Source organism: Ambystoma mexicanum, chromosome 3q, assembly GCF_040938575.1.
Source record: "Ambystoma mexicanum isolate Mex_15411 chromosome 3q, UKY_AmexF1_1, whole genome shotgun sequence".
Classification (NCBI taxonomy): Eukaryota; Metazoa; Chordata; class Amphibia; order Caudata; family Ambystomatidae; genus Ambystoma; species Ambystoma mexicanum.
Genome location: NC_090926.1, coordinates 423,334,482 through 423,478,660, shown reverse-complemented (window position 1 = coordinate 423,478,660; position 144,179 = coordinate 423,334,482).

The following is a 144,179-nucleotide window of genomic DNA, read 5'->3' as shown; positions in this document are numbered from 1 at the left end:
CTTTTGACAATGGGCATGAGGCCTTCCTTCCTTCCTTCCTTCCTTCCTTCCTTCCTTCCTTCCTTCCTTCCTTCCTTCCTTCCTTCCTTCCTTCCTTCCTTCCTTCCTTCCTTCCTTCCTTCCTTCCTTCCTTCCTTCCTTCCTTCCTTCCTTCCTTCCTTCCTTCCTTCCTTCCTTCTTTCCTTCCTTCCTTCCTTCCTTCCTTCCTCCCTCCCTCCCTCCCTCCCTCCCTCCCTCCCTCCCTCCCTCCCTCCCTCCCTTCCTTCCTTCCTTCCTTCCTTCCTTCCTTCCTTCCTTCCTTCCTTCCTTCCTTCCTTCCTTCCTTCCTTCCTTCCTTCCTTCCTTCCTTCCTTCCTTCCTTTCTTCCTTCCTTCCTTCCTTCCTTCCTTCCCTTCCTCCAGAGACTCTCTCCCCTTCTCCGTTGTCATTGCATGTATTGATGTTTCAGAATTGGAAAAACATCAGCATTTGGAGATGTGTTTTTCCCATTTGCAGCGGCCTCTCCCCCACTGGGTCTCTATCCGGAGGGCTGCCTGGAAATGAGTCCCCGGGGACGGATGATTATGTGTGCCTCTGGATGTGTGGAGAAGGTTAAATATACTGCTGTGAGGCCAGGAGCAATCGCCTTCTGAGTGGCATGGCACAATCCATTCTGCCTTTCTAACTCTAACACCCCACTACCTTCTTTCTCTACCTTTCTTTGAGGCCCTCGTCGTCGCTTTAGCGCACCCTATTTTTAGAGCCCTTCCTTTTTGTTTTCATGGGTTATTCTCACCTAATTAATCCTTACATATGCATTATATTCTCTTCTTTTTCATGTTTATCTTGTTTCTTTCGCCTTCTTTCTTTGTTCACATTTTTCTTTTTAAATTTGATTTCTCTTTTTTTCTTTCCCGATTTATATCACCACCCCCTTTCTCTAATATCATTGCATTCTCTTGCTGTCTCATTCGCTCCCTCTGTCGTCACTCCTTCTATCTCTTACCCTACATTTTGATGTTTAGCTTAGGGATATGATTTTAGGGGCTAGAGAAACTTACTTGGCCTTTAGATTAGAGGTCGCATCTTAGTTACAGAGTTGGGATTTCGTTGAAGCAGGTGCTATTTTCAAACAGAAATTAACTTGCTTTCGCTGTTGTTGTTTGGCACATGCAGGCAGATTTATAGAACCCAGTATTTTTTTAAGTGATTGCGTGTTTACATTTCTAGTGGGCTTGCTCTCAGAGATCCCCTCAGAACAGTGGTGTATGGTTTAGCGCCCTACTACGGATAGCAGCCTACCCTCCTTTCCAGCATCCTGACTTGGGCGAACCGTAAACATTTTCTGAAAATTGCAAAAAAGGTTTAGAAGTTTAGGGACTCAAAACACTGAACATTCTGGGGATTTCAGTTTCCTTAAAATAATTCACCCAGCTGCACTTACATGCCACAGCTGACACACGTGTTCAGGAGAGGTTTAAGAGATTTACATGCCACCTGGAGGTTGTTTGGATCTGTCGAGAACCAACTTTCAGTGTGGCGTCCAAACTTCCTAATCACCATGAGGTATTTCCAGCGTCTGTCAATGCCATGTTTTTTTTTTTTATTTGTTTATTTATAAAGTTTTACACATAGATTATCAATCACACAATTAGAACAATTAATACTCAGCAAAAATATACAGATTAACAGAATATTATATATACATAACTTGCAATAAATCAGTAAATACTCAAAAAGTCATCCCACACCTTTCCGTACAAATTCAATTTCCCTTGCCTCTTGAACACCATCCTTTCCATGGATGCAAGGGCAGACATCCCCTCAACCCAATCATCAAGAGTAGGCGCATTCCGTGACTTCCAGCCCCTCAGGACCAACTTTTTGCCCAGACAAGCTCCACGGAGTAAAAACTTTTTCCGTGACACAGAGAGATCCTCCAGCAATTCTCCACCTCCCAAAATCATTGTCACAAAATCCAAATCCACCTCCAAATTCAAAACACGCAGACAGGCACCACAAACATCATTCCAAAAACCCCGTAAACGCACACATTCCCACAACAGATGTTCCAGACTTCCCAGTCCATTCCCACAACACCAGCAATTATCCGAATTCAACAACCCCCTCTTAAACATACGTTCCAGGCTCCAAAACACTCTATTGAGGATCTTTATCTGCCTAGACCGTTCCCCCAGATCAATTGCACAAAGTTTAATGTTCGCACACATATCCAACCACATCTCGGGTGAAATCTCACACCCCAATCTCCTCCCCCATTCATCTCTCAAATCAGAATTCTCCCTATAAGCAGACACAATACAATTATATATCCTGCTAGCAATCGAGCCACCACCTGGCTCCCTTTCTCTAAGAAAGAGATTAACCATTGAGCTTCCTTGGTCCACCACATCACCTATGCATCTTTTTAATTTTCTGAAGTCTTCAGATCTGAAATTATCAATGTGAAATTTCACTTGCAACTCACGCTCACCAATCCACTCACTATCCACCAACACATCATCAATCCAATGGACTCCACCCAGAAACCAATCAGGCCAGAACAAAGATTTACCTCCAACAGAAATCTGCGGGTTTAGCCAAATTGAAGCAAAAATAGTCTTAGATGGGTCCGATCCCAATAATTCATGAACCTGTTTCCACGTATCTCTCAGAAAGACTGTCAGAGATGATCTCTTACATAAATTGTTTGTTGCTGTAAGAATCGCCCTTGGGGGGAGTGTGCCCAACAAACTTGCCTCTGCAATTACCCAACTATCAGGCTGTTCCATCAGAAAGGGCACAATGAAATGACTTGAAAAAGCTAGATGATAATCCCTGAAATTCGGCACCCCCAATCCTCCCTTTCCCACTGGCAGCTGAAGTTTCCATAACTTTAACCGCGGCGGCTTGTCATCCCATAAAAACGACTGCAACAAACCATCAATTTTCTTCCAAAAATGATTGCCAATTTTCATTGGAAGCATACCTAGTACATAGTTAATTTTCGGGGCTGCATTCATTTTTATAGCATTCACTTTGCCCCATAGGGACAAGTGAAGTAATGACCACCTCAAAATACTCATTTTCAATTCACTACAAGTCTCACTCATATTCACCACAACCATCTCATCCACCAGTGGGGTCAGCCATATACCCAGATATTTTAATTTTCTGTCACACCACCGAAATCCAAAACCAGAAACCAAATTCCTATCACAACATCCAGAAACAGATAAGACCTCAGACTTAGTCCAGTTGACTTTAAATCCAGCCACCGCACGAAATCTGTCCAGAACATCCAACAAGGCCGGAAGGGACACCGTTAAATCCTGCAACAACAATAACAGATCATCCGCATAAAACCACAGCTTCTGATTGGCCCCATGAAAACACAGGCCCCGTATCCCTACATCACACCTCAATGCAATGGCCAGTGGTTCCATGGCCAAAACAAATATCAGGGGGGATAAAGGGCATCCCTGCCTCGTACCCCTCTGCAGTACAAAAGAGTCTGATAACTGCCCATTAGTTCTGACCGCAGCAGTCGGACAAGCATAAAGCAAAGCAATCCATGAAACAAACTCCTCACCTAAATTCATAGCACGCAATACTGAAAAAGATAGTCCCAATCAACGCGATCAAACGCTTTCTCCGCGTCTAAGGAAAGCATCGCAACATCATCTTCCATATCCTGTGCATGCCTCATCAATAACAATAAGTTTCTTATATTGCTAGATGTCCTTCGTCCATGAACAAAACCTGACTGATCGGTGTGCACTAACTTCACAAGAAGATTCTACAAACGAATGGCCAATAATTTCGCAAGGATCTTATTATCAGTATTAATCAAACTGATCGGACGGTATTTTGAAGTCAAGCAGCCATCTTTTTCTTTTTTTAGAAATGGCGTGACTAGTAGAAGCAGGGAGCAAACCTCTCACCCTGGATTCCATGAACATATCCCGCATCAGTTCCACCACCGAATCTGGTAGGATTTTATAAAATTCAGCAGGCAGCCCATCCGGACCCGGAGACTTGTCCGAGTTCAACTTCCCAATCACAGTCTTCATTTCCTCCACAGTCAAAGCCTCACCCAACATAGCTTTCTCCAAATCATTCACTCTAGGTATCTCTAGTCCATTAAAAAAAGAATCATCCAATCCATTGACACCCAACTCCCTTTGATAGAGCTTCTTATAATATTCCTTAAAAGTCTCATTAATCAGTTTCGGATCACAAGTCACCTGACCATTCTCATTTTTGATAGAAGTGATGGATCGTTCAGATTTTTGTTGTCTCAATCTATAGACAAGCCAACGGTCGCATTTTTCACCATATTCAAAATACGAACATTTCAATTTCAACAAATCCTTCTCAGACCTTATTTTCAAAGTTTCATTCAATTCTCTCTGTAGCTCCCTCAATCTTCTCTTTTTCTCCATGTTCCCAGAGTCATTAATCAACTCTTGTGAAAGTTGCTTAATACTTTGTTCCAAATTCATACTTTTGTCCACCATACATTTCTTCCTGCTGCTGGACAAACCCAGAATTAAGCACCGCATTGTACATTTAAATGCCTCCCATACTGTCCCAATAGCAATACCATCTGTCCTGTTTTCCACAAAAAAATGATCAGCCTCAGATCTGATTTCTTTCCACAATCTTTTCATCTCGAAGAATTGAGGTATTCATTCTCCAACAAAACGATCTAAGAGTACTAAACTGTAAATCTACGTTCATAAACACAGGTGCATGGTCAGTGACAGCAATACAACCAATCTCACAGCTTTTCAAATTCAGGGTTGCTGAACCTGCAGTGAAAAACATATCTATACAAGAATGTGAGCCATGAGAACTGGAATAAAACGTATATTCTCTCAAATCATCATGAAGCAATCTCCAACAGTCTTCTAATGCAAATTCAGAAATAAGTGAGTTAAAGGACAAAAAGTCGTGTCTCTCCTGAAAGCAATATGAGGCCCACTGCGATCCTTGACATTATCAATAACCAAATTAAAGTCACCTCCCATAATAACATTCTGACAAGCCAAATCCTGTAACATTTGAGCAACTGTTCCAAAAAATGTGCCGTCATCCACTGAAGGGGCATAAACATTGCAAAAAATATACTGAACTCCCTGAACTTCCACCAAGAGCGCGATGACCCTACCCTCTTTATCAGTGCGAGATTTCAAGACCTTAATCGGGGAGTTCTTCCGAATCAAAATAGCAACCCCCTTACTCCTGGATGAATAGCACGAGTCAAAAAATTCCCCTATCCAATCTTTGCGCAGCAAATTTGCATCCTCTAACAGAAAATGGGTCTCTTGGAGGAAATGTACATCACTGTGCATATCTTTCAAACAATTAAAAATCGTTTGCCTTTTGAGGGGATTATTTAGACCATTGATATTCCACGAGGAAACAGATAACTGATCATTCCTCTCCGAGGAGACAGAGAAGACAACAAAAAACCAAACAAAAAAAACTGTACTTATAAAAATCAAAAACCCACCCCCACCCCCGCTCGCAGAAATATGAATCCAACGTCAACAAGAACTAACAAACCCCAAGCCACCCCCAATACCCCTCCCAATCATATATAGATATCCCCAACCAGAAAACACTAAAGTTAAAAAGAGCCATATAGACTCTAAAGAACCTAACAGCAACACATAACCTGAATCACATTTAAAAGCATCCCGAACACCAAAGTAACAGGTGAAAAAGGATTACCAACCCCCACTTTAATAAAAAGCAAGAAAAGGAAGAAAAAAAATTACAAAAACAGTGACCGAATAAAATAGTAAAGCAAATTATAATGCAGCTACACATGTAACTTAAAATCATGTTACAAATCCAGATTCCTATCAAAGACCAGCGATATAGCATGTTAGAAATCCATCCTGCCGCTACAGCTTGATTTTGCGAGCCACCTGTCACAGTATCTGAACAATGTCTTGGATGTAACTAGTTAGACAGCAAAATGAGTCCATTTCTTATGGTCAGTTAGAATAACCAACGCCAGTTCTGATTGACTCCTCCGATACCAATCATTATGTTGCCATCCCATATCTGATGGTAAAGAATCAGCCACTACTAGCCTTTACCAATCACTGCAGAGCAGCCCTGCAGAAGGATTCCTTACTCAAGGGTCATTGTACAAGTGCCAAAAAAGAGAAGCTGGCACACAAACATAGTTGGTAATGTGTTCCCAATGTCTGTTGGCAACTGTACTACAGCAGAACAACTAGTGTCACCGGCCTTGGGAGTGCATGGATGTAGCTGCCCCCACCTTCCCCCCCGTGGGCTGAACAGTGGTTACAAGAACGCCCACATGACGCTGTCACAATTTCTTTAATGCGTCCATGTCTGGAATGTATAAGAAAGCATATGACAGTGCGTAAGGAATGCCAGTAACAACTTTAGGCCATAGCAGAAGCATGCCAGATCCTATGGCATTTTAAAGATCCACAAATTTGTCATTCCGTGCATGCATTTACCCACACTGGCCAGACCAGATGAACGTGAAAGGGGGGCATGGGGTGTAAATAGGTGAAAGGGCAGCGGTACACGTTCATAAAAACTCCACTTAAGTATGAGTATGTCTACAAATGATATAAGTCTACTGCACAGAATGAAGATCGTCTGCTGTAGCCCCGTGTGTGCTGCAAAACCCCCGATCAGTAGCAAGGCCCAGGACCACAGTACAGGCCACCAGTATACATCCCAAAGTCACATTGAGGGCTTTTTGCCACAGAATCAGGAACACGCACCAGTCACTCCGAAGTACCTTCTGCAATAGTGTACATATGTGCATTTCACAAAAAGAGACGATCCTTCCCCAAGTGACTGTGTTTGCCATAAGTTTGACAGGAGAGCATTGAATCCCACCCGCATCTCCCACTGCACCTACAATTCGTCCATCAATCCGTGTTGCAAAGTGGTGCGACTGCACTGGTGTGCCCCATGACCTTGGGAAACACACTCTTCTGAGCGCCTGTGTGTCTGTGTGTTCCGCAAGCCTCCAATGCCATGGTGGGGGAGCGGCATCAGAGACCCAGCAGCCCCCCACTCCCCACTGTAGAGGCGGGAGGTACGGGAGGCTGGCCGCAAGGCCCGGCAAGTCTGAAAAGCCGTCCTCATGACGGGAGATAGGCCTGCAACTGTTTGCAGCACACATCATGAAGTCAAGGCAGACCATCACCGCCACCTAAGGAGACACATACCTTTGAAATCCGTCCGCATTCGGCAGATAAATCATCCTGCTGAGGTCAGCCGACCCCGACTCAAGTGATCCTCAGCACAGCCAGCCGCAGGTGGGAGGAGGAGGGCCGGAACTCGAAACGCGACTTCTCCGACACCCTTCCCTGATACGTGACATGTGACACAACGCGTAATGAATAGGAGTGATACGCGTCACACGGCATCAACGTGTCATAATGCAGGTCCTTATCTTTACCTTCTTTTCTCCTTTTAACGATACGAATCATCATGAAAGAATGAACAAACAGGCATCATCGAACGTAGCAGCGAATTCAAAGCCTGCAACTGAAATTAACATCCGGCGCCATTTTCTTGCATGCAATCCAATGTAAAAAAAAAAAAATGTAAAAACATACATGTCACGAACGAAAAAAAGGGGGGGGGCACTAATATGCATCAATGTCAAATCAATCAGCAATCGTGGCAGAGTTATCCCTAAGAGCCTCCAGCCAAGACAAAGCTTCTTTTGGGTCAGAAGTTATTTTCTCACCCTCCGGCAACATCAAAGTCAATACATTATATTTGTTCAAAAAGGACTTCACCTTCAGGGATTTTGCCAAGTCTTTCACCCCCTTAAAGCTCTTTCTAATCACCATGACTTCTTTAGGGTAATCTGGAAACACAAATATAGGTTTTTCTCTGTAATAGGCAGATCCTTTTGATCTAGCAGCAAGCAGCAGACCTTCCTTCTTCCTGGCCAAAACAAAAACCACCATTATGTGTCTAGGCCTAGACCCCGGCTGTTTACCAATCCTATAAATATGATCAATATCCTCTTCCTTAATTGACAGCAGGCCAAAACAATCCTTGAAGATCCCAGTAACTACTGAAATCAGGGACTCAGCTCCAGGGTCTTCCTCCACTCCAACCAGTCTGACATTTCTCTCTCGCAGTTTAAAGTCCATTTCCAGTCTTCGGTCTTTTTCAACATGAAGGTCCTTCTTCAAATTGTTATAGGCCCTGTAGCTCCCTGCCATCTCCGAGGCCATTGAGAGTGATTTTCTTTCCAACTTCTCCACTCTGCCATCCAAATGACACACCTTAGAGTACAATTCAGCCAAGGTAGTTTTAACCTCAACCATATCCAGGGACACCTGCTTCAGGAGTTTATAGATGTCCTGGCTGCTAGGATTATCCTCTTCCATCTCCATCAATTGTTTCTATTTCTTGGAAGTAGGGTTTTCTGATTCATGAATTTTCTTTTTAGAATTCATTATCAATCATGAAATAGCTTCAGGGAGGGGACCAGGAGCTACAGGTTCAAGCTGCTGTCACCTTGGCCAACATTCCGGAATCTGCCAATGCCATGTTTAAGAACAACAAGACGAGCTCATTTCTACATTGGTTTATTTTTTCCAGAATCACCATGATGTCCCTGTCTCCCAGTCTTGCATCTCTTTCATTAATCTATTTGTGGATCATGTTGGCAATGCCACACCACTTCTCGTTGTGTTGACTACGGTACATGTCCTCCAACTCCAAAGCCTCTGTATTGTACTGGCTCCTTCTGGGGTCGGGTAGCTTGCATTGAGAAAGGCTGGTGTTATAGCAGTTTTCTTTTCACACCGCTGTTCTGAACATTGGCATTCCTAGAAATATGCTGATCTTCGCCATGTCTTCAGATTGCCAATGGGCAATTTTCATGGTTATGCCCTGTGGGCATTTGGTAGTACGTGTCATCTTCGAGTCATTCTTCAGAGATGTCAGTTGAGGTGAGATGCAAAAATCGTGTGACTGTTCTAGAATTTGAACCAAGTAATTATTAATTTCTCTGGCTGCTGTTGCGTGGGGTTGATGCAAAGACTGGTCGTAGGCATAGCCAAGTTGCAGAGATGAGTTTAGTTTATCTTCATGACGACAGCTAGTTTGGTAGCAAAAAACAGTGGTTGCTTTTAAGAGGATATTCAAATGTTCCTAACATCATACATAACAGCCACTGTACGTGTGTGTAAAACAGTTCCAATAGGCAGTCGACCTCATCATACATTTTGTTTATTCTGTGATCATATAGTGGTGCAATAAAGAGAATAATATTTTTCAAAGCTTGCAGAACTTTGAATTTTGAGACTTGTAGACCTCCATTCAGGATGTAGAAAAAAGATACAATGACACTCCTTTGTCTTAGCATGCTTCTATAAGACAGGGGTCTGCAACCTGTGCCTATCCAGATGTTTTGAACCATGATCCCTTACCATTGGATAGCTGGATAGGGCTGATTGGAATTGTTGTCAAAACCTCTAGAGAGCCAAAGGTTGCAGACCCCTCCTTTAAGGATTTAGATATTGTCTGTTTGTCTTACTATGTGATTTGTGAACGTTGAAAGTAAACAGTATTATTGTAGTTCCTGAACGGCAACACGTAAATATGTATGCGAACCATTGAGTGGAGGCCTAGAGAAAAACAGGTTCAACTCACAGATGATGCCCCACAAGGCAGAAACACTTGTCTGAGGTTGCTGTTGGTACTCTTGTTAAAATGAAATTTGCCTAGTATTTCTGTGCTTGAGTTTCCATTTGGGCTGGACCATACTGTTATGCAAAATCAATAGTACTCCTCTGGTAAAACACACTGGCTAAGATGTGTTTGCAGACCCTTCTGCTGGGGCACCTTCCTACAGAACATGCTGTTTAAGCCATGGCATCCATGTTTGCCTAAATGGAAGGTATGTGGTCAAGAGCCTGAACTGCAGAGTGGGTAAAAGCTGCCCTCACTGCTTAAACAAACCATGTGATACTAGGCTTCTAATAAAAACTCAATGTGGCTTTTTTGCAACAATTGGGAGTCCCTAGAAATGATTAAGTGCATTCTATTTGAAAAAAGACTCTGTTTCAATGGGGCGGTTTGAAGATATTAGGGACAACATGGCATCCCCTCTTACTCCTCTGCTGGTGGCCCATGATGCTGTTGAATGCAATTGCTTTATTGTAACGCTGGCTCTTCCTGAGTCCCATTCTAACTGAATTAACAGGAGGTAATATAATCTCATCAGTCAGGGCACCGTCGATTCTAGAATGATGGACTGAATGCAACAGAACCAACACTGATTTTCTCTCCAGCTGCAGCTCATCACTAGTATTACTTGAGCAGGGCTGAACTCACCCCACAGAAGAATGAGTGAAACTCTTTGCTTTGAGATATTATGCTGTTATTTTGTTTTGTATCATACAACTTTTGCATTTTTTTGGCATGCTATAACAAAACTAATAATAATGATAAAGAATATAGTCCCTTGGTAACTCTCGATCAGCTAGAGTTGGGACTAATGTAGGTATAGAGGGAGCACGGTAAGTTTCTTTGTTGCTTCATTGCAGTGTTGGTTTGTGAAGCTCTGAACACGTAGGAGGTGGAAATGAAGAGGAGGCTGATGGTGATGCTCATGAAGCTTTGTTTAAAGTCATAGCCAAGGGCCCATCCACTCTGTATCTCCAGTGCTGCTCCGTTCCTCTGTCCCTTTGCTTGCCACTCGCTGCTCTGCCCCCTGCTCTGCCGTGCAACCGTCTCGGCGTTCAAGGGACGCGGAGCCTGTCGCACAGCAAGCGTGAGGAGCAACCAGAACGACCGGCCTTGGTCACGGCTGCAGGGCCACAGCGTGACACATCACAGCTACCCAAGTCCCCACACACCTTCCCCCTTCATACAAACCACCCGATCACAAACTCCTTAAATGTGGCGGGTATGTTGCGCAGTTGCTGGGACACACGAGGGCCCTGTGTTGCCGTGCTCTTCAGTGCTGGTGTTTGCTTGTTGTTGTCCATCATCCTCCATAACTACATCACATTTGAGAATTTAAGGCTGTTCAGTACAGGGGTTGGCACACTTAGGACCGGAATTTGCACACACTCCACATCTCCTTCTATTGCAGCCTATTTTGGAATGCATACTCTCTCATTACAATTCACAAGTTGTCCTTGACTCCATTTACTGCCATCTTCAAGAAACACTACGGATCCTCTCACCTTGCACACACTCTGTGGGATTTGGGGTTCTTTACTCTGACCCTATCTCCCACCTTCCATGTCTCTTTCCGCATGCCATCCCTGTTATCGAACCAATGTTTACATCAAGGTTAGAAACACTTGCTAACCTTTGATTACCATATTGAACCTCTGAATCATACCATTCTGCCTAGGACAATACAGGGCAGGGGTGCTGTGCCTTACTCTTGCTGTCGCCAGGAACTCCTTGAACTCTCATGATTTTAATTGTACCCCATTATAATTTTGGAAACCACTCTTCAAAAAATAATTCTCTCTATTAGTGGCAGACTTTGCCATGGCATCTGGATACCACATCACACAAGGCCACTTCATCAGTGGCAATCCATCAAGGCAAAGATAAATGTACCGTCAGGGGCATGCATGCAATTGGTCCTACAATGTCAAGTGCTAATTCTGCACATGGTGCTGCAGGCACTTGGAAATGTTGTATAGGTGCTTCTTTACTGGTGTGTTTTATCACTCTCAGCACATGGTTTGCAACATCTGACTTGCTTATCTATATCAGTATCCATTTTCGGCCAACTATGCCATTCCCTTAAGCGGCGTTTGGTTCAGCAGGTCCCTAAATGTTCCTAAAGTGCAGTGCAAATCATTTGTGTGTGCATTCTTACTGGTGGTAAGATACTCTTTGGGCCTCATTCCAAGTTGGGCGGTAAGGGATACCGGGCACCGGTAAGGAGACCGGTGCCGGTAATCCCTTACCGCCCTACTATGAGGTCCCTTAGCAGGTCCCTCCTTAACGCCTGGTCTGACCTGGCGTTGTGGACAGGACTCGTTAAGGGACCAGGGCGCAAATAACGGGCTTGACATACGCCAGCCCGTTATTTGCGCCCTCCCCATTCCCATTGAGCCCTCTCGGGGCTAAAATGGGAATGGCAATGACCCCATCACAACGGATCTGTTATTCACCCTGAGCCCCTTTAACACACAGATCTTATCAAATTATAGCGACTTAAAGAACCAAACACCACACACACCTAGGGCATTTACAAGAATAAAAAAAACACCTAGAAAAAACATCACTTGTGACTGGTGGTGTGAGACAGAAATGGTATCAAAAGAGATGACACAGACAATTGATGTGTAATTTAAATAACTTTATTAATAATCAGGATGGTGTAACGCCTAACTAACCCTATGCTATGACATGATTTCCCTGCCTAAAGAAATCTAAAGGAAGTCTGTGTCAAGAAAAACAAAGCAAAAATCTGTATTTGTCAAAACCTATGTTGTCCTCATAACTACAACACATCTAGTGGGGAATGCTCTCAACCAAAGGCAGTGTTCCAAAGCAAATGTTCAACAAATTATATTTCAAATTTCATAAAGTTCTCTTCTTCAAGTCCCACACAATTCCAATATAATCTCTTCTCAGCAAAAGTTGTACAAGTTTTGAAGTAACCTTCTGTGGCTTCACAGATATCACAATTCACGTCAAAATGCAGATTTAGGGGTCTCCATTCTCCAAGTTCAAAGTTGGAACAAAAAGTTCACACATCACATCATTCTTGGGACTCCCTTCCCCAATTTATCACGCATTCCATTCACAATTGGCCACCTGAATAGAAGATCCCTGGGGTATCGGTATGAGAATGCCGTTGGTTTTCTCACATTAGCTTTTCACCCTTTCAAAGAGCAACTATTCAGAAGCATGGTAAGCTCAAGCAACCCACTTGGATATCCTTGCCTATCCAACTTCTTCAAACAAACAACACAACAGCCAGACTTGCATCTCTCTTTCAATCACTCCAAAATTCTTCGATAGAACAAGGTACTTTTTCACAAGTCTTCCAAACTGTGTACATCTAGCATTTGCAAAAAAGAAAAACAAATAAATGAACAGCTGTGACGAATCCCGAGATGTGGTCACTTGTCCCCAGGTGGTGAGGCCACTACCCAATATTCCCCCTTGTGGTGGTACTCAGCGGGAAGATCTCATGGGAGGAGTCCTCCTCTCTGGGGACAAGGGAGACCATCTCGGGAGAATGTGGCATACTGAGCCTCCACCCATACCCTATACACCCCTTTATTCCTTAAGCCCACTTCCATCACAAACTTTTATAGTGAGAGTAGGTCCATGTACTTCGGTAAAATATGTGAGATTGACATAACCAAATGTACTGGGATGAAGAAGATCTTTGAGAACCCTGAGTGTTTGTCTGACCAAGCACTGGGATGAGGTGGACCATTGGAGGAATACGGACTGACATAACAACTACAGCTACTGGTGTTGACGTTGCGTCAGGGTGGAACCTGTGCAACAAAAGAGAAACAGAAGAATGACTACTGGTCTTCAGCCACGACAAAACCAGGAGTGTCTGATCATGTCCAAAGAAGAAGCAGGGGGAGCGGTGGATGCAGGCAAGCAGCTGAGGAAGTCCAGAGGAGGGCGAGCTGGACCAATTAGATGGTCCACACCCTGCATCATGACCAATGTCTGCTCCCATGCATTAATCCTGTTTCTATGCGGAAACACCTGCCACATGTTCAGAAACCATGTACTGAAATGGACATTCCTCCTGATAAGAAGCCTTGGGATGTGTCAATGCACACAAAAAGGGGAGGGAGTTTCCCCCCTCCTTTCCTGTGCTTCAGTATAGATATAGTTCATGGCAAAAAGCGACTGGATACACTTTGGCTCACTTTTATAGCATGGTTGTGAAGCTAAGGTTTTGCGCACTCCATTTGAAAACCTTCAATGGTAAGGGAATGATGTGTTACTAATTCGGCCCACATATGTAATGTAATGTAACTTGTTATTTGTATATCGCCTTTTCTCATTAGTATGGTCTCAAACCGCTGTAGGTGAACGCCTTTGGGGGTCCGAAGTCCAAGGCATGAAAAATCTGTCACACTTGTTCAGAATGCGTGTGTGCATTATGGACAAAATGAAGGAGTTTTCGGGTGGCCAATTCACTATTGGCTACCCATATTGAGCCGACATGTGGTTGGGTGTTGTGAGAACGTCTGTAGAGTATGCACCTGGGTGTCCGAGACGAATTGGCAGGGAAAAAGGAGTCAATACAGTGAATGGAAATATATTCACAGTGTAGGATAAGGTTTTTTAGAAGCACACTTGGCATTGAGATGTGAGGAGGGAGATTGGGGCTAGGGTGATGAAGGGTTTGTGACCAAGAACCAATCAGCAGAGAGAGTTTTCGGTTTTCTTAGGGTGCAACATTGTAAAGTGTCATCTTTTATGTCTGCTGTGCACATTATTGGTCAGACTCAGTGAGAAGGTCTTGCACATGAAAGAAGACCTTGGCCGTGAAGCCAGCGGTGCGGGCTGCACTCCCGTATACCACTCCAATGTGGTTTTAGTATAATATGTATAATCAGACAAGTGTTTGTTATGGTTTGTAAAACAAATACGGTTTTATTTTTTCGCTATAATCTGCCTTCTGGTCACATCTATTAACATTGGTAATTGCAACAATTAGCAAAACAACACAGTTTCCACAATAAAGCAATACGGTGCCATTGGTCAAGTGCAAGAAAAAATCATCAAAAAGACATGATTAAACAGTCATGCATGAGTGAAGAACTACATATACGTTACCAATACATATCATGGGATAGATAATTGGCTGGATCATCATTCGTCAATTAAGATGAATCCGAGAAATGGAGGAAGAGAAAGTTCGAGAAAAAATGAGAGAAAGAAAACAAATAAGCATACTATCAAATAAAGGAGTGTACCCTGCTAACAATACTAAACTGCTAAGAGCGGTCAGGAAACTGACCTGCTGTTCGTGTGTATGAAACTCCATGAAATGCCTCGTGGAGGGAAAACAATCGTCCGTGCCCATATTAATAGAGCTATGTCATGTGTTGCTCTTGTGGAGGACTGGGGAGAATGCAATCGTGTAGGCGAAGTCTCTCAGCTGTTATGGGCCCAATAAATTTGTGTTACTTCTTGCTCGGTGTACGCTCCTTTTTGATAACTTTTTTCTTCCTTGGGATTACTTTTGACAGAGTACAGAGGACTGCTGGTACAGTCTTCTGGAGTTTATGCAGAGAAGGGGAGTGAGTGTAGTTATGTGTTGTTTTGTGCCATGAAAAATGGAATATCAAGCGTGTATGAGCTAATAGATTTTTATTTGTAAAAACCTTTAGGTCCTTCAGTACAGTCCTAGGTCGTCCTAAATTTAGTCTCAAATTCCTAAGCCAACATTAACCAAAATGTGGCACGTGCTAATGTTTCAGCCTGATGCAGGCTTTGTCAAGGTGTAGCTGTAAATACACACCAATTAAACCGAATACCTTGTTTTCAAATTACAGGCACTTGCGTGTTAGTAACATTGTGTATAACATTCCATTAGTTATCTAAGTATCCTGACATTGTTAATTCACAATCTTTGGATGCTAGCAACCTTGGTTAGTAAACATCTTTGCCAGTTTACAAACCTTTTTGTGTGTTAGTATCCCATTGTCATTTTGTTGTTACATTGGTTAGTTACTATTCCTTGTGCTCAGTCCTAGAATACATTCACAGTGGGTCACTGCCCATTTAGTATATAATGCTTGAGTAATCTCATGTAAAACATTGTACAGGTAAAGTCTCATGATCACTGCGTGCGCGTTCGTGATGTGGTATATGAGTAGGTCTGAAGTTTTCCTTAGTTACAGTGTTCAAAGTATAATGCTTGTTCATAAATGATAGGTCTCAGATCCTTGTGTATTTATCTCCTGAGAAGAAGTGGTGGCAGCTCAGCATTCAGATGGCGGTGCTCCCTTTGTGTGGGTCAAATGAAAATGCAGACAAGGATGTATCTTTTTGACCCATCTCTGCATTACGATGCAAGGACGTGAAAAGGAAGATTTATTTTCCAAGAGATTAAAGAGAATTGTTCCTTACGCATTGTTTAACTTCTGGACAAACACTTTTTTTTGGTCTGGATTTCTTTTGACATAAAAGTGCTTACCACCACTTTTGGGTGTACATTTTCTTTAAATGTATTATTTGTAAGAGGGCTTGTCCATGTATTCATGCAATATTTTCTGCATGCACTGTTCCTAGGACTACCACAAGTGGTTAATACTGCATCACACGATTTGGTGAGAGGCAAAAATAGGCAGAATCTGAAATACTGTGGCGTTATGTACCTGTTCCACAGCCAAACACCGGGGGTAATGGCCAGCTGCCCCAGTTAACGGCCCAAGCAAAGTGTGGGCCATTAACGTGGGCCCAGGGCTGTTACCCCAGGCGTTGCCCGGGGAACGGGTACATAAGGGCGTAAGCCCCCGTATTACGAAAACAGCAACCCGAGATGCTAAAAAAAAAAGGATTTCCCTTCCTACAATGGGGCGCTGCTCGCATCCCATTGTAGGAAGGAACATCCTTTACCAACATGGCCACCATGGAAAGGGAAGCAGGCTCCATGGTGGCCGTGGGAAGATGAGAGGAAAGTGCGGCTGTGGCAACCCTTGTCGCTGCAGCAAAAATAAGGTAGGTGGGGAGTGGGGTTTATTAAAGAAAAAGAAATACAGGAAAGGAGGATGGGGGGAAGATGGCAGCGGGGAGAGCCGGCCATCAGGCGGCTTGGAACACAGGCTTATACCGGCAGTTAAAGCCTGTCTTCCTAGCAACCTGATTGGCTAGCTCCCCCGCCCAGGCTGCTAATGTCTGTTATTTCCACTATCACTAAACCCATAATGAAGGTATACATCTGAAAAAGGTTCTGACCTTTTCACTGAGTCAGCACAGAGTGATTTCATGGAAGCAAGAAAGGCCTCCCACTACTTCAATACCCTGCTCATGTGCCCTGGAATCCCACACATACATGTTACATTTAGGCAAATCACGAAAGCACTGTAGAATACCTCGAAATGGGATTGTCGAATTTGTGAGTGGCTTGTGAAGAATGAATCAGCACGTGATGAAAGCCTCTTCAATTTGAAACATATTAGTGGGAGTCATGACGTCAGTGTTCTCATTGTTCTAAACAATACCACACCAATGGGAAAATAAGTATACCGTTCTATGGTATTTTAGTCTATGCCTGAAAGTGCAGAGGATTTATATAGTGCACACCTGTCTAGCAGGCAGCAAAGAACGCTATGCTTGAAGGGTACAGACACAATCAAAGTGAAAATGGAATGGGTAGATCATTGGGCGAAACCTACACAGAAGAGAAGGAGAGTTAGAGGTGACCCAAAGAGGGATGCATTTCCATTAAGTTGAAGGATAAGCTGAGCGCAAAGGCTTTGAAGAAAAAAAACATGAGTAACATTGTGTCAATGCATCTGCTGCTTATAACTGTGTGTTTTGGTTACACTGTGGCGACCTGCAACCTGTGGTTTTCCAGATGTTTTGGTATTCGTTTCCAGGATTCCCCACCAATTCATTTTTTGACTAGGTATGATGGGAGCAAGAGTCAGGGTGGGACTGAAACATAAAATGTTCCAGGCAGCGAGGGACCTGGAACCTAATAACTCCCCCTTGCTAAACCCGTGCACTAACCTCTGAGCCACTGGATCTCCCTTCAGAAAGCGTACATGTTTTGCATTATGACAAGGTGCTCAAAAACGTAATTGATTAGGATGCATGAGAACTAGCAATGCTGGTTGCCTAAACAAAGGTACTGGTCCTGCTCTCTCTGAGACATTTATATTGACATTAAATATAAAACAATATATATTATAATATATAAATATAAATAAATATAATATATTTTTATGGTCTCGGATGATGCAAGGAGCTCACAACCGTTTAATTTATGAATTAGTAAGTTTTTGTAAGCATATAGAAAAAGAACTTATTTTGAGTGGAGAATGAAATGCCTAGTTGGTAAATTGATTGGTTTATTTTCTCTTGCACCTGTATTTTAAATAGTATTTTAAAGTATTGTGTGTTAATGTAAAATAATGTAATTTCAAATGTTTAAATTTTTCTTTCTTTTTACATGGATTTTAACTTGTTCTTTTGCAAAGGTTCTACTCGAAATTATTCTTGTAATTGAACTAAATGCAAATAAAAAAATAAAAAAACAAAAAACAATATATTTATGACAGTATAAAATGCCAGTCTAGCAATGCGATAGCACAAATCATACTTGCTTTATCAAAGAGGCCCCATATAAAGTGTCATGTCACAGTAAGAAATGTCTAGATTGGCTGCAACAAAATTCCAGTCTAACTGCATAATACCTCTTATCATGCCGGCCTTATCAAAGATACCCAGCAAAAAAGAATGTTTGAGGTAGCACTGTTTGGGCACATCTACGTGCAGAATGTGATTGCCATAATAAACAGACTTGGACCCAAATTACCGGACAAACTCAAAGAATATGGCAAAGTACTACTTTATCATCAGTTCAATAAAGTAGGGCACTCTGGCGAACAACAAAATGCAGTCCAGACACTCACTCTGATAGTTTGGTTACATAATGGTTTCATGCCTCAATATGCACCAGCTATGATGTCATCCTACGTGACAAATAAATAAACCTATTGGGATTGGTTAGGGGAACACATCTACTTATATAGAGTCTATAAGTGTTAGTCATTTTATTGGCTGCTTCTCCACTGGTAAGTAAGCCTCAAACTTCCCTCTAACCACATATCATACAGATTATAACAGTATAACAGTATCAGATTGGCTCATACAACGTTGTCTGTTCATCGTTGCATAGGACCTCATGATAGGTTGGCATCCTCTTCCAACTTTGGACATACGGCTCACTAGCAGCACATAAGCAGAACGAAACTCGGGTGCAGAGAACAACATCAGAATACTACCCACTTTCCCAATGAGTCCATCATTTCTCATCGGTCAGGCACTAAGCCAAGGCTCTTCTTTGTAGTTGACCGTGCAGACAGTCCTCTGCTCGGGGACTTTCAAGGGAGTGTAGGTATACCATTATCTTCGTATTAATGAATAGGTCTTGTTTTTGAGTTCTGAATCACGTGTGAGGAGACCATGATTTTGTCCATTTTGACCTTATATTTAGTGCTATTTAATTCAATTAGGCTGTGTGTTATTACTCCTCTTGGCCTCGGGAGACTTGGTTGCCACACCTCACATAAACTATCTGTGTCTTTGATTGTCCAATGCTTGGCATTTGCAGATGTTTTCTTCTTCACTTAATCTAAGAAAAATATGTCTTACGTACATAGCTTATCCTCTTGACTCCCTTTGTGCCTTGTGAATATACCTTGATGTGGCATGCTTAATTTCTGGCCAGCAACTATTCATTGTCCATGCAGGGATTTCTATTTCTAGCCTCTGTCAACTCTGCAGCTCTGATCTCTCTTTTTTCAAACTCTTCACTTACTATCATTGAGAGCCGGCATCCATCTTTTCAACATGGCTCATCCACCTTGCATTTCTGCTATATACATTCACTCCTCATCAGGTTACTTATCTTCTTTGTATATATGGTTTTGTCTTACTTGTACATATGTTTACTCTTGTTTCTTCAGTTACATCTTCATTCTTAAGTATTCTTATATCGTTTTAGTGCGTCATTGGATCTTCTCCTTATGACATCACTTTGCACCTATCAGATCTTCTTTACAACTCCTCGATATTCAGTGGTACCCACAAATCTCCTGCTACCACCTCAGTACTAGGGTGCATTTGATATGGTTGTCTAAGGGCCTAACATCTCTTAAACACTCAATGCGGTCTTGGGATGATACCTGGTGTCTCACACAGTGTCTTCCTCTTATTCATCCAGTATGAAGGAGGTGAGGGGGCAGAGGCTATCAGTGATGTACACGTCTGCTCCTCTACAAATATGGTCACAGTAAAAAATGGCTAGGAGCGGGGTGGTGAAAAGACCACCTCCAAAAACAAAGGACCTCACTTCAATATGATCAAATATGATCAACCCACATAGTGTAGCGTAGGGCGTGAGCAGACATTTTTGCATAGATGTTGGTAATTGTAGTCAAGAGACAAGACCTGCATGGTGAATGCGGCATTGCATGCACTAGGCCCAAATTATGAGATGCAGGAAATCTCCAGCCATGCCCAAGCTCCCATGAGGATAGACCACACCCCCAACTACCACAACGCCTATTCATTGTTTTAACAGTGTTGCAAAGATGTGTTTTTTAACTCTAGAGCAATGTTCCCTACTAGGCCGTGATGGCAGACCGGCACCTGGTGCGTATGTTATCTCACACTGGCCAAAGCATGATCCAGCCCATCCCCAGACGATCATGAGTTATAGCCCATATAACTGACTAAACCTTAATAACCATAAATGATATTGCATCAGGTGCCCTTTGACCATGAACCCCAAAGTAACAAGTCTTAAAATGTTGATAGAGGACGGACAGGGCACATTGTTGAGCGACAATCATGCCATTTGTATTGGGAGGTGCTGGGAGGGATAAATTATAGTTCAAAACGAGGGTGGAGACCGTAGAGCCGGATGGCATGCTAGGGAATAAATGAACCATGTGTTTGTAAAGGTTAGAATGCCCCAGGACTTCCTGTTTGACTGATTTAAGGCCTCCCATGTGCACAGTATAGTGATAAAGTAGCTGTATGTGAGGAGCATAATGACTTTGTTCTTTGACCTTCGACATGAGAAGAAGATGATCACTGCAGCACTCACGTGATGCAAGATGGATGGATTAGGCTGGAACCAATGGCCTGGCATCTCTCATCAAGCAGGCGTATTATGCATAGGCGCTCACCAACCAGCCATGCAGGTTTTTAATATATGCATTGCGTTATGTTTGACGATGTTGTCCTTTATAAGATTCTGCTTGTACTACTTTGCTGTTGTCTGCATGCAAGATAAAAACTTGTTATCCTTATAAGATCGACTTGGGACTTTCTTCCCTAGCGGGTTGTGTTCTCTCTGGTGTGAGCATTTAGGGACTTGCATTCAATTGGTGACCCTGACGTGATCCCACTGCCCCCTGTATTTGCAGAGGCTTCCAGGCCGCCTCTCCAGAAGGAGCTGCTCCCACCTAGAGCGTCCGGTCCTGAAAAAATAAGTGGTCCTGCTGGTTTAGCAGGAGTTATTTTAAGAGTAGTCCTCTCTGCTCTTTAAAGCGGGCATGGCTCCAAGGAGAGTGCAGGATGGTTTTGGAACCCTGTGACAAAGGAGGTTGGGTGAGTATGCACATGTGAGTCGACTCTTGTAAGCGATAACAAGTAGGGGACAGATTCATGGGGAAGTGTGAGAGGCGGGAGAATGTGAAGAGCTAGGTTGTTGATGTGACGTGGGTGAGGTTTGGGTTATTTTTTGTTAGTGTTTTTACTGTGAAGAGATTATTTCGGTAAGCCATTAAGGCAAACTTAAGGTTGGGAGACCCTCCTCAGAAGGGGAGGGATGGTGGTACCACAATAAAGTATAATATTTAAAAGAGGAATACAGAAATAAAAGTAGTGGTCTCACAATAGTCTTGGAATAAGTAGTGGTTGTTATTTTAGCTTGGTATTTTTTTGTATTGCATTAGTGTTTTATAGGATAAAGAACAGGCCCTAGGAGGGACTGTAAATGTGTGTGTCACAGTGTGGTGTGGCATTGTATGATTTGATGAAGTGGTGTGTGTGCACAAGGAAGGGGACAGAAGAGGTTGGGGGTTGATTATTTTTTTGTCACAAGGAAGTGGCCGCATGGGCGGCACGTTAGCAGGACTTTGTGGGGTCAGTGAGAGATAGACATCACTAGCATGGGGGAAGGAACACCAATAGACCACATCTATAAGGTCCTGCCAATGTATCATGACAGGGTGGAGAAATATCATAAGCAGTGTATCGCAGAGACAGGAGGAGGGGGGATGCTCTGCCCATGGCCAGGGCAGGGCTCACACAATAAGAGCATTTTGGAACATATGTCCACATTTTTAGTAGCTAAATATAAAGCTACAGAAGAGAAAAGAAATCTTATATCTCTAGTGCATGTTCAAAGACACATAAGACCAAGGGAGTAGGGGTGCAGAGACAGAAGACAGAAAGATGGAAAGTGCTGGAAGAGAGAAGGAGAGGGCGGGTGGGACGCCAGTTCAGGGGATTATATCCCTTGACAGCATGTCCCGCAGAAGGGTACACAAATCCAGCCAATATACCAGCCATGATAGGGACCCCTTCTGATGTGGTAGGGACCCCTTCAGCACCAGTAACACCACAGACTACTGTCCCCTCACCCCATATGCAAACCCGCCTCAAGTATCGGCATCTGTGGGAGCTCAAAGACAGGTTGTCAGAGCTGTTAACAGAAGAGAACAGGATAAAAGCATCCCCAAGAGAGGTGAGGGATGTAGGGGAACCGTAAAACAGATTAGGAGGATGGCGATCAGGGGATTGCTTGCTTAGAATGAATCAGTGAGGAATACAAAATGTATGTGTTGGGGGTAAGTGGACATACTTCGGATCAGATACTGTAGTGGGAGATGCTAAGAGGGAGGACGATAGTGACTCTGAGGAACAGGGTGAAGAAGAAGGAAGGGGTGAAGAAGCAACATGGAATACTCCCCAAGCAGTAGGTATGTGGGGGGGAGGTTGAGGAGTAGGATTGGTCAGATGGTGCCAGCAAGAAAAAGGGGAAGTGTGAAGAAGGGTATGGGAAGTGGGGTAAAAATGCAGATGCCCCTAATACGTAAGGGTGTGGGGAGAACAGGGTATGTACCCTGGTCCCAGATGGATAAGAATCATTTTATTAAGGCCCTATCACAGCTCACAGCAGAGGCAAGCATGTGGATATACAAATTTGAAAAGCAAACAGCAGGGGTGGCCCTAGCAATAGGGGCTCTTAAGAGCTTGATGGTTGCTATAATAGGGGACAGGCTGGTGATGTGTGGGTTAAAGCTGGATATCCGGGAATAACCCTGGGGAACGAACATGATGGAGAACCATTTAACGAAATTAGGACACAAGTGTGGGACACGTTATGGAGGGCTTTCCCGGATACCCCTGATTTACAGTCCCTGATGCAGTGCACAATGGGTGATGATGAGGATCCAGCTAAATTTATGCTCATATTACAAGAGATGTGGAGAGCTGAAATGGGAGGACTGTGGGATTGTTCAATATTGTTCTTCTATTTTCTAGTAAAGAGAGGATTGCCAAAGGAAAAGCAGAAACCCTAATACAATTGTGTGTATTGAGGCAAAGGGGTGGCCGGATATACAGAGTATAATAGTGCATAATTGCAAAAGGATTAAGGAACAGGAGAGGGAAACAGCTGAAAGGCATCAGACAGAATTGGTAGAAAAGAAATTGGCAAAGGTTTTTGTTCAGGTGCCTGTGTCAATGCCTGTACAGGTGGAGGGGACAGAAAATACCCAACAAGTTTTGAGCGCCACCATAGCTGCGCTCTGGACTGAACGATGACAGGACAGTGGTGCTGGGATCAACAGTACCCCAGCCCATGGTGGCAACAAGCAGGACCGCAGCGAGGATGAGAGGGATTTCAAAGAGCCAGAGGGGGAGGTGTTGGACCAAGGGGGGTGGGTTTGGTCCATCCCAATGTTGATATTGTTTAAGGAGGGGGCATTTTGCAAGGGAATGCAGGAGCAGGTCTGCAATGGGGTATAATTACAGGTCACAGCAGCAGGGCCAGCGGCTCAAAGGGCCCCAAAGTCTAGGGCACCCACAACAGGGTCAAGGATATCAGAACCAAGGTATCCACAGGGGCAACACCAGACATATAATCAGCAGCCTCAAGCAGTTGACCTGAAAGTGTGGCATCCACCACAGCAACAGCAGTGTGGTATTGCCCCAATGAGCAGGGTACCAAGTGGGGACAGTGATAGGGGCAACCTCTTCTCATTCCCTGGAACAAACACATATCCTGATTAGGAGGGCCCACAGAGAGCACTCGTGTGTCTGGTCTTGTCAATGACCATCCACCCTGAAGGGAAATCTTTTGTGGGCACGGGGATAGGAAACAAACAGTTCATATTTATGGTGGACTCAGATACAACTGAATCATGTATCATTGGGGGAAATCTTCCCTTAACTGGAAAATATCTTGATGCACTCAGGAGCTGGAAATAAAGGTGGGAGGGAAGGTAGTGTGGGTACCCTTACTATATTCCGAATGTTCCCCTGTGAATTTACTGGGCAGGGACCCGCTCACTAAATTAAGCATGATGATATCATTTACAGATCATGGAATAGTTTGCTCCATGCATGGGATGTGCGCTATAAGAGCGATGTTTATAATACACACATCCATTATTACTTGATGTCACGTAGGCAGACCCAACGACTCTGCGTCTTTAAAATCCTTTTAGAACTAGAAGAGGCAGATTGACTGAATCCTTAAAGAAATATGAGTCATTAACTATTAACCCCTACTATTCAAATCAATGAAGAACTGTATATGATTTCTCTCTGTAGGTTCTCCATTTGAGGAAAAATCATTGTGTCTCACAAAGTGTCATGTTCATGACTATTTAGGAATTTGCATCATCATATAGAAGTAGCTTTAAATATTTGATGATGAGCGCACATGTTTATTAGATCTGTAAGCACTGTTTGTCAACAGCATCCACTCTGTCTCTTGGCTCTCTATTAGCTCTCTTCAAAAATATTTCTCTCAGCGGGTCTTTTCTTCTCTTTTTAGTGGTCCTTGCTTTCCGTCTCTTTTTTCTTCTTTTTGATCCTTCTAACTTTGGCATGAAAGGAAGTTTTAAATGCATTAAATATCTCATTTTTTTATAACCACATTAACAATTCCTTATTATTGCATACATGGTGCACCAGAGTATTTCTATGGCACAGTGTTGGTCTAAGTGTTTTGAAAGTCAATACTTTGACCTAATCAGGTCAGATCAATGACCAATCAAATGTCAACATTGATGGCAGGGCTCCTCGTTGTTTCTTTATATAGTACACACAATGACAAGGGAGGTGGTGGTCCGCAGGACTCCGTGGACCCTGAGATGTTCTTTTATGGTATTACTGTGCACATGGAGGCAGTGTCTCAGATTGCTAAATAGTGTTGGTGAGTGCTCACAGATTTCATCTTTCATCCAGCAGTGTCACCTGAGGTGGTGGGAATGATATTATCGCTGGATTTGCAGCGATTGTTGGTCACCTACAAGAGGGTTGTCATGATAGGAATTGACAGGGACGAGTGTGAGTTGCAAACAGTGCTCTGCATAGAACCAACAGTATAGCTAAAGGAAGTGACAGGTGTCGAGCTGTTTGAGAACAATAATAAAGATGGCAAAATACTATTAGAGATTTGTATCCCCTGTCCCATAATGGTACAATATCGGAGGGTGCAGTGCCCTTTGATGGCAGTGCTAACCCCACCTCTATTCTTTGTCAAAGACTTACAACACGTGCCTTCACAGTTGTGGACTACAAATCCACATGATGTAGGACTACTGAAAGATGTGACCCCTGTGCGTATAACACTGAAACCAGGTGTGGTGCTGCCCACGTTAAGGCAATATCCATTACTGAGGGAGGTGGAGAAGGGTATTAGAAAGACAATACAGGCCCTGCTGGACCCGGGGATGGTTGTGTCATAGACGTCTATGGGGGTCATTACGAGTTTGGAGGTAGCCATGGCACTATTAGCGCCATGGCTGCCTCCAAACCCGGGTCCAGTCTGGAAGAATGGGGACTTATTGGGATATTCCGACCTGTGCGGACCCGGTAAGTCCCCATTCAGTTTACCATTCCACATTGTCATTTGATCCCCCATAGGGCTCAATGGGAATGGGGAAGGAGCTAATAACAGGCCCGTAAATTGCGGGCCCGTTATTAGCTTTAAGGTCCCGTAAAGAACGGTTGGTTAGACCAGCCGTTCCTTCTTGGACCCACTAAGGGACCTCGGAATAGGGCGGTAAGGGTTTTCCGGCACCGGTCTCCTTACCATTAACCCTTACCGCCCAATTCGTAATGACCCCCAATGTGTGACACTGTAATATACCTTGTCAAGAAATCAATAGGGGGCAATTGGAGAATGATCCAGGACTTTCTCCCCCTCAATGATGTGGTACAGAAAGAATTTCCAGTCATCCCGAATCCTGTGACATTTTTATGCAGTATCCCCATACAAGCCACACACTTTACTGTGGTAGACTTGAAAAATGCATTCTCTTTGTTTCCAGTGCATCCTGAGTCAGGGCCAGATGTGGTTCAAACATACTAGGTTACCTGAGGGTTACTGTGAGAGCCCGAGCATCTTTAACAGGATACTGACTGCTGATTTAGGGAGCATTCAGGTACTCATCAAGGTTATTCAGCCCGTGGACAATCTGCTAGTGTGTAGTGATAATGAGCAGCACTGCCGAAGGGATTCCTTTAAACTTATTCAATTGCTGGCCCATAAGGGGTAGAAGGTCGACAAGGCTAAGTTGAAATACTGCCAACAGGTGGTGTTCCATCTGGGGCAGTTCATATCAGTTAATGGTCAAATAATACTACTAGTGTGCGCCACCCACAGACCCACCTTAGTTAAAGAAATGCAGAGGTTTCTGGGCCTGTGTAACTATTGTAGGGCATGGATCTCAGATTACGCGGCATACACAAGGCCACTTTGCAGGCCCATAGGGAAGCACAAAAAACAAAGGACCATAAGTTAAAGTGATTGGCAGACATGATCAAACAGTTGACAATCGAGACAGCGGACATAGCGACTACTTCGGTGACAGATCCTGAGCATATGACCACACAACCGCTGCTGCGCGGTGACTTCATATACGCCCATACTTTCGTGCACAGGTGGAACAACCCTTGGTTCCACAGGCCTTATACGGTAGTGTTTTGCACTCCCCTTGCAGTGAAAGTTAAGGGGTTGTGCTATTGGATCCACCTCTCCGACGTTCATATGGCACCTCCAGATAGTACATTGGTAAACCAGTTATCTTAAAAACTAGGGGTCGCAGTACCTGTAGCCTGTCTACCTCACTGGCCGGTCCAGAGGTGATACATGTGTGGTAGTACGCTCCAGTGGCATGACAAATTGAGCTGCTAGCTCTGTATCTTTATTTGTTCAGGTGCTCTTTCTATTTCTCTCTCTCTCTCTTTGACTCTCTCACTCTCTCTCTCTTTTTCCGTCTTTCTTTTTCTCTTTCTTTGTGTGAAAAGTATATTTTGTACATCTCTCCTTTTTGTTGTATTGTGTGTCTGTGTTTTTATTTCAGGAAAAAAAGAAGATGGAGGTGACTAATGTAAATAATGTATTAAGTAGGGACCCAAGGTGTAGATGGGCGAATGAGAGAATATGGACCTATGTTTCTTATTGTGGGTTGACCATTATCGCAGGTTTGGGTGTGACATTGATAGTACTATTGGGATTGTATTGGGGGGAAGTTATTGCAGGGGGAGGTCCTATAAAGGGGGGAATGGGATTGCATATTATCCAAATAGGACAGTACATTTAAATATTTATCATTTTAGTGGATTTAGATATATTAGTATGTAAATAATAATAATAATAATAATAATGGAAATGAATATAACAGGCACAATGAGACAATGGGAGAAACAGTGAAAATTATGGTTTTAGCAAGTAGGAGATTGCCTACCAATGTTATTCCGGATAGCACTATTAAAGCTGCATATGCATCCCTGAAAGCATGTATAGAAGAATGAAAAGAGAAGTACGAATAAAGTATGACAGGTATCAAGGGCTGTGTTTGGATGTGATTGAGGATACCCGTCATCCTGAGTTTACCAACTCATGGTATTCTGACATGAGTGGTGTGGGAAGAAACAGTGTGAATGGAAGCTGTTATGTGTGTTCACTCATTCCGCTCATGTTAGGGGCTCCCAAGGTGTTAGTACCGCAAGCAGTCCCTATTACAGAGGCACAATGCCTAGTTCATCTTGCACTATGTAGAATAAAAGGAACGTTCCAGGCACATAGTGTGCAATTGCAAATGGTGGGTCCAGATCTTGTACAGTCCAGCAATGATTAAAAAGACATCAAGTGTGTGGAACAACCATATCTGATGGTGAAAGGACGTAAACATGTCAATAATAACTGGCAGGATACCACACTACTTTGCTTGGCAGAAGGACTGGTAAAATACAGCAATGAAAGGATAGCAAAGGTGGACAATTTCTGAGCACAAATCTGGACAGAGCATATCACAAAGCTGATATGGATTGCAACCATGGAAAAGCCGGTGCGAGTGTACAAGGAAGAAGAGTATAGACACTGTTTCCGCAGAAAGGGTACAGTCTTTGTTGGCTCGAATGAAAGTTGCAATAAGAGTCTCCTGATCACAGACATGAAGAAAGGAACAGCAGTGATGATGGATTACTACTGAGTCTGTGGATGACAAGCTTACTGGCAGCTCCCACCATCATGGAGGGTGGTTGTTCGCTGGCCACATTGCACTCAGCGCTATTAGTAATCCCAGAAGAACATCTGAAGTGGTAGCACTGTCTTCCGAGGGGCCAACTATTTTCCCAACATTCGGAAATGAAAATAAGGGCATGTTGCCCACACAAGAGCTCCACATCTTGCCAGGAAAAAGACAGTTCCAACAATTAAAGAGGACACAGAGATCGACTTGCATATCCAAAGACTCTTCTGCATTGCTTGCTGAAATATCAGAAGAATACAGGCTCTTTAGGTCAGCAGAATCCTTTTTTGTAGCCTTACTTCTGCCAGGAGTCCAGGCCACAGCAAATGCCAAATGGTTTCAGAGCATGAGATGGGAGCTGGTCCAGTTTTTGAATGATACTGAAACGGGAACAATGTAATCAAGGTTGAGTTGCGTGCATTGAGACTTATGACGATGCAAAACGATATGTATTGGACATGTTAACAGCAATGGAAGGAAGGATTTGCAAAATATTTGGTGATTGGTGCTGCACATTCGTGCCTCCAGAAGATGCGGAGAACACATCATTATCCCACATCATTGCAGCTGTCCATGGCCTGGATGTTCACATGAAGAAGGAGGGATGAGTACAGGACAGTGATTGGCTTACTTTGGCATTCAGTTGGGCCCCGTCGTGTTCGGATGTGATTATGAAGATGTTAATGCCCATCATTGTGTTCATCATTGTTATTTTTTGCTCCTGTCAACTCGGCTTTTGATGTTGTGCCAAAGTGGCACCCAAGAGTGCAAGAATGATGGTGTCAATTGCGGTTCCAAAAGCACCTCTCAAGACAAAAGATACTGAAGTACAGACTGATATCCCACAAAGTGGCCCTAAGTATGAAATGCTCCCCATCCTGTATAGAGATGAAGTTGACCATCTATACCACACTATTATTTCTCTACCCCATGATCTAGAAAATTACACAGAGGTTTGAGTGGACATGGCGGGGAGGTGTAATGCATCTATATGACTCTCTCACCTAAAGAGTAAGTGCACAGGGGGGAAAGTCTGTGGTCAGTGTTTAGGGCCTGGGTGCCAATAAAGGGAACTATCACCTAGGTTATATCACCTAGATGAAATACAGTGAATATATTTTCATCTATAAAAGACACTAGAACATTTATGTACTTGGAACTTTCGCATGACAAAGCCACTCAAAGTAATGCATTTGGTGTTATTTATGAACTCCATGTTCACCTGTGAAAATAACAAACACTATTGTGACTGCATTTGACATCTTTATGTTTTTCAAATTATGTGACAAGTTGCAAAGGCATGATGCAATGCCTATGCTGAGTTTTGTTATGAAGATTAGCATGAAGTAAATGTCCGATGTTCTTTAGCCTAACTCTACATATCATTTGTATATATGCACTGCATTCTGTGACTTTCAAGTTGTGCGCTTTTCACATATGTTACAAAGTGCATATATTTTAAAACACGAAAATATGGGTCAGTCATGAGTAATAAGCTGAGAACCATTCTCTTTTCAGTTTTCCACTGTATTTTCTGTACACAGCAAGGCATTGCTTGCCAACTAGTGATATGCTGGCAGACAGCCCTATAAGAAATAATAACTGCATTAGAATAAAGTGCAGTAGATTAGAAATCACATAGGCAGGACCCCTTTTCTTGTTTATAATAAAGGGAACTCAGCCATATGTGGAAGCAGGGAGGAGGAAGGGGGAGCACAGAAGTATAACAGAGTTTGTTACTATAGAAGTAATAAAAGGGGGAATGTTGGGAAGGGCGCAGCCCCATGCCACCAGCATAAGTGCTTTAGTTTGAGGTGAGATGCATTCAAAGCACTGTGATGGGCTAGGAGGAAGTGGGTGGTGAAAGGACCACCGCCCAATACAAAGGACCCCACTTCAATATAATCAAATATAATCAACCCACATAGTGTAGCGTAGAGCGTGAGTAAACATTGCTATTTTTGCATATATGTTAGTAATTGTAGTCAATAGACAAGGCCTGCATGGCGAATGCGACATTGCATGCACTAAGCCCAAATTGCATGACAAGGGAAATCTCCAGCCATGCCCAAGCTCCCACAAGGACAGCCCACACCCGAACCGCCACAATACCTCTTCATTGTTCTAACAGTGTTGCAAGGATGTGTTTGTTACTCGAGAGGAATATGCCCTACAAGGCCGTGATCGCAGAATGGCGCCTTATTTGCATTTTATCTCACTCTGGCCAAAGCATGACCCAGCACCATCCCCAGGCGACCACAAGTTATAACTGACTAAACCTTAAAATCCATAAATTCCACGACACCAGGTGCCCTTTGACCACCAACCCCAAAGTAATAACTCTTGAAATGTTCAAAGAGGATGGACAGGGCACATCATTGAGCGACAATTGTGTCATTTGTATTGCGAGATGCTGGGAGGGATATATTATAGTTCAAGACGAGGGTGGAGACCTTTTTGTTAGATGGCGCAGAAGGGAGTGAGTGAACTGTGTGTGTGAAGGCTACAGTGCCCCAGAACATCCTGTGTGCCTGTCTTAAGGCTTGTCAGGTGCACAGCATAGTGATAAAGTCGCTGTATTTGAGGAGCATAGTTACTTTGTTCTTTGACCTTTAACGTGAGAAGAAGATGATCACTGCAGCACCCACGTGATGGAAGATGGATGGATTGGGCTGGAACCAATGGCATGGCATCTCTTACGGAGAGGGCGGATTATGTATAGGCGCTCACCAACCAGCCACGCAGGTTTTTACTATATGCATTGCGTCATGTATGACAATGTTGTCCTTTATAAGATTCTGCTTGTACTACTTTTTGGCAGAACGTTCTTAGCAGCAGCGTTCTTTGCTGTTGCTCTCATCTGCGTGTGAAATTAAAACTTGTTATCCATACAAGATCGACTTGGGACTTCCTACCCTAGCAGGTTGTATTCTCTCTGGTGTGAGCGTTTATGGGCTTACCTTTACCTTGCAAGCTGAGGAAACAAAATGCCCCAGCCTTGCATGGTGTATTGACATGTGTTTTGGGGAACAGAAACTGTACTGAAAACAGCCAAGGAGTGCTTCCCAAGCTGCAGAAACCTTTTGGGGCAGCGCTCAGTGTACACCCTGGGCTGGCTTGGCTCCTCCAGAATGGGCGAGGGAACTGGAAGGCCAGCTTCTCCACACCCATTATGGATGAGCCTCCACTGTTGGGCTCAATCGACACCAGGTGTGTGAGTAAAAACCCTCCTTGAGTAACATTTAGCGAGCTTTAAGGTCATCCCTGCAGGCCTGTTCAGGGTGAACTCGCATTCAATGACCTTTGGACTCCATGACACATTTTGGATGAAGCAAACTATAAGGTAATCCAAACATTCCACTTATATTATTTTGCCCCCAATAATTTAATGCTTGATGACAGGTCAGGGATTTGGGTCTGGTGGAATTAATGCTTGGGCCATTAGAAGAACACATGGAAGAACATGCACTAAAATGGCTGCAGAGACCCATATGATTTTGTCGTAATAATACATTGCCAGCCTCGAACAATAAAATCATAATCTTCTCGCAAACATGACAGGGGATCAGGGGATAATGATCCAAGTCATGTGGCTATATTCAGTGGTAGACATTGTCACTAAAGAATTACATTCATAAATATATTTTCTTTTTTAGTTGCTAGCTTTTTATTACTGTGGGTCATTGGTAGCGTGACATATCTTCCATTAGAAGGTATGTCAATGCAATAAAAAAGGGAAAGCAGAAAAGGGTAACTATATGCGCAGCATGCGTTCGGGAATAACAAATGGATGCTGAGCCTTTAGTTAGAATGTTTCAAAGGTATACAGTGCGAGAGAAACAAAAAAGGACAGTACTTTCAGTATCATACCACACTCACAAAGTCATTGGCCATATATTGCCATTATCTGCTCCTATTGGAAGAAACATCTGATTTATTTGCCCAAATATTCCAGCATTTACCCCTGTACGGACCCACTGTGATTGTTTGCCCAAATGATTTCTACCATTTGCTCCTATTAGGACACACCTGAGATGGCTTTGCCCCAAAATCCCAATATTTACCCCTTTAATTCACACCTGTGACGAAGTTTCCACAAAATGCCAGCATTTTCCCCAAGAACTTACATATGATGGCTGTGCCCCAACATGACAGACAGTTTTTGTCCATGTGAAAATAAGCAATGGGTTGGTTACATTAAACAAAATAGACCTGCTGAGGAAATGACGCGGGGACCGGTGCTCATGCACACATTAGTATCATGAGCTCTGACGGACAGGCACACGGCAGCAACATGGGCACTGGGAGCTAATTTCACAGGGGCGAGCGACTAAACAGCCTATCATTGTGAAATGCTAAAAAAAGAAGAAACCAATCGATTTTTGTTTAAGAGATCGAACTGTAAGTGGGACAGAAGCAGGTCATACTGCTACTGTGCCTCTTTCAAAAATACCTGAAGGGGTCATTAGAATCCCTTTCCAACAGAGCACTTCCCATGACGCCTCTTCCAACAAGACGCAGGCCAATGCCTTTGATTTCTGCACATGTTTTAGCGCAGCCTGATTGTGAATTCACACAAATGAGTGCTTTAGGGCATCTGCATGATCCGAAATTCCATATTCAGATGCCCGTTGTGAGTGGGGCACACATTCTTTGGACATACGGACACAGGCTCTTGTTTTGCCCATATGCTGGCTATAGTGATGGCATGTATGGGGAGTTGAAAAGATCATAATCTCAGTCTCTCATAGTAATGATGCGTTTAAAAGTGAGGATTGCACGCTCAGTTGATATCACACCTAACTAACCCAGTACAACAAATCACACCTGTGGGCAAATATACGCTCAACACTTCTTCAGTAATCTGCGATTCAGGTATTGTTTGCCATGCATTCATTAATTATGTTAAGCACACATCCACATTTTTCGGTTTAATACAGTCAAATGCACCATATAGAATGGTAAAATGTATTAAAAAAGTGACACTTAGTATCTGCAACTCCACTGATATGTTTGCAAAGATTAAGTCCCTTTTCAAAAACAGTTTAAAGGCGACCACTGCAAATGACCACAAATGAGATTGGCCTTCTGTATTGGAGACCCCTATGGGTTACATGGAACCCTCCAGGTGTCCCCTGGGTGATATCATCCTGTAATCACTATGTGGGGCATTCAACCATCCGCACAGTGGATGTGTGCTCGCCTGGGCTTTTTTAAAAAAAACTTTTAAATAAATGGAATGATGGTAGACCAACCTCTGGAAAATGTGTGGGGCTAATCCACACAAACGTTTTTATGCTCACACCATGACAAAAGCATAGACTCATGTACTCTAGCATGTACACAGACTACAGGCATAGTCCACCTCTGTCATATTTAGTTGGAATGGGACAGCCAAGCCTACACAATGACATCTCCAGGAAGGGGGAATTGTAACCATCCCCCTCCCATGGTAAGCCTGATTAACTGACAAAGGCTCCATGGATCCATGCTGCTCTTTTGTTAGGTGCTGCAGTTGGTGGCAGCTATTATCATACATACATGGCGTATTTCAAACAGGCCCACATGGGGCCTGGCTGTGGAGGATAGCAAAGGAGGCAGGAAACCCAACAGCCTTTCATATGCAACTGTGTCAACCTGAAGCCAGCTGCCGCCTCTCAGTATCAATGACACTGAACTGGTTTCTTTGCCCATATGGCCCATGAGGGCATCCTCTTTTCCAACTACGCAGATGACACTCAATGTGTCATCCCTCTTACAGGCCAGCATTCGGAGGATGAAAAAGAACTTAATTGCATCTTTGCCATGATAGAACAATGGATGATGTTGAATAATCTTGCACTCAATCGCAGCAAGACAGAACTCATGGTTGTAGGATCTGATAGCATCATAGCCAAATTGGACTCAACCTACAAACATTTCCAGCTGGGAGATGCCTAATTTCCACTCTTCCCAAGGTTAAAATCCTAGGCGTGGTATTGTGTCAATCACTTAAGATGAATTCTTATGTGGCCAGTACCGTCTCTTCCGCCAACTATTATATTAAATTGTTATCCCATCTGCGTCCATACATCTCCCAATCCAATGCTGAGACCATCGCCCGAGCCATTATAGGCTCCAAACTAGACTACTGTTGTAGCCTATTAGCAGGCTCCAGTAAAAAAATCATCAAACGCCTTCAGGTGGTTCAGAACGGAGCTGTTAGAGTGGTATCCGGTCTTGCATACAGGGTACATGTCTCGGAGGCACGTCGAGCACTACACTGGCTGCCCGTGGAATCAAGAATCTCCTTCAGACTTATGGTCATCACTTTTAAATGCCTTCAGGGCAAGATGCCCTCCTACCTGCAAAGGTACATTGGAATAAAATCTTCTGCCAGAAACCTTCGGTCCAACAACCGGAACCTGCTCCAGCAGCCCAGAGTCAAAGGCAAAAAGGCACAATGTGGTGCTTTTGCCTCAGCTGCATCGGCACTTTGGAACACTATGCCTGACCAACTGAGAAATTCATTATCCCTGAATACATTCAAGAAGGACCTTAAAACCTTCCTCTTCAAATAGTTGCCCCTGGTCTTCAGTTGCTTTTTCCATTAGATCGTTCAGCCTCTTTATTTCCCCTTTCTTCAATGTTTTTTGTCTGCGCCCTCACACCTATGGGTTTATGGTGCGCCATACAAATGCAATAAAGTAAAGTAAAGTAAAGTTTGTCTGGGTCTTTTGTTCATAGTAGGCCACCCCATTGGGGGGACCGCATTCATATGATACAGGAATGTGTTTGGCAGGAGCCAGAGAGGCTGGTCTCGCTGCAGCTTCAAGGAAGACAAGCTGTTTTAATCAGGTAGCACAGAGAGATCCAGTGACCAGAGAGACTATTTGATCCACAACAGACAGGAAGTTAGGTGGGACTATGTGTCACATGGGAGTGTCCCAAGAGCTCTTTCTGCTGAGAGAAGGGTTCTGCAATTTTAGTTCTGGGGCACACCTTGTTCCTGCTTTCAAACCTTTACCCTTGCTGTTACAAAGCACTCTGGTTATGACCTCACACAAACAGGAAACTGTTGGTAGGGACACCAGGATTGTTCATTAAGGTAGGCTTAGCCTACACCAATCACGAAGGCCCACTTGGCTTTATATGTGGGACAGGCCCCTCTTTTGGCAGATCATCTGAAGACTTTACAAGAAGTAAAGAAGAAGAACTCAACTTTGGACCCTGGCTGAAGGTACAGTCTGCCTTACATCTCCCATCAGTGAAGGAAGGCCAGGATTTCCAAAGAGGGAAGCAAGAACCCTCCTCTAAACGTCTTCCAGAGAACATACAGAAACAAGAACTTAGAAGACCATCCAGCAGCTCCAGAACTGGTACACATCCAGCACACAGCGTGCCCTGCTAGGCTCTGCAGTAATCCTCCTAAATAGGAAGTGCCAGAAGGTCTATGAACCTACAACCAAGGAGAAAGGCAGCTTCCTTAAACACACTCCTCATCTTTGGGCCATCCGCCATAATGGACGACACAAGACCATTGAAGAATCTGGGAGAAGTGCTTCAACGAGCAACTTCCGACGTCTGCCTTAAAAGACATTTTCAAGCCAGTAGAGTTTCTAGAGCTGCAACCGACTGCAACGCTGACCATTGTTAAGCCACAGTCACTTGAAGACATCTAAGACATCTCGACCAATACCAGCCGAACATCACTGAGACTATGATTCCTGACCCTGAGCTGCTGTGTAGGCCAGCATGCAGCTGTTCGTCCAGCTACATTTGGTGAACCGTATTGCCGTCTGATACCCACAGCTGACTCCCATCTTGAACTCTGTCACAGAAGCCTGCAAAGCACCCTGAAGCCAACTCGACCCTGTTGAGTACCAAGAACACCTACAGCACAAGGTGCATTGTGGTTCTGTCCCACTGGTTCTTCCCAGAAGTCCCCTAGAGGCATATTAAGACCCATTGCTACCTGTTTGCTGAAGCCAAGAATCCAGAAACTGTTGTGGTTATTAACTATACTGACTACTCTCCTGTCAGTATCCAGAGTGTGTAGGGTAACTCCACAACAACCAGACATAGAAAAAATTACCTGCTGGGGAAAAAGGCTTGGTGTACCCTTTTTCGAGAAGAACAAGAGCTTTATTTTGTATACAGAAAGGAAAGGGCAACATGATATTATAAATCCACTGCCACAGAGCTCTTTCTTGTTCTCAAAATGGTGCTCATCTTATAAACATTAAAATCTTAATTGATGTGTCACTCAATATACAGTATTCATCCCCCACCCTCAATGGCTGCCGTTTATTTACATGCTAATGGTTACATATATACACTTTTCCAATTGGTTGTGTTGTCTTCTCCACCATCTTCATCACACATGGGTAACAGCCTGTTCCACCTTGAAGCGCTGGAAATAAATTGGTTAGACTTTCAAAGGCTCCATCCTGTCTTTACTCCTGACCAGTGATGTCATCAACATGACCTTGTTAGATCATTTCGAGGCAAGTCTGGTGCTTGCAAACAAAGCAACTTTGTTTTCATCCCAGACACGCAGGCTGCCTCCCCACTATTATTGGCATCACCCTTGTCTCTTCCTAGTGCAAATCATGGACCTTTTTGTTCTCTGCTCCTCCCTGCATCAGTTACCCCTCCCAAGAGGTAAGCCTAGTGTCCCACTAATCCATTTACTTTGTGGCAGATTTAAGAGTGTTATTTCAGTTGATCTGGTAGTTCAAATGGAATAACCATTATTCTGAGGGGCGCCAGTGCCCTAAATCTCAGTTCATGTTTTGGCAACCCAACACCTCTGCTATGCCATGAGTATGGTCTTCATACTGGGCCACAGCCCTTCTCCCATTTAGCTGCTCACATTGCTACCTAATAGTTCAAAGGTCTGCCTTTATACATTTATATATGTGTGTGCGTGCGTGCGTGCGTGCGTGCATGCGTGTGTGCGTGTGTGCGTGTGTGTGTGTGTGTGTATGTTGCTTGCTGCACCTGGGAATAGGAATGTGATAATCAAGCAAGAGATAAGGCCTTGTTGTTCTGTGTCTCCAACAAGGCCTGCGAGGATTCAGGCCTGCTCTTAAATTCATTATTAGTTGAAATTCTAAATGTCATGCACATGCAATGTAGTCTATATAACACTGTCACAGCACAAGTTATTAGTTTTCCCCTGTGCCCTCCTAAAATACATGTGTTTCCAATCCGTTGCTTCCACCCATAAGGCTCCCTCTGCCCCCATAGCACCCTCTGTGCATTCTCCATGTTCTGATATATATTACACAATCTAAATCATTTGGGAGGGGCAGTGATCTGAACATATATTCAAACAATGGCATCCCTTTTCCTTCTTTGAAACTCTCTGCTCTCTGCATTCCTTTACAGGGTTGGTTGTATTTCGTAGAGTTGCTAGAACTGTATGCTGTGATACAAATACATTTGATATTTTTTATACAACCTTGACTGGACAGTCCCTTTTATCATTGGGTAATAATTGTATTTTCGCTGTGTTCCAACTTACCAACGATCCAGGACCTTTCAGAGATAAGCCTGCCGTTCCAGCCACATTACCAACATTGGAGAAGGAGGTTTTGAATTTGCTTGTGTTTCCCATCTGTTTGGATTCTTTCTGATGTGCTAGAGGTGTGGGGCTGATTGATGGTTTATAAACCACTATTCACCCCTGGACCTCTGGTTCCCCTGGAAGTTGATTCGTCACAGACTATCTCTCAATTTCCCTCTTTTGTATGATTGAGTATGATCATGACAAGGACTATCTCCCTGTGAGTGAGACTGTATAATAATATATGACACTCTGAAGGCAGGTCATGAAGGTGGTTACAGTGGCTGTGCATGAATGCATCTGCCTTCCAATTCAAGCCCTGATGCTGTGCATGGTAATCTTCTATTTTAGGAAGTCTAAATCACTGTAAATGGTTTCAATCATAGGCTGCTCTAATGAAGCTACAGATCACCACTGCCACGTATAATACTTTATTAAAATAAATGAGCAAGAGACGTCAGTCTTTTCTATATCACCATTGCATCAGCATATTAAGGAGTCAGTGTTTCCTTAGGGATGCTCTGCTGTAGGGTATGATGCCATAGATAATGACAAACGGTGCAATTTTCGTTGTGTGCATACAATCACAATAAATATATATGTCCTTGGAAATATATTACAAACATATAAACTTGCCTTTGGGTAAGTTATTTTAATATTTATAATTATAGAAATCTGAGAATAATAAAAAACATTGCATTGGAAGGGCTGTTACAATTTTAAAAGTAATGACACAAATATGTTTTTCACAGAACATACATGAGTATCCCAGTCTTGCATTCTGCTCAAGCAACAGCAGCTCAGAGATTGCTCCCCTAAAACATTTGGAAATGATACATCTCACGATAGCCTCCAGGTGGTGTATAGACGTGGAATCATTGCAACACATCTGATCAAGTGGGGGCGGGGGGTTTGCTAGAGCCATCCAGCTTATGTCATGTCAAGAAGGGCGGGGGTCCACCACGCGGAGGATATGAATCTGACCTGCAGAACAGTTGATGAAAATGCCATTGGCTACCTTATGAAGCATCTGTGCTTTTGCAGATGTTATATTGCAACTCATTATTGAATGGTTCCCAAATGATGTGCATAAAATGTGAGCCAGCACATGGGCTGTTCATGGTGCCCCAATGGTCTCTGCAGGACATAAGCAGTTTTAAAGGCCACAGAACCTCACAGGCCAAATCTAATGGATAGGGCTGTGATATGAAAGAGGGCCTTTTTTTATTCTTTGTGATAACAGGAGGCACAATGTAGCACCAAACCCGAACATCGCAGATTGTGTCCAGGGGGTTGGTCTTTCTTTATCACAAGGACAAGGTTCATTTTGGATACGTTGAGACAACAACCAAAGCATTTGGGGACCATGATAAGGTGCTGCAGAGATACATCCAATCCTAAAAAGGCTGGGCCCTCCATACGGATGAGGTTCCAAATACCGCGTAGTGGTGTATAATATTCTTGATAATTTTAAGAAACAATTCTTGAGAACAAATATATTGGAAGTTTCAAAATCTACAATATTCTTTTATTTTCTGATCAATTATCTCAGAAGACAATGTAATGTTCAATCATGAGTAGCAGATGCATATTGGGGCCAATGCATTTCGGATAATTATGTCCTTCATCAGGGCCACTGCTATCTTCTTACTAGATGAGATCATTACAATTCATTATCCATAGCCATCCGGTATTCATTTACATAATCCATATAGGCACAGCAAATAGGAATCTATTGAAAGCTGGTCTACATTAGATATACAACATATATCAGTATCAGCTGTATTAGAGATATATCATTCAAAAAATCAACACAGGCATGTTAAACTGAAATGATTGACATTATTAAATAATAGGTACGTACGTAATGTAGTACTGCATTGATGAGAAAAAACAAGAAAAGAAAAAAAATACATTTTGTTAGCTAATCTCAAAGATCGTATCGTCATATTCTATACAAAGGTAAACTAGCTGTTAAACTGACTTTTTGATGGTCACAACAGTGGTTGATGTCTGTAAAAATATAATATGTATGGTGTCACTTTGGTGTGTTTTTTTGCACAAAAATCATCAGAGAATAGCTGTTAAACATATGTTGGTAAATGGGCATTTTAGTGTATTACCTATTTCTTAATACTGCTTTCTACTCAAAAACGGTAGCAATTGTGGTAGAAAATCGGCTTTCTTCGTGTTTGGATGTGTTATCACTGTGACAATTGTACTGTGTGAAAATATAGTTCAAATGACCAAAGATCACATGGTTCTATGATTTTAAATCATCAGCAGTCTTGTACTAGCTTATCATCACAATGCACTTATCGATCGTGGTTCTTACCAGGTTTGTGATCTATGTGTCCAGTGAAAATGCTGTGGGGACACAGAGTGTAGAGCAGTTGTTAAGACCGACTGCTAAACGTTGTCATGGTAACCAAAATGATTGCTATTGTTGCACGCGGTCCGCCATCTTGGAATGGCTCAAACACACTATTGTTTCTATTTGAGGTTTGACAAAAAGATACAAATGTCCGCTATAAAGACCACAATGGTTATAATCCTTCATTTTAATTTGGGATTCGAGTCATCATATTAGCTCAGATTATATTTAGACATAATTGTGTGTTGTCAGTAATCTGTTATTTAAACAGGTAATTATCATGCTTGTAATAACATCACTCTAACATCTAATGCTGGTCCCTTACCTGTAAAGTTAAAGGGGCTATGCATTTGTAGGGACGCACCACCGTTGTTTATATCATTCAATCATCCCATCTTCTTATTTCAAATGCGCATTTCTGACGCGCTTGTCTTTTGGGTACCATCCACATTTTCTATAGATGTGTGATAAAGTAAATGAATGTTAGTAAGTGTGCAATCAACTTCTAAATCTTGATTGCGCTACAATCGTGTCTCTTTTAAATTATGTGCAGCCTGGTCCGTTAGGGTAATAGATTGCATTGCTAATAGGATGCTAAAAGATTGTGAGATACCGTTCTCAGCCATCCATGTTAGGAATACAGAGATTCTATTCTGCTCATCATGACACTGTGGAAGATATATCATTTTGAAGGAAACATTTGTATTAAGGTCATACAATTCTACCAATACGTGGCTCATCAATTGGTAACATAACATTAAGTTAAGATCACTCTATATGCACGAAATAAAAACCCTGGAAAAAGAATTAAAATGTGTACTCACTTACAGCAGCAATAAATTTAACACTCCAGTCGAAATATATAAATTGATCCGCAAATTGAAATTGAAAATTTTCTTTGCTGAGTTACTCACAAGTACAGAATCTCGAGAGGACATCCACAAATATATTGAATTTAAGCCCACAAGTACATTCTCAGCACCAATCAATGTACCATCTATAGAGATCTTTCACAAAATGGTACTGAGTGACATCAAAAAAATCCAATTTAAGAGCCCTAACGTTCATAATCTCTACAAGGAAGAACTGTCACAGATTAAATCTTTATTTTTAAATGATTCTATTATGATCAGTCCCACCGATAAAGGAGGAACCATTGTGATTCAAGACACAGAAGATTACCACAGAGAATGCATGCGCCAATTATTTGATCACAGTACATACGCTAAATTACCTAAAGACCCTACGATGGAGATTAAATAAGACCTTGAAAACATCTTAGACACAGCACTAGAAATTGAATGGATTACGCCGAAAACCAAATCTTTTTTGCTAACACCACATCCCATAATGCTGCATCTATACATTCTCCCTAAGATCCACAAAAGATTAGACAATCCTCCAGGCAGACCTACAACCACTAGGAACCTGTGTAGACCATTTTTTGCAACCGATTGTACAGAAAACTTCCACCTATGTGAAAGACACTACACACTTCCTACAGATTTTGAATCAAATTGAGTTAGCTGAGAATGAAATTCTATTTACCATCAATGTCAATAGCTTGTATACTAGTATTCCTCACACTTTTGGACAGGAGGCAGTCGAATGACTACAGTTACAAGAAGAACAAATCGAAGCCTTTAAATAATTTTTGATGTTACTTCTCAATTTTATCTCTTTGATCTCCTGCTTTCAGTGTAACCAAACATTTAATGTACAAACATCGGGAACAGCGATGGGGACTATCATGACATATTCTTATGTCAATACCTTTATCGACTGATTCGAAAAAATGCATATATTAGAACATCAACGTTAGAATAAACTCATTAGAAAATGGGTTTGTTACATTGATGATGTTTTTGGAGTTTGGTGCAGAAGCAGAGAGGAATTAGAAAAATTTCTGAGATACTTGAACAGCATTGACAACCACATCCAATTTCCCATGGAAATTGGCAACCCTGACGTGCAATACTTGGATGCACAGACCAAAACAAAAGGATCAAGGATCACCACAACTTTGTTCACTAAAATGACAGATAGGAACAACCTATTGCATAGGATGAGTTTTCATCCTCCAAACATTCTACATAATTTAATATACCGACAAATTTTGAGAGTCGAAAGGATTGTGAGTGACCCAGAGGAATGTGAAGAATAGCTAACCAGACTACAAGATAGATTGCGCCAAAGAGGATATCCTGATAGCGACTTAAAAACAGCACTACCTAAAACCAACACAAAAGGTCATGAGAACCTTCTGATTAACACACCGAAATGAGAGAGTCCAGATCTAGTATTTGTGACAAAATATTAAATACAAAGCATTAGTAACTGGTGAAGTATCATGACCAGCTATACAAGAATGAAAGACCTAGTTCCACGTCCGTCAGTATTTGCCTACCAGAAAAGCAATAACCTACAAATATGTTAGTAGCCACCTGGGACAGAACAACATCCTGTAATCCAGAGAAATTTCCAGGAACTTTCCCATGTTTCAACAGTGGGAACTGTAGTAACATCATCAAGGGCTCAACAGTGTCACACCCAAGAACTGGTGAGAAACTCCAAATAAAATACCATGCCACATGCTTAACAGATAACTTTATTTATGGTATTAGATGTCCATGTGGGATCTATTATGTGGGTGAAACATTAGGGAAAGTAAGACTACGGATAAACGAACACAAATCCTGTATTAGGAATAACACCCAAGCATCAGCCATGGCCAGACATTTTACAGAAAAGGGACACCCTGTACCACAACTTCGATTTTTGGTGTTAGATGTAGTACAGACAAAAGATTACAGCACAGATGTCAAAAAAGAAGATCCCGGAAAGAGTCATTCTGAATTGATAAATTAGATGTCCTCTGCCCCAGAGGAATCAATGAAGAACAAGATTTAAGTTGTTTCCTATAAATTGATTGACCGTCTATCATACAATGACAAATGTGAATTGCATAATAAAAACAATATCTGTACTCCCAATACGAATAGCTAAAAATTGTTTGTCGAGAACCATCAGTAATCCCTATCAGTAAACCTAATGTTATGTTACCAAATGATGAGCCACAAATTGGTAGAAATGTATGACCCTAATAAAAATGTTTCCTGCAAAATGATATATGTTCTGCCGTGTCATGATGAGCATAATAGAATCTCATAATTCCTAACATGGATGGCTGAGAACGGTATGTTACAACCTTTTAGCATCCTATTAGCAATGCAATGTGTTACCATAATGGACCAGGCTGAACATAGTTTGAAATAGAGCCACGATTGTAGTGCAATCAAGATTTAGAAGTTGATTGCACAATCACTAACATTCATGGACTTTAGCAGACATCTATAGAAAAGTCGGAGTTCTGTTTTGCAAGTTTAAAAGGTTTATTTGAGAAATAAAACAAAATATAGATACCACGCTTTTATAATAAATTAATAATCGATGTTGCCCTTATAAATATAATGTTAGTCAACAATGGGTAATCTGACACTAGCACACCTCTTTACAATCAATGAGGAGTTAGTATAGGATGGATAAAGTAGCAAAGTACTTTTATGATTTCAAGGGAAAAGCAATGAGGAATAAAATGCAGTACAGAAATACTTGATATGATTCTAGCAAAAGGCAAGATAATCACTTTTCTCTGGCAATTCACCCCCCTCCCCTATGCAATGTAAGAAATGGAAGGAGATGGAAAGAGGAGCACACAGTTCTCAGGAATGCAATCAAATACAATACCAAATTCAGTTCCCCCCCAGCAAGCTTAGAGAAAACCGGTATGAGTTTTAAAACACAGGCCCAAGTGCTTTGAATGTGGTGCCAATGAAGTGAGAAATATGCTGAAAATGCTTTTAATTCCCTTTAGGAGGTTCAGGGTGAGTGAGAGATACTTGGGATGAGTTCAGGCTCTCTTTAGCAATGATTCAGATATGGTGATTAAGAGGCAAACAAATTTTTAGCAAGGAAAGAAATGACTGCTGATGGTTACACGTGGCTGGATTTTTAACCAAATCGCAAATCGTGGTAAAATTCGCGAGTGCGCGAATCGTGATTACGGCAAAAGTATAAGGAGTAGCAAGTTCTAGGCTTGTTGGAAAGCTTAGATTCTAAGCTTTCAGAGGAAAGTTAAACCACGTTCCTAGCACAAACGGTTCCAGAGATACGGACGATTAAATAAAGGTAGTTTTTCGGATTTAAAGTAAATTCAAAATGACAGGAGACAGCTTGTAGCTGCAGAATTGACAAGTGACAGTGGAGCAGCTTTACAAAATGACAAGTGACAACTTCTAGGAGGCAGTTCTACTTAGGTTAAAATAGTTTGGATTAGATTATTTTAACTAAGAGATTGGTTCTGCACAGTTCTGCTAGGTACTCACAATATAAATTTGAAATAGGCCTCACCACGGATCTGGTCAGGTTTTGGACTGGACTCCCGTTCTGGTCTCGGCACTTCACAGTGATCTGGGTCAGCTCTCTGGTTCTGCTCACAGCGGTCTGGGTCACTCTGGATCTCTGGTCTGGTCTCTGGCAATTGTTCTTTGGCAAAAGAATTCAAACAGCTCGCCCGGCTGTGAGTAGCTTGCAATGATTTGAGGCCTCCTGCAGAGAACTCAGCTTGTGGTTTTAGGCCTCTGATTTAGGTTCTAAAGTATAAGTTCTAGGTTCTGGAGTATGTAGCTGGAGTCAGTCTGGAACTGGTATCTTCTGGATGTTGTGTGGTCTGGCAAAACGCTCCGCAGCAACTGGATTTGAATCTCTCTACCTGTCCCAGCAGTCTCTTTTTATGTGTTTTGAAAATGGGTGTGTGCCTGGGCCTAGCTAAGCCTGCCCCTCTCTACTTGTCATTGGCCCAATTCTCCCCTCTCCCATGATTGGGGGAAGGAAATGTGAGTCAGAGTGTTGCTGTAGGTTTTATGGGTCAGAGGATCCTCCCCTGGTCAGTTTGCCCACAAATCTATATTTGATTCAAATACATCCTTCCCAGATATACAATTTGTTGAAATTGCATGTGCACATTATATATTCCTTATGGTCCATGCTTGTCCGCCTCTGATCTTCCTGGGGGCTTGCATTCAAAAATGACAACATTTGCGCTTTTTAACTGGTTTTACAATATTGGACATTTACCCAAATTTACACACATGTGCGCAAGGAGTATGGACATTAATTGATGAAGTGTCAGATTTTTAACATGCAGACATTTGGAGTGAGACCCCATTTTCCGCTAGCAACCCCCCAGAATACACCACAGGGTCCTAACGCATCTCAAAATGTTCACAGAAAAATCACAAAAATAATGATATTACTTATATAATTCTGACAAGTCCGCACTTTGAGTTATCTATCTTTTTAAAATTATGCTCTGGCCCAGATGGGTGTGGTTTAGGTTCCAAAGCACATGGGGGAAGCTTCTGCCTGTCCCCACCTCCAGCTCGGGTGGCTCCCAGAGGCACTTCTCCTCCCACTTCTCCCAAGAGGAAGCCACTTTTACGACGCCCCCAATATAACATTTGCCTGAGTCCAGGACAGGCCTTTGTTCACCTCCCTGTAGTCCCCAGCTGCTCCACCCCTAATCTAATCAGAGAGATGACAACTCCTTTTGGCAAGGGGAAGAATGGCTGAGCAGGTTTTAACTCCTGTGGGGGTAGATGTCAGGCAGAATTCAGTTTCATTAAGCCAGGTTTCAGCTAAATGTCACTTTTCGTTCCCAGTTTAAATCACTTACAATTTTTACATATACATTAAATAATTACTTCCTTCAAGTCATTTCAGAATATAGTTTTACATTGTATCCACCTCTTAGCAAGTCTTTCCTTGGTCTGGTTTTGTTTCATTTGTTCAGTTATACACAAAAGTCTGGTGGTTTTAAAACGCCGGCTTTCTGATAGTGGTGAGTACTGGTAATGCAACCATTTTTGGGAATAAGAAAATGAATTCCCCACAAGAAGGTTGTATCTTTGGAGTGGTCTTGTGCCAACTGCGCAGTTCTCCTATTCTGGCGTGAATGTGGGCGGCGATAGCTCATCCCCACATCTATCCAGTCTATTGATTTAGTTTGTTCTGGGATAGAATAATGGACGGCGACAGCTCATCCCCACATCTACCCAGTCTATTGATTCAACATGGGTCAAAACCCATGACAAGGTAATGTTTAGATGTTAGAGTGATGTTATTACAGGCATGATAGTTATCTGTTTAAATTAGAGATTATTGACAACACACAATTATGTCTAAATATAATCCGAGCTAATCCGATGACTCGAATCCTAAATTACAATGAAGGATTATAACCACTGTGGTCTTTATAATGGACAATCTTATCTTTTTGTGAAACCTCATATTAAACAATAGTGTGTTGGAGCCATTCCAAGATGGTGGACTACATGCAACAATACCAACCATGTTGGTTACCATGACAATGTTTAGCAGTCAGTCATAACAACTGCTTTACACGATGTGTCCCTGCAGCATTTTTACAGGACACAGAGATCACAAACCTGTTAAGACCAACAATCGATAAGTACATTATGATGATAAGATAGCACAGGGCCGCTGATGATTTAAATTCATAGAACCATGCAATCTTTGGTAATTTGAACAGTATTTTCACATGGCACAATTGTCACAGATATAACGCATCTAAACATGATGAATGCCGATTTTGTACCACGATTGCTCCAATTCTTTGAGTAGAGTGCAGTATTAAGAACTAGGTAGGACACTAAGGTACTCATTTACCAACTCTGATGATGTATGGGCAAAACAACACACCATAGTGACACCATACATATTATATCTTTGCAGACATCAACCACTGTTGTGACCATCAACTGGTCAGTATAACAGCTAGTTTACCTTTGTATAAAATATGACCATACAATCTTTGAGATTAGCTAACACAATGGTTTTGTTTCTTTTCTACTTTTCTCTTATCAATGCAATACTACATTACGTATGTACCTATTATTTAATAATGTCATACATTTCTGTTTAACATGCCTGTGTTGATTTTTCGCATGATATTTCTCTCATACAACTGATACTGATATATGTTGTACATCTAATGTATACCGGCTTTCAATACATTCCTGATTGCTATGACTATGTGGATTATGTAAATGAATACTGAATGGCTATGGATAATGAATTATAATTATTTGATCTAGTAAGATGATAGCACTGGCCATGATGAAGGACATAATTGTCCAAAATGCATTGGCCCCAATATGCATCTGCTACCCATGAGTGAACATTAAATTGTCTTCTAAGATAATTGATCAGAAAATATAAAGAATATTGAAGATTTTGAAACTTCCAATATATATTTTCTCAAAAATTGTTTCTTAAAATTATCAAGAATATTATACACCACTACGTGGTATTGGGGAGTGCAGCCCATACTGCTGGCTTTTAGAGCCAAGGTCTTTTCTTTTTGTCTGAACTATAGGTGCTTTTCACGGAGCACCTTTTTAGTGAGTTTTCACCCACACACAGAGAAAACAATTGAATCAAAAAAATGCTATTGAAAGTGAATATAAATATAGGCTGTGCACACTCACCACCCATTTGCCCTTCATACGGATGACCATTATGCATAGGCAGAGTTTCTTGGGTACAATATTGTTTAGAGACGTCCCATGGAATGGTATGCCACATAGGTTCTTTGATGTCAATCTTTTCTAGAGTGGATTCACAGGTGTCTCAGAAGTGGAAGTTAAGAATCACTCTTCAATAGGAGGCATGAGTCTCAAATTTAATATGTTGCCAACCTGCAGACTCTCATGAGTTTCAGATGTCATGGTTGCATCAAAAGATGTCACATTCGTCAGAGCAGGTAGATGTTTCAGGATAGAAGGAATCTTGTGGGCATGGCAGCACCAACTGATTTACACAAGGACAGAGGTAGATGACCAAAGAGGTACCTACCTCCAAATTAGGCTTCAGGAATTCCATGCACTGAAAGAGGATGATCACTACTGTTTGTGAATCATGGGTGAGCAGCTGCATAATAGAGTGGCAAATGGGACACTTTTCAGTTCAGAATTAGCATGGTTTATAGTGTAAAGAGGTATACATCAGAGGGCAGACATCTTATCTGCTTATATTTTCCCTTCCAGAGAAGCTCTCATTCAGAAAGGGAATTTCCCCTTCAGAAAATCCCCCTTTTAGCGTTAACTGTCATCTGTCAATTGGACACACTGAGTGGCGGGAAAAGGGGCAATCTTAGAAGGTTTTAAGGAAACACAAGTGCCTAAATGGATTCCTATTGCACCAATATTTCTAAATACAAAATAATCTTGTTTATGTCAAGATTGTATTTGGTTCATTGTTTTTAGCTCTCTGCTGCACTGGGATAGCTCAAAAACACTCTACCTGTATGTGTTTTCACTATATAGATTACTTAACTACAAGAATTGCTCACTTCCACTGATAAATAGAATAATTGATGTATTCAATCTGAAAATTACATTGAAAACTTCATCAATAATCCAAATATTTCAATAGATACAGCTTGAAATAGAAACATCATGAGCCCTAGTAATCCTACAAAATACAAGAACCAAAAATGTTTTGTGTACAATCTAAAGATTTGACATTTGTAATCATAATCCCAAGTCACTTAAATTTCCACTACCAATAACCTTAAATAAAATCTCAAAATTCATATTTTTTGTTTGGTTGCAATTTTAACATATAACATTGGAAAGCATAATCCTGCCTCACAGGAAGGTGAAAGGAAGGTGGCCCAAGAGGGAGGCCAGAGTTAGAGGGGGAAAGCGGGGGCAGGTGCCCCGATGAGAAGGATCTCTATCTTACTAGCATTAAGTAAGAGATCCTTGGAGGCGCACCAATACTGAATCGTGGATAGACAGTCTGGAATGTGCAAGAGACTAGTGGAGGCTGTAGGGAGTCAGAAAGAAAGCTGTGTGTCATCTGTATTACACTGAATGTTAGTGCAGAAGGTGGAGATTAGGTGGGCCAGAGGGGCCAAGCAGAGTTTGAAGAGCCAGGATGAGAGGCTAGAGCACTGGGGAACATCACATGTGGAGAGAGAGCTGGTGGAGAGAAAGGACCCAAGTTGATCCAGGAGGATAGAGGTCAGCCACTCACATCTGTGGTGCCCAGGTTCTCACAAGGTCAGTTGATCAGGATGGTGTGATTGGCCATGTTGAAAGCAGAGGAAAGGTCAAGGTCAAGGAGGATGAGGACACCAGGGGTGCTGGTGTCCAGATTAGAAAGCAGGTCTTCCTGGGTGTTCAGAAGAGGAGTTTCTGTGACTTTGGCTGCTCCGAAGCCATACAGGTGGTCATGGAGACAGTCAACAGCTTCAGTGTGCTGGGAGATGGCCAGCTTTTCCAGAAGTTTGCCCAGGAAAGGAGTGATAGAGAAGTTCACGCCAATAAAATACCAATTGATATATTTCAATCACTTTGCAAAATGACAATTTTTGCCATTCGACATTCATTAGCAACACAATCAAAATGAATAATAATATAGTACCTCTTTAAGTATTTGTCACAGCTTGCTTCTTTGTAGTGAAATGTATTTATTCTCTTACTCTTTATCTTTTTGCTTTGTTCAGCACCCATTAATAAGTAAAAGTAATTACTTAAGTTATAATCTTAAGATTCCATTTTGTTTACTGTTCTGTCTTTTCCCTGCCTTGTAAAACGTATTTGCTTCTTTCTCTCAGTTCCCATAGTTTAAACCTTACCTTATTTCAATATTTATAGACCGGAGCTTGTTACATGGATGCTTCCGTTTTTCCACGTGTTTGGGCACCATTTTTAAAGGCTTATATATAGGTGATTGGGAGAGAAGACGGATAATGCTTTGTGGCTTATGATGTTCCCTTTGGCCATCTTAGAATTGTACTTTGTGATCATATTTAGCCCTGCAAATTCATTAATTAATGCAAACTGCTGGTTCAATCTCCAAAAACTGTTCCTTCATGTAAAGAAAAAGTTCATTTGGCTCTATGTCCATGTGTTATGCCATTCGTTTCAATTCGTTCTCATTGTTTCTGTATTGTTACTCAATGCCTACAACACGTTTATTATTACAAAATTCCCTATGTCGTATGATGTACATTATTATCACAAGCTTGCCAGAATAGTGACTTGCATCCCAATAAATCACAATAGTTGGTTCTTGCTTCACTGTGTATGATAAAAATCCCTTTTTCTTTGCAAACATATCAGGGAGTATGTCACACCCATTACTCATTATTCATTAAAATTAATGTAACTTATAGTTTAGACCTAACAAAGTACTCTGAAAAAAGAAAAATAATATTACTTCTCGTTGTCTTCATATTTTCTCATTGTCTCCTCCCTTTTTTTTGTTCAACTTTGTAGATTCCACAGAATCTAAGAACCTCAATATCGGCTTTGTTATGTTCGGATGTCCAATGCGCTGCCAGGGGTTGTCTTATGTCTTTGATAGGTATAAATCTCAGCTGTTCACGTAATCCCATACACCACAAATGTATTTTTACAGTTTATCAGTGGTTCAATATATCAACAGACCTATTATGACTATTCTGAAATATTGCCATATTACTGACAAATTTGCAAAAATTACACATGCCACATTTGAAGAAGAAAAACCATTCAAAGGTTACACTTACCAGGACTTTTGTGTTACATGTCTTCTTTTCCTCTCATACACTTTATGATTGCAAATTTCAACTCTTTAATTTGTTTACAAAAATGTTTGATTCTTGGATTTTATAGAATTAATAGGGCACATGCTGTTTCTGTTTGAAGTTTTATCTATTGAAAAATGTGCGATAAAGGCAATCCGAAAAACTATCGTCCTATCGCCTTGTTGGACTGCATTGGAAAAGTTTTTGGAGCCTGTATTCTGGAAAATTTTAAAACATGGATACTATCTTCAGAGGGATACGATCACTTCCAAACAGGCTTCACAAAAAAACTTGGAACATCAGCCAACATAATGATGCTTAGCATTTTAAAATCTGAAGTGCTAGAAGGCTCTCCACGCTTAATACTGGCCTTCATCGATTTCTCTCTCAAGCCTTTGACAAGGTGAATAGAGGAAAACTTTGAGCTAAACTCACCAACTGAGGCTGTCCAACATCAATACTAGCTCCAATCAAAGAGCTCCACACAAATACTTCTATGAGGTTATGGCTCAACAAAGTGGGTTACCTCTCTCAAAACATACACACACATAGAGGAGTCAAACAAGGTTGTCCCCTGGCACCTGTGCTCTATAATGCCTACACATGAGACATTCAATCTGCTGAGAGAAACATCAGAACCTTTCCACCATCTGAGGGTAATGAAAAGATACCAAGATTGGTATATGCGGATGATATCATCTTAATCGGCCAGACCACAGTGGGCCTTTAAAGAAAACTTGATAAGCTGTTGGTCTACCTCTCATTGAATGACCTCAAGATCAATTCAAGTAAGACAAAGGTGATGATGCTTGAGAAAGCACCTTAAAGAAAGAAAATGTTATCTTGGCACTTAGTCAAAGAACGACTAGAAACAGTTCAAGCCTTCAGATACCTATGAGTCACTATCAGTAACAACCCACAAGAGAAACCAATGCAGGAAACCATTCGCCATTAAATCAAAAATGTAATCATCCAAATGCAGCTGATGGACAAAAAGTTTGGCCGCTTTTCCTCAAAGGTTCCCTGACTTTTTGTAAAACAAAAGTAGTTCCAGCAAAAGTTTATGGAGCGGTACGCCATGCCGGCTATACCGTCAGAACTTTGGAATAAACTAGAGGGAATGTTCTGTAGAAAAACACTTTGTTTGCCAACTTCAACTCCTATAGCGTCTATTAGGAGAAAACTAGGTTTAACATCATTAAAAGCAACTGTAGACCTTAATGGTCTAATGCTGTTCAGGAAAATGTGTTCATCAAACCAGAACATTTTCGAGATAATTCCAGAAGAAATGAACAAAGGAGACAACAAAATGTTGGCTTCATGGGCCTGCAAAAACCTCCTACTACTTGAGGAAACCGGAAGCTCTAAGGAAGAGCTTGAGAGGAACTCGACGAAAACAACAAAAAAACTCAAAGGGCCTCATTACGACTTTAGCAGTAGCCATGCCACTATTGGCGGCATGGCTGCCGCTGAAATCGGGTCCGGGTTCCCAGAATGGGGAATTACCGGGCCATTCCGAGTTCGGAGGGCCCGGTAAATCCTCCCTCCAGGAACCCGGGCCCGGACCTTCCCCATTCCCATCTGAGCCCCCATAAGGCTCAATGGGAATGGGAGAGGGTGCAAACAACGGGCCGATTACGAGCGGCCCGTTATTTGCTCCCTCTTCCCCTCGCGGGACCCGGTAAGGATGCCTGGTTTGACCAGGCGTTACTTACCGGGTCCCGCAAGGGGAGCTTGTAATGAGGCAGAACGGGTTTAACGGGTCCGCCTCCTTTAGCAGAGCCCGTTAACCCGTTCTGCCTCAGTCGTAATGAGGCCCAAAGGTGGTGCAAAACATTAGAGTTGGCTGGAAGAAACAAGTTAACCACACACCTTCCTACAACCACCCAGAAACTGAACGAGTCTGTGAACTATCTAGTAAAATTCCCTTACAAGAGGAAACGTTCAATCTTCATGAGAGCCCGTTTGAATGTTTTGAAGACTAAAGAAATTCAAGCAATCAGAGACAAAACTAAGTCCAACAAATGCCGATATTGTGAGGAACCACAATCAGTTGAAACACTAAAACACTTGCTCCTTAGCTGCAAGGGTCTGTCAGCCAACAGAGGAACACACCTCACCCACCTCTACACACACATTTGCAGCCTGAACGAGGAATATTGGTGGACATACCTGATGAATGGAGAAAGCATCAAACCTGTGATTGTTTTGGGAAACTTCTTAGAGAGCCTTGACCTGGACAACAAACTGGCCGTAGATAGATGGTGGGCGGGCAATATAACAGTCAAGAAACAAGGAATTCATTGAAACACGAAGGACAATGCATTCTGAAATGAAAGACTTTGTAAAGCATTGAAGAAGATCCAAGCCAAACGATTAGATGAAGCAATCAAAACACTATTTAAGGCCTGCATAACTTGTAAAAACTAGTAAAATAGTTGAACCAAGTATGAATAAAAATAAAATGAAAAATTTGAATTAGTGATGACGTTTTCAATGTAATCTTCCGATTGAATAAATCAATTATTCTACTATCAATTCATCAGTGCAAGTGGGCAATTCTTGTAGTTTTAGAAGGTGTTAAGTTATCCCCAGCAAGGGCTTGTACTTTGCTGTTCAACACCTTTCCAGTGGGCTACTATGCAAACTCAGTGCCATCCGGAGTGGCACAAACAAATATTCTCATCTATGGGTGTGAAATGTAATTCTGCCTTATCTGATATGATGTCCATCTAACACTTCCTACCACCGTAAACTCTGTCTCCTGACATTTGTGGATCACTGCTGGGATTTCCTTTCATTCATGACTTCAGTTCATTGAAAGAATGATACATTTAAAATCAGAGCTAGGGTGTAGCTTTTTAACCTGAACTCACTACTGTGAATGTCCGGAATAAAAACGACCTACATATTTTTTATCTGTACATGTTGTAACTACCATGAGAGGCGCACTGTGATGTTTTTGGCATGAGAGGTGTAAAACTCTCAGATACTACAAATAGCCGAAAGAAATGACAAACTGCAGTATTTATATCAAGCAAAAACGCAGGCAAATATTGGGGACAATGGGCCTCATTCTAAGTCTAGCGGTCCGGAAATAAGGGGGCGCTAGCAGCGAACCAGCACCCTTTCTGGACCACCTTACAACAAGTATACCTGCAGGGGCTGCTGCTCCTGACAGGTCTGACCTGCAGGGGGCACGGGCCCCTTCAGGCATGGTTTTCATGGAAGCACTGGCACTGTTAGCAACGGTGCCGGTGCTTGCGTGTCCCCATTCCTGTGGAGTCCGAGTATGGGGACTAACACTTTCCGCTGCCTGACATCCCGGTCCGCCGGGACCTGTAATGTCCCGGTGGCACCGGGATATCAGGCGGTGGAAACAGTGTTACGAGTTTGGCGGCAACCGGCCTCTAGCACCAGTGGATAACCGGCGAACTCGTAATGAAGCGCAATGTCCATTACACCAACAATTTAACCGGAAAGAATTAACAGATGCAATCATTCAAGGCTAAAGCTTAATCTACCTGCTCCAACGTGCATTTCAGTGTTCTTCTCTTTCATGCCCTGTGTTACCAATCACTTCCCTGCACACGTCGGTATCCTTCCTCTTGAGGCCATGGTGGCCGAGTCTTACCTCCATCAGGAGCGCTAGCATTTCATGCTCTTGTTTTCCGTCCCATGTGTTGCCATAACCTCTATTTGAATTACCATCTTTCTGTTTCATTGCCTTTGTTGCAATTATTCCACTTTTCCGTGCATTGTGATGACATTCCCTCGATGCTTCGAGGCTCATACCTTCCCCGCAACTCAGTCACTGTTTCAACTTTGCCTTTATTGATTTCTCTCCATCTATTTTTTTTCCCCGGTGTTCTGCATTCTGCAATACCTTTATTTTGTTCTCTAAAATAAGTACACGTTTTTCATATGACAGCCACAAGCAGTAAGTATTGATCGCCTCTCTTGCATTCCTTGTATTATGATTGATTGGAACCTTGCATGGTTTAGTAGAGAAATAATAACTATATGAACAACTAATAACCAGACAATATTACCCTGCACTGACAGAAGTCACTGCTACCTGCTCTAGGGATGCAGGGCATAAGATTCTGATTAGGTTTGCAGGCATTCTAGTGAAATGAATGATCCCTCTGCACATTGCCCGGGCTTCCTTTAGGTTTCCCCTTATGTATTACAGGTACTGCTAAATGTGTCTGCCGGTTCTGTGGCAGGGGAAGGTGGTAGTGCTACAACACTAAGGCCAGCGAGACTGTTCTTCCTTTTAAATATTCCTGTATTAAAAGTTGTTAATGTACCAATGCAGAGTCTTAAACAGAAGTACATCACGTATGCACTTAGTGGGGACTATAATCGACAGCTAACCCCATAAGCTTCAAGATCAACTAGTCAATAGTCCTAGTTACAAATAGAAACAACTGGATCCTGTCCACTTTACTATGTCATGAGTAATATATAACAGAATGGTGGGAAGAGCAAACAGTGGAAAATGTGGAGTTGAAGGTACTGGGGTTGGGAGACAAGAAGTTCTTAATTAAATCATCGTGTGATCTCGTATTGAATAATAGTCTTATAACAGGTATCTCTTGGAATAGGACACACTTTTCCTGACTGATAGGACAGTGTGACTCTGCAACCCGTCTTCAGTATTCGGCCTAGTGCCACTCTTTTAGGATAAAATAATTGGTCTATAAACAAATGTCTTTTTGCAAAGGCAATATTGAGGTCTGTGGGGGGTTGGACTAAGATGCAACAGGAGGGTGATTTCGTATAAGACAGATCTAGGACCAGGTCAGTTCGCTCAGAACATCCTCCTAGAATGGCCACACGTTTACACATTTCCAGGACATGTGTGGGTTTGTCCCTCTTGATTCTGAGCAAGTCTAGCAGTCACCCGAAGGAGGGCGACCACTACAGGCTGTGACCTGTTCTTTGTTGGAAGTAGCATGGATGCAGGTTCACTTGCATCGTGACTGCGTTTGGGCACACATCTGTTTCTGAAATGCCTTCCCCCCCCCCAGGTAGTGAGCTGCTTTCGTGTGGCAGTGGTGAGATGCCGGTAGATGATGAAGGTGGCAGCAGTAGTGATGTGGCAAGTAGGATGAGACTACACGTTGGCATTCATGATTGTTAGGATTGTGGGGAAAAGAGACACAACTCAATGATATCTCGAATATTTATAGGTTTGCAATCTGTATTTAAACTTCAGATATCAAATGTTTTTTTTAAAGCATCTCACAGGAGCAATTTCTTTTTTCAATAGCAGGCATGCACCACGATAATTGCCTCCAAACCAAAATATGATCCTGCCACTATTCCATGTTGCTGGAATGTTGGGAATATTGGGAACAGGGGAGAGAAGATTCTTGTTGACGCTCTTATGTGATACCCCTGTATGTGAGTAGGCGATGTAATGACCCTTTGGAACGATCCCTCCAGGACTAAAAAAAGCTGGCCCGGTGGCTGGCAACATAGCTTAGTAGGTTCAGCGCTTGCCCAGACTTGTCTTTTAAGCTGTCACGTCAGAAGGCAGTGTTTACTCAGCTCTTCATCCTTCCCTGAACAATGCATGTATTACCATTACATAAGATAGTAGTAACACCTATTACCAGCCATAGTACAACTTATAGACAATACTCTCTAGATTTGGACTTGCCAGGGATCCCCCCCCCCCCCACCCCAGGTGCATACCTGCTCCTTCTTTACACCCCTTGTTACCTTTGGCCGAGTCAGCATCCACTTTGGAAGCGGCTCACCGGCCTGCATTATGTGTTAATCTAAATCAAAGGTGGCCAAGCAGACATTTCTTGGTAGCCATCCTGGCATGACCATTTTGTATTTGGTGTGTGAATGCCAAATTGGGTGTCAAAACTTGTTCTTACGGGCTTGTGACTGTGTGCTAATGGTCATATTACATCATCGCCCTCAGGGCCCATTACACCTAGTCTTGTCTGCAATGGAGGTCGTCAGAGCTTACTTTTTAATGCACTTAGAATAGGGATCAATCCGATATGAAGCCCTATACAACATCTTGATATTGTTATCATAACAGTTGTTGGCTAAAGGCTGTGCAACAAGGCACCTTGTTAAAGGGAAATCGCAAAGTCTGTAAAGATGCTGATTATCTTCGATTAAGTGTTCTTGTCAGTTAAATTGAGGTCTCACTTTTGAAATATATTCTCTATTGATGGCAAAGAATGTCAATCTCCAATGTTAAACTGGATATCATATCGTGCCTCCTTTATTGTACATACTGGCCTAAGACCAGTCGCTCTGCGAAGAAAACCGCGTTGCAAAGTTCTGATCTTAGATCGACTTCGCCGCCATTTTAGGTTTGTCCGCCATTTTGATTTCTATTCTAAACTGATTCTGTGTTCTAAAATGGTGGACAGTGTTTCCCGCTTGTAAATGAGCCGTCCCGACCTTTGTATGGAAGTTAATGTTCAAACTGTCTGTTGGCCGAATGTTTGGGTTGGGTAAAGAGAACTTGTCCCATGCCTGACTTGTCGACAGAGGATTGTCTGCGCCAACAAGTCCGATCAGCGGACATACATCAACTCCAATGTTGTATAAATACTGAACGTGGACACTAGCTGAACTGCATTGTATAGGACATGTGTTAAGGCTTATTGTTAAATCCGAGAATACACTGTTGCCATTGTGACTTGTTGATATGCAAACTGAAGATGATCCAAGTGCATATAGTTGGACAAACTAGAAGTGAACTCGGCACGAAACCTAAACCGTGTATTAATAACCTGTAGAGGGGCTTAACATTGAAATTGGAAATGTATAAAATGTACAACTGTTTAGATGTCCAGTACCTCTCACTTCTTACACCAAAAGGGCTGGTGTTCGCTGTGATGTACTGAGGGCCAGATAACTATCTGTATCTGATACTTTGTTTCTTTGTAAACTGTACAGTTTTAGTATAAAGATCGGGAAATCTTTATAAACCCGTGTTTGGTGTATTTCCTTTTGGGGTACTCAGCCTCGATATTTCCTTTTGCTTTTACACCAAGACCAGATCATGTAAAAAAGATTCAAGTGGGTTTACCAATGCATTTTAAAAATGAGTCAGATCGAGATTGATGTGTCGGATTTAAAGTGATGTTCCCAGCAGGATGTTGTCATTAGTTTCAAAATGTAGTTTGCACCATTCACCTATCATTATCTAGGTGGCTAACTGATACGTCTAGACCTGTTGATTTACAAGCAAGTGTTTCTTGTTTTATAGTCCCTTAGAGGACAAGGCGGAGAGACACTTTCAAGTGAACTGGAGACATAATCTTATGCCACTAGTGAACTGCCAAACCTGAGAGTCAAACATAAGAGATTCTAAGGCAAGCAGCAACCCTGGGCAGGACAGTCTGTGTAAACCTTGAATCCCTTGAATTTCCACGGGTTCTAGGAGGTTGAACTTTACAGACTTTTTCAAAGGCTTGAGATAAGGTGTTCTACTGGGTTCAACCTCTAGTTTATGTAAAGGCAGGTGAGTAGACATGTGGGGCAGTCAATGAGTGGTATTTGAAGGGACACAAACAGCTCAGTCTTGTTAGGAGGGAAATGCAGCAAGAGTATTTGTATTAAATTGATAATGTTGCCTTAGTAGGGGTAGGTAATTACCTTAGAATGTTTTTGAGGGGCATTTAGGGGGCACATGATTTGTGGGTGTGAATTGTGGGTGAATGGGCAATTCAGCACACATACAATATGTAGTGTAAGCATAGAAGATGATCAAAGCACTGAAAACCCCACTTGCATTTTGTAAGCGTAGGAGAAGGTCAAAGAATTGAGAACCCCACATGCATTTTGTAGGTGGAGAAGAAATCCAAGGCCCTGGGAACCCCACATATATTTTATAGTCATAGATGGCGAAAGCTCTGAGAAACACATATACATTTTTTCATGGGATTTGACGAAATGACTACTGCTCTGCAGAAGTAGAGGGATGAACTGTGGCTAAACAGTGGCTAAATAGTGGCTAGACCCCCTAAAGCAATGCTCCAAATCAAAAAGGTGAAACAGGCAAAGTCCATCAGGTATACCTCACCTCCTTTTCCTTTTTTGGTAGCACAAGTCAATTGCAGGATATATCTTCAGGAGGGGTGTGAGCTGATACAGTTGCAGATAATGCAGAGGTTTGATAAGAAAAGATCCTCTGTTTTGATAGGCAGTGGTGTTCAGCAACATATTTCATCAGCAATGACTGTGTTCATGTATATGTCTTTGAAAAGGCAGACAAGGAGGGTTTAAAAGTCACCATGGTCCTTCATGGAGGGCCAGAGTGTGAGGAATGTTTACAATACCTTTTGTATCTTGTCTTTGGGCTCAACAACTATGAATCAGTGTGAGGTGCTGCCTCTAATCGGATGGAGTGAGTTTTCTAGATTGAGGCTTCCAGCAGGTCAAGTCTGAGTTTGCGCAAGTGATTGGGTTGAATTGAGGTCGCCCACTTCAATGGGCCGAGCTGGCATCTGGATATTTCAAACAGCAGGTCAGTTGTTCGAAGAATGTAGAGTGGGAAAAGAGGCACCACGGGTACTGTGGTGGCCCAACGATGGTCATGCATAGACAAGCTGGCTTAAAGATGACTCAAGGTGGTATGAAAAACGGTTCCAGCTTCTTCTGGACTTCTGGGTTGCTGGGACCGAATCCAGGGACTACACGCAGAGGGTGAGTCCATACCTCTGTGCTCCCAGTCCGGAAGGTTGTCTGGCACCTGCAGGGGTTACTTCACCTCCAGTGAGCAAGATCTTGGTTCCATTGCACAGGCAGAAGAGATGCTTTGGTCCACATCATTGTCACACCCACTTTCCAAGGTGGATGATTTGTTATCATCATTATAAGGGTATTTATCAAGTGCAGAGCTAACTTTGAGAAGCAATGGAGTGCTCTGCAATCATAGGTGGAGAAATGGTGGAGGGAGCAGAGCAGTAATGGAGAGGAGAGCTAATATCAGGGAAGGGGGAGGTGGGCAATTTGTCAGCAAGGTGTCTACAGGCAACCAGGAGAGGAAACAGTGGGGATCAGATGACCCAGTCTTAGGCAGGGTGAGGAGTGGAGGGTGTGTGAACCTAGATGTTAGGGAGGAGTCATTCCTTGAGGAGAAGAGCCTTGAACTCCTTGCTGAACTTGATAAGCGAGGGGGTAGGTTTGATGTTGGCAGGGAGGAGGTTGCAGAGTCCTTTATAATGAGGCATAGGGAGAGAAGGCTAGTGGACAGAAAATGTCTCTACCTTGGCACTCTCTGTCTTCGCCTCCCTGTTAGAGGACTTTAGAATAGACTGTATTTGCAACTGCATTCCAGTGAATCCATCTGTTTCATAAGAATCCATAGATGAAAATACTTAGAAGAGGATTTCCTCTCATTATAAAGGTGAAATGGAACAGGGTGGGGTGGGTCGAGGCTAATCCAGCAAGGTTCCTTCGCCTGCTGACGTCATACCCAGAATCCTTTGTCTGCAGAACATTGGGAAGGACAGGAAGTCATAGAAAGCCCTAGCAGAAACTGGGCCGCTGGAACCCCAGACTTGGTGTACATCTCTCCTCTGGCTACTGTAACTCTGCCCTGTCGCATGTCTGTGTAAACTTCCACATTCCAGCATGGGCGTTTCAATGTTATGTATTGATGGTGCAACTGTGAGCATGTGATCAGTCCTGTTTTATGTCTGTGGGGATTTTTCCTTCCATAGATCCTAGGGCAACTTGGTATGGCCCACCCGCACGGGGAATAGGAGCGTGGATGTGGTGATTAAATCAAAAATCCTGTCACTGCCTCCTCGCGTCTGGTGGACAGATGGACAGGACCATGTATTTCATATTGCGGCGACAACCCGCGTATGAGAGAAGAGAGAGAGAGTCGTCTTCAGGACCAGGCAGGGCGCCCAGGCCCTCTGTGTGAAAGGTCCACTGTGGCTGTAACGGGCAAGCTCGCGCTCTGCCCTCCTCAGGGTTGAAGGAGCGAGCAGCATTGTGTTGGATGCAGCCCAGCGTCGGCTCGTAGTGCCCATGTGTTAGTACCCTTCGTGGGGGACAGACGGTGGTGGACGCGAGTCTGACTTTCCCCTCTCCATGACTGGAGGTAGGAGTGGGAAAGTTTATGGAGCGGGCCACATAGCATGGCACTGTGGAAGCCTATAAGTATATTGTTTGGCAGTTTACAGCCGTGGCGGCACTGTCAGTTTCTTGTCACAGCCTGATGAAGAGAATGCCGGGGTTGTAGTGGAATATGGATTAGCAGGGTTATTTACTGATTTGACAATCAGTGGCGCTTGCAGGTAAGCACCGTCATGAAGGGGCGAAAAAGTAGAGAAATCCTAACCTGTAGGGGTGCCGCCATAGGCCTCACTACATGCCACTGTAGGTGGGGAGAGAAGTGAGCATGGCGGGTCTTGTCAATAAAAAACGAGTCTCAAGGCACACCGCGGGAGCTTGCTATTGCTCTGCTGAGTTCCTAAGCCAGGGGTTGCACTCATCACGGTTGCTGAAGTGGGTATTTCGGTAACAGCCCAAAACTTGCACACACCACTGAGTGACTCTTGGGAGGGATGTTTTCCCTCAGGACCTAGGAGTACTGTGTGATTGCCGTCTGCACGGTGCATGGGGCAAAAGGGGTAGCCGGGAGCTGCCTGGGAAGTGCTAAAACGATGAAAGATCCTGTTCGCAAATGCTCCCCATGAGGTGAAAGAGTTATTTATTTATCAAATGTGAATAATCTCGCTCGCAAAGTGTTCCCCATCCATGTGAAACAGTTGGTTACTTACCATATGGATAATGTGCGAAGGTGGTCCCACTAAAGGGAAAACAGTTTTTTGTTACCCAATTTGACTGATACAGCTCTTAGGTGCTCCAACTGAGGTATTCATTTAATGGTTTATCAACTTAGAATGGTCTAGTTCACTCCATCCCACCCCCCCAAGGGACCACACTGGAGTTAAAGAGTATTGTAATGATTTGAGGAAATGTAAGAAGAACTTCTAAATGTTTATGTAGTACCTGAAATAGGGGACTTAGTAAATTCCAATTTACTTGGGCGTACCGAGGAGCTGAATTGTTTTTTCTAACACTTTTATATAAATAAGGAGTTTACTCCTAACAAATCCCATGAAGCTGTGACTGTTATTTATCCTAGTTCACCCATAGCACAGCTACCCACCAAGGCTGGGCTGCCAATAGGGAAAAGCCTAAACCATCCCCCTCTGGATCCCCATTCGGTAAGGTGTAGTATCCCGGGCTAAGGACTCCTACAGGTTGCTGCTCCTCCTCATAGGGAGAATCAATCACCTTACACTCTTGGAGGCACTGCTGAGATCCCAGGGGGGGCATTTTCCCTATAGAGAGGCCTTCTGGTGTATCTCACCCTTTTTACCACACAGGGGAGCTGTGTAATACATTAGTGGTTAATTACCTGAAAAAAAATGGCGCATGATATGTGTTACACTGGGTAAAATCTGAGGAGATTAGCCCAGAGGCCTGTTTTATAATAGGCGAGGTCCCGTTGCAAATTACAACCGATGAAGTCTTAGCCATGACTGGTGCATTGGAATCCATCAAGGGTAAAGTGAAAAGTATACCTGGTCAAGATACCAAATGTTATGTGCTATGTTGTGGTGGAAGTTCTCTTACAGGTAAAACCTTTCCCACAGAGATTCAAGGCGGGGAACCTTCCATTACCTGCCCTGTCTGGAGGTTAGATTAATGGCCAGGGATTGCTCAGCGACGAGAAGCTACAACTCCCACTAAAGATGCTATAGTCATTGCTGCCGCGGTGGCTGATGCTTTTATGAAGCGACAATCCCTGCCACCTCTGCTTAGTGAACTCAGAGCCTACACCCGCTTACGGCCCTTTTCCAGCGAACGACCAGTGCCGAAACAAGAAGAAAGCTCTGAAGTATGGGCCGACCTCACACAGCTTATGCTCCATGACTGGAAAGTGTCAGACCAAGAAAAGAGGAGGCGGGTAATAGAGGCCTTACAAGGACCTGTATTACAGACGGTACATTCTCTTCGCACACTAAGTCCTGATCCGACATCAATGCAGGTGATGGGTGCGATGGAAGGAGCGTTTGGCATCACCAAACCAGGGGAGGACTTATTGATGAAGCTCCAGGCCACTTCCCAAAAGCTGGGGGAGAAGTTATCTGATTTTCCAATGAGAATTGAACAAATCTTGCACCTGGCACACCTGAGAGGAGTAGAGATTTCCCAACTGAACCGTTTTCGTTGCAGGAGTTACTCAGAGGGGCCAAAGAGGCCACCATACCCATTTTGCAGTAGAGGCTACTTGAGAAACTGGCCTCCCTGATCCTCCTATGAGGACTTATGAAAATCGATAAGGGCACTGGAAGATGAAACAGGCAATGTCAACGTCCAGAGCCATCCTGTCCAAGGTGTGATCCGAACATCCAACCCTGCCTTTGCCCAGCAGAGACAGATTGAGGAGATGCAACAACTGGTGAAGGACTTGCAGACCCAACTGCTAATAAGAGAAAGTCCAAATGCTCATCCGCAGCGAGTCCAAGAGGCTTTTCCCTCATCATGTGAACGAGAAAACCAGACATTTTGATGAGCGCATGAGCCTCGAGAGCATATTTCCCCCTCCTCTACTCCTTAGCCACTATGGAGATTTTGCCATAGGTGTGGAGATGACACCCACCCACCCGTCTGTGTGACCAAGACCAGAACTATGCCCAAGGAGTGGCCCATTTTAATGCACTGAAACCAACTCCAGGAGCTAGAACCTCGACCACAGGAGTGAGCTCCACTGCTAACAAGTCCCGCAGCCATAATCGGAAACAGATTTTGAACTACCTACAACCAGGTACCACATCAAAGCTCAGGGAAGTCCCACAGCTGACCATATCTGCCTAGTCCATGAGCTCTGCAACTCTAAGAAAGGGACACCAGGGACCTGTCGTAGACTGCGACCTGAAGCCCGGGTTACCCGAAGCATTTCTACTGGCCTCATTGGACCCACGATGAACCTCCCAGTTGATCTGGAAGGGCAAAGAACTACTGTGTTACTGGACAGTGGCTGCTGGGTCACCATTGTGTATGAGTCCTACTTTTACCAATATATGTCCCACCTGCCTTTGGAACCCCTGGATGGGTTAAATCTGATGGGAGTCGGAAATGCGACCTGCCGATATTGGGGGTACGTCAGAGTGATGATCCACCTGAATCAGGATGTGACTGGGGCGAACACAACCTTGTCCACATTGGCATTAGTATGCACCACCAAGAACCAGCATCCAGAGGTTCCCCTGGTTATGGGCACCACCTCAGCCCTGTTTTGTACACTCACCAGAATGTGTATGGAGATGGCAGGTCCCAAGTTTGCACACTCATTGAACATGCACACAGCTTGCCAGCAAGCCTATCTGAAGCAAAGCCAGGAGAAGGCGGAACAACCTGATGGGCCATTGGGAGAGGTAACCACCACCAACCACAGTCAACTGGACATACTGCCTGGTCAGACGGTAATGGTGCAGGGCATGAAAAAATCCAAGGAACCTACCGCTACAGGAGATCAGTGATGGAGGCGCCAGAAGGAGAAGAACTGCTGGGAAATCTGATGGTCAAGAGCACCTTGGTTAGTGATACTGGCAAGGGAGTGTCTCACATTTGAGTACTTATCACTAATATCACTGAAAAAACTGTGCACCTCCCAGGCGGACTACAATCGTCCAGCTTCACATTGCTGACTCAGCAGCACAGGCAGCTGGAACGAGGAGCCTATACCCCCCCTTTGGATAGGGGAAAGATAAACTTTGAAGACTCCCCATTGTCTGAGCAGGAAAAAAATCATCTACGAGAATAGCTGTCCCTGCGAGCCGATGTGCTTTCGAACTGTGCCTGGGATTTGGCGGAATCCAAGGGAGTGAAACATCACATCCATGTGAACTATACCACCCCCTTCCGAGAAAGGTCATGAAGACTAGCCTGGCTGATGTGGAGGATGTGCAGCATTATCTGGAAGAACTAGTACAGGCATCGGTTATCCAGTAGTTGAGAAGCCTGTATGCGTCGCCCATTGTGGTGGCCATAAAAAGGAACAACGATGTGCGTCTGTGCATTGACTACAGCACCTGAACAGCAGGATGGTGCCCGACTAATACACTACCCCCAGAGAGGATGTGGCCCTTGAGTGTTTGGTTGGGACCAAGTGGTTCTCGGTTTTGGACTCCGGAGAAGATATTACCAGATTCCTATGTTACCCGAGGATAAGGAGAAGACTGCCTTCATCTGTCCCTTGGGGTTTTACCAGTTCACTCGTATGCCTCAGGGGATATCGGGAGCGCCAGCCACATTGCAACACCTGATGCAGAAGACAGTTGGGGATATGAACTTTCTTGAGGCACTGGTCTACCTAGACAATGTGATTGTGTTTGGAGGACCCCAGAAGAACATCACCAAAGGCTACTGAAAGTTTTAGATCATCTACAACATCAATGGTTGAAAGTATCATTAGAAAAATGCCAGTTCTGCCACACCAGTGTGAAGTATATTGGCAATGTGGTGTCCGCCGAAGGAGTGAGTGAGGATCCTGCTAAGATGGAAGCCCTCGATACTTGCCACTGTCTGCAGAATCTGCGAGAGATGAGAAGCTTCTTGGGGTTCTGCAATTACTTCCGCAGGTTCGTGCCCGGATTCGCCAACATAGCCCGACCACTCACTGAATTGACAAAGGGTTACAAGGCCCCACAGAAGACAATGGCTAACTGTGGGAAGCAGTCCATGACACAACACCATCCAAAGGAGAGCTTTGTCCTGAGGTGGAGTGAGAAGTGTGAGCAAGCCTTTGTTCAGCTAAAAAAGACTCTTATGGAAGCGCCAGTCCTGGCATATGCTGATCCAAACTGCCCTATATTTTACATATGGATGCCAGCTTGGATGGGCTGGGTGCCGTACTCTATCAAGAACAACAGGGTACCATTCGACCCATGGCTTTTTCCAGTCGTCGACTGAGCTCATCCGAAATGAACTACCCCACCAACAAGTTGGAGTTTTTAGCCCCGAAGTGGGCAGTATTAGAAAATTTGCATGACTATCTTTATGGAGCAACTTTCACTGTGAGGACGGACAACAATCCTCTGACCTAAATACTCAAATCCGACAAACTAGATGCTACTGGCTATCGCTGTTTGGCCGCACTGTCCACATACAACTTCCAGTTGGAATATCACCCTGGAGTCAGTGACGTAGACATGGATGCACAGTCCCGAAGACCCCTCCGCCGCTGACAGCTCTGAGTCCATTCCTATTGAGACAGCCTCGGTCACCATGACGAAGGCTGTTTGCCAGAGGGGAATGTGCCAGACAGCCGAGTCAGCCCGCTTTATCGATTGCCTAGGGGGGACTGAAAAAAGGGTCCAAGTGTGTTACTGTGACGCAACCAGCCTGTCAGCCCCTGAACTGCCACACATGAACTTGCGGAGCAAAGAGGCCGGCAAGATAGGGCCCTCAGACAGCCAAAACCTGCCAAATCATCAGATATACCAAAATGAATGGAAGTCGCTAGTGCTGAACGGAGGAGTGCTGTGTAAGGAGAGACAAATACATCCCACTGAGATACTGTGATGCAACCAGCCTGTCAGCCCCTGGACTGCCGCACATAAACTTGACAGAGCCGAGACAAAGACAATTGCAAGATCTGGAAATACGTGAAGTGCTGTGGAGCAAAGAGGCCGGCAAGATTGGGTCCCCAGACTGCCAAAACCTGTCAAATCCTCAGATATACCGCAAGGAATGGAAGTCGCTAGTGCTGAACGGAGGAGTACTGTATAAGGAAAGCCAAATACAGAGTCCACTCATACACCGACATGTGCTACCATGCTCACTACATACCCTGGCCCTGCGCGCCCTTCATGACAAACATGGACATCTGGGAAGTGAACGGAAACTAGAACTAGTACGCAGTCGATTTTACTGGCCGCGCTTAGGCCCTGAAGTAGAGGAGTATTGTCACACCTGTGAACGATCCGTCGCTCAAAAAACCTTAAGCCACCCAGCTGCTGCACAACAACATCTACAGAGCTCTGGACCGATGGACTTAATTTGTGTGAACTTCCTGAGCCTCTAAATTGACAACAGCAGGATTCAGAACATTTTGGTGGTGACTGACCACTTTACCCGTTATGCCCAAGCCTATCTCATAAGGGATCAGAAAGCAACAACCATAGCAAACGTACGCTGGGACAAATTATTTGTGCATTATGGCTGGCCTGATCATCTACACTCCGACCAAGGGGGAAACTTTGAATCCAAACTCATCAAATAACTCATGCAGTTAATAGGGGTAAAGAAAATGAGGACATCACCCTACCAAGCACAAGGGGATGCACAAGCTGAACAATTCAATAGTACTCTGTTAGGTATGCTGGGGACACTGAGTGCCAAAGAGAAGCTGAAGTGGAGGCAACATGTGTCCATGCTAGTTCACGCCTATATTTGCATCATAAATTATAGCACTGGGTTCACTCCGTATCATCTATTGTTTGGAAGGGATGCCAGGTTACCCATAGACCTGAGTTTTGGGAACTACCCCGATGGGAGCGGCAACAAAAATGACTGCAAGTATGTGAGAGACCTTCAGGATCAATTGTCAAAAGCTTTCCAGCTAGCGCAATCCACAGCTGAATCAAATGCATAGCAAAACAAGAGAAGGTATGATGATAGGGTCAGATTCCACAACCTGCAACGGGGCAATAGAGGGCTCATCAGGGGTTTAGGAAAGAGAGGGAGAAACAAGCTGGGAGACCAATAGGAATCACAGCCATACCTGATCGAGAGACAGTTGACCGGGTTGCCTGCGTTCCGTCTGAGAAAGGAAGGTACACCGAAGGATGTGAAAACCCTCTACCGAAATCATTTCCTACCCATTGGGTGGTGGTGTGGAGATGGATCCGAATGCTGTTGAAGCCCCTCTTTCCCCCAGTAACAGGGTCACCCAAACTCATTCACAGGACACAATCCACAGGGAAGTCCTGTGCCCATCCAGACCAGATACTGTACCGTCTGTGGCCTCCAAAGACAGGGAAATGAAGAATATGGAGGATAAAGGGCCTCAAATCCCAGAAGTAGCCCAAAAGCCCTCTGATAATCAGTCCAGGCTAATAGAAGAGGAAAAAGATGAAAATTCAGAGGGCTCAGACATGGCATATTGGATTGGACGAGAGGTTACAACTCCAGATCCCTCCAGACAGACTGAAAAGCGAAGAGAGATATCCACTGGTGGAAACCTGGACATCTTCCCCAAGCCATCTGGGGATCAACTGCCAAGGGCCGGCTCTGTGACTGAGGATGGGGCGCCTGAGTCCATAGAACTTCCCGAGGCAGCCTCTGAAGATCATTCAGAGGAATGTTGTGAGCTTTGGAGATCTCAACAAGAAGTCAGGCCGGTCAGAATGCTGAGCTACGATGCTCCAGGAGACCAGTCTGAAGCTATCAGAAGGAGATTTCATGTGCCAGCTACTACTTGTACAGTGTTATCCTTTAAACCAATGTGTTATGCTCAACAATGGTAGAATGTACCATTCTTATGGAATCGGAAATGTCAAATGCTATTTTATGCACCTATGGAAAAGGTAAACCCTTAGGGACAAAGGTTTTGCATTACCGGGGGTGAGTGTAAACCTCCACATTCCAGTGTGGGCATTTCAATGTTATGTATTGATGGTGCAACTGCAAGCATGTGATCAGTCCTGTTTTTATGTCTGTGGGTATTTTTCCTTATGGAGATCTCGGGGCAACTTGGTATGGGAGCATGGATGAGGAGATTAAATCAAAAATCCTGTCACCATCTCCCTGCGTCTGGGGGACAGGTGAACAGGACCATGTATTTCATATAGCGGCGTCATGCCGCGTATGAGAGAGGAGAGAGAGAGTCGTATTCAGGAATAGACAGGGCGTCCAGGCCTTCTGAGTGAAGAGGTCCACTGTGGGCCGTACTGTGCCAGCTATGCTCTCCCCTCCCCAGGGTTGAGCAAGCGAGCAGCGTTGTGTGGGAGGCAGCCAAGTCTGCCTTTCCCCTCTTTGTGACTGGAGGTAGGAGTGGGAAAATGTATGGAGCGGGCCGCATAGCGCAGCACTGTGGAATCCTAAATGTATATGTCTGGCAGTTTAAAGCTGTGGCGGCACTGTCAGTTTCTTGTCACAGCCTGATGAAGAGAACGCCGGGGTTGCAGTGGAATATGGATTAGCAGGGTTGTTTACTTTTTTTTATTTTTTATTTTTGATTGGCATCATCTGGTTTTTACATGGAAAACCTTTTAGCCATTTTAACATGATTGTTTTTCACATTTTATATTTAAACACACAGTTAACATTTCCATAGAAGTCATTCTATTATTTTTTTTCATCGCAACTTCTGATTTCTCCATTGTCATTATAAAATATGTCTCTTAAAAGTTTCACCAGTGCCAGGATGAATGTAATCCACTGTCCTCTCAGAAGCTCTAACCAGCATTCTTCATATCTTTTTTCAACATATGTTTGAGTAATGTCTGTCATGTGTCTTTTTCATTTGTGTTCCAAACCTGGGCAAAACATAACTAAATGTTTTAGTGTTTCCACTATGTCCGGGTTCTTGCACAATCTACATTTGATTTTAGTGTATTGTCTTGACCTCACATTTAATGTTTCTCCTGTAGGAAAGAGGTTTAGCCTAAATCATAGATATTGATCTCGAAATGCCCAGTTTGTAAATTGCTCCAAATAATGTGGTAGAGTGTTTAATTTTCGACTTTCCACAAATTATTTACCATAATACTTGAGACCCTGGCGCTCATCTTGTGTTCTTATCCAGTCTGCTCTATAAAATGTCATCTTTATTCTTTCTGGATTCTCAATTAGCGTTGCCTCAGTTTCACTCAGGTCAATAATTATGGCTTGACAGATTTTCTTCCATTCCGTTAGTGTGACATCCGCCTCCTTTTTCATTGCTTCCTTAAGGACTATGAAGCCTCCTGTGCTGGCTCCTCCAAGCATTTACGATACAGTTTTATCGTTTTCCATGTGACAATCGTCTCTAGTGGCATCAAACCTAGTTCCATTCTCAGTGCTTGCATTGGGATGCTTATTGGTACTCAATATGCTCTTCCAAAACATACCTTCAATAACTGTCCAATGTTCCTGTTTGAATGTAAATACAGTTTCTGCCCCGTATGTCAATATGGTTACTACTTTCATTCTGTAAAATTCAATCAACGGTTTTATTGTAAATCCACAGTATTTCCTCATCAGGATTTTCCCCTGGTTTGCCAGACTCTTCACTTTTGCTTTCAGCATTAGTAGCCTTTGTTCATCTGTATTCAAGGTGTTTAGTAATGTGAAAACATAAAAATTAATATGAGGCTGGGAGGCCCAAAAGAAACACACCAACACAGGTTACAAAGGACATACAAGTGCTTTATTTAAAAGCTACAACAGTTACCAAAGTCAATTGACAAACGGATAGCTATTCGGCTCTCAGAGTAACGTAACAAACTTCAACGAGGGTTCGATGCATTAGTAGAGAGACCGTACATTGGAATACTTGGGTCTTTTATATGATTTGTCCATCCCTTGGCCAACCCTCTCGCGGGTTAACCATTCTTGGGATCAGGCCCAGGGTTCCTTGCCAGGTCAATCTTATAATTTATGCATTTTGATCAGTTTCGCTGATATAGTTGTACATTTACATATAGGTCAGCAATAGGACAAGGTCTCAGTTCGCGACTCCAACAAGTGGCCTGCAGGCATATTAATTATTCGTGTGTGCGGAGGTCACAACTGCCAGAATCTTACTCAGAATGTCATTCAGCCTCCATTTTGATGTTCAGGGTGACTTCCACATTACAAGAGAACCTAAAATGGCAGCTAAATCCAAGATGGCGACTTACATTACTTTCTCTAAGGTCAAGACCTTGCTGCGGAGTCTATTCGCATGATATTTTAGACAACTTGGCGTAGGCCAATACACATACAATTACTGCGATAGGAGGCATAATATTATTTCGATTCCGACAAGTAATACTCTCTAGATTCCAGGTGCACATTTTTTTGGGCATTTGTTTTTCCTTTCTCCGAACACCATTATTCTTGATTTCTGTGAATTGATCTTTTGCCCATTCAATTGCGTATATCTTTGTAAGGCTTCGAGGTGTCTTTGCAGTCCCACTGGCATTTGGTCCAGCAGGACTATGTCATCAGCATATAGTAATCGTTTTATTTTCTGTCCTCCAATATTCGGAGGGAAGCATCTGATCTTGTCAAATGCATTTTCTACATCTGAGATGAAGTTGCTAAATAGGCCTGCTGCTAGGGGACAGCTTTGCTTTAATACTTTGTTTGTTTTTCTGCTTTCTGTCAATGTCCCTGCTCGACCTAATCTTATCTGCACCACAGTGTTGGAATATAGCTCTTTGATCACCTCTAGAATTGGCGCTGGGCATTTGCATTTCACTAGTTTCTTCCATAGTTTAGGACGGTCTTTTGTATCGAATGCTTCGGAAAGATCAATGAAAGCTATGCATATTTTTTTTTCTTTTTCTCTCTGTGCTTGTGCTTTTAGTATATTGATTATGAAGATGTTTAATGTTGTGCCAATTCCTTTGGTAAAGCCACTTTGCCACAGATCCTGGAGATTTGCTTCTTTACTTCAGTTGTTCATTTTTTTTTTAAATAGAGCTGCAAATACCTTACCCACCACTTCTAGTAGTGCGTTGGGTCTATAATTATGTGGGTCAGATCTTATACCTTTTTTGAAAATAGGTATGATGATTGCAAGCTTTCAACTTCTTTGGACTTCTCGCTTTTTGATAATGTGTAAGAATAGAACAGGTAAGAGCCTGGCCCATTTGTGTGGATTTTCTTTCAGCTGGGCATTTGTCAGGCCAACAGGGCCTGGTGCTCTTGATTGATTTAGTTTTGATAATAGTTCAAAAATGGTCTGCTGTTCAAGTCTTAGATCATTCCAATTTCCAGTTTTATTCTCCTGTTGTTACCCTTCTTCCAATTTTTGATAATAAAACTTGGAGAAGTGTCTACTCCATTCCTTAGCAGATATTGGATTTATTAAGATAGCCTCTTGCGGAGTGTCCATATTGTTGATGTGCGACCATGTTTTGGCCGTATGTTTTTTCTTGATTTTATGTAGCATTTGTTCAGCATCATTTTGTTCGATCTTATTTTTATGTGTTTTTTGGCCCCGTTTCTGTATTTTTATTGAATCTTTTTAGCTGCACTTTTTCGTAGGTGCTCATTTAGCTGTTTTATATCTCTTAGCTCTTTCCTTTTTTTTCTTTTGTTGGCATACATCTTTGTAAAAACTATGTTTATGTCTAAAATATGTTGTATTCATCTGGGAACTTCTTGTCTCAAATGCCGACATCAGTACTGTTTCATCAGCTGTTCCCACTGTTTTCATACTTTGATGATTCATTATTGCACCTTCCAAGTTTTTTCCTAAATCTATGATCTGATCTTTATTTAGTCTTAATCTGTGTCACCCTGGCACCACTCCCGGGTCTATGTTGTACATCGGCCCCTTAGTTTCCTTTTTGCAACACCAGATCATTTTTAGCAAATGATGATTGCTTTTTGTTTTTATTACCCCTTCCATCATGATTTGGTGTCTCTCTATGTTATCAGAGACATAAATATAGTCTAAGATCTGCCCCTTTTTCCTTCCTCTCCATGTTGTCATTCCGGGTTTATTTTCAACCTTGTTGTCTTTTAAGAGATAGATGTTTCTTGATGTCATAGTTCTTTTCCATTTCAACCCTCTTTGGTTTGCAGTTGTTGAAACCACTGGGCATCATCAGTCTCATCTTTACTCCAAAAATTAGCATTGATGTCTCCACAGATCAAAACATATGGGTTATTCAGTTTCTCAATTTGTTTGTCAATTTGTGTAGCCACTTGATCCAGAAAGTCCCACAGCTCTTTTTTAACCGGGTTCCAGTATACATTTATTAGTATTACTGTGATCTGATAATTTTTCTTTCCTGTGTTCAATTTTCCTACGATTATTTGTGTATGTGGATTTGGATTCTTCGTTTCCACTATTGTCATTTGGGCAGCGTTTTTAATTATTGTCAGTAAGCCTGACGAAGGTCTTCCTCTCAGCCCCTTTCTAGCTAGATTAAGGTATGTTGTATATCCTTCCACTAGGGATGGGTCTGTCAACCAGGATTCTTGCATGCATACCATGTTGCATGCTCCATCTAATTTATTTTGTGTCTGGAATAGATTATAAATCCCCTTGTGTTCCAACTTGCTAGTGATATTGTTGTATTCTCACTAACATTTGCACTCTATGGTTTATTTGGTATCCGGTCATATTTTAGAATGCATTTTTTCTAAATGCAATTATCTCGAAAACATTTCGTCTAAAATGTTTTTTTCGAATGTATAACCCCCCCCCCCCATTTTAAACATAAAAAAAAATGTAAAACATTTGGAAAACAAATTTCGGCAAAATTGATTTGAGAAAATGGCATTCGAAAAAATGACATTTGAAATAGTCACTATAAACCGGTTTATTCACTTTCTGATGCCCTGCCAACCATCTGAAGTTGTCTTCAGTCCCTTCTTCCTGTTGTCTCTGTCCCATTTTTACTTCCTTTATGTTTGAACTATATTTGACCTTATCTTTGTCTTCTTCAGACCATTTATTCTCATTACTCCATTACTGAGTATTAGTTTTCCATCTTTGTATTTGGTCTTGTTTTGATTCTTCTCTCAGTTGGTCTTTGTCAAAACCCATGGGTCTTAAGTTTCCAGCTTCCTTAATAAAAGATGTTTTATTAGGGAGCTTGCTATATGTATATTTACTCTGTCCATTTGTTCATCATTTAGGAATTCAATGGCAGTTAAATTGTTGCTTGTTAGTAATCTCAGGGCTAGGAGATGATGAAATCGTCTCAAGACATTAGCCCTGTTAAGTATTAATCCGTCTTTTGTCGGAACAATTCTTTCTAACCTAAGCTATCTGGCCCTCAGTACATCACAGCGAATACCAGCCCTTTCGGTGTGAGAAGTGAGAGGTACTGGATGTCTAAACAGTTGTGCATTTTATACATTTCTAATCATACTGTCCAGCCCCTCTACAGGATAATGATACTCGGTCTAGGGTTCATGCCGAGTTCACATCTGGTTTGTCCAACTATATGCATGTGGATCATCTTCAGTTTGCTTGTCAACAAGTCACAATGGCAATAGTGTATTCTCGGATTTAACAATAAGCCTTAACACATGTCCTATACAATGTAGTTCAGCTAGTGTCCACGTTCAGTATTGATACAACATTGTGGTTGATGTACATCCGTGGATCAGACTTTTGGCGCAGGTAATCCTCTGTCTACAAGTCAGGCATGGGACAAGGTCTCTTTACTCAACCCAAACATTTGGCCAATGGACAGTTTAGACATTAACTCATGTACAACGTTCAGGACAGCTCAGTTACAAGCGGGAAACACTGTCCACCATTTTAGAACACAGAATTACTTTGGAATAGAAATCAAAATGGCGGACGGACTAAAATGGCAGCTAAGTCGATCTAAGATTGGAACTTTGAAACACGGATTTCTTCGCAGAGCGACTGGGCTTAGGCCAATATATACAGTAAAGGAGGGACGATATGATATCCCATTTAACAAACCCTCCTTTTGGCCGAAGCCAAGCGCTAAACTACTTCTAGTCACTTTACGAGTAACTCCACGTCTTAATGTCCATACATCCTGAATCACTATCGGAGATATCAATTGCCATGAGGTCAGATACTGAGATTTCCTTCAGCACAAATGCATTAGATAGTTTCACTGGGGCGTTTACCTTGTGTCCTAATGTACCCATCGCTTGTGCACAACATCCTCCTAACATCAAACACATACCAGGAAGACATTGTATAAAACAACAAAGAAACAACAGAATACTTAAAATAATCAGCAACACCAAAAGTAGCTTCCATCCCCAAGATCGCAAGAAGTCGCAGAACCAAGCGCTAAAATCCCATTTTCCCTCGGGAACATGCACTTCTGAACTAAGGACTTGCAGATTTTGTATTGCTCTGAAGATAGTTGGGGAGGAATCTGGCATGAAAACACAGCAAGCGGATCCCACTAATATACATACCCCACCACGCTCAGCCAGGATGATGTCTAATGCCATCCGGTTCTGAAGTGCCACCAACCTTATTGCTTTTTGTTCTAAAGTCATGTTATAGAGTATGTCAGTGGTCCGGTTGATGGTCTTCTCCAGTACTCTCGCTAGTCTTCTGATATCTTCAGAGTTCAGTATTTGTCCCCAAAATGGCACAAAGGATTTAGCTACATCACCCAGAACTTGTGCTGAAGTATCGCCATTCTCATCCCACCGTGGACGAGTCTTTGAAATTTCTACAATGCTAGCAATGAATACCCCGGGTAACAGAATCCCTAAATAACAGGTTCCCTGCCAGTCCATAGATAACCATGGAAATGCTACATTACCTCAAACAAAGTAGACAGATTTTCCTACATACAGAGGTCTGTCCTCACTAGTCAAATTCGCAATGTTGGCGCAACCCTTGAAATTACCCATTGACTGAGTACCATTCCTCTGTATGCAGAAAGAAACTGAATCGGGGCTGTGGTTAAGAGTATAAGAAGGTGGCGTGGCATCCCTATTGCCTATCGGAGCCATCTTGAAAGAGATCAAAGATTGAAAAGGACGGGTCAGTCTATCAGAAGGCCTAATAGAAGCAATATTAGGCTTGCTCCTATTCGCAAAGAGTGAGCATCCCAGGGGCGTTAGAACACGTTTCTCAAAATCGTTCAAGTTAGTTCCATCAAAGTTCCCCGAGATGCTATTGTTCCATCGGCCAAAGAATAGTGCCCTTAAAAAAGCATAGCATGCAGTTGTCAAAGGCAGAGGATGAATATACCAACCCAGCTCCTGATCCCTGTGTTGCGGTAAATGCGAACAGACCCAACAATTGGACTTATTAAAAATGGCATTTGTAGCATTCATAATGAGTAATAGAGTATTGTTATGGTAACTCTGTCTGTGCTGAGAGTCTCTAGGAGATAGAGTGTGCAGATGCACAAAAGGCATAGAAACAGTGGGTATATTTTCAGTACGTAACACATTTTCAAGCGGATGTACCTCTTCCAGATACCAGAAACCTAAGGCAATTACTATTGTAAAACCAGTTAACACTATCACAAGACAACAATACGTTTTCGGGGCCCACACATTCGATTGTTCATTTTTACAATCGGTCACACAGTCTCTTATCTGTTCCGTATGAGTGGAAGTGGCTGCAGGCATTGTTCCTACAAACGTTTATACCAAAGTTATTGTGCCTGCTATCTCCAGATCGAGCATCTTCTTAGTCCTTTTCCCAAACCTTAGCCAACAGAATCTCCTTCTGTACAAAAGATCGGGCCAAAGAGACAAGCCCTTCGATGATTTTCCTTGATGGCACTGCCAAACCGTGCAGTAAGTCTACTTCCTCGGATGCAGATTGTACCTTGTGATCCCTGGTACTGAGTGATCTGTGAACAACGTGTCATTATCTCCTGATGTAAGTGGTGAATTCAAAGCAAGATCCAACACAAGTTTCGAAAAAGGAACTGTTGGAGAGTGTGGAGCTGAAGCGGCTGTTTGCCCAGGCCCCACGGGCTCAGGGAGAGTCTACAACGCACTCTCAATGCTGTTTGATGCTTCGTGAACGTTGGTTACGGTATTGGTGGGGGTTCTGTGCCTTCTGTAGCATGTGGAAAAGGGAAAGGAATCCTCTTGATGTGAGACGTGTGGATCCAATGCTTCCTGCCCACCACTCGCACTGCTGTCTGTATGACCAGAAGAACTTGGTGGGGGCCCCGCCAACAAGGTGCAAGGCAAGAAGATCGTTCAAACGACTTGGTCAGGACCCATTCTCTCGGCCATATGCTGTGACCTGGGCCCTCGTATTTAACAGGTAAAGCCTCTCGCACCTGGTGATAAATCAAATACAGATTTTTAGTTAACTGTCCACAATAGTCAGAAAGAAGTACATTTTCAACCTCACGTAGAGAACGGAGCTTCAGTAGATTCCAGATGTTGGCTGGCCTACCCATGACCACCTCAAATGGAGAGAGCCCAGTCTTAGTTTGAGGGGTCATTCTCATAGACAATAACACGATCGGTAAGGCTTCTGGCCATTTTAGTTTGGTGCCGGCACACGTCTTAGCAAGCTTGTTCTTGATGATGCCGTTGTGTCTGTCTACTAATCCAGCACTCTGTGCGTGTCTAGCCGAATGGAACCGTTTATCGATCTGTAATCCCGAGCATATCTGCAGAATAACAGCAGCAATAAAATGTTGACCATTGTCCGAACAGATGACTCTTGGCAAACCAAATCGAGGAAAATATTCCTTCAGCATGGTCTTCGCTGTTGTCATAGCTGTGGCATCTTTGACGGGAAAGGCTTCAACCCATTTGCTAAAAGCACAGATGACCACTAGTACTTATTTGTTGTTATTACAATGCTCCATTTCAATGAAATCAAAGTGGATTACCTCAAAGGGGACAGAAGGTGGACCAAAACTACCCCTCGGAGTCGATGTGCCCTTTCCCACATTATGCTGCAGACAAACCATACACCCTTGGACAAAGCGCTCGGCTACCTTAGAGATCTTGTCATTTACCCACGCATTTTGCAACATTTTGGTGACCTTTCATGCACAAATATGGGTGGGACCATGAGCCATAACAACCATCATCATAACGTATGCATCAGGCAGTAACCATTTCACTTCTACTTTGTCCACCCAACACCCATCTTCATCCAATTTTGCCAAACCCTCACCCCATTTCTTAGATTCCTCTAACGTGGCATCAGCTTGAATGTTTTTCACAGATTCAATACCCTTATCCAAAGTACATGTCATGATCTCTGCTTCCAAAAGATCAGGACTTGCCCGACTCCCTTGGAAGCAGACCCATAACCCCGGTTCCGAGTGCCAGCCAGTCCCAATTGGGACCTTTTGGACCCTGTCCTGGCGCCAGTGGCACCAGGCTCATAAAGATGCCCAGTCCCAGCGCTGGAAGCGCCGGGCTCATAATGCTTGGGTGGACTTACCTGCAGCAGACCATGCTGCTTACTTACCTGCCAGTTGAACCCCTGATCCTCTTTTGTTTGGGACTACTTTTCCTGTTGGGTTGGGCAGGAGCCACTCCCTAGGTTCAGAACACTGGAACTCTTCTGGAAAGCAGGAACTCTTTTCTTACCTAGGCGTGGCTGTGGAAGGAGACACCTAAGCACTACAGGAGGCTATTTAAACCACACCCGATGGATGAATCTTGCTTTGCGTTATTCTGCATTCTCTGCAGCAGAACGCTCATCGTGTCTTCTGCTTCTGATCCTGGGCCTAAGGGAACAAAGGCTTACCATCCTGGAATCCAGTCTTCAGCAGCACCTGTAAAGACATAGAAAGAACAGGTTAGCACTACGGTCTTCGGTGGCAGCGCATCTCTTACCTGGTCCATCGGCTGTCACCAACGCCTCGCGCTGCATTCCGGCATCTGAAAGACAAAAGCTTACCAGCTCTTCGCACGCTCCGGAGGCCTTCGGCGCTGCATCCCGCATCTGAAAGACAAAAGAAGGTGCGTTTAAAGACATTGGGCAACTTTATTACTCACGTGCCATTACTCCTTCCCACGCCGAATCCAGTGGGTATTCCAGCACCCTTCAGCTTCTCTAAAGCTCCGAACTTGTACCTGCAAGATAAAAGGGACAGTTAGTGCGCATCGTGAAGCAGGCTACAAGCGCTTACTTACATGCTTCCAGGCGCTTCTATTCCTCACGCGGGTTCGATCCTCAACTCTCATCAGCCCGCCATCCGCCATCGCCGGAACCCTGCAAAACAAGAGATATCATTACAAAAGACTTTTAAGACATTTGAAGTGCCCAGAACTTACCGTTCGTGCAGTTAACGACGGACAGCAGTCCTCTGAGGTCAAGAGGCCTGCACCCTTATCCAGTGAAGAAACTGGTTACGGCACCCTGCCCCGAGGCAGATGGAGAGCTCGGCATTCACTTACCTAAGGTGAGGGCGTTAACCTTTGGGGTTCTACAGGAGAAGAGAAAGGGAAGAGGAGAGAGGCACCCAATAACCCCAGTTCATTAATCCCATATTTTCTATCTGCAGACATCTTACTCTTCGAGTCAGACATACAGTGCACAGAGGTCCAGCCCAAAGAGCCAACCGTGTGTTACACATCACCTTTGAAGATACGGCATTCACCCAGTCAAGACCGGCGCCTCTGCGGGAATCAGATGAGCGTTACAGAACGCAAAGCCTACCGCAAAACTCCCACCCAGGCGCTATGGAAACCTCGGATACCGACCAGCTAGCCCAGTTACTTGGGGAACTAAGAGCAGAAGTGCATGCAGCCCGTCAGGAAACGAATGCTCTAAGAAGGGAACTGATTATTTCCAAGGAGCGAACAGACGATCTCGCTAGACAATTGCTACAGTCACAAGCCGGATAAACTCCGTTACCCGCATCAGGGGCAAATCGTCCTTCAACATCCTCTACGAACCCAGTGCAGATCAACCTACCTGGGAATGTACCTCTGGCTCCGCCCAAACGATTTTCTGGTGACCCAAAGAGGTTTGGAGTATTTATTAATCAGTGCCGGTTGCACTTCTTATGCCGGCCAGCAGCCTTTCCAACTGATCAAGCTAAGGTAGCTTTCGTGCTTTCGTACCTTAGTGGCAATGCGGCAGACTGGTCGATCCCTCTAGTTAATCAAGATGATCCGGTTCTCCATGATTTTCAAGCTTTTCAGCTCAGTATGGAAAAACTGTTTGCAAGACATTCACAGGGGCAGGCCTTGGACAATGAGCTCCTTTCATTGCGACAGGGTAATCAAGACCTTTTGGCTTATATTGCGTCTTTCAACAGACTGATAGTGGAAACTCGATGGCCTGAGGACAAAAGGATTACGCTGTTTTATAGAGGTCTACGTGGAGAGCTCAAAGATGTGTTAGCCCAAGTAGTGAATCCCCCGCAAGACTGTTCGGACTATATTGACTTAGTCATTCAAATTGACCACAGACTGCAGAACAGGAAGGCCGATCGTTCCAAGTTTGATGCTCGAGTATTTTCCAAACCACCAACTCCTACCAAAGGAGTAGACTCCGGGGAACCCATGCAAATAGGGGGCCTGAAAGGACCACTAACACAAAAGGAGCGGGAAAGGAGAAAACAGCTGCAATTATGCCTCTATTGCGGAAACTCGGGGCACTTTCTTCGAGACTGTCCGGTGAAACCAGCCAAGAAGGCAGTAGGAGCTGCAGTTACCAGGGTCACAAACTCTGAGCAGGGAAACGACCTCGCCCGACAAGAATAGAGGTCCTCTTGCCGAGCGTTAAAACCAGTTCCGTGACCTCGCATTTCGTGATACCTATGGTCCCCATTAGCCCTGAACATCCGGATCGATTACATGCGATTGAAGCTTACGTCGACAGCGGTGCCATCGGCAATTATGTGGATCATGAAATGGTTTTGAGGATGAATCTGACTCTTTGTCCAAAGGCTGTAAAGGACGTCATTACTACGGTGGATGGTACGGAGATAGCCTCCGGACCAGTAGCGCATACCACCCAAGAAGTGACGCTAGTAAGTCAAGATGGACACCATGAGAAGATCGTGTTCGATGTGATCAAGGCCCCTCAGTTTCAGATTATTCTAGGAATTCCTTGGTTAGAGAAGCACAATCCTCAGATCGATTGGCGAGCAAGAACGGTTCAGTTTCCAGAATGTGTCTCTACTTGTCACCCTCGACCTGGTGTTGCACTGGCAGCAATTTCCTCGGAGGCTCCCCAGTTACCTCCTGAATACCTAGAATTCCAAGATGTTTTCCGGAAGGATCAGGCTAACTCTCTACCTCCTCATAGGTCTTATGACTGCCAGATAGACCTGATACCTGGATCTACTCCTCCTTGTAGTAGAATTTATGCCCTCACCGAGCCTGAGAATCTTCACCTCCGCCAATACCTGGATCAATACCTAGCGAATGGGTTTATTCGTCCTTCCAAGTCCCCTGCTTCCTCAGCTTTGTTCTTCGTTCCAAAAAAAGAAGGGGACCTTAGAACTTGTATAGATTATCGCGCCCTGAACCAGATCACCGTTAAGAATAGATATCCGTTACCTTTGATCCCTGAACTCCTGGACCAAGTCAGAAAAGCATGCATATATACAAAGCTGGATCTTAGAGGAGCCTACCACTTGGTACGAGTAAAAGAGGGTGATGAATGGAAGACGGCCTTCCGCACCAAGTATGGGCTATTTGAATATCAGGTCATGCCCTTCGGACTTTGCAATGTCCCGGCCGCCTTTCAATATTTTATGAACGAAGTCCTCAGAGAGCTCATAGATGTGTGTGTTGTTGTTTACATTGACGACATCCTCGTTTATTCTTCATCGGAAACTGAACATCGGAAACACGTGAAAATGGTCCTCGAGAGATTGAGTCAACACAAACTTTTCGCTAAGTTGGAAAAATGTGTTTTCAACGTGACTGAAGTTGAATTCTTGGGATTCATATTATCACCTAGCGGAGTGCGTATGGATTCAAAGAAGGTCGATGCAATTCTCAAATGGCCATCGCCATCCTCCGTAAAAGGTGTTCAAAGCATGTTAGGCTTCGCTAACTTTTACCGCAGGTTTATCCCCGAATTTTCTCGAATAGTCCAGCCCATCACCGCCTTGTTAAAGAAAAACAAACGTTTTGAATGGTCTACCGAGGCGGAACAAGCTTTCCAGAATTTGAAGACTAGATTTATCTCTGCACCGATCTTAAAACATCCTTGCCCAGAACTCCCCTACATCGTTGAAACTGATGCTTCGAGTCTTGCCATGGGGGAAGTTCTATCACAAAAGGACCCAGTAACCAATCAGTTGCATCCCGTGGCATTTTGGTCCCGCAAATTCTCGCCTCCTGAAACCAATTACACTATTACTGATAAGGAACTTCTAGCTATCAAGTCCGCCTTTAAGGCTTGGCGGCATTATCTTCTGGGGGCCCGACACACCGTTACTGTGATTACAGATCACCGAAACCTGCAATATTTGAAAACCGCAAAAGCTCAATCCTCTAGGCAACTCCGTTGGGCACTATTATTTGCCGAGTTTGACTTCATAATTACCTATCGACCTGGTACAAAAAACGGTAAAGCTGATGCCCTTTCTCGGATGGGAGTGGAAGAACATTTGATCAATCCTAAACCTGTACCTATCATTCCCGAACAAAGAATTCTAGGTGTAATCGCCACACAATCCATAGAGGAAGTTAAGGATAAATCCAGGCTACTGGTAACTCCAGCAGACATACAGAATTGGCATCTGCAGGGAAAGGACTTTACGGTGAAGGACAACCTATTATATTTCCAAGAACGGTTATACCTGCCCAGCACAGATTTACAGAAAAAGGTAATCTCTTGTTATCACGATTCTTTAATGGAAGGACATCCCGGTATGACCAAGACCTCGGAAAAGATCAAGCGCTACTTCTGGTGGCCGTCTTGGAAAAAAGATATCAGAGACTTTATAATGTCCTGTGGAGTATGCGCCCAAAACAAGAGTCAAAAGGAAAAACCAGCCGGCCTCTTACGCCCTATTGACATCCCGCCTCGCCCTTGGCATACGCTTTCTATGGACTTCATCACCGATCTACCTCCATGCTCCGGATACAATACGATCCTAGTAATCGTGGACCTATTCTCCAAGATGGCGCATTTCATTCCACTCAAAGGCTTACCAACAGCAGCAACTCTGGCCCGAGAATTTCTCGAAAACATCATCCGACTGCACGGTTTTCCTTCAGTTCTAATTTCGGATCGAGGTAGTCAATTTATTTCTCATTTTTGGCGAAGTTGCTGTTGGTCGGCTCAAATTGATGTGAGACTTTCGACCAGCCACCACCCTCAAACCGACGGACAAACCGAGAGGACCAATCAAACTCTGGAACAGTATTTGCGCTGCATGCTACAACAAACTGAAAAAACTTGGAAAGATATCCTTTGGATAGCCGAATATGCCTACAATAACTCTGTCCACTCGGGAACTGGGAAGACCCCGTTTTTTCTTTTATACGGTAGTCACCCTCGAACCTCGGAGTTGGATCCACTCCAAGATCTTGGAACACCAGCAGTAGACCACCTGCATTCTACCATCACCCAAGCCTTTAAGGAAGCCGTTTCTCACCTTCAAAGGGCTAAAGAACAATACAAGAAAGGAGCAGACCAACATCGGAAGGAAGCCCCCCAATATCAAGTAGGAGATCAAGTCTGGTTATCCACCAAATATCTACCTCTAAAAGGACCACGCACATTCAACCCAAGATACCTTGGTCCCTATTCCATCACTACCATAGTAAATCCAGTAGCGGTCAAGTTGGACTTGCCCCCTCACATGAAGATACATCCGGTCTTCCACGTCTCTCTATTAAAACCCGTGCAACCTCAAACCCGAATAACTACATCTCCAAAACCTATTCTAGTTGATGGAGAACTCGAGTTTGAAGTCAAAAGCATCCTGGATTCCAAGATCTCCAAATCTAAACTATTTTACCTGATTGACTGGAAAGGCTATGGTCCCCAAGAAAGATCCTGGGAACCTGCAGAATATGTCCACGTGCCTCGTCTAATCAAAAGATTTCATCGAACATTTCCTAACAAGCCCAAACCCCCGGAGAAGCCCGGTTTGGGAGGGGCCTTGAGGGGGGGTGCTGTCATGATCTCTGCTTCCAAAAGATCAGGACTTGTCCGACTCCCTTGGAAGCAGACCCATAACCCCGGTTCCGAGTGCCAGCCAGTCCCAATTGGGACCTTTTGGACCCTGTCCAGGCGCCAGTGGGACCAGGCTCATAAAGATGCCCAGTCCCAGCGCTGGAAGCGCCGGGCTCATAATGCTTGGGTGGACTTACCTGCAGCAGACCATGCTGCTTACTTACCTCCCAGTTGAACCCCTGATCCTCTTCTGTTTGGGACTACTTTTCCTGTTGGGTGGGGCAGGAGCCACTCCCTAGGTTCAGAACACTGGAACTCTTCTGGAAAGCAGGAACTCTTTTCTTACCTAGGCGTGGCTGTGGAAGGAGACACCTAAGCACTACAGGAGGCTATTTAAACCACACCCGATGGATGAATCTTGCTTTGCGTTATTCTGCATTCTCTGCAGCAGAACGCTCATCGTGTCTTCTGCTTCTGATCCTGGGCCTAAGGGAACAAAGGCTTACCATCCTGGAATCCAGTCTTCAGCAGCACCTGTAAAGACAAAGAAAGAACAGGTTAGCACTACGGTCTTCAGTGGCAGCGCATCTCTTACCTGGTCCATCGGCTGTCACCAACGCCTCGCGCTGCATTCCGGCATCTGAAAGACAAAAGCTTACCAGCTCTTCGCACGCTCCGGAGGCCTTCGGCACTGCATCCCGCATCTGAAAGACAAAAGAAGGTGCGTTTAAAGACATTGGGCAACTTTATTACTCAGGTGCCATTACTCCTTCCCATGCCGAATCCAGTGGGTATTCCAGCACCCTTCAGCTTCTCTAAAGCTCCGAACTTGTACCTGCAAGATAAAAGGGACAGTTAGTGCGCATCGTGAAGCAGGCTACAAGCGCTTACTTACGTGCTTCCAGGCGCTTCTATTCCTCACGTGGGTTCGATCCTCAACTTTCATCAGCCCGCCATCCGCCATCGCCGGAACCCTGCAAAACAAGAGATATCATTACAAAAGACTTTTAAGACATTTGAAGTGCCCAGAACTTACCGTTCGTGCAGTTAACGACGGACAGCAGTCCTCTGAGGTCAAGAGGCCTGCACCCATATCCAGTGAAGAAACTGGTTACGGCACCCTGCCCCGAGGCAGATGGAGAGCTCGGCGTTCACTTACCTAAGGTGAGGGCGTTAACCTTTGGGGTTCTACAGGAGAAGAGAAAGGGAAGAGGAGAGAGGCACCCAATAACCCCAGTTCATTAATCCCATATTTTCTATCTGCAGACATCTTACTCTTCGAGTCAGACATACAGTGCACAGAGGTCCAGCCCAAAGAGCCAACTGTGTGTTACACATCACCTTTGAAGATACGGCATTCACCCAGTCAAGACCGTCGCCTCTGCGGGAATCAGGTGAGCGTTACAGTACAGGCATTTGTGGCTTCTCTTGAAGTATGCATTTCTGAAGAGAGATCAGTGGCAGTCTGTTTGGCTATCTGGTCAGCAAAAGCGTTCCCTTTACCTACATTATCTATGATTTTCTGATGTGCTGCACATTTCATAATTGCTCGCTTAGTAGGGAGTGCAAGCGCTGAGAGTAACCGTACTATCAAGAAGCCATACTGGATTTTAGTGCCATGTGAGGTCAAGAAACCTCGTTCTGCCCAAAGTCTGCCGAAGTTGTGCACCATCCCAAAGGCATACTCACTGTCAGTATATATATTTACGTGAAGCCCTTCGGAAAGTTCGCAAGCTCGGGTCAATGCTATAATCTCTGCGGCCTGCGCGGATTTATGCATGTTTCTTTTGGTCTCCACGACCGTGCTCAATGTGGTGATTGCATAAGCAGCTGTGGATGTACCATCCGGGAGTTTGAAGCAGGAGCCATCGCAAAACAGCACCCCTTGTGGATTGTTCAAAGAAGTATATTTTGGATCGATTCTGCCTTTCGTCTCTTGCTCTGTAGTGTAAAGGCAGTCATGTGACTCTTCGTCACTGCAAGCAGTACCTTGCAGAAAAGGTAAAAGTTTTGCCGGATTGAGAACACAACATCTCTGAATTTTAATGTGCAGTGCAAACAAGATCAATTCGTTTCTCATTAATCGTGAGGAGGTGAGATGTTGCGTTTGTGTTCTGTTTAATAGAACATCTACAGAGTGAGGTACCATCAGGGTTAAAGCATGGCCTAGGACCATTCCCTCGCTCTGTTTTATGGACGCAGCAGCTGCAGCGACAGCTCTCAAACATCTTGGCAAAGCGCATGCAACAGGATCAAGGGCGGAAGAAAAGTAGCCGCACAGCCTATTCTTCCCTCCATGTTCCTGCGGTAATACAGCCAGAGCACATCAATCACGTTCATGCACATACAACATAAAGGCCTTTTCATAGTTTGTTGTGCCCAAAACTGGTGCCGAGCACAACGCAGTCTTGAGCAAATCAAATGCTTGATGGTGTTCCAAGTTCCACGACAATGGCAAAGAAATGCCCTTCTTTATCAAAGCCAACATTTGTTTAATCACTAAGGAGAAGTTGGGGATCCACTGCCTACAGTAAGAAGCCATTCCTATCAAGGCTCTGACTTCCTTCTGTGTATTTGGGACAGACATGCTAGAAATTATTTTTATCCGCTCAGGCGTCAACCTTCTTCCCTCCTTTGATAGGAACTAACATTCTCACCGTACCTCTCTCATGCTCAATAAATGTTTGTCACTAAAGCATAATCATTGCCCATTGTAACCATGGGCACTAACTTGTATGTAACTAAGTCTAGGAAACACTGTAACAAGCACCACGATGCCTTCGGTCTGCTGTGCGCTCACAAATGTGAATAAATAAATAAATGAATAAATAAATAAATAAATAAATAAATAGCCTAAATAGGCGACCTCCTGTCGACAATATTGAAACTTTTTAAGTGAAGCTTTGTGTCCATGTCGTGCTAAGTGGATAAGCAACAACACGGTGCCCTCCTTACAGGCGCTCTCTGAGTCAGCAGCTAAGAGTAGATTGTCTACATACTGAAGCAGTGTACAAGTGGTAGGCAACTCGAGTGTGTCGAGCTGCTCTTTCAAAGCCATACAGTAGAAGCTAGGACCCTCCGTGTAACCTTGCAGTACACGGGTAAAGGTAAACGAGCATCCCCCTAAGGTGAACACGAACATGTATCTAGTCTCTTTGCGTATAGGAATACTATAGAAGGCGTTCTTTAGATCCACAACACTAAAGTGAGTAGCTGAAGCCGGAATCATAATTAGTATAGTCGTCACATCGGGCACAATGGGAAATTCTGGAGCAACAATCTTATTGATGGCACGTAAATCAATAATGAAATGGAAAGGAATTGCATTATCACCTTTTTTGTACACGGGCAAAATTGGACTAATGCACAAACTACCTGCAATTTCCTCAATCACCCCTCGATGCACAAAATCGGAGACTATGCATTTCAAAGCTTGCTCACCATCGACCGAGATCTTATACTGGGGAATATGTGGCAACTTTACTCCATGTTTCAAAATAATCTTAACATGCTCAATTTGCAAAACACCGACATCATTATCATCAATTGCCCACAAACACTCCGGAACATCACTGAATTCCGGTGGCAAAGGTCTGGTCAAGACTTGAGAGACAGAAAGTTGCTGTGGTGAAATCGTCAAATGCACTCCATCAGAAGAACAATTAATTACTGCATTTAATTCCTTCAACAGATTGAACCCCAACAAATTATCTCCGCAATTCGTAGTCAAAAGGAATGGACAGTGGTCCGTAAATGGACCCAAAGTAATCGGTACCGGGGAAGAAACCGGACAGACTACTGGCGTGCCAGAAAACCCTAAAGAAACATTGGTTTGCCCTGACAGTGGAATGTTTGGAACCCGTGAATGATCAATGGAACACTTCTGTGCCCCTGTATCTATCAAGAATAGATGTTTCCTATTTCCCACTATCATCTCAACGTAGGGACCTTTCCGATTAATGGGAATAGACGTTGGTTCCAAACCCTGCTTCGGGCAATCCTAGCGAAACAGAATGTCGTCGAAAGGAAGTTCTTTAGAGAGGTAAGCAGCAGAAGGATGATCAAAAATGTTTCTATTATCCACACTTAGTGCCTGATTGTCCGGTGAAAAAGGTTGCTGTGAAAACTGACTTCTACCAGGACCCCCTGCCCCAAGGCGGCCTCTAGATCGTCTACCCATATTACCAAATGCATTATTCAACCTCTGCTGGAGGATCGGGCATTGTGCACGCCAATGACCCTCTTGTCTACGATAAGCACACTGGTTTATGTTTACAGGACCCAATGGCGCATTTCCCTGTGGAACATACTGACCCCTAAATTGCGAATTACCCACTCTAGGGCCTCTAACAATTTGCTGCAATAGAACTTTTGTATTTAAGTCTCCTTTTCTCTTTTCAACTCTTTCTTTTTCATTATTGACACGATTCTCATAGTACTGAGCCATTTGCAATACTTCTGATTGAGACTTCGCTTGCCAAGTGCTCTCAGAGGGCATAATTTGCAACTGGATGTCAGGCGGCAATCCACGTACAAATTTGTCCACGAATAGTCGTTTCACAGACTCTGTGCTTAAGTCTTGTCCACTGAAATCTGAAAATACTTGTTCGAACCGATTGAAGAACTCGGTAGCACCCTCAGACTTTCCTTGGACACAGGCAGTAAGCTTGTCCCAAATAATCCTTCTTTCTCGAATTATAGCTTTCAATTTCGTAACTATTCTATCAGGCAAAGTTAGTATTACCTGTGGTGGTCTCTCGCCAGCTGGCCTTTCCCTGTCTCGCCTAACCATGTTATCCCATGTATCTCCTAACCCTGGTACATCATCCACAGTCCTAATCTGCTTCCACAAGTCAATAGGCAGGAGTACGGGAAATAACAAGTCAATATCACTTAAAGTAAATACTGATGATTGCAAAACAGACTCTATTTCTTTATAGAGCCCTTTCGGATTCTTCCTAATATCGGGAATAGATTGTTTAATGGTGTTCACTTCCTGTCTCGAAAACGGGACGTGAACGAACTGCGACACATAATGTGCAGGAATATCTTGAGTAGCTGCACCTGTTGCAGGATCAGCTGGAATCTCAACTTTTGGGACAAATGTCGGAGGAACCTCTCTCATAGGCAATTGAGAAGTAGGCAATTCTGAACGCTTACTAAGCAACAGATCTAGATCGAGCGCTAAAGCAGCTGAAGAAGTGTCAAACAAAAAAGACCTCTTATAAATATTCAATAATTCTGCGGGACAACAAATCTTTTTCTTTATACATTCATCCTGCAGGTACTCTACCATTGCCTGTATCACTTTCCTCTGCATTTCTGGCGTATACTGACTATACGTGTCATATACTTCAACGGGAGTTATCGCGTGTCTGAAATCCAGCTAATCGCATCTTTCGTACAAATTTGTTTTTCTTCATTTATCGATTTACGACAAGGAAAGAACCGTTTCTGTACTAACATAGCGTCCAAACTATCACCATCTACATCTTCATTCCGTAACCTTTCCAACTCCTTTCTATACTCAAAAACCCCCTCGACGTGCTGATGTACTTTCTCTGCTGTATCTATAGAAAATGCTAAAGTATTCAAATCCCTTAACCCTTGTGGGAGATCTATATCATTTAGCCTGTTCCACATTATACATAAATGAATTCCCAATCCTTCAATAAAAACGTTTTTCTCAGGAACATTGTTTAAGTTACAGAGTGTAGCAAAAACATCAGCTTGTTCACCCCTCCCCATGCAATGTCTGGCCAATGCATTCATTTCATGCTTTCTCTCTGAAGACACAGTATTATGAGTTACAATTCTTGATCCCGCTCCCCGATCAACTACAAGCGGTGCAGAACCACTTGGAAGAGGGAGAGTAGGCAAACCTTGTACATTCGGAAATAGAGGTGCTATCACGGATGCAGCGGGCAAACCCACCGGACCTGTGACAGCAAGCAAATGTGGAGGAGCAGGTGGACGAGCAACGACAAGAGGAGGGACAACAGCCGGAGAAATAGGAACATTAAGTGGAGTAATAGGAGGAGCAGGAGGAGCTATGAAGAAGTGAACATACGGAGGTGGCGCAGTGGCACCAGGCCTTCGCTCATTTAAAAGTTTGTCAATCAGCTCATCTGATACATGAAAGTCTTTAGAAGGATACTTTTTCTGGATACCGAGTGAAAAATCCCTATCCATATTCCTAACTGTCTGAGACTGCTTATTCTAGTCATATAACAACGCTTTTTCGGCATTCATTCGTCATAAGACGGCGCGCATGTTTTTCCATTCTCTTAAGTTGCTGCATAGCTTCTTTCTTCCAATACTGTAATACATCAAATGATGCAGGTCTAGCCTTTTTTCTTTAATAATATGGATTCTAAGTATTCAATGCGAGGAATTTCGAAACTACCATTGATTGGCCACTGAAGTTCAGAAGCATGTCTAGTTTGTCTGTGCCAAATATCATTAAACACTATACTACCAATGCCGTGCTTACAGTACATAGTACACGCCGGCAACCCCTACATTGGTGCCGGTCGGCCAAATTCCAAAGATTGTCTGTCACTGCGGAATAACGCCCTGAAGAAGGCAGACAATTTCCCAGGCACATCAGAATACTGGTGTTACCTGGTCAATAATTGTACTCACGAGTGCAATGCGCCAAAACGAATTATCTGGATACTTAAGAATCGGGTCATGACTCACCTGATCAAATCCTAAGGAGTTCCGATCGGATTTCAAAGAACAAACGGGTCAAAAGGTCCCACGTGGTTGGTGATTTCGGCGACTCTGCCCACCTCGATATATGGGCTCACTGTCCAGGGATCGGGTCATGCAGCGCTGCTGAGGTGTCGCGTCTCATCCAAGAAAGGGGCCCCCTTTGTCACCGTCCAATCCCGGTCCGATAGCCGCATCAACCTTCAACGAGATGGCATCAATCTTGAGGGTCCCTTTTCGGGCGCCATCTGTACAAGCAAAAGGAAATATTGAGGCTGAGTACCCCAAAAGGAAATACACCAAACACTGGCTTATAATAGTTCACAGATCTTTATTCTAAGACTGTAGAGTTTACAAAGAAACCAAGCATCAGATAGCTATCTGGCCCTCAGTACATCACAGCGAATACCAGCCCTTTCGGTGTGAGAAGTGAGAGGTACTGAATGTCTAAACAATTGTGCATTTTATACATTTCCAATCATACTGTCCAGCCCCTCCACAGGTTAATGATACTCGGTTTAGGGTTCATGCCGAATTCACTTCTAGTTGGTCCAACTATATGCATGTGGATCATCTTCAGTTTGCATGTCAACAAGTCACAATGGCAACAGTGTATTCTCGGATTTAACAATAAGCCTTAACACACGTCCCATACAATGTAGTTCAGCTAGTGTCCATGTTCAGTATTGATACAACATTGTGGTTGATGTATGTCTGCAGATTGGACTTGTTGGCGCAGGTAATCCTCTGTCTACAAGTCAAGCACGGGGCAAGGTCTCTTTACTCAACCCAAACATTCGGCCAACGGACAGTTTAGACATTAACTCATGTACAAAGTTCAGAACGGCTCAGTTACAAGCGGGAAACACTGTCCACCATTTTAGAACGCAGAATTACTTTGGAAAATAAATCAAAATGGCGGACGGACCTAAAATGGCAGCTAAGTCGATCTAAGATCAGAACTTTGAAACGCGGTTTTCTTCGCAGCGCGACTGGGCTTAGGCCAATATATACAGTAAAGGAGGCACGATATGATATCCCGTTTAACAAGTTAAGCTTTTTTTTGTTGATGATTCGTAAAGATGATATAATGTACGTGTCCTGCATGTCACTTTGCTTTGTTTTTGACTCCTTAGATATATTGTCTTCTTTTCTTTGAGTCTTTCTTTTTCCTCTTGTAATTCTATAATTTTGATTTGCAATCTTAGCTTATCCATCGCCTGATCTTTCACTTTTGCTTGTTGTGTCCAATCTTTTGATTTCTCTCTTTTTTTCTTCTCTCAATATATGTGTTGGTTTCTGATTTGAGTTAATATTTTCCTTTTGTTCTTGCATCATAATCTTTGGGCCTTTTGGTCTTCCTTTCCACTCCGGCTTTCTACTATTTTGTGTTTTCTCATCACTGTTTGATGACAAGTGTTCACAATATGAGTCCTCTTCTGACAGTGATGTTTTGTATGATTGTTCAGACATCGTCACTGAAAAAGTTGATAAATTCATTAAGTCGGTCTGTGAAACCTCAGCTGTAGGTATACTTTTTTCTTCCTTTTCCTTGTCCTCTACTTTCTCTGCCATTTTCCTCCTTTCTTTTATGTTTGTGTCAATTTGCATATTTCTTGGGAGCTTAATGTTTTTGATGAAACACTTATTTTGTTTGATTTACGTTTTCTCTCTCCCTTCACGTTCTTTTATTTCTTACTTTGCTGTGTTTTATCTTTGTTTCCAACTTGGATTTTTGATTGAGTTCTTTTTGAGTTACTTAGCGATTTAGGATTACACCATTGGCCATCTGTAGTCATCTTATTGGATTTTGCAAATATAGGGCATATCTTCACTGCCTGTCAAATTGCCTTAGCTCTTTTTGTTGATTGGTGTCATTACTATCCACTGTTCGCTTATCGTTTTCAGACACCACTTGTGTTAACCACAATATTTGTGCATTTTTTATTTTTTCCAGTTCCAGGAGTTCACCATTGCTTGGTTGTTCTTTACATCTATTGTGCCAACCTCTTCCTTTAGTCTATGTTTGCACATTTCTTTTGATATGATCTCTTGAGATATTATTGAAAAACCCTTCTGTCATTATTTGTATCTCTTCCATTGACCTTGAATTTTGTTTTTGTCGAGGATGCATATAAGTGTACTTTCTGCAGGATCTGTAAGGATTCATCTACCTGCCCCAGTGATCTTGATAATCGTTGGAACGCTTACTCCTTAATTATCGGGTTCAAAATGGTGTGTAATAACATGGCCACATTTGTGGTACTGTTATTTATGTCATTCTGTACTCCCGTCACAAATCCTTCTATGTAAATCATTTTTGAGTGAAGCATTGCTAAAATGGTTGTGTTGTCCTTTATTTGTTCTCCAATTTGCTCATAGAGTTTCATGAAAGGGGCAATGGGTAGTAGACTTTTATCCTTACATTCTGAGTCATTGTTGGTACAAGTAAAAAGTCATGTTTGTTATTACTTTTTAATTATTCTAATATTTTCTCCTCACTTTTCTTAGTTTTTTCAGTTTGTGTTTCCACTGACACATGTCCCATGGTATGCATTTATGTTTTGGGGGTTCTTTGTTCCTTTTATTTTGGCCTTTGGGCCAAGTCATCTTTTATTTGATTAGTTACATCGCTATATTGTTTCTGAAGATTTTTTAGACAGGGTGGAGCTGCCCAATTCCATCTTGTTTTACATTCTTTATGTTGTCATGCGGCTTTACTCGCTCTGATTCGCTCTGATTCCATTGACATTGATGTTTCCAAAAGAAGTTTATCGGATATTTCTGGTAGATCATTCAGATTCAGATCCTTGATTTTCTGTGTTTCAGGCATCCCTGATGCCTTTACAATGTTTCTTTCGTCAATGGGTAGTAGACTTTTATCCTTACATTTCTGAATCTCTGTTGTTTTAAACTCAGTGGTTTCCATATATTTGTTCTCTTTGCCGATATAATCGCGGTTGGCTGCTCACCCTGCAACCGTTCATGCTTTATTTTTTTATATGTCATCATCTGTTTCTCCCCATTTGATTGAGTGGGACTTAATTTATGGGCCAACATCTGCTTTTCTCTTTCATTGGGACTTAATTTCTCCAATCGCTGTTGTTCGGCATTCAATTGGTTGCTCTACTTGTTTTTTTAGGATTATAGTTTTTTTTTTCTCCTGATATTACTGATGGTCCGTTTGAATGATGTTGATGAGAGTTCCTGTAGATGCTGCAATCTCTAATGTCACATTAAATGGAATTGGTGGTCAGAGCTTGTACTCTAAATGGCTGGGTATGGGTACCTCTTTATGAGATCTGTAGTGAGTCTCTGCCCATGGAGCCTCACTGTTACTACTTCTAGTATTTGGCTCCCCCTTGTCAATGCTTATGGTGCCTTCTATGTTTAGCACCTTGGTGTCTGCATTAATCTCTACGTCAAATACATTATCATCCTCATTTGTACTGACACTTGTAATATCAATCGTAACAGGGCTTACCTCTTCACTGCTGCACTGCAGACTATTCACGCCCTTGACACTGGTTTTCTGCTGCATCGGGGTCCGCATCTGGTAGTCTTCAGAATCACCTTCCTCCACCATTTCGACGTGCCAGTTGTTACGTTTGTTACTCTTGGTCCGATAATATCCTGGGCTACGTTGTTCTGCTAGGTTGAAGTGTGAATTGAGTCTGCGGGTGGGGTCTGTCAGTGCGGCTCAAAGAAAATAGATCTTGCAGTCACAGCTCGAACAGGTCTCCACAGCCTGACAACCTCGACCCCTGAGATCACATGGAGATCACTTTCTCTTCACTTTCCGTTCTGCGGCGAATAGTGTTTATAAGTCCTTGCAACAGTGGCTGGATGTTCTAGCCACTCCTCCTCAATGAAAATAGAAGTCAGACTGCAACTGGAAACGTAAAATTGTAAATGGCCCTAATCACCTTGAGATCACTTTCGCTTCACTTTCTGCTCAGTTAGTTACTGATTTGGCAATCAGCAGCGCTCATAAGTAAGCACTGTCAAGAAGGGGGAAAAAGTAGAGAAATCATAATGTTTAGGGGTGCCTCAATAGGCCTCACTACTTGCCACTGTAGGTGGGGAGAGAAGTTAGCATGGTGGCTCTTGTCAGAAAGAAAGAAATATCAAGGCACCCTGCCAGACCTTGCTATTTAGACCAATCCCTGCTGAGCTCCTAAACCGGGGTTACATTTATCATGGTTTCTGAAGTGGGTATTTCGCTAATGGCCCAAAACTTGCTCACACCACTGAGTGGCTATTGGGAGGGATGTGTTCCCTCAGGACCTAGGGGTACTGTGTGACTGGCATCTGCACGGTGCGTAGGGCGAAAGGGGTAGCGAAAGTGGTAGCCGCCAGCTGTCTCAGAAAACAATGAAAGAGTTATGTACTTATCAAATGTGAATAATCCCGCTCGCAAATGCTCCCCATGAGGTGAAAGAGTTATTTAGTTATGAAATGTGAATAATCCTGCTCGCAAATGCTCCCCATGAGGTGAAAGAGTTATTTATTTATCAAATGTGAATAATCCGGCTCGCAAGTGCTACCCATGAGGTGAAAGAGTTATTTATCAAATGTGCATAATCTTGCTCGCAAGTGCTCCCCATGAGGTGAACAAGTTATTTATTTATCAAATATGAATAATCTCGCTCAAAAGTGCTCCCCATGGGGTGAAAGAGTTATTTGTTTATCAACAAAGACCTGCTCTTGAGCCTCGATTCCAACACTCTGTGTGTTCTCATTCTGCTCGATCTCTCTTCTGCCTTCGACACTGTCAACCATGCCATCCTGCTCAACCGTCTCCGAGATAACCTGGGTATCACTGGTCAGGCTCTGGCGTGGCTGACCTCTTTCCTTTCCAATCGACCCTCCCAGGTCCAACTTGGGTCCTTCCTCTCTGACATCTTTTTCTCCACCTGTGGCGTTCCCCAGGGATCTAATCTCTCTCCCTGGCTGTTCAACCAGTATCTGGCACTCCTTGCCCACCGCATCGCCGCCCTCTGCCCCAACTTTCAGTGCTATGCGGACGATACCCAGCTCATTTTCAGGCTACCCTCGGCCTCCTCCTCTCCCTCCCTCATCTCTGACTGTCTGTCTGCTATCCAGGAATGGTGTGCTGCCAATGACCTCTGCCTTAATGCTAGTAAGACTGAGATCCTACTCATCGGCACACCCACTCCCTCCTTCCCTGCAGCTGTCTGGGCGGCCTCTCTTGGCCCTCTTCCTGCTCTTACCTGCAAGGCAAAAAACCTCGGGGTCATCTTCGACTCCACACTCTCCTTCTCTCCTCATATATCTGACGTCTCTAAGAAGTCACATTACCAGCTGCACCTCCTCAGAGGTATTCTTCCCTTCCTCTCCTTCCCCCAGAAGCTCACTGTCTCCCGAGCCCTGGTTCTTTCGAAGCTGGACTACTGTAACAGCCTCTATCTTAATCTGCCTGCCTCCACTCTCCGCCCTCTGCAACTCATCCAGAACAGAACTGCGAGACTTGTCCTTAGCCTCAAGCCCAGGGACCGTATCTCTCCAGGACTGAAATCTCTACACTGGCTCCCAGTGGCTGTGAGGATTAAGTTCAAAACCCTCTGCATTGTCCACAAGGCCTTCTGGGGCCTGGGGCCTAAATACCTTCAACTCTCTCTTCCTAAATATCTTCCTTCTCGAGCCCTATGCTCATCCGTCTCCAACTCCCTCAGGGTCAGCCGCTTCTCGAAGCAACGAGCTGGGGGTAGATCTCTCTCCGCGGCAGGGGCCTCCCTCTGGAACAGCCTTCCTGCCTCCCTGAAACTTGAGGAGAACCATCTCCGGTTCTGGAAGCACCTCAAAACCTTCCTCTTCACTTCTGCTTTCTCTCTCCCTCTCCCCTGCTAAATTCTTCACCAAAACTGCACTGATTCTGCAACTGGGCCACTCTCACCGACCTCGGTCCTGGGCACAGTCACTCTTCACTTGCACTGCCTCCCTGGCAACCCCTGCACTGCGGGACTGTCTCTGTATCCCTACAGCCCCCCCCCCAGCACTTGTCTGCACTTACCTTGCACTTGCCACCAGCTGGCCCTATTTATTTATTATTTTATTTCTATTCTACTTATTTGTACTGCAATCCCCTCCCTCCCCCTTCCCCTTGCACTTTTTCCCTTCCCCCTACCCCTGCACTTGCGCGGTCTGAATGACACCTGGCCTAGTAGGATCGTTGTCTGTCTTCCCCTTGTTCCCCCCTCCCTGCCTCGTCGCGCCTTGAAACACTTGTGTATAGGCGCGTTACAAATGCCATATCATATCATATCAAATGTGAATAATCTCGCTCACAAGTGCTCCACATGAGGTGAAAGAGTTATTTATTTATCAAATGTGAATATTCTCGCTCTCAGAGTGTTCCCAATTCATGTGAAACAGTTGGTTACTTAAAATATGTGAAGTATAATGTGTGAAGGTGCTCCCACTAAAGGAAAACAATTGTTAGTTACCAAATATGACTGATCCAGCTCTTAAGTGCTCCCACTGAGGTATTCATTTAATGGTTTATCCACTTATAATGGTCTAGTTCACTCCCCAAAAAACACAGGGAATTTTCTACTTTATGTTTGCAACTGCATACACGGTATCACACAAAACAAAGGACATGTGGGGCTTTCATTATGCCGATAAATGTTCACACTATTAATGTGTACCCTAACACTCCCCCTGATTAGAAGAACACGCTCTCACTTTGTGATGTTAGTACGCCCTAGGTAGCGCTGTAGCACCACCTATCTAAAAGGGATAGGTAAGAGGGAAACTGACCCTCAATGTATTCGTCACGTTTAAAAAAATATAATAACTATGTTACCAATTTTTGTTTTATTATTCCAGCCTTGGCTTAACGCCGTTGAAAAATAATGATGAAAAGGCTGTGGAACAGGTAGATTGTTCCAATACTGCATTCATTGGTTTGTCATGAATTTCACGTGGGTCTCCAAGTCTAAATGACAATTTAATCGTCGTCTGTGAAGTGTGCTTGACCAGCTCGATGATCTTTATTAAAAAGATCCGTGCAATGCGGAAAAACCATTCAATATACGTAATCTTTTAGGCCATCATTACGAGTTCGGCGGTAATCATGCCGCTATTGGCGGCATGGCTGCTGCCGAAATCGCGTCGGGGTCCGGGTCCTCGGAATGAGGACTTACCGGGCCATTCAGAGTTCGGAAGGCCCGGTAATTCCTCCCTCCAAGGACCCGGACACGGTCCTTCCCCATTCCCATTTCAGCCCCGATAGGGCTGAATGGGAATGGGAGAGGGAGCAAACAACGGGCCATTACGAGATGGCCTGATGTTTGCTCCCTCTTCCCCTCGCGGGACCCAGTAAGCACGCCTGGTTTTCCCAGGCATGCTTACCGTGTCCCGCGAGGGGAACTCGTAATGCGGCGGTACAGAGTGAACGGCGCCGGCACCTTTTACGGCGCCGTTCACTCCGTACCGCCAGGGTCGTAATGAGGCCCTTACTGTTTAGGTATTAGGTTTATCTCTTTACTAAACAAATTATTTTCCTTCACATTTTCATACGCCCTTGAACCTATTGGTTGGGGAAATATAGAAGATGGATTTTAGAACAAAACTGCAGTATCCACAATGGTCAACAGTAGTTTATATATATACTGAGTTTTTCTATGTGCCCCCCTTGTTGTGAAGGCATCCAAACATTAGGTTGACCGGTTTCAATGACATCTATTTCCATTCGTCATCTTCTTCAGTACCAACTAATTCAAACATCAGGATTGAGTCTGTTCACCCATCAGGTATGGCCAAGTGTACTCTGTAGGACATAAATGGAAAAGTCGAAGGTGATTTCTCGAAAGCCATTGTGGGTTAGGGTATATTTAATTTCACTTGTCTTAATCATACAAGTTAGACTATTCTGGGTCATCCATGGACATTAAACAGGCTCCTCCAACCTGTGGGGTGTGGGGGCATGCTACTCCCATAATTACTTACACCTTGACTCCCTCACTATGTATCTACTATCAGCTGAGGTTCACAAATGCATGGGCAACGCATCTCTATGTACCTGATAGACATGCTGTTGGTGATATGCGCGCTTGCCAGGTTGCCTCCATAGCGAGTCCCACTCTCTGCTCCAACTTGTGCGCAATGTGTTCTCTCTTCACTCTGCAAGGGAACCCGGAGAGATATAATTATCCATCTCAGCTGTTCTCAGCCATGTCAGTCATACCATCAATTCATACACACTGTCACAATGAATTTACTCGATTCACCTGGGTATGCTTCTATTGCTGCATGACCATCGTCTTTGTCAGGAAATATCTTTCTGGATCGTATTTTCCGTGGTCCGCTCCTGCAATGAGCGCCACCTTTTCACTGGATGATACTGAGAAAAGCCACCAAAAAGAAAAATGAAAGACGATGGGCATGCATAACGTCCTGTCTCGTGCATCGCACGTTAACAATATGTACACCCGTGCTCTATTAGCATTAAAGTTCAGTACATTGTCATATATCTTAATAGCCAGTTTCGCCCAGGTCTTATGCCGTATGTACATTACATTATATCAAAACAAAACAAAATGTGCTCTCGTGATTTTAGCATATTATATAGCATATTATATGCTGATAGACTGTCGTCTAGGCGGCGATGTTACCTATCGTTCCTCACGCATGTCACTCTCCCCCGCCCCCCAAGGGACCACACTGGAGTTAAGGAGTATTGTAACGATTGGAGGAACTGTAAGAAGGACTTCTAAATGTTTATGTAGTACCTGAAATAGGGCACTTTGTAAATTCCATATTACTCAGTCATACTGAGGAGCTGAGCTGTTTTTTTTCTAATGCTATTATATAAATAAGGAGTTTACTCCTAACAGATCACATGGGGCTCTGACTGTTATTTATCCGGGTTCACCCATAGGACAGGCTGGGCTGCCAATTTCCATGTGTGCGGTAAGGTGAAGTATCTCTGGCTCAGGACACCTACAGGTTGCTGCTCTTAATGGCGAGAATCACCTTACATCTGCATGATGAAAGTGAGGTCTGACTACCCGATCTACCTTTCAGAAACAGAATTATCCAGATTGTTTTAGTAATACCAATTTTATAAAACACTGTTCCATATGATATTCTGTCAAGCCGAAGACAAGGCCAGCGCACTGAGAAACTCACCTGCATTTTGAGAACCCCATGTACAATTTGTAGGCATAGGAGACGGCACAAACAACGAGAGATGCATGTGAATTTTGTAGGCTTATGAAAATGCCAAAGCACTGAGAACACCACAAACATTTTGCAGGCATAGGAGAAGGTAAAACAATGAGAAAGCCAAGTGTATTTGTGTACACATATAAGGGCAAACCAATGAGAACCACGTGTACATTTCTTGGCACAGGTGATGGTTAAAGTACTGAGGAAAACAATTGCATTTTGAAGGAGAAGTACGTTAAAGCCACGAAAACCCCACACGCATTTTATAGGTGTTTGAGATAGCCAAACATCCCAAAAACCTATATGCACTTGGTAGGCCAATGAGACAGTCAAAGCACTGACAAGCCCAAATGCATTTTGTAGCTGTGCATTTTGTATGCAAAAGAGAAGTCCAAAGACTGAGAACTGCATTTGGATTTTGTAGGTGAATATCCAATCACATAGAATATCACATCAATTTGGTTGGTGGAAGACAAGGTCAAAGCATTGAGGAACCAATGTCCATTCAGGAGGCAGAGGAGAAAGTCAAACAAGTGAGAAACCCATGTCCCTCTTAAAGGGGGAAGAGAAGATCAAAAAGTAGAACCCAATGTGCATTCTCTAGGGAGGGGAAAAGGCCAAAGCACAGAGAACCCCACATGCATTTTGCAGGAACAGGAGAAGGCAACAACAATGAGAAATGCACGTGAATTCTTTAGACACAGGAAAAGGGCAAAGTACTGGGAAACATATGTGCATTTAATAGGGGATAAGTAGCCCAATGCCTTTAGATGCCAGAATGAATTGTATAGGCGTCTGAGAACGCCAAAACATTGAGAACCTCTTGTGCATTGTGTAGACAATGGAGAATGCTAAAGCAAGGAGAACTGTAAGTGCATTTTGTAGAGGGATGAGAAGGCTAAAACACTGAGAATCTCATGTGCATTTGTAGTCGTAGGAAAACATCAAAGCACTGAGAAAGTCAAATGATTTTTGCAGGTTTAGGAAAAGGCCAGTGCAGGAGATCCACACATGCATTTTGGAAATGGAGTACACCATGTGCCTTTTGTAAGTGGAAGGGAAGGCCAACACACTGAGAGGCCTAAGTGCATTTTGTAATTTTGAGAATAGGACAATGTTGTAGGTGTAGGGGAATACTAAAATGCTGTGAGCATCATCTGCATTTTGTGGGCATAGGAGATGGCAAAGGAACTGAGAAACACATGCACCTTTAATAATCATATTAAAAGCAAAGAACTGAGAATGCAACATTCACTTTGTAGGCATAGGAGAAGCCCAAATCACTCAGTACACCACTGCACTTTGTAGTCAGAAGTAAAGGCCAAATCAATGGGAATGGCTTCTGAATGCTGTGTGCATAGGAGGATGTGATAGCCCTGAGAAACTCACATGTGTTTTAATAGGAATAGGAGAAGGCTAAAACATATCAAAACCAATGTGCATTTTGTCAGTGGAGGAGCAGGCAAAACCACTGAGAACTCCTAGTACATTTTGCAGGGATAGGAGAAGTTGAAAGCACTGAGAACCCAACATGCATTGTGTCGTTGGAGGAGAAAGCAAAATCACTTTGAACCTCAATTGGATTTTATAGGTCTCAGAAAAGTACTGACACCCCAAAATGTACTTTTGCAGGCAGAAGAGAATACGAAAACACTAAAAACCCCATGCACATTTTGTAGTCACTGGAGAAGACATTTGGCAGTGGAGAAGGCCAAGCAGTGTTAGGCTCTGTTTATTGAAGGGCACAGCTGAAACATCTTCACATGTCTGAAACTGCTGAAGTACAAAATGTAAGAGGAGTGGGGAGGAGTATATCTGTTGGGCATTTTTTCACCAGCTACAGCAGCCGATATGTGTATTGGAGATAGTGTGTAGTAATTATGTAGGTCTCTGAGCCATATACATTGGTTAGTTAGTGGCTGCAGATATCCTCTTCTGCAAAGAACAGGATCATGTGACTCATGTGAGTCTGGGGCATTAGGAACAAAGGTTATTATGTCTGTCCTGCGATTGTACTTGCATCAGGTGCCAGAGGATGGAGTTCAGGAAGTGGAAGGGGACAAGGATGAATTGGAGCTCCCACCATATCAGGTAGAAAAGGTGGAAGAGCTGACATCAGATTAGCAACAAAGAGAGCAATTCACTGATGAGGAACAAGAGGAGAATCCACAAACTTCATGACCTTTAATTGTCTTGGGAAAAGGTGACAATGAAGAATATGACACAGACTACGCCCCATACCTGGGTTCAAGACTGAACCTCAGACACCTCTACTTTGACAATATCACAGATAGTAAAGGAAATGAAGAGACAGAAAAATAGACTTCCATCATTGCCAAATCGATACAATTGTCACGTGCAAGCACTCTGCATAGGAATCAAGTTTGTGTTCCTTTCAGTGCAACTTTGTTGAGACCGTAAAAAAAGAGTCTGAAATAACGCATTGTAGTGGTAGCAGAAATGTACAGTCACATAAATAGCACAGATTGCTCAGTCAACAGTACCCTCATAGCACCCACTGCAAGGTACACTGAGCAGACCCCAAGGAGGAGGCAATGTTAACCCTCTAAGTCTCAGCCCTCCCATGAACATTAAGAGCGTGGACTTATTTTACATCAGCAAATCATCAGGCACATCTTACTGTCATATGTGAAAACCCTTACTTGCCAGGTAAAGTATGTACCAAATTGGGCATGTCTGCCCTTTAGACCCCTGTGATAATGCATGATCCACGTGCTTGGTAAAAGGAAAAGGGGACATGGAAACAACCTAGTCCTTAATTGTAGGAAATTGCCACATGTACACCACCATCCCACACGATTATACCAGGGAATCTTGCTGTGTCACAGATTTTCACAAACGTTCTCAGAAAAATGGCTTTCCCTGTATATCCAACAGCAAAATGTATCTTATGTCCCACTCATTGCTCCTGTCCACAATTTCTTATGCTTTGTTACAATTTCTTACGCTTTGTTACACCCTGTTTTCCATGTTTCCTTGCTTAAACCATACATCCCTGATCCCTGTCGGCATTCCCTGTCCTATCCACCTCTGGTTCAGGAGATTTGTGACTCTCAAATCAGACGGGGTTGCTTGCGCTTCCTGGTGGATTGGAAGGGCTACTTGTCACGTAACAGGTCTTGTGAATCGGCTTCCTACATCCTTCCTTCCCGCCTGGTCTGGGATTTCTTTCTTCCTCATCTGTATAAGCTTGGTGCACCTGGTCTCCTGGGTTGCGGGTATAGGGTCACGTGCCATGCTCTCCCGCGTGCCTGTTCCACAGTCCTCACCTGGAGCTCGCTGTCCACCCTGCCGCCTCTAACCGAGGTGGTGCTTGAGGTGAGTTCTTCGGGTGTGGGGAGAAGCACAGCCATCCCCCGTTCCAGAGCAGGGTGCTCTCCACGCCCGGGTTACTCTGGGTGCTGCCACACTATGGTGCGCATGTGCACAGGACTAGGCGCTGGTTTTTGTACATGCGCACTGTGGAAAGCATCCCAGGTTGCTGCAGCAAACGTACCAGCATCTCCAGACTTATTTCCATACCACAGGCTACAAAATAGCAGCCTGGGGAAACCAATCCGGTATGTCTTAATGCTCCAAGTTTCATTATTAGGTTCTCCTGACCTTTCAGTCCATATCCGAGCCTGTTGCTTGGTCTCCTTTCCTTTCCAGCACATTGACCTTCTCCAACTGCTTTGAGTCTTCCCTTCCTGCTTCTTTACTTTCTTTTCCATGCCCTGGTCTCCGGGGCAGTTTCCCCTGGGTCTTCTCCATCCTCTTGTTTCCAGGCCTGTCCCTGGCTTCATTTGCTTGTCCTTCCTGCCTGGCCCCGTTCTGGGTTCCGCCACTCTTGTGTGCCTTCTGTGTTCCCTTGTCCCGTCGGCTCTTGTGATCCTACTTGGATTATTCCCTTTCTTTCTCTTTTTCCTGCCTTCCTGACATCCTGAACATCTTGGATTCCCTGGCATGTGCTTGCACTGTCTCCTCATCACGGTAATCCTTTCACATCAGCAACTAGTCAGAGTGGATCCCAAATCACAGCTGAATTCCAGGTACGCAACAGCAGTGAGATGCAGAGTATGACACACTGCTAGCCTCCCTCCCTGACAGTCATAACCTTTGGAAAGCTGACACAGAACCACACCTGTGGCTGTTATGTCATGAATGGTGATAAACACTCTGTCTGTCTTCACCCTTTCAAGGAAAGCCAAAGCCTGCCTTTTTCATCCCTTTGAATGGGCAGTCCGTTATGTAGTGTCCCTTGTCTCCCCTCTGAGCTATGTGCAGAGGGACTAAGCCTGGTTCCACTCATTGGTGCTGTTCGATCTCTTGCAGCACCACAACCACCTTCACTCCCCTCTACCCACCATGCCACTGGAACTCTGGACCTGCTGTGAGGAATCTGAGCATGTCCTCACTTCTTTCCCCAATATATCCTCCTCCTCGTAGTTTGCCAGGGAAAGGCCATCACTTTCTGATCCTGACCCTGGGGGTGGATATGTGGGGGGTGATCACCTGTGTGGCGGAGACTTGGGGTTTGGGTATGAGGCACCCTTGGGTGAGACACGATATCCCCCATTTGCCATTGATATGGAGTCAATTGTCCACAGATGTTTATACAGTATTACCAATCTCTTTCCTATTATTCTAGAAAACAACACTCTCTCAATACACACCAGTCAGGTACTGAGACGAGGGAGAGACAGCCCAGAGTCATACATCCTTTCTTTATTAACTTGGATATACACAAACACCACTCTGGTACTGAGACAAGAAAGAGGGATGCTGAGTACCCAGACCATTAAGCAATAAAGAAACATTGCCTGCACCTGAGGCCAAAGGGGCGGTATAGATCGCCCGCTCAGGGGAGGGTAATGTGATCACCTGTGGAATGCTTCCAGGAGAAGCCAGAGGTGAGACTAGGGAGATGCAGCCTCGAAGTGCCCAGGAGCTGTGGATTCGCTCCAGCAGAAGCGGATTGTGGCAGGAGCATTCAAAACGTCTCCAGGAGCAGGGCTAACAGTGGAGATCCTGGAACAGAGGCGCGCAAGCCGGGAGCAGTGACAGCCACAGAGAGCCTGCCGACGCAGAGAGAAGCACTGTAGGGTGAACCGCGTGGTTTCTGCAGGTCGGATCGCCTGCAAGCGAGGGACCGTTTAGGCAATGTGAAATATGATAACTTGAAAGTGGAGCAAACTGAATGAAATGTTTTTTTGTGAATACTGAAGCATGAACAAGATGAAATGATAAAGCTAAGAAATTACCATAAGAATATTAGGAACTGTGATTTGCGTAAACTGAAGAAAACAAGCATTAGCAAGGCCCATAAGAATATAAGGAACTGTAAATTGTGTAATTTGATGAACACACGCATTGGCAAGGACCACAAGAATATACAGAACTGTGAATTGTGTTAACTGAAGATAACAAGCATTGGAAAGTGCCATAAGAACCGAAGGAACTTGGTAAACTGAAAGAATAAGCAGTGACAAAAGCTTTGAGAACATTTCAGAGTATAACAAGTGAATGGTGGCAAACAAGGATTGAACAAGCTCCAAGAGGATAAGCCCAATACCATTGTGAAGCTGAAACAGTGGCAGTGTAACTGTGGAGAAGAAGCAAGTAAGGTGTGTCGGTTGCGTGTCCTGTGATGAGTGGACTGTGTTCTCCGACAAGTGCACCTAGAACAAATACATCCACCTAAAGGAAAATCAACTTAACTCATCCATAACCCTGTGTTTGACTGTCAAGGAGAAATTGGGTGATCTGAACTCAAGAAAGTGAACTTTGTGATATTGGTGAAATTGAAGAAAAGCAACTCAGTCAGAAAGCTGGGATGTGCCCCAAGGAATTTTGTTGGTTTGGAACATTGAGAGACTTGAACGCGTGGGGAAGCTAACCCTTCTTTTTGACAAATTAAACTATCCCAAATGTTGGGGAAGGGAAAACCCCTTTTCCAACCAAGAGCTGGACAAAGCTCTAAACTTTTTATTTTGCACACATCGCATGCTGATGCTGACATCCCTACACATCATATACAAGTTGATGTGAGGGCAAGTACAGGTTTTGGACACAGACAGGCATTTGCTTTGGACTTCCTGACATAGACTATCATTAGTTTCAGTTAGGTAGGGAACTCCCACCTCAGCAAAGGAAAAGTTAAGCCTTTTTTCCAACCTTCTTTTTATTTTAAGAAACGTTTGTGACCCAAGTTTTACTCAGTTGTCTGTGTCTACTTCCTGGTGCCTTCACACTACCTGTCCTTGCTGCTCCTGGAGTACCTTCTCCTCTCAACCAACTGAAATGTCAAGATCCTCACCCACCATGTGCAGATACTTCTCGATTAACTCTGCAGAAACAACAACCTCCTTTGGGTTGGTAGCGACATCCCCTCCTTAAGGTTCGCCTACACCTCCTCGTCCACTGACTACATGCAAACCTCTTTCATTCCCTCCTTATGCCCCGTCTCTTCCTCCTGATTGACAACCTCAGGCACTGACATGCAGGTGGAGGAAGAGAATACCTTTGCAACGTATCATCCCAATGAAAGGAAATGCTCCCTCGGGTGTCAATATCTAAACACAAATGTGTCTATGGTGTCCAAGGTGACTAATGCGCAAAGCAATGCCTCAGGTGCCTATGTCCAAAACATAAAGCAAGTGACAAAGACAAACAAATGGATGCACAAAAGATTCACAGAATGGGAAAGGATTCTCGGAATTCACAACTAGTGGGGATCATGAGTCAGCACATCACAAGAAGACTTCCCACTGACACAAGTTTCTCTGCGAAAAAAGCAAAGGAAAGGTGTTTGAAAAAACCTCTTTTGGGAGAAACTAAGGAAAAAAGGAGTAGCTTCAAGTACAAGAAGAACTAAGTTGTTGTAATTTAAAAATATGTTGGCTAGGGAATAAGGGTACAAAGTGAAGATGACAGCTGGTGCCTAAATGAAAACAAAAAGGGATCAAAACATGGATCAAGAACACACAAGAATACCACAAACAATCACAAACAGACAAAAGGGGTTACAACTGAGTAAACATACACCACAAGCAGCACGATGAACACACCCATCCCATTATCTCCTAAACCATCGATTTGTGGCCATGTCCTAGCCATACCTAAATAGACAGCCAAACAAAACCCACAAAGCTGGACTTTTAGAAGTTCCTCAATCTTGTTTGGGGGTTCTGATTTACTGGTTGAACTCCCTTCTCGAGTCATGTGCCTTGCCATTGTTTAGGAGTCTCTGAACCCTGCCTTGACACCAAAGGCAGGATGCAACCCTTGAGAAAACACATGGGAACCTTGGAGGTTGGATTAAACCAGCACTGAAACGCTTGACCTTCCTGCCGGGGCATTTTAGGAGGTTTGAGCATTCCTAACAAACACTGTTCCTAAATAAACCACACAGATGTCAGAATTCAAAGGGTTATGGGCTAGATTGAAGGGGACAACATAATCTCCAAGATGTTCTAGAGTCATTCCAGTAAAGTTGCCCAGGACAGTAGAAATAGTAGGAACCACCCCCCAAGATAGAAGACACAGTGGTAGACTGAATAAAGCATGTTACTATGTACATTTGGAGTGCAGCTCTTTGTGATAAGTCACAAACAGATTTCCATTAAATATTACATTTAAGTGTAGGTGGATGTTTAGGGGTACCAGGGTGCATAGTGAACTGGCCCAAATATCTTTTGGAATCACACTGGTGCTCCTGAGGAAGGTGCGTTGGTGGAATTTGTTACATTGCTGATCTATGAAACTCTTACCAATGCTAGGTTGTTACTTCCTCCCTTGAAGATTTGTATTGAAGTTGAAACCTCAGTGGTGCAAGGGCCTGGCATGCCTAAGAGGACCTCGAGATGAGGGCGTGTGGGTTGAGTAGGTGTCCTGTGCTCAAAGAAACATGGCACGGGGTGTTCTCTGGAGGAGTAACTTTGGGCAGCCTATGGAATTACCATGTACCATTGTTTTAAAAAACTGTGAATCCAGAGATGAAAATGGTAATTGACTCAGGATGGTGAATGAGGATCAGGGCAAAAACGTTTGCAAATTTCACCTGGGCATGGCTGCACTGGGGACATCAATCTACCAACATGCTAGGGGTAGCGAAAGTGATATCACATAGTTAATGATATCAAAGGAAGTAACATCACACAACCGTTTAACAACAATAACATCAGAGGATATGGTGTAATTTGCTATTTGGCATTGGAGACATAATAGAATGTGACTCAACAAAAGTTAAAAAAAAAGAAGAAATACATTGTGTGCGACTAATTAAAATCATAAATGGTACTTAAGAGTCCAAAAGACTATTCCAGTGTTCAACCATATATTAACTATGGTGTTGACAACAACATGTAATGTGTGAAGTCTTCATATGCCGAGGACAAACCCAGCAGAAGAAGCACAGACCAGGATTGCTACTTTCTTATGATAGTATAACATCATTTTGCCAAATACTGTTATCTTATATCTGTTAAAGTCTCACATGCGAGGTGTAAACAAAGCATGCTAAATACTACTTCAAATGCCAGAAACTGTCTTAATATGCTAAGCACCCACCTATATACCTAAGTAGCACCAGCCTTTTCCAGGTTAAGCCGCATACATCATGCATGTTCCTCGTCTGCAACCTACAGCCTCACAATCCCAAGTGCTTCTACTATATGTCATGCAAAGCCTGACATGGCAGTGAAAGGAATTCGACTATCCGCAGGGCGAGTGTGTGCTCTCGCCTGGGCATTTTTTATTTTTTTTAAAAATGAAAATGAATGATGGGAGATCATCCTCCGAAAACGTGTGAGGCTATTGTGCACACAAATTCCATGCTCACTGCATGAAACACATATTCACGTGTACAGCCTGCAGGCTCCGTCCTCCCCTGTCATGTTCAGCTGGAACATGACAGTCACAAGTACATCAAAAGCATCTCAAGAAGGGGGCAGACAACACCTTCCTCTGGCCATGGGCAGCCTAATTAAAATATCAAAGGCTCCATGGATTTGCCCTGTTCTATTGTCTAAGTTCTGTGTGGTGGTGGCACATACTGTTGAGAGTCAATTGAAGCAGGCCTGCAAATAGGATTGGTAACAGAATTTCAGAATGGGAAGGAAAACTAACACCTCTTTGATATGCAATGTTTCACCTTGAAGCTAGTTCCCACCCATCTGTACGAAGGGCAGTGAATGTCATGTCTGGGACAACTGTTTACAGTGGGCAAACTCAGTTTCAGAGGGAGGAAGTATGTGATTTGAGGGAGACAGAAGTCTGTTCTCACCACAAACTTCAAGCGAGAGCTACGCTTTGATCAAGCGCCACAGAGGGATCAGTTAAAGAGAGACACTTTGACCTACAAAGGACAGGAAGATGGGTGGGACTTAGGAGTACATGTTGCCACCTCTTACCTTTCTTGTTCCAAAGCACTTTGGTCCTGACCACACGCATAACAGAAGATTGTTGGTGGTGACCCCAGATTGGTTCTGTAAGGTAGGTTAGCCTGCACCAATCACTGGGGCCCATTTGGCTTTAAAAGAGGGCTGAGCCCCTCACTTAGCAGATCATCCATCAACTTCAAAAGGAGTAAGAAGGACTCATTGGACCTTGGCTGAAGGTACACTCTGCCTTACATCTTCCACCAGTGAAGGAAGGCCAAGATTTCAAAGAGGGAAGCAGGATGGATCCCCTAAACATCTCCCAGGGAACAGAGAGAGATACCAGATTTAGAAGATCCATGCAGCAGCTCCAGAACCAGTACCCAGCCAGCGCACAGCATGCCCTGCTAGGTTCTGCCAGCAAACTACCTAGGTTGAAAGTGCCAGAGAGTCTCGGAACAAAGGACAAGGCCATTGCATGCAAGATCTCTCCTCAGCTTTGGGCCGCCCACATGGAAAGGATGCCATGAGCCCTGCGAAGAAGCTATGAGGAGTGTCACACAAGCATCAACAAGCGTCCATCTTTTAAGGACATTTTCGAGGCAGTCAAGCACCCGAATCACGATTGGCTCTGACACTGACTGTTTTCAAACTGCAGTCACTCAAATCATCAGAGACGCCTCGACTAGCGTTCCAGATCCACCAACCAGCACAGAGACAACGATTCTTGACCCTGAGCCGTGTGTAGGCCAGCCTGCAGCCATCCGTCCAGCCTTGCTTGTCGAACTGCTTGCCGCCTGATACCCGCAGCTGTCCCCCATCTATTACTCTGTAGCATGAGCTGCAAAGTGTCCTGGAACCGACTTGACGCTGTCGAGGATCAAGCACATCTCAAGCACCAGGTACATTGTGGTTCTGTCCCCCTGGTCCTTCCCTGAAGGCCCCTAGTGACATTTATGTCCCCTTGCTCCCTTGATGCTGAAACCAAATAACCTTGAACAGTTAAAACTGATTGCTTTACTGACTACCCTCCTGTCAGTATCCAGAGTGCATCCCTTTCCTTCGTGAAACTGTCTGTCCCCTGTGTTCCATTACAGGTGGGTTTTATTTCTTAGTTTTTGTAGTGTGCTAGAACTGTCTGTTGAAGTAATGATAAATTAGATATTTGTATACAACCTTGACTGGAATGTCCTCTTTATCATTGGGTAAAAATTGTATTTTCACTGTGTTGCAACTAACCAATGATCCACGACCTTGCAGGGATATAAGCCTGCCATTCCTTCCACATTACCATATTTGGACTAGGAGGTTTATAATTTACTTATGTTTCCAATCTGTTCAGATCCCATTTGGTGTACTAGAGGTGTGGGGCTGATTGATGGTCTAGAAACCGATATTCATCTCTCGTCCACAGTTACCCCGGAAGTGCAGTTATCCAGTGTAAACCATTTTCTATATTCCCGTAAACTTGCCCTAATAAATCATGCCTATTCATGAAAGATTGAGAAATATCTGATTGTAGCTGGAACTAGAAGTGCCCAATGTCATCTGATAACCAAATAGCACTAATGCATTAGTGAAAAAACAAATGTTTTTATTTCTGATCAATCAATTATTCAAATGCATGCGTAATCCATTGTGTGTCATACCTGGAAGGGTTAGCGTAGGCTGGTAAAATTGAAATTCTTGTTCAAACTAATATTCTACAACACCACTTCATTCTTGAATTTCACCCCCATATGTGATAATCTGGGCTTCTCATGGTAGTGTGGCATTTGCTGCATGATTAGAAACACCAATCCAGTTGATAGAACCTTATCATTGAACCAAACCTAAAATGCTGAACAATCACAACCATTTATGTCCTGTTATTTAAACCATTACACTCTTACAATCTTAAATGTCTATTTGACCATATGGCATTGTGATACATGTTATGTGAACAAGTTAATCAACCCCATCAGGTTGCTGAACCTGTGTTTTTATGCCAAAATAATCATAGTGATTTGACTCTGCCGTCTGCATCATTTCATATTAGAACAGTTCACAAGGCATTATTTTACATCAAGCAAACAAAACAATTCTTCCATGTACATTACTTATAAGCACAATCTTTCTTATTCTGTTTTAAAATAACAGTTAGATTAGCTCTCATCATGATCACAAAAACACATATAGTTAATTTCCTCATTGAGTCCTTTCAGTGTTAGTGTACTCATTCTGTTGATCCAAAAGGATTCTCTCTGATCAAGTCTTTTCTGGATGTTTTCGTGTGCATCTCCTCTTTTCACAACCTCAAGGATTTGGAACCGGATCTGGGCCAAGTTATGTTTCTTTTCGTGCCAATGTCTGTCAACTGCTGAATTCATGTTATGGATACGAATACACAACCTTTGTTCATTCCATCTGATTTTCGCATTCCTCCTTGACTTTCCTTCATAATAACGTCCACATGGACATTTTATTGCGTAGATGATACTCTGTGTGTCGCAAGGCGCATAGCTTCGTAGTCTAATTCCCTCTCCTGTGTGTGGATCGTTGAATGTCCCTCCTTTTAGGATGTACCCACAGTTGCTACAATTGAGACATGGAAATGTTCCAATTCCTTATGTTAATTTCCTCTTGTTTGGAGGTCTTGTGTTGACAAGTTTGAAATTTCTGCTTCGCTGATATACAAAAGTGGGGAATTCTTTGAAGAGATGCTCAACTCGCTGGTCACATGTGACCGTCCTCTAATTTTTCTTAATGATTTCTTTTATCCTGTTACTTAGTCTGGAGTACTTTGATACAAAACAAGAGGTGGTGCTGTGTTGTGTTTCTCTTTTTTTTTTAAAAAGATCTTCTCTCTTTTGTGTGTCTCTGCTGTTTTCACTTCATCAGTGGTGTATCCACGGTCAATAAATGTTTTGCCCATCTCTTCTACTTCTTTGTTATAATCTTCCGGATTACTCACGATTCTTTTGACCCGTAGCATGTGACTATATGGCAAATTATTTATCAGGCTGGGCTGGTGGAAGTTAAGCCTATGGAGGAGATTGTTCCTGTCTGTATTTTGGCAGAATATGTTGGTCTTATATCCTGTTTCTGTAGTGGTCATGTTAACATCCAAAAAGTGTATTGTTTCTTTGGAATATTGATATGTTAACTGGATTCTCTGGTCAATTCCATTGATGTATTTGAAGAATTCTAGTCATTTGATCTCAGTATCTGTCCACATCCGAAGATGTCATCAATGTATCAGATCCAAATTGCTAGATTTTGTTGCCATACTGGATTTTTCAAGACATGGTCCATTTCAAATTCATGCATAACGCATTCGCATATGCGGGTGCCATGGTGGTGGCACCCATGGAGGTGCCTGCAACCTTCAAATAATATTGTTCTTTGAAGCAAAAATAAAACATTTCTCCTATGAATTCAGAAGTGACAAAATTAATTCCTTTTGTGCAGGTATTTCCCCTTCATTCAGTAGCAGCCATTATGGTGCTTCCCTCCCTAGATCATGGGGTATTGACGTGTACAGGCTTCTCACATCTACTGTGAACAGTATATTTCCAGAATTGAAATGTATTCCACTTAAGTGTTGTAAAAAATGGGTTATTTTTCATTATCAAAAAAGCCCAGGGGAGTGCACACTCCCTGTGCAGATGGTCGAATTCCTCATAACACACACATAAAAATTGGCCTAGCTGCACACATAATCTCTTACACAGGCCCCACGGCATCCAGAATGCAGTCTCAGAGGCCAACTTTCTTGCTGCACTCATTCCACTGATCTCTCATAAACACCACACCACACCTAGCATTAGAATACGGCAACATCCACGCAAACTACACTGGATGCACACATACAGAGTGCACCCAAGCACTACTTGCTACCCTACTCTCTCCACCGACCTGGACTGTGGTCCCCAAGTTCGTTCACCCACAGCGCTTTGAGATCATACCAATTGTATATAAGGCGCTATACAAATGCACAATAACAATAACAATAAAATGATTAGTCGAGAATCACATGTTAAAATTAGCAATTTAGGAGTAGTGCCCAGGTGTCACTGTCTTGACCCCATCAAACCACATCTCCTATCATTCTTTAGTTTCCTGCATTTTGTTTTTTCATGAACAGAACCATTTGTTTGTAGTTACTAAAGCGGATATGATAAGCCCTAAATCACATCCTAAATCATTCTCAATGTATAAAATAAATATGTATCAGAACCTGTTACAAACAACCAGGGTTAATTGTTTTAATTAGATGCAGATTGAACACATCTACTAATGGCAAGCATTTAATTCCCCGAGCAACATCGATCCCTTTCTCTGAAAGGCATTAAAAAGGGTAATTTTCTAAATATACAAATGTACAAATGCACATCGAGATAAGTGCTTGTCTGTGCTAGCGATATTGTGGAAAATATTTAGTTTCCTTAGTCCAGAGGATACATTTCACATTCCTAGAATGTCTCACAGTAGAAGCAGTGATACCTTTGGGAAGGTGCATTGGTATGCAAGCAATTAAAGTGTCAAAATCAAAAGGGTTTATTTCAGTGCAAACGTTTTAAAAAAAAGGTTTTACTGAGCAATACAACATTCTTTCACATCTAAGTTTGAGTTCCAGTAGTCCATGAGTTACAGACACAGTGCCAGTGAAACCCTAGCTGCCCCCAATCCATGCCCATGGGCTCCATCTGCTTCCTGTTTGGAGATGGAGCTGGGTATTGACACTGATAGTCTCTGGAAAGCCGGAAGTGCGATTCAGTAAAGCTAAATCCACTGCCTGCCCAAGCAGGATGAGTTCTACCTGTGGGAATCTATCGTGTAATTGTGCAGTTAATTCAGTACTTTTATAGACATAGTAAACCTGCTCTCTCCATACACGTTGCGCACAGCATGCTGCTGTCTATGTGGGAGTAGTATGTTAGGCTCACTGGGAGAAACAGCACTGCAAATGGCGAGCGATGGTAGCTTCCACTGGTGCTACACATGCTGTACCTGTTCTGTGGTGGGAAGCTTAACTGATTGTGCCTATGCACAGCACTTGATAAGGGGAAGTGAAGCCTGAACTGTTGCTGACTTTGCTGGGCATGTAACCGGTAAATTTGCACTTTGGTTGCATGTGCTGAAAATGTTCTGTACTTGGGAATCCTCCACTACTGCTGTCTGTCTTGTACCTGTTGTGTGTCAAAAGTATGTCCTGCTGACTCCTGTGTTGTAGTTGCTATGGCAACATCTGTTCTATGTGTGGGTACCTTGCATTATTGCTGCCTGTGCTCTGGGCATTATGTCAATGGGAAGCTTTGACTTTGACCCACTGTATTGCAACTGTTTTAAAGAAGGAATGTGAGGACTTCTGTTGTATGTGATATGACTATTCCGTGTATGAAAGTTGTGCACTGCTTCTATGTTTGATGAAAGTATGTGATCATATACTCTGTATTTCATTACATGACCATATACACTGCGATTGACTGGTTTCACATTTGAGTATCATGCAAACAAATGTTAAAGCACAACAAGAAAAGTTGTTTTTATTTCAAAACAAAATTAGGTAATGGTAGGAAGACAGAGCTGCTTATTATTAGCACACCTCAAAGAATCAAGAACTTGGATACGCGATACAAAACATTTGAGATAAATGGCAACGCTTTCCCGGTGTCCGACTATGTTAACATTTTGGGAGTGTTTTTTGATGCCCACTTATCCTTCCAGAAGCATATATCCTATCTTAAATCATCATGTGCCTTTTTTATACATCTTATGTGGCAAATCCGGCCTTACTTGTCAGAACACAACAGAGCTTCAATTGCAGCAGCCATAGTTAACACCAAGTTAGACTACTGCAATAGCCTCCTCAATGGAATAACCAAGGGCAATATCAGGAGACTTCAGGTCATACAGAATGGCGCGATTTGGGCTGTCTGTGGCTACGGAATAACATTACGGAATTACATTATGGAATATCAGAAGAAACTATATATGCTCTCCATAGAGCAACAACTTAACTTTAAAGAATTAGTCATTGTTTTTAAATGCCTCTCAGGTGATGCACCGGACTATCTTAAAGCTAGATTAAAAAAAGCCACATCAACGCAGACTTTGCGATCGAATAATCAGATATTATTGATCCAACCTCGCATGACCTTGAAGAAAATGGGGGGAGCAAGCTTACTGCATGGGCCCCTAAAAATTGGAATTTGATCCCGCTGCAAATAAAACAATGTACAACATTTCAGCAGTTCACAAAACGTCTCAAGACATTTCTCTTCGAAGCTTAAGTTCAATAAAAAATAACAACCTCTGACACCGTGAAATGACTTTGTCAGTCACTATGTTTAGTGACTGTTTCTTCCCCCCCACCACCTCAGCCTGTTTATGTTTTTTATTGTCTATGTGAGCGCCCTGACACCTTTGAGTTAGTGTTGCGCTATATAATATTTGATTTAGTTAGTTAGTTAGTTATTGCTTAACTGGTGTATGCAGTACATGGGAATGTGAGAGAGAGCTTGGGTATATCAAGCTATTTCTCTCAGATTAGTTTGTGAATATGCATATGAGGCTTTATTTGTGTACGAGAGATTGCAGTTGTGCATGGTAAGTTGAACCCGAGAATAAGAATGTTTCTGGGTATCTGAGGAAGAGATGTGAGACTGAATTTTGGTACATGATGCATAGAATGGTAGTGTATGGTGTCCGGTATTTTGTGTAGATTTGGGGCCTAACAGTATTTCCTTACCGCCAAAAATAAAAGTAATTTAGCAATAATCCCTCCTTACATTTAGATTGGGTTGGTATTATGGTAGTATAGTGGTGAGCATTATTTCAGTACACAGATATATTTAGTTGGTGTGCATTTTTACTTGTGGGTATGATTTCTTTGTTTTATTTGTGGCCCCAACATCCAGATCCCCTTATTTCTGTTAAGGTTGTTCGTGTGATCACTAGAGAGACCTCAGGCCTACATTTCAGAAACACCACATTTTCATATGGAGTGCCACCTTGGGCTGTTCTCACTGATTTATCTACACCAGCGCGTTAAATCATGTGGTATATCACTAATTTATTACATTAGTGAACTATATCCAGAAGTCTCTCTTTCTGCTGACTCATTTACCTCCAGCAGACTCTTCCATTATGTCCCACTCAAATGTCACACACACATATACTGACTGGAACCATGCACACAGCTATTTCACTGCCAAGTCTGATTTTAGCTACCTTGTTCTTTCTGTTTTATCTACATAAAATTTGACAAATGCATTGTCTAAAATCTTCCCCATATTACCAGTGCTATAATGATAGATGCACCAAGAAAAGAAAAAAAAAAGAAAAACACACTGCCCGTCTGTTTTCAGATATATTAGTGTATTATAAACAATTGCATTTCAACACCATCTTGCCCTTTTTACAGAAATAACTGGAAGTTTCACAGCAGTAGAAATATTCACTTTACTTTATCTGTAACAAAATGAAAAGGAATACAGCAAGAGAAAACTCAATTTGCAACATTAGACATGTTGATTAAATCCAGGAATGTCCTCTTATACTCTGCCTGAATAGGTTTCGCACACACACACCGCCCCCGCACTCTGCAATATATTTACCAAGCTTGTGCTGCATGCAAATTCCTCAGGCTGGGCGCCTTCTGGAAATGGCTCAGTGACCCCTCTTAAATCACAGCAGCGAGGACGTGCATCTGCCGTCACTCAAGCCAGGGTTTATTGACTGGAATTTCCCAACCTGTGTAGCAGTGTACTGGGACCGTCTTCTCAATCAGGAAACTCCCCAGCCACACCAGCCGAGTCTTTCTCCCAGCTGTGCCAAATGCCTTCTTCACCTTCTTCTGTCTCATCTTACTCTCTCTTGTCTCTTTCTCTGTGTTCTTCTTGTCTCCTCTTGGCTACCTATCCTTTCCCTTCGGTTCACCACCATTCCACACCCTAGTCTCAATCTCCTTCATCCGTATTGTTGTTCTCTCCTCTTCATCATTATTCCTCTTCTCCCCCTAACTTCAAACCTCTTAGCCTCCATCACCTCCCCTTCCTTCGCTGCCACCTTCGCTCTGCCTAAAACTCCCTCACTGCAATACCACACACTCTCCTGAGCAGTGCTGGAAATAGAAAAAAAATACTGGGGCACTGTTACCTCTTAGGAGGGGGCGCTGTTGGAAGCAGGGTGCATGGCCAAGGGGTGTGCCGCCCGGCCAGGTTGAACACAGTATCTCTTCATAGAACCCAATCCTAGTGATTTGCATAAAAGCAACAAGCATTATGGGAATATCAAATGTCCTCAATTTTAAGGGCCTGATTCACAGGGCATGTTTCAATGAGATTGTGCCATTATAAAATGAATCTGTGAATCAGGCCCTAAACGCTAAACACTTCTTATAGTGATTCTGTAAGAAGCCCTTTTAAGTGAATAATGGACTCATTTGTTTCGATTTGTCAAAATATTCACACTAATAAAGAGATGTCTGTAAATTGCAGGACATATATCCTAGTCTGGACAGCTGCAATGTTGTATGTGAGGTTTTGGCAGTTTCTACCTGCAGTGCTGAGTCTTCTTAAAGCTCGTTGAGGAAGGGGTTCTCCTGCGTGCAATGTAAGCAAAATGGCTTCACGAGCCGAGTGCGTTCAGAAGACTAGACAGTGCTCTGAGCCGAGTCTTTTGAAAGTGGTCAGATACATGTGCTGGCCCCTTGGTCGGTGGACGGAACAGTGTTCCGGCAAGACTTTTTTTGCCATTGCGCTGCTCTGTTTTGCTCTGGCCCATCCCCTGTACTGCTGCTCACTACGCCTGCAACTCTTGACTCGCTGACCTTTCGAAACGTCCTGGCACCTTTTGCAATCCAGTGTATCTGGCTGCTGTCAAATTGCTTAATTACATTCGACCAGTGCTGTCATTGGGCCGGCTGTCGCCGGATCCGAGATCCGGCACCAGATGTGGAGCTGGATCTCAGGAACCGGCCAGAGTCAGCCACCACAAACCCCAAACCCATGCTCTCCACTGGGTTACATGGGGGAAAAAATTGAAAAACAAAAAAAAAAACGCTTAGCTGCTCCACCCCCCTACAGGACTTTGATCCAGGTCACAGCTGCAGGACAAGCAAACTGTAACTTCCTCTTTTGACCCCGTGCGAGGGGTCACCAGTGGAAGTTACAGTCCTCGGCCAAGACCCAGATTTTTTATTTATTTACTTATGTAATGTTTGTCAGATCCACCGATCCAGATTATTTATTTATTTATGCAAAATTTGTCGGATGCTTGTATCCAACAAACCTTGCATAAATAAATAAATATACAGGTATGTACAAACATTGCATGAGTAAATAAATAGCCCTCTTACACACGATGCAGCCACCCAACTGGTCTCAGAGGGGAGCTGCAGGAGCTGTGCGCATGCGGTTCAAGTAAAAGAAAACGTTGCTTCTGGCGAACAGAAATCACCCCGTTTGAATAGTACCCAATGGGGATTTTTTTTTAATAAAATGGGATGCAAATAGTGTATTTTAAATAATATTTACTCAGCAACACTGGTCAAAACTATTATCTGCATAGTGAAGTAAAAAAGAAAAAAGTAAGTGAAGTAACTCATTACCAGTGCCATGCAAGTGGTTTAAAGTGGAAATCATATATAAAGAAATTGGGCTGTTTTAAACTATTATTTTGGACATTTCCTTTGATCGGAGGACAACTGCCAGCTCCACCCCCAACCCTGCCTCCTCAGGCTCTGCCCCCCCAAACTTCACATCCACCAGGACCTTGAGGGATCCTCGACCACATTTTTTCCATTTCCACCAATGCATTCGACTGAGGTTTTCTTTGTAGGCAAGTCTTGTGATTGGGTGACTTTGTTTTGGATTAGGAAAACCATGGCTGTTTCTTCTCTCTCGCTCTCTCTATGTACTTTGGCATGGCCAGAGGTTTCAGTATGCAGGGCCACCATCTGAAAATCATGCATTCACTCTCCACAGTTCATACTGATGCGCTCCCGTTCGCATTCTCTGAGGATGTCCATTCCTGCGTAAGCTTGTCCTCTACGTGCTTCCACGGATCAAGCTTGTGGCCCGCATCATAGGATTGCACGCTAAATGCTGTCTCCAGAAAGGCTAATTTCCCTTAGCTACAGAGTCCCTCAGCAGCTTTGCTGCATTTCTAGGATTTATTTTTTTCACCTGGTAAGAGTGTGAGCCTTTATTCCCACTCTTCCATGTGTTTTGCTGTGTGCGTTTAACATTCTTTTGTTCATAGACTGTGGAGCCTCACCTACTCCATAGGTATCATCTTTTTACTGTGTGTTACACAGCACCTTCAGTGTAGTGACACAGGGTTGTCTTTTAGACTTCCCAACTCAGACTCCATTTTCTGGGACTGACTACTGTCTCCCAGAACATGTTAAGTTGCCATTGACTTTATTAGTCTTCATAAAATTTTTGCTACCGCGGTTATCTTAAATAACCTTGGTATTGTTTTAGGCTATCTTGGTAGCCTCGAACTTAAATCCGCTGGACCATATACATTTTTATACAGTTCGGATGGGTTTATTCATCATTTCTTTTTGAAAATGTCTTTCTCGTGTTTTACTCCATGCGCCAGACCAGGTTTGTTTCCTTTTTTCAGCGTCTTTTTGCTGGCTTTTCCGCAGAAGCCCTCCTTAGGTGCCTGAAAGTCTGGGTAGGCAGGATGTGAGGGAGGGGTTTTAGGACCCTTGGCATGGGTTCCCTTGATAACTCAGGTCACACTCCTGTTTGATTGGCTAGGTGACTGTCCCACCAGGACTGCCACCCTGCTGTGTGATTGTCAGCCAGGCTGTGTGACTGGGGGAAAACTGCATAAAAAGCAGTTCTCTGGGTCTGGAAAGGCAGAGTCACCACTGGAACAAAAGAACCGATGAAGAGCTGACAGAAGAGGACCCCTACAACGACTGAACCGGCCGGTGAAGCCCTGATGAATGTCCGAATCTTCAAACTCCAACGACAGAGAAGATCGTACAGGAATCTTCTTCCCCTGAGCTGGTGGGACCAACCAGTTCACCCAAACTACAAGCCAGGACTCCCTCCTCTGGTCGAAGTTGCTGTACAGAGATACAGTGAACCGGATAGCCAGGAAGGTCGGACCCTACATGGGTTTTAAGCAGCGCACCTTTTATTTGTTGCTTTGCTCTGCTGCTGGTTTCTTCCCTGGGCAGTGCAGGACCCTCCATTCTTCCTACTTCATGTCAGTCCGACAGTCGCTTCAGGAACCATGAGCCTACAGAAACTGCCAGGAAGGCTGCCTGAGCTACAGCTTCTTCTCCATTTAAAGGTACTGTGTATGTCCGGTTGTTCATTTCGTTCAGCCGCGGTGAAAGTGTGTGAAATCTTTCTCCAATCCGAGGGCCTGTACTTCTCTACTCTTTGAACTAACTTTTCTGCCGACCAACTTCGTCCGGAACTCTTGGCAAAGACTTAACCGAAAACTAGCCTGAACTGTATGATTTTGAGCAAAAGACTTTTGTCCTATTGACTTTGGCCCTAAGCCAGTTTGATTTGATTCCATCACTGTAATTCCTCTTTCTAGATTGCCTTGCTTACTTACCTGTTGGTGCTGCTCAATTTCTGCCTAACTTTGTCTTTCCCTCCCTTTTAAATTACTAGAGTGCTATTTTGCGCCCACTTCATTTTGTCAGCTTAACTGGTCTGGAAACTATTGGGAGTGGTGTGGTGTATTAAGAGTGTGAACTGATTTACTTTAGTGAGATGTTATACAACTGATGTGTAAATAAATGCATATTCTTTTACTCCGAAACCTTGAGTCACTGTTTGTTTGAATCATAGTAATTGCTGTCCTTTGTGTAACTATTGATACTGCTCACTTGATCTTGAGATAAGTCTGGCTGCTCAGCCATCGCTACCACTTTTATTGTGTAGTATGAGCTTGTACCAAAGGTGAATTTGTCCTGTCACTTGTAGTCTTAACTGTGTGTGGTGTTCCCAAAGGGTACTGCATATAATTATGCCTAACACCTTTCAAACCAAGTCCCAGATTTAGATTGCTTTGCTCACGAGGACCCACTGCCACAAACACTATACCCTATCAAAGCCACCCTGTTAAAAGGAAATCATATTTTTGCCTCCTTTTGATTGATATTGGCCTAAGCCTAGTTGCTCTATGAAGAAAACTGCGTTGCAAAGTTCAGATTTCTGACCGACTTCGCCGCCATTTTAGAATCATTCGCCATTTTGATTTGTGTTCGTAAGATTCTCTGTTCTAAAATTGTGGACTGTGTTTTTAACTTGTAACCAAGCCTCCCGACATTTGAGTTCTGTTAATGGTTAGACTGTCCGCGGGCCAACTGTTTAGACTAGGTAAAGAGACCTTGTACTACGAATGAACTGTCGTCTCAGTATTGTCTACGCTGACAAGCCTCATCCAAAAAATACATCATCGGCGACAATGATGTGCAAATGCTAAGCGTGGACACAGGCTGAACTACATTGTGTTGTGATATAGACTAAGGCTTACTGTGGGATCCGAGAATATACATCGCCATTGTAACTTGATGGAAATGCAAACTCATGTAATCCTTCTGCATATTATTGTATGAGCTGTATGTGAACTCGGCACAAACTCTAGACTGCAGATTATTAACATGTAGACAGGCTGGACAATATTGTGGAAATGTATAAAAAGCATGAATGTTCAAATGTCCAGCACTCTCTCTCCTCTCATTGACGGGCTGGTACTCATTGTGGGTTGTTGAGAGCCAGATAGCTATCTGTTTGTATGTTTCTTTGTAAACTGTGCAGAATAAAAGATCTGTGAATCTTTATAGCCCGTGTGTGGTGTATTTCAATTTGTGGTACTCAGCCTTGATATTTCCTTTTGCTTTAACAGATGGCGCCCGAATAGGGACCCTCAAGATTGATGCCATCTCGTTGAAGAGTTGATGCGGCTATCGGACCGGGATCAGACGGTGAGAAAGGGGGCCCCTTCTAGGATGAGACACGACACCTCAACAGTACTGCACGACCCGATCCCCGGACGGTGAGCACGTGATCCGAGACAGCATCTTGATGAGGGTCCATATATCGAGGCGGGCAGTTTTGCCGAAATCACCAACCACGAGGGTACTTAGTTGTCCTTACTAATCCGATAGGACCTCCCTTAGTTCTTTGATCAGGTGAGTCGTGCCCCGATTCCTAAGTATCCTGATATTTGATTTGGCGTATTGTCCTCGTGAGAACAATTATTGACCAGGTTAACACCAGAAATCTGATATGCCTGAGAAATTGTCTGCTTGTTTCAGGGCATTATTCCGCAGAGACAGACAATCTTTGGAATTTGGCCGTCCGGCACCACAGGAGGGTTCGCCGGCGTGTACTATGTACTGTAAGTACAGCATTGGTAGTATAGTGTTTAACGATATTTGGCACAGACAAACCAGATATGCTTCAGAATTTCAGTGGCCAATGAATGGTAGCTTTGAGATTTCTTGTATAGAATATTTAGAATCTATATTATTAAAGAAAAAAGCTAGACCTGCAGCATTTGATGTATTACAAAATTGGAAAAAAGAAGCTATGCAGCAGCTTAAATGTAGAGAGAAACAAGCGCGCCGACATATGTCGAACGCCGAGAAAGCGTTATTGTATGATCAACAAAAACAGTCAGAGTCAGTTAGAAACATGTATAGGGCTTTTCAACTTGGCATCCAGAAAATATACCCGTCTAAAGATTTTAATGCGTCAGATGAATTAATTGACAAGCTTTTAAATGAACGAAGGCCTGGTTCCACTGTGCCACCTCCCTGTGTACCTATTCCTGTTGCTTTACCTCTTCCTGCTGTTGTTCCTCCTCCTGTAGTTATTCCTACACCTCTTATTACTCCTCCTATCGCTTCTCCGCTATTAGCTACTGCTCCTCTTCCTATTGTTGCTCCTCCACCTATACCTCCTCCTTTGCCTGCTACTATGGGTTTGGTAGATTTGTCTTTTTCACCAGTGATAGCACCTTCGTTACCTAGTGTACAGGATTTGTCTCCTCTTTCTCTTCCAAGTGGTTCTGCTTCGCTTGTAGTTGATAAGGGAGCGGAATCAAAGATTGTAACTCGTAATACAGTTTCTAAGGAAAGAAAGCGTGATCTGAATGCATGGGCTAGACAGTGCATGGAGATGGGTGAAAAATCTGATGTTCTTGCTACACTCTCTAATTTGGATACATTTCTTGAGAGAACTGTGTTTATTGAAGGACTATTGAAGGACTAGGAATTCATTTATCCATAATGTGGAACAGACTGAACGATATAGATATCCCACAAGGTTTGAGGGATCTGAATACTTTAGCATATGCAAGAGATACTGCGGAGAAAGTATATGAGCATGTCAAGAGGGTTTTTGAGTATAGAAGGGAGTTAGAAAAGTTACAGAATGAAGAAATAGATGGTGATAGTTTGGGCGCTATTTTTGTACAGAAATGGTTACCTCCTCTTAGTAAGTCGAGGAGTGAAGAAACGCGAATTTGCATGAGAGATGCACTTAGATGGATTTCAGATATGTCGATATTTCCCGTAGTAGTATATGACACGTATAGTCAGTATACGCCAGAAATGCAGAGGAAAGTGATACAGGTAATGGTAGAATACCTGCAGGATGAATGTATAAAAGGAAAGATTTGTTGTCCCACAGAATTATTGAATATCTACAAGAGAGCTTTTTTGTTTGACACTCCTTCAGCTGCTTTAGTGCTCAATTTGGCTCTGTTACTCAGTAAGCGTTTGGAGTTGCCTACTTCTCAGTTGCCTATGAGAGAGGTTCCTCCGACATTTGTCCCTAAAGTTGAGTTTCCGGCTAATGCTGCAACGGGTGTAGCCGCCTATGACATTGATGGGCATTATGTATCACAGTTTGTTCACGTCCCTTTCTCAAGACAGGAAGTGAACACCATTAGACAATCTATCCCAGATATTAGAAAGAATCCGACAGGGTTCTATAAAGAGATAGAATCTGTCTTGCAGTCGTCAATATTTACTCTGAGTGATATAGATTTGTTATTTCCTGTGCTCTTACCTGCTGATTTGTGGAAACAGATTAGGACAGTAGACGATGTACCAGGGTTAGGGGACACATGGAATAATTTGGCTAGACAAGATAGAGACAGACTAGCTGGTGAGAGACCACCGCAGGTAATACTGACTTTGCCTTATAGAATAGTGACAAAATTGAAAACCTTAATTCCTGAGAGAAGGCTTGTTTGGGACAAACGTACTGCTTGTGTCCAAGGAAAGTGTGAGGGTTCTACCAAATTCTTTAATCGGTTTGAACAAGTATTTTCAGATTTTAGTGGACATGATTTAAGCACAGAGTCTGGAAAACGATTATTTGTAGACAAATGTGTGCGTGGATTGTTGCCTGACATCCAGTCGCAAATTATGACTTCTGAGATTGCATGGCAAGCTAAATCTCAGTCTGAAGTGTTGCATATGGCTCAGTATTATGAAAACTGAGTCAATAACGAGAAGGAAAGGATTGAAAAGAAAAAGGGAGACTTGAAAACTAAGGTGTTGTTGCAACAGATTGTTAGAGGTCCTAGAGGGGGTAGTACACAGTTTAGGGGACATTATGTTCCACAAGGTAATATGTCGTTGGGTCCTGTGCACGCGAACCAATGTGCTTATTGCAAACAAGAGGGTCATTGACGAGCACAATGCCCGATCCTCCAGCAGATGTCGAATAACACATTTGGCATCATGGGTAGATGATCCAGAGGCCACCCTGGGGCAGGGCGTCCTGGGAGAAGTCAGTTTTCTCAGAATCCTCAGTCTTTTCCGCAAGACAATCAGCCACTGAGTGTGGACAATAGAAATATTTTTGATCATCCTTCTTCTGCATATCTCTCTGAAGACCTTCCTTTCGATTATATATTGTTTCGCTAGGATTGCCAGAGCAGGGTTTGGAACCTATACCTATTCCCGTTAATCAGAAAGGCCCCTACGTTGAGATGATGGTGAGAAATAGGAAACATCTATTTTTGATTGATACAGGAGCACAGAAGTGTTCCATTGACCATTCACGGGTTCCAGATATTCCACTGACAGGGCAAACTCATGTTTCTGTAGGGTTTTCTTGGTACGCCAGTGGTTAGTCCGGTTTCTTAGCCGGTACCGATTTCACTGGATCCATTCACGGATCACTGTCCATTTCTTTTGATATCAAACTGTGGTGAGAACTTGCTAGTGTTGAATCTGTTGAAGGAATTAACAGGCCGATTCATGGAATAATTAGCGAATCGCAGTGGAATAGCGAAAATCGCAGTGCAAGTGCGAAAATCGCACGAAAAGCAGCGCACGTCGATTCATGGAAGTCCGTGCGCGAGAAAACCAGCGGATGTGCGATAAGAAAGTGCGCGGCGCACGTTGGCGCACAGGCCATCTAACAGCGTGCGCCAGGTCACAGCGAAAATCGCACAGGCCACAGCGAAATTCGCACATAGCGCGGCGCACGCAACAAAAGTAGGCGGAACACGGGCGTAACACTCGGAATGGGGAACAACTTGCCAAAACGTGGGCGTCACGGGGGAAGTACAGGGCACAAGTGCGCGGAACGCCCACATGCTCGCCTACAACACATATTCATGGAATAGAATAGGGGAAAAAAGCGCACGCTCAAACCAGCGCACAGGCACAAACACAACCGCCACAAGAAAGCAGGCGGTAGCGTCTCTGCGGCTGTAAGAAATGTGCGCCAAAAGGTGCGCCAACAAATAGCACCTATATACTGCCAGGATGAATGTCCTATACTGTGGCCCTCGAGGAAAAATGACGTGCAAAGGGGTACCCACAAACACGGACACCCGCTGACAAAAAATACGTGTGCGTGTATACCGGGGTGCGCGGGAAGTCTCACACGCGATTTCAGCAGGGTACGTGTATCACAGGGGTTCGTGTGAAGTTATTCACGCGATCGGGCCTGAGGGAGCGGGCTACGTGTATCACAGGGGTTCGCGTGAAGTTAATCACGCGATCGGGCCTGGGCGAGCGGGCTACGTGTATTTCAGGGGTTTGCGTGAAGTTTCTCACGCGATCGGGCCTGGGGGAGCGTGCTATGTGTATTTCAGGGGTTCGCGTGAAGTTTCTCACGCGATCGGGCCTGGGGGAGCGTGCTACCTGTATTTCAGGGGTTCGCGTGAAGTTTCTCACGCGATCGGGCCTGGGGGAGCGGGCTACATGTATTTCAGGGGTTCGCGTGAAGTTTCTCACGCGATCGGGCCTGGGGGAGCGGGCTACGTGTATTTCAGGGGTTCGCGTGAAGTTTTTCACGCGATCGGGCCTGGGGGAGCGGGCTACGTGTATTTCAGGGAGCGGGCTACGTGTATTTCAGGGGTTCGCGTGAAGTTTCTCATGCGATCGGGCCTGGGGGAGCGGGGTACCACTCACCGTCTGCCTTGCGTGTAGAAGAACGCGTAGCCAACACCCGCTGTGAAGTAATAGCGTGTGAACCCCAACGGATGGAAAACACACGCACCGCACGAAAAGCACGTACAGAACATAAAGGCACGCGGGATCACCAAGCCCTGCCAGGACAATCGGGCCTGGGGCAGCGGGCTACGTGTATTTCAGGGGTTCGCGTGAAGTTTCTCACGCGATCGGGCCTGGGGGAGCGTGCCCACAAACACGGACACCCGCTGACAAAAAATACGTGTGCGTGTATACCGGGGTGCACGGGAAGTCTCACACGCGATTTCAGCAGGGTACGTGTATCACAGGGGTTCGCGTGAAGTTATTCACGCGATCGGGCCTGGGGGAGCGGGCTACGTGTATCACAGGGGTTCGCGTGAAGTTAATCACGCGATCGGGCCTGGGGGAGCGGGCTACGTGTATTTCAGGGGTTCGCGTGAAGTTTCTAACGCGATCGGGCCTGGGGGAGCGTGCTACGTGTATTTCAGGGGTTCGCGTGAAGTTTCTCACGTGATCGGGCCTGGGGGAGCGGGCTACGTGTATTTCAGGGGTTCCGTGTGCAAAACGTCACAGACGCGCTTACGCTGTAAGGCCATTTGGTCCAATGAAATCGCGTACGCGTGCTGACGCGCTTACGCGCTAAGGGCCTTTCCTCGATTTTCACGCTGACGTGCAGGATTTTCACGTGCCAAATCACTCCGTATCAAGCTGGCCACGCGAAAACACACGGAAGACCACGCTCCTGCGCAGAAGGCGAATTACTGCCCCCCAGTGCCCCGAGCAGCCTCCCACGTGCCATCTGCTGCTGCCTGCCTGCATGCCTGCCTGCCTGCTGCCACCGTGCCCTGCCATTTGGTGCCTGCACATCAGCCATCTGCAGGTGTCCAGTTGCTGTGTCCACCCCTGCTGGAATAGAAGACTCCCGACTCGGATAACATCGCTCCACAGCCCAGCCCCAGGACCCAGTTGCCCACCCACTCCTGCCCCTGGGGTTGCCATGTCGGGCATATCAACATCTGGCACCAGTGGCAACCCCCAGCCAGAGGGGCAGAGGGGCACCAGCTTCACTGCCACCGAAGTTGGTGTCCTGGTGGAGCAAGTCCTGGGGCAGTATGATGCCCTCTTCGGATCGTCCCGCGCCAACAAGGAAGGACGGGACAGGATCTGGGCCGACTGTGTGGTTGCCATCAACGCGGAGGGGGTGGCAACCCGCACCATCCAGAAGGTCAAGAAGCGCTGGAAAGACTTGAGGTCCAGGACCCTCATGAAGGCCCGGCGCCTCGTGGAGGGGGGACGGGGCCGCATGAGTTCCATCCAGTTGAGGGTCCTGGAACGCGCACACCCAGCGCTCCACGCCCAGGTCCTGGAGAGGGAGACCCGTCTGGAGTTGAGCGGTAAGTGGCCAAGCATTGCTGTGTGAGACAGGGCATGTTGCAGTGTGCTGGTTGTCTGATACTTGCCTGCATGTGTGACATAGGCCATGTACGCATGTATGTGTGCAGGGACATCATGGGAATGCATGTGCGACCTGTAATGTGTGAACCGCGCGGTTGTTGCATGTGTTTGAATGCGACATGGGGAGCCCTGTGCAGATTGCACACATGAGAGCATGGCAGTCTCTGTTCCTGGACATGGGTGGGGGCGAGGGATGGGTGCTGATGCCAGATACATATGTGGTATCCATGTCTGTGTGCCTGACCTGCGTGTCTGTGACTTGTGAGTGCCATGGATGCATGACACATGTGTGTGACAATGTACAGATTCACTGATGCAGCCTAGTCATCCTTGTATGCACTGTGATTGGGGTGTACGGGGCCAGATGGATGTGACTGAGGTGAAGTGTGTGCATGTGATAGGCATGACCCATGATGCATGTGAGTCCGATTACATTGTATGATTCGAGAGTCCATTGGACATGCATTGAAATGTCCATGGCACGCACCATGACTGTCCCTGTGTGTGTTTTGCCTGGACTGACACATGTGTTGTGGTGTGACATGATGGAAGTGTACTTTGACAGTGGCACTCATCTGCTATTGCTTCCTGTCTAGGGGACCATTGTACAGTACCCTGATGCTTGTGTTCTATGTCTCCCTCTACGCAGCGGCTAGTGAAGGAGAGGGCAGAGACGGCGCTGTGGAGCAAGGCGGCGGGGATGCCCCCACGGCTGCAGCAGAAGGGGTGGGTGAGCCCCCACAGGGGACTGCTACGGCGGTAGACGGCGAGGAGCCATCCAGGTTGGTGGTTTCCACAGAGGAGGAGGAGGCCGCCACTGAGGCGCACATGGGGCCTGGTGGGGGCATCCCTGCTGGTGCAAGTGGTGCAGTCCAGGGGCAGGGGCAGGAGGCAGCACAGGTCACCGTGGAGGGGCCTGTGCATGTCGCTGTCCCTGAACCTGTGGGTGCACCACCTTGCACCAGCAGGGATGCCCCGTCCCAGGCCCGTCCGCAGGTAGAGGGGATGTCCATGTCATCAGACTCCCCTCCACCTGCGGACGAGGGGACCCCTTGCCGTGTGGAGACGGTCTTGATTGGGGTCGCGATGCGCACGGCTGTGATTCGTGATGCCGTGCGTGCTTCCCAGGAGGAGCATGCACGTCATCACGAAGAGCACCGTGCTGACGTGGCCCAATTGGGATCGGCCATGTTCGGGGGTTTCCTGCATGTGTCGGCCAATCTGGCGGCCCTCTCCTCCTCTGTGGAGACTATACGCCAGTCGTTCTCCTTGCCGTCTTCCGGCCCAGATGCCACCAGGGCCCCCTGTGGACCTGCCCTGACCAATGCAGCCAGCTTGGTGGGGATCCCATCCCTGCCACAGTCGGGAGTCAGAGGTCCAACAGGGGTGGACAACACAGCAACTGGACCCCAGCAGATGGAGGATGTGACGGCATCATCGGGCAGGGCACGTGCACGACGGCGTCGGTGGTTTCCATCATCCTGGATGCCGTCGTGCTGGCAGAGGCAGTGGCGTCGGAGGCAGCAGCAGGCTCGACGTGGGAGGCATCATGGCTCGGGGCCATCAAGATCAGAGGGGCAGGCATCGGCCGGAGGGCAGGAGAACCCTGGGATGGTAGTGTCTTCCGTGTGGGAGCAGCTGGTCCAGCGGATAGGTGCTGAGCAGCAGCGGGCGGAAGAGGAGCGGCTCACCATGGTCAGGGCAGAGTTCTCCATGCGTCGGGCATTGAGGCGGGCTGAGTGCCTCGAGGAAGCTCGCAGGGAGTTTGAGGTGAACATGGGGTTATCCCTGCGAGACCTCGGGGCCAGGACAGAGTCCCGCCTCCAGGACATCGACATGGAGTTCGATGATGCCCTGGCCGGCAACATCACAGAGTGAGCCGCAGGACTTGCCCGCTGCCATTGTATATAGTTATATAGTTAGTGGTAGGTTTCCTTTAAATTTTTAGTTATTTTTCTTTGGTTGCGATTGGACAATGCACCACTTTCTTGTATATAGTTCAGTTTTTAGTTAGTTGACATAGTTAGGTTTAATTTGGTTGGGCTCATGGACCCAGGATCATCTTGTATATAGTTCTTGGATGGATGATGGATTTTTTAGGATTTTTTTTTGGACACATGGAGCAATGTGTTTTATATTTCATTTACACTTGGATTTCTTTTGTGACTGTGACTTTGGACACCATTTTTTAGGATTGTGCTTTGTGTTTCGAATTTTTTTTCATCAACATTCTTCTTTTGGTTGTTTTGCTTTGTGGTTTTTTCTATTTCTTTTCCATTCTAGTTGATTTTTAATACATTTTCATTTCATCCTTCAATGTGTAGTATCATCTCATTGCTTTCATGCATGACATGTGGGGTGTTTCAACATTCACTTGCAACGATTGTGTGTGACAGACATATGTTCATTTGCGTTATTTACATTGGGTGTGTCACATGTAATTGCCTCTGATGTGTGGGTGGATGTGATAGTTGGTTGGGCCTTTTGGCAGGGGAGGCTGGCCATTACGGTCATGATTGGGGATTGTTGGGACCAAGGTGCAGGGGGGGCATGGATGGGACATGGGTGGGGGCCTGCTGGCAGGTGCCCCACAGTGCTGGGGGGTGGGGGTGGTGGGGGACATGAGTTGGACATGGGTGGGGGCCTGCTGGCAGGTGCCCCACAGTGCTGGGGGGTGGGGGTGGTGGGGGACATGAGTTGAACATGGGTGGGGGCCTGCTGGCAGGTGCCCCACAGTGCTGGGGGGTGGGGGTGGTGGGGGACATGAGTTGGACATGGGTGGGGGCCTGCTGGCAGGTGCCCCACAGTGCTGGGGGGTGTGGGTGGTGGGGGACATGAGTTGGACATGGGTGGGGGCCTGCTGGCAGGTGCCCCACAGTGCTGGGGGGTGGGGGTGGTGGGGGACATGGGTTGGACATGGGTGGGGGCCTGCTGGCAGGTGCCCCACAGTGCTGGGGGGTGGGGGTGGTGGGGGACTTGAGTTGGACATGGGTGGGGGCCTGCTGGCAGGTGCCCCACAGTGCTGGGGGGTGGGGGTGGTGGGGGACATGAGTTGGACATGGGTGGGGTCTGCTGGCAGGTGCCCCACAGTGCTGGGGGGTGGGGGTGGTGGGGGACATGAGTTGGACATGGGTGGGGGCCTGCTGGCAGGTGCCCCACAGTGCTGGGGGGTGGGGGTGGTGGGGGACATGAGTTGGACATGGGTGGGGGCCTGCTGGCAGGTGCCCCACAGTGCTGGGGGGTGGGGGTGGTGGGGGACATGAGTTGGACATGGGTGGGGGCCTGCTGGCAGGTGCCCCACAGTGCTGGGGGGTGGGGGTGGTGGGGGACATGAGTTGGACATGGGTGGGGGCCTGCTGGCAGGTGCCCCACAGTGCTGGGGGGTGGGGGTGGTGGGGGACATGTGTTGGACATGGGTGGGGGCCTGCTGGCAGGTGCCCCACAGTGCTGGGGGGGTGGGGGTGGTGGGGGACATGAGTTGGACATGGGTGGGGGCCTGCTGGCAGGTGCCCCACAGTGCTGGGGGGTGGGGGTGGTGGGGGACATGAGTTGGACATGGGTGGGGGCCTGCTGGCAGGTGCCCCACTGTGCTGGGGGGTGGGGGTGGTGGGGGACATGAGTTGTTGTTCATTAGTTCAAGGAGACATGTGCCTTTGCTGGGGGGCATGCCCATGTTGGGTGGGCTGCCTGCGGGACATGACCAGGGATGCAGGGTAGTCCCCTGTGGTGTGGGCTGCCTGCAGGGGCCGTGGAGGGTGTACAGGGAACACCTGGGAGGACCCACACTGTCAAATCACATGTAGGACTCCCCGGCACCCCTGAAATACACGTACCCTGCTGAAATTGCGTGTAAAACTTCCCGCGCACCCCTGAAATACATGCGCCCAGGCTATTCGCGTGTGGAACTTCCCGCGCACCCCTGAAATACACGTACCCTGCTGAAATCGCGTGTAAAACTTCCCGCGCACCCCTGAAATACACGCGACCAGGCTATTCGCGTGTGGAACTTCCCGCGCACCCCTGAAATACACGTACCCTGCTGAAATCGCGTGTAAAACTTCCCACGCACCCCTGAAATATACGTACCCTGCTGAAATCACGTGTAAAACGTCCCACGCACCCCTGAAATACACGCGCCCAGGCTATTCGCGTGTGGAACTTCCCGCGCACCCCTGAAATACACGTACCCTGCTGAAATTGCATGTAAAACTTCCCGCGCACCCCTGAAATACACGTACCCTGCTGAAATCGCATGTAAAACTTCCTGCGCACCCCTGAAATACATGCGCCCAGGCTATTCGCGTGTGGAACTTCCCGCGCACCCCTGAAATACACGCGCCCAGGCTATTCGCGTGTGGAACTTCCCGCGCACCCCTGAAATACACGCGCCCAGGCTATTCGCGTGTGGAACTTCCCGCGCACCCCTGAAATACACGCGCCCAGGCTATTCGCGTGTGGAACTTCCCGCGCACCCCTGAAATACACGCGCCCAGGCTATTCGCATGTGGAACTTCCCGCGCACCCCTGAAATACACGCGCCCAGGCTATTCGCGTGTAAAACTTCCCGCGCACCCCTGAAATACACGTACCCTGCTGAAATCGCGTGTGAAACTTCCCGCGCACCCCTGAATTACACGCGCCCAGGCTATTCGCGTGTGGAACTTCCCGCGCACCCCTGAAATACACGCGCCCAGGCTATTCGCGTGTGGAACTTCCCGCGCACCCCTGAAATACACGCGCCCAGGCTATTCACGTGTGGAACTTCCCGCGCACCCCTGAAATACACGCGCCCAGGCCAATCGCGTGTGGAACTTCTCACGCACCCCTGGAATACACGTAGCCCGCTCCCCCAGGCCCGATCGCGTGAGGAACTTCACGCGAACCCCTGAAATACACGTAGCACGCTGGGAGACATGAGTGGGGGTCTGGTGGAGGGTGCCCCTGGTGACTGGGGGGGTGGGGGTGGTGGGAGACATGGGTGGGGGCCTGGTGGAGGCTGCCCCTGCACTGCTGGGGGGTGGGGGTGGTGGGAGACATGAGTGGGGGCCTGGTGGAGGGTGCCCCTGCACTGCTGGGGGTGGGGGTGGTGGGAGACATGAGTGGGGGCCTGGTGGAGGGTGCCCCTGCACTGCTGGGGGGTGGGGGTGGTGGTAGACATGAGTGGGGGCCTGGTGGAGGGTGCCCCTGGTGGCTGGGGGGTGGGGGTGGTGGGAGACATGAGTGGGGGCCTGGTGGAGGGTGCCCCTGCACTGCTGGGGGGTGGGGGTGCAGGGGGACATGAGCAGGTGTGCAGGGTAGTCCCCTGTTTTGTGGGCTGCCTGCAGGGGCCGTGGAGGGTGTACAGGGAACACCTGTGAGGACCTACTCAGCCTAATCGCGTGTGTAACTTCCCACGCACCCCTGTAATACACGTACCAAGCCAATTCGTGTGTGATAATTCCCGCGCACCCCTGTAATACACGTACCTGGCCAATTCGCATGTGAGAATTCCGGCGCACCCCTGTGATACACGTACCCAGCCGAATCGCGTGTAAAACTTCCCGTGTACCCCTGTAATACACGTACCCAGCCAAATCGCGTGTGATAATTCCCGCGTACCCCTGTGATACACGTGCCCTGGCTAATCGCGTGTAAAACTTCACGCGTACCCCTGTAATACACGTACCCTGGCCAATCGCGTGTTTAACTTCCCGCGTACCCCTGTAATACACGTACCCTGGCTAATCGCGTGTATAACTTCACGCGTACCCCTGATATGCACGTTACCCGCTTTGCGTTCCTTGTTTGGCAGCCCTGTAAACTGGTCCAGGGTTAGCGCAGCCCTTTGCGATGATTTAGCGATTTTGATGGCTTTTCCTTGCGCAAGGGCGTTCTTGGGGGCGTTACTGGCGCTGCTGCAGGGTCGCTGCGATACTCTGCGCCACGGCTGGTTTGGGAGCCTAAAATCCATGAATACGCTGTGCGTGGAAATCGGTTTTAGCGCACGTGCCTGGCGCAGACAATCGCACGCGGACACTCTGCGCCAGCCGCTTGCGACACTTTTCTGCGAAATTCTATGAATTACCCTGTAAATGCGGTAATTCATTGTTCTTCGAATGGAGTGCGTTTGACGATTTCACCACAGTAATTTGCTGCCTCACAGTTTCTGACTAGACCTTTGCCGCCGGAATTTAGTGATGTTCCGGAGGGTTTATGGGCGATGGATGACAATGATGTTGATGTTTTACAAATTGAGCCTGTTCAAATTGTCTTGAAACAAGGAGTAAAGTTGCCACGTATTCGTCAGTATAAGATTTTGATTGTTGGTGAGCAAGCTTTGAAGAGTATAGTTTCCGATTTTGTATACCTTGGGGTAATTGAAGAAATTGCAGGTAGTTCATGCAATAGTCCGATTTTACCAGTGTATAAGAAAGGGGATAATGCAATTCCTTTTCGTTTTATTATTGATTTACGTGCTATCAATTAGATTGTTGCTCCACAATTTCCTATTGTGCCTGATGTGACAATGATATTAACGATGATTCCAGCTTCTGCTACTCATTTTAGTGTCGTAGATCTTAAGAATGCCTTCTTTAGCATTCCTATACTCAAAGATAGCAGATACTTGTTCACGTTCACCCTAGGGGGACGCTCGTTTACATTCACTGGTGCGCCACAGGGGTACACGGAAAGTCCAAGCATTTACAGTAGGGCTTTGAAATAACAGCTTGATACACTCGAGTTGTCTGTTACTTGTACATTGCTCCAGTATGTTGACGACCTTCTTTTAGCTGCATATTCAGAAAGTGCCTGCAAGGAGGGCACCGTGTAATTGCTTATTCACTTAGCAAACCATGGACATAAAGCTTCACTGAAAAAGTTTCAATATTGTCGACAGGAGGTCACCTATTTAGGCTATCTCCTGTCAAAGGAGGGAAGAAGATTGACGTCTGAGCGGATTAAAATAATTTCTGGAATGTCTGTCCCAAATACGCAGAAGGAAGTCAGAGCCTTCATAGGAATGGCTTCTTATTGTAGGCAGTGGATCCCAAACTTTTCGTTACTGATTAAACCAGTTTTGGGCACACCAAATTATGAAAAGGCCTTCGAGTTGTATGCGCATGAACGTGATGGATGTGCTTTGGCTGTGTTAACGCAGGAACATGGGGGGAAGAATAGGCTGTGCAGCTACTTTTCCTCCACCCTTGATCCTGTTGCATGTGCTTTGCTGGATGTCTGAGAGCTGTCGCTGCTGCTGCTGTATCTGTAAAGCAGAGCGAGGGTATGGTCCTAGGCCATGTTTTAACCTTGTTGGTAACTCACTCTGTAGAGGTTCTATTAAATAGAATGCAAACACAACACCTCACCTCCGCATGATTAACAAGATACAAATTGATCTTGTTTGCACCGCATATTAAAATTCTGAGGTGTTGTGTACTGAATCTGGCTGATTTGTTACCTCTCCCGCAAGATACTGCTTGCAGTGACGAAATGTCACATAACTGCCTGTATGCCACAGAACAAGAAACTAAAGACAGAATTGATTTGAAAGATACACCTTTGAACGATCCACAGGGGGAACTGTTTTGTGATGGCTCCTGTTTCAAACTTCCGGATGGTTCATCCACTGCTGCTTATGCCATCACTACACTGAGCACAATTGTGGAAACCAAAAGAATTGCGCATAACTCCGCCCAGGCCCCAGAGATTATTGCATTGACCCAAGCTTGCGAACTTTCTGAAGAGCTTAGAGGAAACATATATACTGATAGTCAGTATGCTTTTGGGGTAGTTCACAACTTCGGTAGACTTTGGGCAGAATGAGGTTTCTTGACCTCATATGGAACAAAGATTCAATATGGCACCTTGATAGTTCAGCTACTCTCAGTGCTTGCACTTCCCACTCAGCTAGCAATTCTGAAGTGCGCAGCACATCAGAAAATCATAGATGATGTAGGAAAAGGGAACGCTTTCGCTGACCAGATAGCCAAACAGACTGCTACTGATTTCTATTCAGATATGTATACTGCAAGGGAAGCCATAAATGTCTGTACCATAGACAAAGAAATTGAGTCTATAAAGAATATCCAAGCCGACGCCAATCTAGAGGAAACTAAGCAATGGGCTGAGGGCTTGGCGAGGTTGGATGATGATGGGTGGTGGGTGGATAACCTAGAAGGAAAATGGATGCTGCCAGACGCGTACATTACTATGATGGTTTCAATGGCTCATGGTCCCACTCACATATGCGCTAGGAAAATTTGGAAAATGTTAGAAACTGTCTGGGTCAATGTTAACATCCCAAAAACTGCTGAGCGTTTTGTCCAGAGTTGTATGGTCTGTTTATAGCACAATATGGGGAAGGGTACATCAACACCGAGGGGTAGTTTTGGTCCACCTTCTGTCCCTTTCGAAGTGATCCACTTTGATTTTATTGAAATGGAGCGTTGTAATAATTTAAAATTTGTTTTGGTTGTTATTTGCGCTTTCAGTAAATTGGTTGAAGCCTTTCCTGTAAAAGATCCCACAGCAATGACAACGGCGAAAACCATGCTTAAGGAATATTTTCCTAGGTTTGGTTTGCCGAGGGTCATCTGGTCGGACAATGGTCTGCATTTTATCGCTGCTGTAATTCTACAAATATGTGCGGGATTACTGATCAATAAACGGTTTCATTCGGCCAGACATGCACAGTGTGCTTGATTGGTAGAGAGACACAATGGAATCTTGAAAAACAAGCTCGCTGAGATGTGTGCCGGCACCAATTTGAAATGGCTGGACGCTTTACTGATAGTGTTACTCTCGATGCGAACAACCCCGCAGACTAGGACTGGGCTCTTCCCGTATGAGGTGGTGATGGGGAGGCCAGCTAACATTTGGAATCTTCCTAAACCCAGGGCTTTGAGGGATATAGAGCTTCTTTCTGAATATTGCAAATGGTTAACTAAAAATCTGTATTTGATTCATCAACAGGTGCGAGAAGCCCTCCCAGCTAAATACGAGTGGGCCAGCTCATGGCATCCGACCTGGATTGTCGGTGTTGACTAAAGCATTTGAGAGAGCATCCTGTCTCGCACCGAGGTGGAGAGGACCCTACCAGGTCCTATTGGCCACACAGACTGCAGTACGAGTAGTTGGAAAGAAACATTGGATAAACGCTTCGCATGTCAAGAGGATACCTTTCCCTTTGCCACACAATGAAGAAGATAAGGAGAAACTTACTTGCTCTGTTCTCAACGATCATCCAGCATTGAGCAGTACTAAGAGTGCTTCGGAGACACTCCCTGAGCCCGCGGGGCCTGGGGAAATAGCTGCTTCATCTCCACACTCTCCTACAGATCCTTTTGCATCTTTGCCTGGTTTTGCTACAAATTCATCACTTCCATCAGGAAGCAATGACACACAGTTCGCAGATCACACTGTACCAGAAGTCACAAGTTACAATCTGTGTCCAAGGAGCTACACTTACTGCACGGTTCGGCTGTGCCCCCAAGGAAAGTAATTATAGGGCTTGTCCTTCGCCCCATCTTTTGCATCTGAAGGAAAGTAGGTGGCTAGGGATAGGGAAAGACTAAGAAAACGTATGATCAGGAGATCACCAGCAAACGGGATACGGAGTTTTCGTTTCAAAGGAACAATGCCTGTTACCACCTCTACTCGTACGGAACAAATAAGTGACTGTGTGGCCAACAATAACAATGGACGATCAAATACATGGTCTTTCAAGACGTATTGTTTTCTTGTAATTATGTTAACTGGTTTTGTGTTATTAGTTGCCTTAGGGTTTTGGTATGTGGAAGAAGTACGCCCACTCCAAACATTCCTGCCTACTGAGAATGTTCCAACTGTATCTACACCTTTCGTGCACCTGCACACTCTATCTCCTAGAGACTCTCAACACAGACAGAGCTATCACAATAATAAATGAGTGTAAATAATGAACACAACTCATGGCATTTTGATTAAGACAGACTGTTGGGCTGGTATATTCATCCTTTGCCTCTAACTACTGCATGTTATGCTTCTCTACTGGCACTATTCTTTGGCTGATGGAATGATAGCATCTCGGGAACTTTGATGGAACTAATTTGAATGAGTTTGAAAGGCGAGTTCTAACACCGCTGGGATGCTCACTCTTCGCAAATAGGAGCAAGCTTAATGTTGCTTCTATTAGGCCTTCTGATAGACTGTCCCAACCATTCCAATCTTTGATCTCTTTTAAGATGGCTCCTATAGGCAATAGGGATGCCACGCCACCTTCCTATACTGTTAACCATAGCCCCAACTCAGTTTCTTTCTGCATACAGATGAATGGTACTTAGTCAATGGGCCATTTCGAGGGTTGTACCAATGTTGCAAACTTGTCTAGTGAGGACAGACCTTTGTATGTAGGTGAACCTGTCTACTTCATTTGTGGTAATGAAGCTTTCCCATGGCTACGTAGGGATTGGCAGGGAACTTGTTATTTAGGAATTCTGCTACCAGGGGTATTTATAACTAGTACCATAGAAATCTCTAGGCCTTGTCCAAGGTGGAACGAGAGCAGTGATACTCCTCCACAAATTCTGGGTGACGTAGCAAAATCTTTTGTACCATTTTGGGGGCAAATCATGAATTCTGAGGACATTAGGAGACTAGCGAGAGTACTGGAGAAAACCATCAACCGGACCACTGACATACTCTATAACATGACTCTAGAGCAGAAAGCAATCAGATTAGTGGCGCTACAAAACCGGATGGTATTAGACGTCATCTTGGCTGACCGTAGTGGAGTATGCAAATTAGTGGGGTCCGCTTGCTGCGTTTTCCTACCAGATTCCTCCCCAAACATCTTTAAGGAAATACAAAATCTGCATGTCCTAAGTTCTGAAGTAAATGTCCCGAGGAAAATTGGGATGTTAGTGCTTGGTTTTGGGACCTCTTACAATTTTGGGGATGGAAGCTTCTCTCATTCTTATTGATTATTCTGGGTATTCTGTTGTTCTGTTGTTGCTGTGTACAATGTCTTCCTTGCATATGTTCAATGTTAGGGGGATGTTGTGCACAGACTTTGGGGACGTTAGGACCAAAGGTACACACACCGGAAAGCATGACCAGCGAATTTGTGATGAAAGAAAGTTCCGCTGCAGATATTATGGCAATTGATATATCTGATGAATGTGATTCATGTTGTATGGACATTGAGACGTGGAGTTACTCGTAAAGTGACTAGTTCGACTAGTTCTTAGTTTAGCACTTGGCTTAGGCCAAAAGGAGGGTTTATTAAACGGAAATCATATTATGTCTCCTTTTTATTGATATTGGCCTAAGCCTAGTTGCTCTGCGAAGAAAACCGCGTTGCAAAGTTCCGATTTCTGATCAACTTCGCCGCCATTTTAGAATCATCCGCCATTTTGATTTCTGTTCGTATGATTCTCTGTTCTAAAATGGACTGTGTTTTTAACTTGCAACCAAGCCTCTCGACCTTTGAGTTCTGTTAATTGTTAGACTGTCTGCGGGCCGACTGTTTAGACTAGGTAAAGAGACCTTGTACTACGAATGAACTGTCATCTCAGTATTGTCTAAGCTAACAAGCCTCATCCACGAATACACATCGGCGACAATGATGTGCAAACGCTAAGCGTGGACACAGGCTGAACTACATTGTGTTGAGATATAGATTAAGGCTTACTGTGGGATCAGAGAATATACATCGCCATTGTAACTTGATGGAAATGCAAACTCGTGTAATCCTTCTGCATATTGTTGTATAAGCTGTATGTGAACTCGGCACGAACTCTAGACTGCAGATTATTAACATGTAGACGGGCTGGACAATATTGTGGAAATGTATAAAAAGCATGAATGTTCAGATGTCCAGCACTCTCTCTCCTCTCATTGACGGGCTGGTACTCATTGTGGGGTGTTGAGAGCCAGATAGCTATCTGTTTCTATGTTTTTTTGTAAACTGCGCAGAATAAAAGATCTGTGAATCTTTATAGCCCGTGTTTGCTGTATTTCAATTTGTGATACTCAGCCTCGATATTTCCTTTTGCTTTAACAATCCTTCCTCTGAGATAACGTGCCAGCGGGGCATTTAAGGAGGACAAACCAGGCCAAATTCAGGTCTCCCAACAAGGAAGACAACAGCACCTTTGCAAGGTTGAACTTGGGCATATATAAACGTTGTTCTGGCATATTGTAAATGTAATTGGTTTTTATTACACGCTTAATACCCAGAGGTTTCTAAGCGCTGACCCGGGGATCGAACCTGTGTTGTCGTCTTGCTACCAAGGGGAGCACGTTGCTCCTGAGCTATCCCCCCGAATGTCAGCTGGGCATGAATTACTGCACCATGCCATATAAAGGTGTTCCTGGAATATATGACATTAGTAAATAAAGGCCCTTGAAGGACATGTCAAGTTGATTTTTTCTGGACACAAGATGTACTGGTTGTTCATCCCGAGCCCCTCTCCCAAAAATTGGAGGCTGCGTCTAGTACTGGTTCCCACGCTAAAGTAGCGCGATTAGCCACCAGAGGAGGATCCAGCCATATGCCTGGCTCTCTCCATTGATGGAGAGGTTTGGAAAATAAAGATGAAGAACTTCACTATTGCAGTAGGGTTACTGTGCCCCCCGCCCCGGAGCCAGGACTCACTATTTCCAGCTTTCCCTGGTCTGAAAAAAGGTCACAGGTCTAAAAAAGCAGGGCCGTGTTTCATAATAGCCTGCTCCTGCACTAACGCCGCACTCTATTGTGGGGATTTATGTTGCGGAAATGAAATACTGTGCAAACACCTCCAGCCAGCAGGAGCTGCCTGAGGAAAGCACTCCATCAAAATAGCTGCTGATAATGTTGACATCAACTGACCTGTTGGAAATCCGGCTTCGGAAATACTGTAGTTATTCATAGGCAGAGCTTATCTGCCTCTACACGGATGATTCTCGGGGTGGTGGAGAGGGCTGCAGGATTGTTCCTACAATCTCCCTCTTATTCACTCGATCTAGGGGTTAGTCTCTTCCCTTCCATGCCAGGAATCCACTCCCCAGTTCTGCTCTCTACCACTGCTTTGTTCCGAATGCCTATTATCCACACATCTTCCCCATTCCTCTTATTCATTCTCCACCCCTCTAAAATTGCATAGCTTCTTTCTTTCTTTCTTTCTTTCTTTCTTTCTTTCTTTCTTTCTTTCTTTCTTTCTTTCTTTCTTTCTTTCTTTCTTTCTTTCTTTCTTTCTTTCTTTCTTTCTTTCTTTCTTTCTTTCCTTCTTTCCTTCCTCTATCCACTTCTTGTTCTTTCTGTTTCCCTTTCAGATGCCTTGACTGTAGCTTCCCTTGTTTTCTCTTCATCCAGTGGTGCTGCAATACATTATTCCTTCCTTCATCACTTAATTCATGTCACCTGTTCTGTCATTCCATCTTCAGTTCAATTGTTGTATTTCCATTTCCCTTGTTACCTATTTTCCTTGTCAATTATTCATTTTAATTGTGCCTATATTTCTCGTATCCCTCTTATGCCCGTTCTTTACTCTGTTGTCCTTTTTCCATTGTTGCTTACCTTTGTTATTGCTCTGTCCGCCCTGCTCGCTTTTGCTTCCTCGGCGCGCCCATACGTCTTACCCTCTCTTATCCCCACCGCCCAAACCCCCAGCCTTGAATTCTTTCCTTCCCTGTCCTTCATTCTGGTTCCTCCGTCTTTCCTTCTCTCGTCAACCCCCGCCCCTCCCCGACACCGTCTTTCCTACTGTTTCCACTGTGTCCACACTCCACCAGTCCCGCATCGCTGGGTGGATGTTTTATTTTCGGTGATGAGGTTAACCGCACTGCACAACACAATTTCACAGAGGCGCTTGAGAAGCTGCGCTTCCCAAAGTCATTTCTGGCTGCTCGGCAGTGAAGCAGGACTGCGCTCTCGGCGTCCTGCTGCCTGTCTGTCTCCTCCTGTCACCAAGAGCTGTAATGTGAATGCAAAAATACAGTGCTGCCCTCCCACCACACCACGGTTTCCATTAAAACGCTCTTCTTAGCATGGTTTAGATGGACGGAGCATGGATGGATGTTTGGTGGGTGGATGCATGAAAAGGCGGATGAAGGGATAGCGTCATTCACTTTTTAGTGAAACCCTTAGGCCTGACTGTCTCCCAAAGCTGCTTAATGACGGGGCAGCGCTCTTCGGGAAGCCAATAAAAGGCCTTTGTCACAATGGTTTCGGTAAAAATGTAGCTGCCCCCACTAGTGGCAGGTGAGCGAAGTACTGGCCACTGCTGCTTGCGTGGGTGGCCCCAGTTCACAACCTTCCTGAAGACAAAGGTATGTAGTCGTGCACAGTTACATCATGTGCGCTTGGGCAGAGCAGGCCATGTTAAGTGCATATATGTTAAGTATTTTGGCGTCTGGTTATTTATAGGAAGCAACGTGATCAAGACACCCTCGGGTAGAATTGAGTGGGAACATTCAGAAAGCTCATGCAGATATTGATTGTAGTCGATAGTAAGGCCTGCACACTGGCGTCCAGGTGGACAGATATGCAATCACTAATCCAACGAGATCAGTGCAGCTCGTGCAGACTCTGGAGCAGGCTGAGGGTAGGTCCCAGCGCGACAGAGTCACATAGTGGCAAGAAAGGGCAATGTGTAAGCCGATACCAAGAAAGAGCCAACAAGTCCCGTCTCCACCAGGAAGGTTCTGTTTAGAATCGTGTCTGCTAGGAGAAGTAAAGCTAACATGGACCGTGTAGGGCAGCCTGCAGCTGTCCGTCCAGCATCGCTCATCAAACTGCCTGCCGCCGGATACCCGCAGCTGTCTCCCTTCTTGAACTCTGTCGCAGAACCTGCAATGCACCCTAAAACCGACTTGAGCCAATCGAGCACCAAGAACACCTACAAGCACAAGGTTGCATTGTGGTTCTGTCCCCCTGGTCCTCTCCGAAGTGACATTTCTATGGCCCATTGCTCCATTTGTGTTGAAACTAAGTATCCTTGAACTATTGTGATTAATAACTTTATCGACTACCCTCCTGTCAGTCTCCAGAGTGCATCCCTATTTCTCCTTTGAAACTGCTGTGCTCTGCATTCCTTTACAGGGTGGGTTGTATTTTGTGGTGTGCTAGAATCTTCTGGTTTGATAATAAGTAGATATTTTGATACAATCTTGACTGGACGGTCCCTTTTATCATTGGGTAATATTTGTATTTTTTCTGTGTTGCAACTAACCAACGATCCATGATCTTGCAGAGAAAAGCCTGCCGCTCCATCCATGTTACCAAAATTGGACAAGGAGGTTTATAATTTACTTGTGTTCCAATATGTTTGGATCCCTTCTGGTGTACTAGATGTGTGGGGCTAACTGATGGTTCAAAACCCGATATTCATCCCTGGACCACTGGTGCCCTGGACGTTGATTTGTCACTGATGGATCCACAAGTGCAGAGAGATCAGAAGAGTTTGTGCTGTAGCCACTTTGAGCATTTTCTAATTATTGTCTTGAGATTTGCTTCCCTGTTTGGAAATGTTATTGTACATTGTGCCTGTTTTTATGGTGTTCTTTAAACCCTGTCTTGGAGAAAAACTTTTAGAACCCCAAGAAAATAGAAAAATTAAACCCTTTCTGAAAATCTTTTGTAAACTCCTTTGTGATTGTTGTTTTTTAATTTTCCTTCACTTACACAATGCAAAAAAAAAAGAGAAACTGTCTGCACAAATATTTTACACATTTAAGTGAAACCCTTTCTCCAGTGTACCGAGAAAGTACGATGAACAAAGTGAAACTTTTTTAGACTAGCTCATCTTCCAGTGAGAAGTAGGTGGAGAGAAGGCAGTAACAGAGGCTCAGCAGGAGGGAAAACAGGAAGCGAGTGAGGGGCATCAGGTGGTAAAGGAGGAGAAGGATGCAGTGCATGTGGGAATGGATGGAGAGGGACAAGACGTGATGGCTGAGGAACGGAGGAGGCAGATGAGGGTCAAGAGCACAATACATAATAGTATGTGGAAGGTGTAACAGGAAGCGGCTGCAGTTCAGGAGAATGATGAGGATATGGGGCAAGATGAGTATAGACTGAATGAGGAGGAGTTTCATCCAGAGGAAAGGGAGGAGGAGGAAGCAGACGCAGCTGATGGCTTCCATCTGGAGAAGAGGGCAGGGTGGGTACTGCTCAACATGTTATAGTCCTGGCACCTCCTGGTTGTGGCATTTTTACCCACTTATTATGGGGAAAGTACAGG